Below are 144,179 nucleotides of genomic sequence, written 5' to 3'. Positions count from 1 at the left end.
ATTAAAAAAAGAATGGAGGATGAAAATCCTTCATTCTTTTACTAATTTCCCTTCCTTCACCATCCCCACACCTATTATTTTCTATACAGATTACTCTATGATGCATGCTATTTTGTACTATTCTTTTTGTACAAAAAAAATTACTGGTACATAACACATAAACAACCACTTTCCCTACATTTACTCTTTGGGAAAAATGAAATGTGTTTACATACCTGCAACTCTACAAAATAGTATATAAATTGCCCACAGAACCAAAAGATGGAAGGGAAGTAAATTCTTTTTTATCTGCTACACAAATCAGCTTTATTTATTTTTAATTTTTATTTTTTTTATTTTAATTCCATTTATAGCCCGCCCTTCTCTGAAGACTCAGGGCGGCTTACAAGCTTAGCAGTAGCCTTCATTCTATGTATATGCCTGCTTATTAGGGCTTTCACACACACCCCAAGCGGCATTATTACAAAGTCAGCTTAATTGCCCCCAACAATCTGGGTCCTCATTTTACCTACCTCGGAAGGATGGAAGGCTGAGTCAACCTTGAGCCTGGTGGGATGCGAACCTGCACTAATTGCAGGCAGCTGGTGTTACTTAAGGAGGCATTAGCCCACTGCTCCACCAAGGCTCTTAATCTAGTAGTCCTTGAACTATTTGGTGAAGCTATGAAATTTTGCACAATTCTTCGGATTACTTGATGTCAGAATCCAGTTTGGTCACAAGTGAAATATGATGGCCTCTGAAATGATCCAGATCAAATTAGGCTGCTTTCCCAATCACTGAAATTTGTTCCAAATTGAATTATGTGTTATTATATGTATAGATACAGTAATTTATTTTCTTTCATTTGATTTTGAGATTATGCTATATAATGTACTGTATTTGCTCTAAATAGGACATAACATAGAGTGCCCATATGGGCCATGAATCAGACCCATAGCATGAAACATGATGTCTCTTACAACGTCAAATTGAGAATGTGAATAAGAAGATAATTACTTCTCAACAAACTTGAGATCAATCTCTATGTTGCCATTATACATATATACACAGAAAGAAACAATATAAGTATTCTCTTTGATATGTGACTTTTGAAAATGAAAAGAAGGAACATTTTTCAGACAGCAGATAGATAATGTTCTCTACTTCAGAAAGAAAACTATGTGGAAACAAATTTTTCATGGAGTTAATATAAGCATTATAGAATTTCAATGACTTTATTATTTATTCTTATAAAATAATAGTCTGATGGTACTCTTCCCAGTTAGATTTACCCTGGAACCATCTTCTACATTTGACAAGTAAATTAAACTACTCAGATCATTTGGTCTTTTCCCCTGTTCTATATTTTAAATACATTGGTCTAATCTAAATTAAAACTTCTTTCAATTATCTTATCCTAAAAAAATAAATTTAAACTTTGTAGGAGGGTGGAAACAATCTACATTTAATAGCATCTTCCTTATTCCATTGTTACAGCTCTTTCAATCTGGCTGTTCTTGACAGCTGCAAATCCAGCTGAAATCTGCTACAAGAGTTCCCTCCACACACACACACACACACACACACACACACACACTTCTCCCCTTCTCTCCCCCACCCCTTTTTTCAGGCTTTATTTGCCATTGTGATGCATTAATGAAGTAGAGCTGCCTTGTCAGACTTCATCAGCAATCCCGTGAAGAAAGAATGAAATCACTTCTATTGACCCACTGGCATATTTATAGGTTCCTGCATTTTGCTGAGCTGGGTAGTTATCACCTTGCCTTCACCATGTTGTGTTTATTCAGCAGTAGGCTAAATCACATCTGTGCACAAGTGGGACATTAATCAGGAAATGTAAGCCTCTCATAAAGGCTGCTGCTGAACCTGTCTAATTACCCCAGCAGCCAGAGTTTGCACATGAATTTTCTTCCCCTTCCCCAAATAATTAACACAGCCTTCTGAACTCATAAGTTTCACTATTTTCCCCACTGCCAATTTCCATCTTTTTTTGCCCTTGATAGATTGGCCAACTGGGCTCTTTGCATGATCAACAAAACATTGGAAGGATGGGAGCCACGATGTTCTGGTCTCCCCATGTATATTCTGGATAGAAAACACAGCTGTTGCTTCTGAAATTTCTATGGGACATATAACTAGGGACTTCTTTTTTATTTATTTATTTTATTTATTTATAAACCAAACAAACATTAAATCAATAGCGGTCTACATCACAGTGCGAGGAGGAATAATATTGTCCCGTTACATTTAAGAAAACAACCATAAAGAAAAGAAGAATAATTCAATTAAAAGCTCTTTTTAACATCCATTTATACCATTGATTCCAAGATAAATAGTAATCTGTGTCTCCTCGTCCCCTCAACATCATAGTAAGCCGATCTGATTCTGCATAGTTCATTATTTTCTGTATTACTATTTGATCGGGTGGGCTAACATCCATCTTCCAATATTGGGAACTAGGGACTTCTGATGTTAGCAGCATCAGAACACTTGTACTTCCTGCCACAGAATGTAAAACATAAAGTATGAAACATGTTGGAATGGCAGTTAGTGTGTATTTTATTGATAAACACAATAAAAGCAGTTTTTAAGCCAAATTAAACAGGCCTTGACCAATATCTGGTTCTGGACTTTTCAAGTGGGACACCAAATTTCAGTTGATATTACTGGGAAAGTACAGTATAATTAATACAGGTTTTTTTCTCTTAATATTTACACACAAATGCAGAGTTTGCCTTTTTTATCAACTTAGTATTGATCCATTGGTTGCCACAGGAATTGATCAACCAGTTTATCACTCAAGCCTGACATTGTAGGATGAGAGAGAGTGACTGGCTCAAAGTCACCTAGATGGCTTTCAGGCCTAAGGTGAGACTAGAATTCACAGTGTCCTTGTTTCTAGCCTGGTCCCTTAGCTGCTGGCTTTCATAATATAACATAAATACACTGTATGTAAGTCTGATAAGTTTATGCTAACAGATAAATTACATAGTATAATTGAAAATGGAATGGAATGGAATTCCACATAATCATTTTCTTTTTATATATATAAATGTTTTATTGGTTTTTAAGAATTAGTCTTTAGTGCTTAGTAAACAATGAGTTGCCTTGGTTCACATTAACTTCTTTGATATGAATCTGTTCAGTACTACACAACCCAATATTTTTTTCCCTGATCATGCATGGGTTTGCAAATTATTATTATTATTATTATTATTATTATTATTATTATTATTATTATTATTATTATTATTATTATTATTATTATTATTAATTTTATTTGTATACCACCCTTCTCCCGAAGGACTCAGGGCGGTGAACAGGGCAGTACATGTTAAAAGACAAAATACAAAAATTAAAAGAGATTAAACAAAATGCCCACAGCTCTTACAATAGGTTAAAACACATTAAAAGTAATAAAACCCAACCCCATCCCATCAGGCCAGGCCAGCTTGTTCAAAGAGATAAGTCTTTAGATCGTGCCGGAAGGAGCGCAGGTCAGGCGCCATCCGGAGCTCAATCAGAAGACGGTTCCATAAATCCGGCACGCCCACAGAGAACGCCCTCCCCCTGGGGGCCACCAGTTGGCATTCTTTGACCGGTGGCACCCTGATGAGGCCCTGTCTGTGGGAGCGTACTGGGCGGAGGGAAGTTAATGCCGGCCGCAGGTGCTCCCCAAGGTATTCCGGACCCATGCCATGTAGGGCTTTGTAGGTCAATACCAGCACCTTGAATCTCACCCAGAAGACAACTGGAAGCCAATGCAGCTCGCGGAGCAAAGGTGTAACATGGGAGTATCGGGAAACTCCCAGCAGAACTCTCGCGGCTGCATTCTGTATCAGTTGGAGCCTCCGAGTGGTCTTCAAGGGCAGCCCCATGTAGAGAGCGTTGCAGTAGTCTAAACGAGAGGTCACGAGCGCATTTGTGACCGTACATAAGGCATTCCGGTCTAAATAGGGCCGCAACTGGTGCACCAGGCAAACCTGGGCGAAGGCCCCCCTAGTCACAGCTACTATATGGTCTTCTAAAGAAAGCTGTGAATCTAGGAGGACTCCCAAGTTGCGAGCCCTATCTACGGGGGGTAATAACTCATCCCCCCATAGAAAGAGATGGGATATCCTGAATATCCCGAGATGCCGATACGCACAGCCACTCAGTCTTGTCAGGGTTGAGTCGAAGCCTGTTCCTCCCCATCCAGACCCGAACTGCCTCCAGGAAGCGGGACATCACGTCGAGGGCATCACTGGGGTGGTTTGGGGTCAAAATAAAAAGCTGGGTATCATCAGCATACTGATGATACCCAACTCCAAAACCACGAATGATCTCACCCAGCGGTTTCATGTAGATGTTGAACAGGAGAGGCGAGAGGACCGACCCCTGAGGGACTCCACAAGCGAGAGGCCTCGAGGTCGACCTCTGCCCCCCTGCCAACACCGACTGCGAGCGTCCCAGGAGATAGGAGGAGAACCACTGAAAAACCGTGCCTCCCACTCCCAATCCCCTGAGACGCCGCAGCAAGATACCATGGTCGATGGTATCGAAAGCCGCTGAGAGGTCTAATAGGACTAGGACAGAGGAATATCCCCTATCCCGAGCCCTCCAGAGATCATTCACCAGAGCGACCAATGCCGTCTCTGTGCTGTACCTGGGCCTGACCTTCTTGGATTATAAATACCTACTGAGCTTGGACTTTTAATCTTAAGAGCTAGTGGGAGAGAAAGAAAAAATGACTTTGGACTACACCTGCCTGTGAGAGACTTTTGAACTGTTTTCAGGGAGGTTGAACATTTTGAACACTTTGAACATTGTGGATTACAACCTTGCCTGACTGACAATTTTTGGATACCTGAGATAAAGGATCACTATAAAACATTGCTTTCAGGACTGGATTTATACTCTGGAACCTATTGGATTATAAAGGCTACATATAAAGACCAGAAAACTAGATAAAACTTGGTTTTTTCTCTCGATAAAAAGTCAGTATTTATTTATGTACATAAATAAACAGAATGACACAAGGCAGGCAAACAAGCAGTGGGACGGGGAGTGACTTTCTGAAGGTTATCCTATTGAATTTGGTTGGGAAGCTGGCAGGGAGCATCAGTTATCATGATGAGGTGACCGTTGGGGACACTGCGGTTGCCTCATATTTGCGAATAAAACTGGCTGAACATGCTGTAAATTTCAGAGGATTGATGGCTGGCTCAGGAATTCTGGGAGCTGAAGTCCACGAGTCATAAAAGAACCAAGGTTGCCTACCTCTGGTCTAGATTCTAGAATGTTTTCTTATAAGTTTTTTATTGATTTTCCAATATTACAATGATATATTTGAAAAGCAACGTGGTGTCTGGGTTATAATAGTTCCATTTCATACAAATGCATATTATTACAAATCTCCAATTTGTTGTAACCAGTATTTCCTCTCTTTTTTCCTCTGATACATATTATCTCTTATCTAAATTAACATACTTCTTATTGTTATCCATCAGTTATTTAGTAGTTTTCTTACATTTGTCAATACTTTTGTATATTGTATATTTTAACATTCCATCTTTAAGACATCAAACACCTTATATATTTTTCCAGCTTTAATTTTGCATTGATATTAAAGTTAAATGTTTGAAGTCTCTCATTTTTATATTTCTAGGTGACCTCCCTTCCCTTTACACAATTCTCTCCAATACCTAATAATATAAATACACTTCTTATCTATCTCATTTCCACATCAACAAGTTAGTAATACAATATAATATTCTTGTTTTCATTATAATTTCCACATATTGAAAATTAGCCAAACTTTCTCCCATTTCAACATTTAATACATCCTTTCATATCACTACATCCAAGTATATCTATTACATTGTATCATTCTTAACATATATACATCTTAATCAATTTCATTTAAACAGCTCAATATTTCAATTTAACTGTTGATATTCATACATCTGAGCTTTTTTTAATTAGCCAATATTTTTATCTACTCATCAAAACAATCTCTCGTAATCCAAGTACAATCCTGTCTATTTTAGCGTTTTCCATTTCAGGCCTCTTAAATATGTCCATTCTTCTTCAATCTTATTCTTGCTTTTTTCCTTTGCCATGTCATTTTTTGTTTCCTTGTTTCAAGGTCATCAAAGAATTCTTGTGTTATTATATCGTATTGAAGTGACCCTTGTTTATCCAAGACGCTTTCTAGTTTTTTCCCCAAAAGCTCTTATTTTATTACCGGCTATAGAAACGAACTGATAGGTTTTGCAGGTTATTTTCATCATGACATAGGTTTGTTTTTGTATTTCTTCCATGGTCGAGTCTCACAACTGGTGTTCAAGGTTAGTCTTATCTTGTTTTCTAAGGTATCAGCCAAGTCTCTTCTCTCTCTCTTTCTCTCTCTCTCTTAAGAGTGTCAGATTGCAATTTCAGGTTTAGCCACTGGGTGTCCCCCAAGTGCTTAAAAAATCTTTTCTTTTATTTTAGGGAACTATCTGTTAATCTCTTTTCAATCGTTTCTTCTATTTTAGAAAAGCAGAGCCAAATTTTCAAATAAGAGTAGGAAGTAAGGAGTAGGTAGTCAAAAGCTTTTAGTCCACAAGTTATAAAGTTCTAGTTGAGGTCCAATTCATTTTTTCAACATTTTTTAAAAAAAAAACCCTGGAGGCTCGATCGCTGCTATTTTGAAGGGAGGGTTGAATGGTTGAATGGTGAAAGGAAGAAGATTGGAGTATAAGAGAAGGATCTTACCAAGTCTCTTCCATGCTGCTTTAATGTTGCCGGTGGTAAGTGTGACTTCGGCTGTCTGCAGCCTAGTAACTGGCCATGTTGCTATGGCTGGTCTTTTGTCTGCTGGTTCAAAGGAAATAAAGGCACTAACGGGAGGATTGTGGCTTCCCCCCATTTCTGCAAAAGCCCCTTCTTGCTGGTCGCCCCTCCAGGGCAACTCTTTGGCCCTTTTTTATCCCACTTATATCCCGCCCATCTCCAAAGACTCAGGGAGGCTTACAAGCTAAGAAGCACAAATTAATGTGCTTAGCAATAGCCTTCATTCTATGTATATGTCTGCTTATTAGGGCTTTCCCCCCCCCAAGCGGCATTTTTAAAAAGTCAGCTTATTGCCCCCAATAATCTGGCTCCTCATTTTACCTACCTCGGAAGGCTGAGTCAACCTTGAGCCTGATGGGACTCGAACCTGCACTAATTGCAGGCAGCTGGTGTTACTTAAGGAGGCATTAGCCCACTTCTCCACCAAGGCTTTTAGGACCCAGCAATGCGAAACTGGATGTGGAAGATGAGAGCCGTCCTCCAGATGTCCATAACGGTGGCGTTGGCAAACCGGAAGTCCCAAAAAGTAGATGAAACTTTGATCCACTCCTACTGAGACTGGTGATACTATAGCACTGGTGGTGAACCTTTTAGAGACCAAGTGCCCAAACTGCAATCCAAAACCCACTTATTTATTGCTGGGTGCCAGGTGGGCATGACCCACTGAGTGGGTGTGGCTGTGGTGGTCATGGAAGATTGGGTGGGTGTGGCCAAGGTGGGTGTGGTCACCTCAATGTTGCTCGTGGTGAGGGACACCTGTGGGGGGTGGACAGGGTTGGGGTAGCTCCAGGATGTCTCTGGCAGGTGGGGTGGTAAGCAGGAGACTTATCCTGTGGGGTGACGCGAGGCAGAGTGGTGGTGCCATTGCCATGGGGCAAGGCAAGGGCTGGGGCAGCTGCTGCCTGACACCATCGGCCCCTGCACACAGAGGCCAGCAACCGCATGGGGGCCAATGGTGTCCGTAAGTAGCGAAAACCTACCAGACCCTCGACAGGCACACTCTGGGGCTCTGCAGCCTGTCGCCAGCAGTTCAAAGAAGCTGCCTCTGAGATGGATGGTCGGCCAACAACTGAGGAGGTGATGCAGTGGGTCGTGCCTGGGAAAAGGAGAACATGCGAGGCCAGGAGGGACGGGACGGGGGGAAGGGAAACCAGCCGTGCCGGGATGCATTCAGCCATGTGGGACCTCAGCGAATTAGCAGGCGGCTGGTTGAAGAGGGACAGTTGCCACCTCCAGGGCATGGCATGGGTTCCCACAGAGAGAGCTCTGAGTGCCACCTCTGGCATCCGTGCCATAGGTTCGCCACCACTGTACTCCAGGAACTCCAGGAACGATGCCTCAGGAAAAAACAAACACCTTGAATATTGCTTCTACTTTTCTGGGTATCACCATTTAGGAAGGACATTTGCAAACCCATGCATGTCCAGTGGAGAGGTAACAAGATGATAAATAAGGGAAGGAAAAACAAAAAAAGTATGAATACAAGTTAAAGCACTGGGAAAATCTGCAGAGAGGTATGGGAGATATTTTTGAGTATTTAAAAGACTATCATGTAAAAAACAGAACAGAATAGTTAAAACTGATGCAAATCACAGGACAAGAAATACTGTGTTCAGTTGCACAAAGAAATAGTATTCAGTTGCACAAATACAAGTTCCTATTGGTCAGAGCTATTCAGCAATGATACATCTTCAGGAGGTGATACACTCTGGAGAGGCTGAATGGCCATCTGTCAGGGATGCTAGAGTAATGGATTCCTGCACTGCGCAAGGGCTTGGATAAAATGATCTTCAAGGTCCATTACATTCTATGGCTTCGTTATTATGAATGCCAGTTATTATGTTTGCTACCAGAAGTTATCATCACATCTTTTATTTCCTATTTATTCAGAAGAAAGAGACAGCTTATATGTAGACTAATAATTTTCTGATGCTATTTCTCATCTATAGTTCACAGAACAATAACATTGGTGGGTCTTGATTTTTTTTTGACACCCCCACTCCAAGGACACCATCTCTGTCATTGTCCAGTATGGTTACGTGAGCTGGCCAGGATCCACCCATACATGAAAGAGGAAAAATTTACACTGGAGAGGCAATCAGTGCTAACAGCCTTCTCCTTCAGACATAAAATTAATTTGACCAAAGAACGTTAAGAGGGGAAAACCTCTATTAAAATAAAATATTAAGGATGTTTAGAATATTATATATTTAAATTGTTAATTAAAATATTTAGGACCAGGTTTTCCTCTTGGTGTCATTTCACTGCCTGCATTTCCTAAAATAGCTAGAATTGTCTTGATTAATCTCCTACTATTTTTTTATTTCCTTTTCTTTTTTTAATGAATAGGAAAACAAGGCAGATTTCAGAGAGTTAAAAAATGTGACAAATATTTTCCTGGGCATAATGTCAAATGTGTTTATCGTAGTGCACAGTCTAGGAAAAAACATGCTAAAATCTCTAATTATAATTCTACACATGATGTAACATTTCTTTATTATCCCTTTTTGAACTGTATAGATCAAACCATTGAGATATAAGTAAAAGATGCCTATATGCATAATATCCTCACATTAATGTGAGGCAATTAACCAAAAGATTTTTTTCATCAATTAAATTTTAAATAGCTGTCTTAAAATGCCTTTCAAAAGAGGTTTTGTTTGCAGTACTTCGATTTTTTTCCAAATAAAAAGACCAAATATTTGAAATAAATTTTACCAGTTGTTTTAAACTGCATTATAATTTCTCAGTTTTATCAATAATTGGCAATTTTCTCATAATACTCTGGGACTCCAACTTGTAAAATGCTAAACCAGTTACAACATTGTTGTTGTCCTGTCCTTTAAAATCACATGGACCGCTTTCCTTCCTTCCTTCCTTCCTTCTTTCCTTGTTACAGAGAATGAAAGCAATGTGGGGAAAGTCATGGCTATGAATCACATGTCTGTCTCCTGCTCCCAATTTACAGCTCCCAGAAATTATTCAGCCAAGAGTTGCTGATTTTCAACATTATTTGTTTATAATAAAGAAGAAAATAGTCCATTCAATCCTCTATAAAACCGCACGCACCCAACTTGCCTCTTAAACCTTCCCTCTACAAAGCTTCAACAGAGCCCCAGAATTTTATTCTACCCATTCTGATGATATGTTTGCCCATCCCAATAAAAGGCAGAATGACAGAGTGACAGAATGGAAATATTCAAAAGCTCTAGAGGAGCACTTATCTTCCAGAGCAGAGGTGGGGAATGATGTGTCCTTCATGACTTGTGGATTTCAACTTCCAAAATTCCTCAGCCACCATGGCTGGCTCATAAATTTTGGGAGTTGATGTCCACAAGTCATAAAAGGGCCACCGTGCCCTACCTCTGCTCTAAAGGAAATGCACCCCCCTCCAAGAACCTCCATAGAGTTTCATATGTATAGACTTTATGGACACTGTGGCTTTAAAGGCTTGACCCTCTTTTTCCTCCCCTTATCCAGTATATTCATTTCCATTTAAAAAATTCCTGAACAGGACTTGAGAGAGAACCTCTGAGAAAGCCAAGTGCTGTTGCAATTCAATGACAAATTAATGCTTCATTGAGCAATTATGGTGAAAAATTCCCCACTCTAATGAGCTAAATTGGATTTTCTATTCGAATACAAATAACGGATCACTAGCATTTCCTCACAATGTCTCTCTGCCACAAGGAGAGACAAAAAACATGATTTGGTACGGGAGTACCTTGATACAAAGATGTTGAAGCAGAGCATCATTCATCTCTACCTGTCAAGAAAAGTGAAAAATAGTAAACACTAATTTATTTTGCTATTCAACTGTCTAAACAAACAAATCTGAATATAATCTCAATATAACTCAAAAGGTGCATCTATAAAGGATCTCCATGTCTCACAGAGCATATCTGAAATTTGCAACATAGGCAAAATATTTCATTTATTTATTTATTTATTTATTTGGTTAGTTAGTTAGTTAGTTAGTGCATGGCACAGGGAGGCTACCAGGGAGGCTACCATGTTATGTACAGAGTGAAAGTCCTGGAAGCCAACAGTTGCTAGTCTGTTGCACTGGTGCACCACATTGGCTGGTCTGCAGTGTTCTCAGAAGAAGTTCGCTCATCTGGGACTTTCATCCTCCATTCCTCCCCCGATTGCATCCAGGCAGATCTAGCACTGGTTCCAGCTCCCCACGCAGAACACAGCCACCAGTTTCCCACCACTGAAATGGCAGTACCTATTTATCTACTCACAAACAATGCTTTCGAATTGCTAGGTGGGCAGGAGCTAGACACAATACATGGGAGCTCACCCTGTCCTGCAGAGCTGGACTCGAACCACTGGAATGCTGGCAATTACTTGCACATCCAGTGTCATTATGCCTCTGGACCATTATGCCTCTGGACCATTCTCAATAGCCAATTTCTAGGTTAGCAGATCTTTAAAAACTACTATTTAAAAATAGTAAGCAAAAAAGGATATGTGGATGTAGGGGCAAGGGAGGTGGGACTGAGGAAAGAACAGCCTCATGATGCAAGTCCCATGTAGAACTCATGCCCAAAGGGATGGAGTTTGTAACTCAATGCCTCAGTGCTGCTTTTTTCATTCTGACAATTCCATCACTTCCATACAACAATACATTGCTGCCTGGAATCACTTCTTGGAGACAATTATGGAGATAATTAAGCCAAGTGCAACTGAGCTATTATAAAAATTCTTATAAATAAATAGCTACATTTAAATGTAAGCCATCATACCTTCAGTGCTTTTTTTGTCATAGAACACACAGAACGGCATTCTGGCACCTTTTTTGAATGGAAGAGCCAGTTCCTTCTAATCTGCCAGCGTGACTACAGGTAATCCCCTAACACTCTCATGCTTCCCCCTCCCTTCCTGCCACACGGCACTCACCTGGAAAAGGTCTGTCTCCTTTCTGCTGCAGTTTCTGCTGCCGCTCCAATCTGAGGCCAGGGGACACTGGGGAGCTGCAAAATCACTCCATGGGCATGGATCCAGGCTCTGACCAGGCCGCTGGGGGGGTGCAAAATCTTTCTCCGGCCATAGATTGGGCTCCAGAGGTCTTTTCCAGGCCTCCGGAGCCCCGATCAGGCCACAGAGAGCTCTGGATGCCTCATATCGAAACAGAAATCGTGACACAGAGGAGACACACCTTTTCCAGGTGAGTGATCTGTTCCTTGGAAGCTCCCTAAAGCGGTTCCACCACCACCACCCTCTGTAAAGGGGTTTCGACTGGAGCCGGAGCTGTGTATGAGCTGTGTGTGATTTGCGACAACTTTTTTTTTTTACAAAAAAAGCACTGCATAATTCTATTGATTCGGATAGTATCATTGTCACGACTACGTCCTTGGATAGATAGAAGCAAACACGAAACTCCAGCAGGAATGTGTGACAAAACAGAGGTTGCTTTATTCAGCTCCAGTGGAAACATAGTCAGCGTTGGTAGCACATCGCTCCCAACGCTTACATAGCCATCAGGTACAAGGGCTCCGCCCTCATGCCACAGACCAACATCCGCCCACACATCTATATAAACCCTCCTCCCCCCGTACAGTTCCTTTTGCTTCTATCCCCAGACGCCAATCCCATGCACGTGTGTTAACCCGCCTCCCCCCTATCCGGCATGCTGCCCCCAACCAGGTAAGTATCCCAGATAACCCCTACCCTTAACCCCAGGTGCCCAGCCCTACTGCACCCGGCCACACCAGGGGATCCGTGCCCCAAACCACACCCCGCAAACCCCAGGACGTCTGGTCCCATGCTCTGGAACAGCTGTTCAGCAGCAGACCTGGCAGGAGGGTCTGGACACTCAGCCGCATCTGCCCGGGTCCTTGGAAGCAACCGGCAGGTGGCCGAGGACCCAGGTATCGCCCAGCGGTCTGCAGGCCTGGCAGGAGGGTCCGTTCATTCAGCCGCGCCAGCCGGCATTCCTGGAATCATCTGGCAGGTGGCCGAGGATGGAGGGAGCAGCTGGCACTCGGCATGCTCAGCCGGCTGGTCCGTCTGCACAGGCGTGGCTGCCGTGAGTTCTGGAAGCAGTTGGAGGACGGCTGACATAGAAGGACGACCAGGAAGGCCAACACAAGCAGAAGAAATGGGCAAGCGACACGGCCGCCCAGCAGTAGGCCCCAGACGGAGGCTGCTCAAGGCCAGGTAGGAAGAAGGTGCAAGGCCAGCACGTGAGGCTGCCCCCCCATGGAGTCTCGGGCCCACGGGGCTCAACAAGTATATTCAAAAGGAAGCTATCTAGTTATTCCGGATATTTTAGATCACTTATCCAAATTGTGCCAACAAAATTGCTGCCCGCCCCAGGCGTCTAATGGACCCTGATCGGTTCCAGATGGCGCTTGGGTCTGTTCCTATCTCCCTCACAGACAGCTCGGCTGACGCCTTAGTGGATGCCTGGAAAAGGGCTGCCACTGAGGCGCTTGACCATGTTGTCCCCTTGCGAGCCCTAACCCGACGCAGATCCCAGTGGGCTCCATGGTTTTCTTCAGAGCTCCGGGAGATGAAACGTCAGAGACGGGGTCTAGAGTGCTGTTGGAGATCCAGCCGATCTAAGCCTGACCGATTGCGACTAAGAGCCTTTACAAGGTCTTATCTCACTGCAATGAGGACGGTGAAGTCTAATTACTTCGCTACCCTCATCGCCTCCGCAGATAATCGCCCAGCCGCCCTGTTTCGGGTTACTCGCTCCCTCCTTCATCAGGAGGAAAGGGAGGATCCCTTGCAGGGACAGGCCGAGGAGTTCAGTCGTCATCTTGCGGATAAAATTGCTCAGATTCAGGCCGGCTTGGACTCTGAGTGGACAGAATCTGACAGGGAGGATTCGAGTGGTCTTGAAAGTGTTATCTGGACTGAGTTATGCAGCCCGGGAGAAGACACGAGGCTGGTTCCAGGCAGTAATAACTGCTTCTTTGAGGAAGGGTGTTTTCCCTTCTGCCTTGAAAGAGGCAGTGGTGAGGCCCCTCCTCAAGAAGCCCACCCTGGACTCAGCAATTTTGAATAACTATCGTCCTGTCTCCAACCTTCGCTTTTTGGCGAAGGTTGTTGAGAGTGTGGTAGCGCATCAGCTTCCTCTGTTCCTGGAGGAAACTGATTATCTCGACCCGTACCAATCGGGTTTCAGACCTGGGCATAGCACAGAGACGGCATTGGTCGCACTGGTGAATGATCTCTGGTGGGCTCGGGACAGGGGTTGTTCCTCTGTCCTAGTCCTATTAGACCTTTCAGCGGCTTTTGATACCATCGACCATAGTATCCTACTGCGGCGTCTCAGGGGGCTGGGAGTGGGAGGCACCATTTTACAGTGGTTTTCCTCCTACCTCCTGGGCCGCTCGCAGTCGGTGTTGATGGGAGGACAGAGGTCCACCCCGAGATCTCTCGTTTGTGGAGTCCCTCAGGGGTCGGTCCTCTCTCCCCTCCTGTTCAACATCTACATGAAGCCACTGGGTGAGCTCATTCGTGGTTTCGTGGTGGGGTATCACCAGTACGCTGATGATACCCAACTTTTTCTTTCCACCCCGACCCAACCCAGTGATGCCCTCACTGTGATGTCCCGTTGCCTGGAGGCGGTCCAGGTTTGGATGGGGAGAAACAGACTTCGTCTCAATCCTGACAAGACTGAGTGGCTGTTCATACTGGCATCTCGGGCTGACCAGCCTTCTCCATCATTAAAAATAGGGGATGAGGTATTACCCCCCCATTGATAGGGCTCGCAACTTGGGAGTCCTCCTGGATTCACGGCTCAGTTTGGAAGATCATATAGGAGCTGTGACCAGGAGGGCTTTTGCCCAGATTCACCTGGTGCGCCAGTTGAGTCCCTATCTGGACCAAGATGCTCTACGTACAGTCACTCATGCGCTCATGACCTCCCAGTTAGACTACTGCAACGCTCTCTACATGGGGCTGCCCTTGAGGACCACCCAAAGGCTTCAACTGGTGCAGAATTCAGCCACGCGAGTTTTGATGGGAGCTTCCCGATACTCCCATGTAACACCTCTTCTCCGTGAGCTGCATTGGCTTCCGGTTGCCCTCCGGGTGAGATTCAAGGTGCTGGTAATGACCTATAAAGCCCTAAATGGCTTGGGTCCGGAATATCTAAGGGAACACCTGCTGCCGGCATCATCTTCCCATCGTCCTGTGCGCTTCCACAGGGAGGGCCTTCTCAGGGTACCGCCGGTTAATGAATGCCGGCGGGTTATTCCCAGGGGAAGGGCGTTCACTGTGGGTGCGCCTGCCCTATGGAACCAACTACCCACAGAACTTAGGACTGCCCCCGACCTTCGCTCATTTCGCCGGGACCTGAAAACTTGGCTCTTCGATCTATTTGGTCCAGACTGTGGGGTTCTTAATTTAAGTGGGTTTTAGATTTACTCTTGGGGCTTGAATTTAATTTGTTTAATTTGTTTTTATTTTTTGTATTCATGGTTTTAACTGCCCTGTAAACCGCCCTGAGTCCTATGGGAATAGGGCGGTATACAAATCCAATAAAATAAACAAAATAAATAAATAAAATATCATAATAATTGCATAATAATAATATATAGCGAATGGCAAAGAGCCTTGGTGAAGCAGTGGGCTAATGCCTCCTTAAGTAACACCAGCTGCCTGCAATTAGTGCAGGTTCGCATCCCACCAGGCTCAAGGTTGACTCAGCCTTCCATCCTTCCGAGGTAGGTAAAATGAGGACCCAGATTGTTCGGGGCAATAAGCTGACTTTGTAATAATGCCGCTGGGGGGGGTGAAAGCCCTAATAAGCAGGCATATACATAGAATGAAGGCTATTGTTAAGCACATTGGTTTGTGCTTAAAATTGTAAGCCACCCTGAGTCTTCGGAGAAGGGCGGGATATAAATGGGATTAAAAAAAAAAGTAGTGAGATCTAATTGGTCTTGGCTGATCTTGAAAGCTAAGCAGTGTTAGTGCTTGGATAGAAAACTGCAAAGAATCCAAGGACTATAAATTATAATGGAAGTTCCACCATCTATTCCCCCCTTCCCCCAAAAACTAGGTATGAGTGCTGGAGTTGCAAGATGGGAAATGAGGACTTTGGGAGCTGAGTTTTGTAAATATACATCGTGTGAAACAAAATGGCCAACCCAAGAAATAGAGTCTCACTTCATTTAGTTTAAATTTATGACCTCAGGTTTTAATGTTGTCAGGAAGGGAGTGTTCTGTGATTGACCCACATTTTTTAATTATCACTTGGAAGAGAGGCTAGCTCTTCCTATTTATTATTGCAAGTTGTAAAATAATAAACTTTCAACTGAAGTCCCAACTAAATAATTACTTTTTGTCTTTGCAGGCCATCAATACCTGCTAGACATTTAATCCTCGCTAATATGTAGTTTTCCTTACTGATACCTAACTAAGCAACTCTGGGGGCTGAGAGAGAAAGAGAGGGGGAGAGGCAACATAGTCTGCCTAGGAAAGCAATCCATTTGTAAGTCACACCTCATTGTCTACCTACTTCACCAAAATCCTGACTCACCACAATGCTCTGAGGAGATGAATCCCCAATGCTGTAAACCATTTTAATAAATGGAACCATTTTAATAAATATTTATTAATTGTAAGCATTCTGGGCTCTTCTGGGACAAATACAAAATATCACTTCATAACACCATGCCATTCTTTCTCCATGTGGCATCCTCTTGAACTGTTGTAATTTAAACTCCTACAATTTTCAGCTAGCATGATGAAGTCTGCAAGGTGCCAACTCTTTCCTTCCTTTCCTTTCCTTTCCTTTCCTTTCCTTTCCTTTCCTTTCCTTTCCTTTCCTTTCCTTTCCTTTCCTTTCCTTTCCTTTCCTTTCCTTTCCTTTCCTTTCCTTTCCTTTCCTTCCTTCCTTCCTTCCTTCCTTCCTTCCTTCCTTCCTTCCTTCTTTCCTTCCCTCCTAGGATGCACTTTCTTGTGAAGGATATTTGTTATTGGTCATCCAATGTATGACTCCCCAGGTTTGTTTATAAAAAAAAGTCAAAATAACTTTAGTTTCTAAACAGATGGCATTCTGGAGTCTCCCTCTTGTGTCAGTTTGGGGATAATGCAGTTAAAACCTGAGTTTTATAGTGGTCATTTGAAATTACTGTAATGTTCAAAGCCTGAGACTTGGCTGTTCCTTTTCCATTCACACTAGACTGTCTGCTGTTATTGTTTAAAACTTCTTAATGAAAGGGTTCCTTATTTATTTTATACCATCACAGTTCTTTCTACTTAAGAGTAGCACTCAGTACTGTATAGCTAATAATAAAAAGGTAAAATAAAAGCCCCAACAAATTGAAGACACTATTAAAACATAATTTAAAATTCAATAATGAAACGGTATCCTCTTGGCTCAGGAATAAACCAATTGTCCAGCTTAAGCAAAATCTTTTTTTACCTGCTAATAGATTAGGAATAGAGAGATCCCTCTGGTCAGGAAATTCTCCATTCCTGGTGCAGCCGCTGAGAAGAACTTCTCTTGTATTCATCTCAGATGTGAGGAGCCTCAGGCTAAGAACCTGGGCAGACAAGTAGAGGAGAATCTGTTCTTTCAGTCCGTAAGCTTTCAAATGATGGGGGACATATAGGCCACAATTATTTTAAATTGTCTTCAAGGACAATTTTAGGATATAAGTGGAGCCATGTTAACAAGACTAGTTAATATCCTTTATTATTCATTCTAGTCAATGGCAAAGCTATTGTTTGGGAAACCTGCTGAAGGCTCCACTTTCAAAGGAAAACACATTTAAAGTATCTTACGGTACAGTCAAAATATACTAAGGCAGGTTGCCGTGCCAGTTCCAGTGTCTTCAGGAATCGATGTAGCTTGTTCATTAGCCTGAGTTCATATTAATTAGTTCAGGTATGAACCCATGACTGCCAGTCTCAGAATCTAAGTTACTATTGTTTGATTTTGTTTTCTTTTTCTTTTAACAGATAGAACAGAACAGAACAGAACAGAATAGAACCTTGGAGGTCTTCTAGTTTAGCCCCCTGCTCAAGCAGGAGAACCTACTGTATACCATGCCAGACAAGTGACTGTCAAGGCTCTTCTTAAAACCACCAGTGATGGAGCACCCATGATTTCTGAAAGCAAGCTGTTCCACTGGTTAATTGTCCTCACTATTAGGAAGTTTCTCCTTAATTCCAGGTTGTTTCTGTCTTTGATCAGTTTCCTGTTGTTTTTTTTTCCTGTCCTGCCCATTTAATGCTTTGGAGAATAATTTGACCCCCTCTTCTTTGTGGCAGACCCTCAAATACTGGAATACTGCTATCATGTCATCCCTATTTCTTCTTTTCCTTAGACTACCCAAACCCAAGTCCTGCAGCCGTTCTTCATATATTTTAGTTTCCAGGCCTTTGATCAACTTAATTGCTCTTCTCTGAACTTTTTCCAAGGTCTCAAACATCTTTTTTGAAGTATGATGACTAAAATTGATTGCAGTATTCCAGGTGTGGTCTCACTAGGGCAGGGGTGTCAAACTGCTGCCCCACGGGCTGGACACGTCATGATGAAACCGCGCCCACCCTATTGCCGGCAATGGAGAAAAAGCTGATATGTCACGTGACGTCACGAGTTTGACCTGTCTGCACTAGGGTTGTATAAAGCAGTACTAATACTTTGTGTGATCTTGATTCTATGACTCTGTTTCTGCAACCCAGGATTGTATTAGCTTTTTTGGCTGCTGCTGCACACTGCTGATTCATAGTCAAGCGATTGTCCACTAGGACTCCAAGGTCCCTCTCACAGTTACTGTTTGTGAGCCAGGTCTCACCTAATTTGTACTTGTACCTTTGATTTTTTCCTGCCTAAATGTAAAACTTTTTCTTTTTCTCCAAATTGAAACTCATTTTGTTGGATAGGACCCATTGTTCAAGTTTGTCAAGATCTTTTTGGATCCTGAGCTTGTCTTCTGGGGTGTTGGCTACTGCTGCCAGTTTAGTGTCATCTGTAAATTTGATGAGTTCCCCTTCTATTTCCTCATCTAAGTCATTAATGAAGATATTGAAGAAATCACTTCTTTGTTTGAATTAAGCTGAAGTTTGTTCAATTTGTCAATAGTTTAGCAATCAAACTATTAACAACACTAAATGCAAAAATAAAGTTAGATATCAGCCCAAAGAAGAGGGGAAAGATATGGCACAAGGTCAGCGAGGCTTGGGCAGGGTACACAAATGTGGTGTGAGTGCAGAGGTCTGAGGGAGGTTGTATGTAGATGATACCATGTTCTGTGATTTCCTCCAGTGGCGTAGCGTGGGGGGTTCAGGGGGGGCTGGCCGCACCGGGCACAACATCTGGGGGGGTGCGCTCGACGGCGCCGGGATCCGGCAGGGCGGAGGCACCAGAGCCCCAGCCGGGAAGGGCCTGACGCCCCACGGCGCGCCACACACACACACACACACAAACACACAACCACACAGCGTGACTCCTCCTTCGGGCCGCTCCGACCGGAAACTCCATAGGCCACAAGTCGGAGGCATTCTTCTTTGCCCGGCCTAGAAGGCTCCGGGGAGCCAGGCCCGGCTAGAGCTCCTTTAACTTTTGCCAGGCGGTCTCCGCTCCCCCGAGAGGGCATAATCCCTCTGGCCTTCGGGTTGGCTGAAGTTCCGGCTTGTTTCCCGCCTGCCCTCCCCCCCTTCTTTGCCGCCGCCGCCGCAGGCAGCCGCGGTTGGCGCCTATTTACTCCCGCCGTTTGTAAGGACGGCTCCCGCCAGGAGGGCCAGAGGCTGGAATCCGCCTTCGCTCCGGCGCTGGATGGAAGCCTTCTCTCCCTCCTCCCCCCCGCAAAGGAGAAGGCAGCTCCTGAGCATGCACAGAGCGCGGCCCTCCTGCAAGCCCGGGGCTCCGCTGCGGAGGCTCTCCCAAGGCGCTCCCGGGGTTGCCAAAGGCGGGGGGGTGCGGCGGGGCTTGAAAGAGGGTGGATTTCCTGCGGGGGGAGGATCGCTGCAGTGTCTCTCCGGGGGTCCCTGCTCTGGAATGAAAGCTGCGTCGGCAGGTTGCCGATCCAACCATGCATCGGCGATGGGGACCGCCCCCCCGACACACGTCGCCAGCAGCGAGAGTTTCCAGCCAGGCCGGCAAATCTTTGGGGTGAGGTGCCAAAGAGAAGGAGGCGGCTTGGCTTGGATAAGCAGCGTCTGGGCAGAAAATAGGTCGGGCGCCGCAGCAAGTATGAATTCCTGGGGTTCAGCCTAAGCAGGCAAAGCTGCAGGGTGGGTTGGTTGGCTTTTCCGGCTTTGGAATAACCTTGGGAAGCTGAGGCATTGTAAGTTGGAAGTCATTGTTTGTCGCCTAACATGTTGGGTCAACCCCACGCCACATGCTAAGCCATAAACCGTGGTTGGTATCCAGGGTTTAGGACAAGATGGAGAAAACTAGCCAATTGTGGGATCATAAATCTTGATGAAGCCCATCATCGCTCCATGTGATGTATGCACTCAATCTACAAACGTAGTCCAAGCCTATTCACATCTGTTGTAAGGTCATTCTCTCGTGGGGTTTATCCTGACGTCCACTAAGAGTGGAACAAACATGCCCCATTAACCATTTTCAACGCCATGTCCTCTCTTTGTCTCATCCTAAATCACAGCTGAGGCACCTTAAAGTTGCCTTGTTTCAGTTTTAAACTAGCATTTTCCCTCTTCTCCAGAGACCCTTTTTTGCCTTGAACCTAACTCAGGGGTAGGCAACCTTGGCTCTTTTATGACTCATGGACTTCAACTCCCAGAATTCCTGAGCTAGTGGAAGAGACTCGAGTGCTAAAATCCACAGGTTAGGGGGCGCAAATTACTTGCCTTGCCCCGGGTGCTGACAACCCACGCTACGCCACTGATTTCCTCTTCTCTTTCTCTTCTTAGTTTCTCCAAGTCTCTGCAGCAGTGCTATCAGGGCAAAAGAAATGATTACAGAAACAGAAGAATCTGCAAAAAAAAGTTTCTTCTTTTAGTAGAGGCATTCTCTTGATCAAAGCTTTTCCACAAGTAGAATGCCAGCATTAAATACCAGCTTAATGGATTTAATTGAAGGCAGCTACCTTTTTATTAAAGGGACGCAGTGGCTCAGTGGGTTAGGATGCTGAGCTTGTCAATCAGAAGGTCGGCAGTTTGGCGGGTTGAATCCCGAGTGCCACACAACAGAGTGAGCGCCTGTTACTTGTCCCAGCTTCTGCCAACCTAGCAGTTTGAAAGCACATAAAAATGTAAGTAGAAAAATAGGGACCACTATGGTGGGAAGGTAACAGCGTTCCGTGCGCCTTTGGCGTCTAGTCATGCCAGCCACATGACCACAGAGACGTCCCCGGACAAACGCTGGCTCTTCGGCTTTGAAACGGAGATGAGCACTGGTCCCTAGAGTTGGAAATGACTAGCACACATGTGCGGGGGAAACTTTACCTTTACCTTTACCTTTTTATAACACATTTTGCATCAATTGCCATCAAACTGCAAATGAAGTCGAGGCCTCAAAATACCTTGCTTTTAGCAAATGCTCTAAATTGAGAAGTCTTAAATCTGAGATAATCTGAATTGCTGAAACAGGATAGAATGGATATTTGTAACCTATTGTGTCCCTGATTTAATATCCATCATCAAATTTGTTTCCAGTAGATCAGTCCCACCATCCTATTAGTCACAGCTGTAGGTAGTCCTTGACTTACAACCACAACTGGAACTAGAACTATTGCTGCTAAGTGAGGTGATCATTAAGTGAGTCGCACCCAATTTTATGAACTTTTTTGTTGTGGTTGTTAAGCTAGCCACATGATCATTTAATAAATATATTGTCATTAAGTGAATCTGGCTTCCTTATTGACTTTCCTGTGATTTGGCTTGAATGGAATGATTGTAAAGGGTAGAAAGAAAGATAGTGCTCAGCATGAACTGAGCATTCCTGGGCAAGTCACAGGTAAGCCTTAATAAAATAGCACTTGCTAAAGATCCAGGGAGCTTTGGGAATACTGCAGAAGTAGTTTCAGTTAGAAGTTGCTGAGATCCAAAATAATAAAAACCAAAAATAAAGTATTGGAGATGTATGAGCTTTCTCGTCTGCTCAAATGACAATGCATCTAACTTACAGGCAGGAGAAAATGTTATTGACATCCATTTCCTATCCTCACTGCTGATCCCTCCCGTTTCTATAACCTCAGCTTTGGCTTGCCACTAAATGAGGATGTCCCAAATGCGGGTCTGCAGGGTGTGTTAAATAAAGTAATTAAACTCTCATGCTTTGCAGCCTTCTTCTGATTTATGCACATCATCCCCAATTACCAGATAACCATCCATTCATCCTTTTTTTCTTTGCATGACTACGAAGTTGGGGGAAGTTTAACTGGATAATCCTGATTCTTCCTTGCCTGTACAATCCCATGTATTCATTAAAAAGCTACTTTGTACAACTTGCACTTCAGATGATAATTGGGCTTGAAGCCTGGTGGATAAAGGGTAAAGAAATCCTACAGACTATATGATCCCCAAGTCAGAGGAAATGGCTGGCAGATATGATCATGGAACCACTAAAACGTATTTTTTAAAAGTACCAGGGAACTACCAGAAGACTGGAAAAGAGCTGATGTGGTTCCACTCTTCAAAAAAAAATGGATCCAGGAAACTACAGATCTAGCAGTTGACATCAAAACCTGGAAAGATCCTGTAAAAGATCATCAAGCAATGGCTCTGCAAAAACCTAGAAACAAGCAAAGCTATTATTAGAAACCAACATGAGTTTGTCAAAAACGGACAAATCTTATTGCATTCTTTGACAAAGTGACTAAATTAGTGGAGCAGCAAAATGCTGTAGACATAGTATATTTGGACTTCGGTAAGGTATTTAACAGAGTAGACCATAGCCTACTTCTTGGTAAGACAGAAAAATGTGGAAGAGACAGTATTGCCAACACATAGATATGTAATTGGCTGATCGACCACACTCAATGTATACTCCTCAATGGAACTACATCTACGTGGAAGGAAGCATGCAGTGGGGTTCCACAAGTTGCTATTTTAGGCCCAATAGTCTAAAACATCTTTATAAATGATTTAGATGAAAGGATAGAAGGGGAACTTCTTTTGCAGAATTTGCAGAAGGCACCAAACTGGGAGGAATAACTAACACTTTAGAAGATAGACTCAAGATCTAGAAGGATTGTGACAGATGTGAACACTAGGCCTTACCATTGCAGCATCCCCATGGTCACATGATCAAAAGTCAGATGCTTGACTTATATTTATGACAGCTGTAGTGTCCCAGGATCATATGATCACCTTTTACGATCTTCTGATAAGAAAAGTTAATGGGGAAGCGAGATTCACTTAAAAATAACCATGTTACCAACTTAACAACTGCAGTGAGTCACTTAACAACTCTGGCAAGAAAATGGGACAAAATTCACAATTGTCTCACTTAACAACAGAAATTTGGGGCTCAATTCCATCCTTCTGAGGTCAGTAAAATAAGAACCCAGATTGTCGGAGGCAATATGCTGACTCTGTAAACTGCTTAGAGAGGGCTGTAAAGCACTGTGAAGCAGTATATAAGTCTAAGCTATTAGTATTGTAATTTGAGGACTATCTGTATTACATAAGGAAAATATTCCTTTGAATATGATTTTCATTAAATACATACTGTATAAGCATCCTCCTCCCCCATGTGAATGCTCCAAATTCTTTCAGCATATCAAGTTAGTACCTGCCCTTTTATGAATGCAGCTGTTTTGAAGATCACCATAGAATACTAACTATTGGAAATCTATAGATCTGTTGCATCATTTCCCCGTGACCTTAGAGCATCCACTAATTACCATGTTGCTCAGCATACCAGCATCAATGTCAGCAAAGTCTTGCCTGTCTAGTGTTAACAAATTGGTAATATGAACAGATGACTTAATTAAAGCTATTGGAATGCAAATGCTCAGTGCTGTATGAGTAATTGGCAAATTCATGCAGAAAACTGAGGAAACAGAATAAGAAGCACATTAGGCTTGTGGAGACTTCATCTTGTCCTGAAAAAAATATGCTAAATCATTGGACAAATCACAACTCTATTATTGGTTGTTCTATAAGAATGTTTAACATTTCAGTGTAGCTAAATGAATACTAAATGCTAAATGAAAACAACTGACCCATAGTCAGATAGAACACAGTTAGAGTTGTGCGGGAAATGCCCAAATTCTTGTGATCAGATCCTTGACTCTGGAAGTAGCCCAACTTACCTTGAATCAGCCTATATATAAAAGTCTTTTTGACTTGCTTCTGCATCAATTGCCATGATCAATCAATTAATCAATAAATGTTCCATTAGCATTTTTAAAAAATCCTCACCTGGCATTACAGAATATGTATTTCTGTCTTTCTTTATTCTACAACTGAAAAAGAGGTCAGGGTGTAGCTACTTGCAAATGGTCAGGCCCTTTTCACCCATCCCTCTAGGAAACTTAAGGTTTCCCTAGAAGAACTATATCCAGGCAGATTTAGCCCAAGAATCATCTTTTTATTAGTTAGGACTACAATTTAACTGTGCAGGCTACTAACTCCTAATCAACAAGGAGAAACTGAATGAAAAATATTGGGCTGACAGAACATAAAGCAACTTCCTGTGTTCCTTGACTTGCTTGAATCCTCAGATAACTAACTGTCCAGAAGAGACTATTTCCACTAAAGCACCATTTTTTAGAACATTAAGTGTGAAAGGAAGATATTGAACCTGCCAATATTATCCGAATATAAATGGGAATAACTATAGTTCTCCTATGCTGGAAATATCAAAAATGTATAAAATCATTGTTAAAATGATTTTCTGTCAGACCTGCAGACAATTTGCTTAATTAAAACAATGTTAACATCTGCAAATAATACAGTTAGGTATCTCAGCCATTGTTTTACACTTTTATATTTATTGAAAATATAACAATGGCACTTTTCTAAGAAAAAGTTAAGAGACGGATGAGTTTTTAATCTCTAATCATTTCCGGAACTGTCATACCAACTGATGACAAGCATCTAAATCCCTTTAACTTCAGCCATATTAGCAAAGCCACACTCATTTCTAAAAACAAAAAAATGCCTGATTTTTAGAACAAAACCACTGAAGATTTTTTTAATAGATTCAGTGTTAGATTTAAAATGCAAGCTGGAACTCACACAAATGTCAAGCTTCATACTCAGGCACAGAAGTAAATCACAATCTCCAAACATTCAACTCCAAATTCAATTGTCCTCTTGGCAGAAGACTCCAACTCAACTGCAGATTAGAAATTATATTGCAGACAAGAATGTAGCCACAGAAACTACATTGCAGCTGTTGATTGCAGCTGCAGTGTTCCAAATGTACACAAGACATAGGAAAAACTGCTAATATAGAGATTATTGTATTCTCAGAGGTCCATGAAAATTTTAATATGTAACTTTGTAATTCAAAGGGTTGGGAGTTTCATTTCCGATTGTCCGTAGATTGATACTAGTTGCCTAATACTGAGATTGAAAAATATTCTTGAAGAATGTACAATGGCTGGTTGGCTGGATAGGTGTTATTTATTTGCTGACTCAATTTATATAGATGCTCATCTCACTTTTATGTGACTCTAGATAGATTACAATAAAACTAGTAAAAACACAAAATATATAATAAAAAAATAAAAATAAAAACACGTAATTATATAGAAAGGAATGATATTTTGCTGCAAATTCCTCTTTTTATTTTGTATTGCAACTTAGAAAAACACACAACAAATGTCTCCATGGTTGTCTAACAGTGAAATATCAAACATTTCTCAAGGTTATATACAAAATGATTGGGGTTTCCTTTAACACATTCTCATCTTCTCAGAATATTCTTAATGACACCCTTTAGCCAAATGATTCCAAAATATCCTTCATCTCAAATTCTGCATAAAGCCTCAGTGGAGTCCAGAACTAAAGGCTAGGGCAGGGGTCGGCAACCTTAAATACTCAAAGAGACACTTGGATCCGTTTCTCAGAGGAAATAAAACACTGGGAGCCGCAAAACTTGTGTGCTTGATTGATTGAAGAGTTTAATTAAAAAGAAATAGAGGCTGCTGTGCATGTGTTCTCTCTCTCTCCCTCTCCCCCCCTCTCTCTCCCTCTCTCCAATCTTCTGCTCACCTGGCAAGCTGGCTTCACACTGTTCTGGACAAGCTGACACACATTCTTATTGGGCTGGCTCTCCTGCCCTGTTTTCTGCTGCAATGGCAGGAGCCCCGTCCAATAAGCTTGTCAGCTTCTTGGAGAACAGCATGAGTTACACACACACACACACACACACACAGAGAGAGAGAGAGAGAGAGAGAGAGAGAGAGAGAGAGAGAGAAGGGAAGCGCAAGTGCCTCTCTCTGTCTGTCTCTCTGCAAATGGCTGGGAGCCACAGGAAAAGGCTGAAAGAGCCGTATGTGGCTCCAGAGCCGTGGGTTGCCAATCCATGGGCTAGGGTCATGGTGGCAAACCTATGGCATCCGTGCCACAGGTGGCATGCAGAGCCCTCTTTGTGGGCACACGCACCGTCGCCACAGTCCTAGGCCTTTAGCTGGGTTTTATAAAACCTTTTCGCTTTAGGCCTCCGCTGCCGTGTGCAAAAAGAAAAAGTGTTCAATCAATTAATCAGTTTCAACTTCTCACGGGAAAAAAAAGATCTCGCAAAGTTGGAATTGGTTGATTGAACTTTTTAGTCCCACCCAGTCTGCCATTACCACCGCAACCATGCCCACCCAATGGGCCACGCCCACTCAATGGGCCACACCCACTCAATTGGCCACACCCACCCAATAGGCCATGCCCACCCAGCAACCGATGATACATAAGTGGGTTTTGGGTTGCAGTTTGGGCACTCAGTCTCTAAAAGGTTCGCCATCACTGGGCTAGGGCAATTTTTGAAATTAAGAAACATCTATGTCAGAAAGCATTACATTTATGTAAAGAGTAAATACTACTCAGCTGGGAGCTCTGAGGACAATACAAATTCAACACATAAGCTATAACTTTCATTTCCAAAAGATTCTTGATACGTATTCATTTATTCATTGGTTATCCTAAAAAGAGCCGATAATAAAATTGCATGATGAAGCTGAAAATAGCTTACTAGTGTGAAGCCACTCTGGATGGTCGGTGCCAACAAAGATTTGTACAAAGCAGACAGAAAGCTGCAATGCAGTACTTTGCTCTTGAACTGAGCAACTGGATTTGAGTTTCAAGCGAACTGCAAACAGTGTTTCACAGTGAGTCCTGGTTCAACAGATACTGTTTCAAGGAGTCTTCTAGATCTGACATGGCCATCTATTTTACACAGCTAATGATGCTTTCCTAAATTATTCCAAACTGTTTCATTCATTGCCCACACAATTAATATCCCATTATGATTGTAAAGGACCATCGAGGTAGGAAATTCAAAAGCTCAGACACTTTGAAGATGTAGGTGGTTATTTACAACCATCTGGCAGGACAGTATTTCATAGAAAACACACATCCACAGGAATTCCAGAATGCCATTCTAAAATATTTCACAATTAATTCTGAAGTATGAAATTATCCTGAAATGGTAATCACTTCACTTCTTATTACTGACAATAAACATATCTCTTTTTAGCCCTTAAAATGGATAGAAAGTGTACATTTCAAAGACCTCACTAAAAAGTTTAGTTAGATTTCAGCTGTCACTCTGATTGTTCCTACTTGAACAGCTTTATATTCTAGTCAAAATTCAAGGCAAGGCAAATAGTAGGTCTTCCTCAAAACTGAGAATTTTTAATTCTTTTTCACTGAAGTGATTTTCAAAACAGAAGGAAAAAATAAATTATAGCAAACGTAATCAAGAGGATCCAAATATCTTTCTCTATTCCTCACTCCATATAGTCTGTATGTATATGTGTCTGTGTCTATCTGCACACTTATTGCACACTTGTGTATGGAGTGTGCAATAAAAAGGATCTTACTGGCAGGCAAAGAGAGAGAGATGTAGTATTTGATCCCCTTTATATGCATTACCATACATACGTAAATAAACTCAGACCTAGTGAAAGTTTCCACCACCACCATGTAATTCAGAGGCAAATATAACCTTATGCATGATAGGCACAATGGGTCTTAACTTGGTACTTGTGGCTGCTGTGGTTTGGGTGAGTTAGGCAGGCCCAGTGGATGTTTCAAAAGTAAGTAGCTGCGGCTTGGAAAACAGACGACACAGATGTTATATGAAACAGAAACTCTGCCATTCCCCATATTTATCTGTCATGAGGAGGGACCCTCCTCCCGCACCTATGTTGACCGGCATGTTACTCTCCAAGATGCTCTGAAGGAGACTCATTGTGGATGGGCAACCCAGCGCTCATGTGGAAAGCCTTGTGCATCCAGCTGATGATGTGATGTGGCTCCTGTGTGACCAATAAAATACCTTCTCCACATTGGTTACCTACTGATGTTCTTCCAGATGCTGTATCTTTTCCTGCTGAAGGTCACTGTAAGCAAGGTGTACAAATTTGACATAGTTTTGCAATGACAGTGGAACTATATAGACACTCAAGTTGCTTCTTGTCCTGCCTTCAGGTGCTTTGGAGAATAGCTTGCCTCTTCTTTGTGGCAGCCCCTGAGATATTGGAAAACTGTTATCATGTCTCCCCTCATCCTTCTCTTCGTTAAATTGGGTATGTCTAGTTTAATGAAGAGAAGGAAGAGAGGGGACATAATAGCAGTGTTCCAATATCTCAGGGGCTGCCACAAAGAGGAGGGAGTCAAGGTATACTCCAAAGTGCCTGAAGGCAGGACAAGAAGCAACAAATGGAAACTAATCAAGGAGAGAAGCAATCTAGAACTAAGGAGAAAGTTGCTGACAATTAGAACAATTAACCACTGGAACAACCTGCCTCCAGAAGCGGTGAATGCTCCAACACTGGAAGTTTTTAAGAAGAGACTGAACAGCCATTTCTCTGAAATGGTATAGGGTTTCCTGCCTGAGCAGGGGGTTGGACTAGATGACCTCCAAGGTCCCTTCCAACATCATCATCATCATCATCATTAATTTCTGGAACCTTCATTTTCATACTATTGTATTGATGCTATTGTGTGGTTTAGCATTATTGTGTAGACAGATTCAAGTCCAAATCCTCATTCAGCTATGAATTAAGTATAGACCAATCACTAGTTCTCATTCTGATCTACCTGAATTAGTTTGTTATAGATAGCCAGACAGCATTCCGAATACTACCCAATCTAAATGATAGACAAGTTCTACATTTCAGTCTTCAACCAGAAGGAAAGATACTCTTCCTATCACATATGCAAAAGGCAAATTCTACCAACTCGTTCCTTCTTGGGTGGATTTAGGAAATTTGAATCACTAAAAGGCAAAACACCAGAATACGAAATGAGAAATTTGAGCTAGGAAAACAATGAAATATGCTATTTGTTTTTTTTTATCTTTTGCAAGATCATTCATATTCTGAAAGAAGAAGGAAAAGCTGAGGTTACTATAGGTCACCTTCGACAACAATTGGGACCAGAATTTCCATTGCTAAGCAAAGTGAGTCAATCCCCAATTTTACATCTTTTTTTGCCACACTTGTAAAGAGAATCACTGCAGTTAGTAACTGAATCATACAATCGTTAAATGAATCCAGTTTCTCCCATTCATTTTGCTTGTCTGGGAAGATCACAAATGGTGATCATGTGACCCAAGCATGCTGCAACCATTATAAATACATTACCAAACACCCAAATTTTAATCATGTGACCATGGGGATGTCACTCTTGTAAGTGCAAGGATAAGTTGTAAGTCACATCTTTCAGTGCTATTATAACTTTGAACTGTCTCTCAATGAGTTGAGCACTACCTGTAAAATAAGCATTACCTGTTTTCGCATGCCTTCAAAGCCAGGAGGCTGTGTTTTAGAAATTATTTAACTACAGTATGTCAATTGTTATGGGTGTTTGTTTTTTTTACCAAAAGGACAATACAGACCATGGAAGCCCTATTTCGCCCACAGACCAGGGTTGGTGATGTAACCCCTAGATGATACAGTTATGCCCTAGCAGGAATCTCAGATAGAAGGTTTATCCATCAAGCCCTGCTATGTTACTACTGGATTCTTTAAGGATACAAAAAGAGGAAAAATGATTGACTGTGTGATGTTCATCTTTATATTTTTATGAGGTTCCCCTTCCATTTGGAACTGGATGGCATATAAATTTGAAAAGGAAACAATAGATGAACAGTAAAGGGAGAACTATGTATTGTACCCTGCCTTGAATCCCTGGAAGCAAAACCCAAATAATGCAACAGCTTTACTGTAGGTAGCAGCACCTACCCTAGTTTGGCTAATCTCAAAAAACGAAGCAAATCAGGGCCTACATTGTGATGTGAGGTTTCAGAACTCCTGGGATGGGAGCAGTGGTGGGATTCAAGTATGTGAACAACCAGCTCTCTGGGTGGATGCTGCTTCCGGAAGTCCATTCTGGGCCTGGACAACGAAAAAATAGCTACCGGTTCTGCTGAAGTGGTGCAAACTGGCTGAATCCCACCACTGGATGGGAGGCTGTACTGGGACGTTGGGAAGACATCCCAGAACAAGGTAATGGAAAACCCTTCTCTATACCAGCCTGGGTCTATCTTTGAAATTACCCAGAGATGAGTTTGGTTTGAAAGGTTTGCCTGTCATGGTGATGCTGACATTGAAGAAATAATATTTTTAAAATATGAGACTGATTTGGGTGATTTAGTTTGCAAAACAACAAGTTTACTGAGTGGTCTAGCAAAATTCTGACAATTTACAAATGAATTATTAGAACTACAGGCAACCCCCCCTCCCAAAAAAAACCCTTTATGATTTTGTCAAAATGAGGAACACAGCCTTATGTCATCATGCTGCAAATTCTGCACGTTTGGAGGGAGGGATGTGACATCACAATGCATGCACAAAAGGGACAGGGCTTATGTTGTGGTGGTACTACCCTGCTTTTATCATTTAGCCCTCTTGAACTGCCTTGAAGGTGCTACTGTTTATTCTTATTAGATTTATACTCCACCTTTATTTGGTGCAACTCAAGGTAGTATGCCTAAGGCTTCTACCTCCTATTTTCTCCACAACAAAACCCTGTGGAGTGGGGGTGGGCTGAGGATGTAACAGTATGTGGGGATGGCCTGGCAAGCAGGAGGAAGAGCCACAGACTAGACAACGGTCAAATAAGAGGCAAGCCTGCAGATGTAATGGGTGCATGGCAAACAGGTCAGAAGGAACCTTCCCTAGTTTCTTGGACTTTAAAGCTGAAGGAGGAGAGATGTACTTTCAGACTTTCAAGATTCTACTAATGTAACCCTACAATAAAGTTAGAGTTGGTATTTCTGGGTGTGCTTCTTCTTCTGGACCAGCTCGCAAGGCTAACAGACAGCGAGTGGCAGTCCCAGATAAGATAGGCACACCCAGGTCCCCTCCTTGAAATCTTGCCATCTGGTGGGACCTTGGGAGCATTCTTTTCCATAGCTGTCCCTACCTTGTGGAATACGTTCCCATTTGACAGGCTTCTAGCCTTTTGGAAAGTCATTAAGACCTGGCTTTTTACTGAAGCACTGGGATTGTATGGTAGAAGGCATGGAAGGAGGGTAGCTGGGCCTGTTGTGGGGCATCACAAGGGGGACAATTATGGCACAGAGTTTCTGTTTATCATTTTATTGTTTTTACTATTGTTTTATTTATTTATTTATTTGACTTATATACCGCCCTATTCCCATAGGACTCAGGGCAGTTTACAGGGCAATTAAAACCATACAATACAAAAGTTAAAATAAATTTAAAACAATTAATTTTAAGCCCAAAAGTTAAAACTTTAAAACCCAATTAAAAACCCCTCAGTCTAGGCCAGACAGCTCAAAGAGCCAAGTTTTTAGGTCCCGGCAAAATGAACAGAGGTCGGGGGCAGTCCTAAGTTCCATAGGAAGTTGGTTCCAAAGGGCAGGTGCACCCACAGAGAAGGCCCTCTCTCTGGGAGTCACCCGCTGGCAATCCTTCACCGGTGGTACCCTAAGAAGGCCTTCCCTGTGGGAGCGCACAGGATGATGGGGAGTTACTGTCGGCAGCAGGTGTTCCCTCAGATAATCCTGACCCAAGTCATTTAGGGCTTTATAGGTCATCACCAGCACCTTGAATCTCACCCGGAGGGCAACTGGAAGCCAATGCAGCTCACGGAAAAGAGGTGTTACACGGGAGTATCGGGGGACTCCCATCACAACTCGTGTGGCTGCATTCTGCACCAGCTGAAGCCTCCGAGTGGTCCTCAAGGGCAGCCCCATGTAGAGAGCATTGCAGTAGTCTAGCCGGGAGGTCACGAGCGCATGAGTGACTGTGTGTAGGGCATCTCGGTCCAGATAGGACCGCAACTGGTGCACCAGGTGAACCTCGGCAAAAGCCCTCCTGGCCACGGCTCCTATACACTCTTCAAAACTGAGCCATGAATCCAGGAGGACGCCCAAGTTGTGAGCCCTATCAACGGGGGGTAACACCTCACCCCCTATCATTAACGATGGAACAAACTGGTTAACCTGAGATGCTGGTATGCACAGCCACTCAGTCTTGGCAGGATTGAGACGAAGCCTGTTTCTCCCCATCCAAACCCGGACCGCCTCCAGGCAACGAGACATCACATTGAGGGCATCACTGGGTTGGTTTGGGGTGGAAAAAAAAGTTGGGTATCATCAGCATACTGATGATACCCCACCCCGAAACCACGAATGAGCTTGCCCAGCGGCTTCATATAGATGTTGAACAAGAGGGGAGAGAGGACCGACCCCTGAGGGACTAAACAAACGAGAGACCATGGGGCAGACCTCTGCCCTCCCATCAACACCGACTGCAAACGGCCCAGGAGATAGGAGGAGAACCACTGTAAAACAGTGCCTCCCACTCCCAGCCCCCTGAGACGCCGCAGTAGGATACCATGGTCGATGGTATCAAAAGCCGCTGAGAGGTCTAATAGGACTAGGACAGAGGAACATCCCCTGTCCCGAGCCCACCAGAGATTTATTGGTTTTATGGTTGTTTTAAGCCACCCAGAGAGTTATTAAAATGGGTGGCCATATAAATCTTATAAATAAATAAATGAACTCTTATGGTAGTTTTGTAGGGTCATTTTGTATTCTAGCTACAACATTTGCGGGAGACACAAGGTTTACACTTTACTTCTTAAAGGCCATATTTTATGTCACCAAACACAATACTGTCACATTGGAAAGAATTCAGAATAAAGATAATGGAAGTAGCTGAGAGGCTTTTTTTAAAATTATGCCGATGGGTTCTAAATTAGATGAGGGAGTATAAACTTGGATGTGTCAGAATCTATAACAGGATTTGTGATTAGAGCTTTTCCATGTTCTGAGAAGAGAACAATTTGGAAATGAAGTACCTAAAAGGACAGTTCAAGGTTCTCTTACCAATGTAGTGTCTTACAAACATCTAACCTTCAGTAAAAAAACAACTGTATAAACAAAACATCTTCACATGATGCGCTAAGCCAGAAAGTCTGATTTATGAGCAAATGGTGTACTTTTAAGAGACACAAGATTGTAACCTGCTGGTCTGAAAGGATTCTCTACCTTGCTGATGTCTCAGTTGAGTTGCAGTGCCCTCTATAGTTGGAATGGCTGCATAACATCCTCTTGGATGATAAAAAGGAACATCACTGCCTCATATATGGAAGGCTGATTATTGATATTTGCTATTTACTATTTTCCATTTCTTACATTCTTTATCAGAAAGGAGGATTCTGAATAGTAGAATAAAAATATTTCTTTCTGATGGTTTCATAGCTGAAACTCTTCAGTTGTAGAAATAAGACCCTTGAAATGTTAATTTATAGTAATGAAAATAGCTATATTCTTACCTAACAAAGAAATAACACATTTCACAGAGAAATATTTCATTCACAGGTAGGTAGACACTTTTAAAAAGGATGTTTATTTATGTGTTATATATAGCTCCAATCTAAAAAATTCTGGGCAGTGTAGAAATTGTTAAAAACTCAGAAAAAGATCATGTTTCAATAAAATGTTTTATGTGATATCATGAAACTAGACCCTCTACCATACGATACCGCATGAAACCTATCACTAATGTTAGAAAAAATGTTATAAAAATAAATTTGTAAGCTTTTTTCCCCATAGACCAATTCAGTGCTTTTTTTTTCTAAAAAAAAAAAAAGATGCCGGAACTCTCATCTTGGTGGGTGCAGGAGGCGGGGGCGTGGCGCTGCTGCAGTCATGGGTATGAGGAGTGTTGGTGGCGGGCTGCCCCCTGGGGCTGGAGCCAGCGTGGCTGGTGCTGTGGGAGCAGCGGGGCCCACTCTATATGGCGGGGCTGCATGGGGCGGGCGGCAGGGTGAGGCGACAGTGGCACAGGTCCAGCACCAGGTAGGCCACCAGCCTGGCTAACATGGGTGAGCACATGGACTCCGCAGAACCCACCTCCCACTCCTTGTCCTCTCTTACTTACCTAGTTGAGATGGTGTAGTTGGGCAGCAGGGAGGAATGCAAAGTTCCTGCCAACTCGCCTTCGCTGCAGACAACTTGCCGGTGCAACGTTTGTTGGCCAGGTCTTTTGACACGTTCAGCAGCAATTCCTATTGGCTTTTGAAAGCCAATAGAGGGAGTAGCATAGCTTGTGCAAAAACTTTTTTGTGTGTGTGCAAAAAAGGGTGCCGGAATGCCATTCTGAGCGTTCTATGAGAAAAAAAGCCCTGTTTTTATGTTTTAATCTTATGATTTTAAAAATATTGTAAGTTGCCCCAAATCTCGCCATGTGGATTGCATACAAATATTATATAATCGGTAAATAAAGGTAGAACATATGTTAAATATACATCAAATGATAATATGCTTCCCTACAAAGTCAATTCTTGCTCAATGACAGACCAAGGAGTTAACTCAGAAAGGCAAGAGGAAAATCTAGAAGAGGTCTGTGCAACTTGTAGAAGGGAAAGGCCCACACTGACAAATTCAAAATCTTTGTGGTCTGCAAAGGAATGCTGGTGGGCTAATCAATGATTTGGTGACTAGAGGAGCATCTACAGTGTTGGAGTTCATGGTCATGGTAAGCCATGAATGCATTAGGCAACATAACCTTCAGGACAGTGGTGGTGATTTTATTACTTTTTTTAAAAAAAAAAAGTCTGTGCTCTGTCCATGGTAGGCTGCATGTACAGGCCTGGTCAAGAATTTATTTTGGAGCATTCAACTATCTAGAGCAGGCATTCAACTATCTAGAGCAGGCATGTCAAACTCATTTTGTTTGAGGCAACTTCTTATAAAAGAATTGCCATTAATTTGTTTTAATAAAATAATTTAAATCAATTTTTCACTTGATTTCAAATTAAATGAATTATATTGGTTGACAATGAGATATTTTTTAGTACAATTGCCAAAAGCAATAAACTGGTTTTAGGTATATGTGTGCACTAATTATTTCAACACCAATACATTTTAACAACATATTCTATTTGTAAATGAATGCAAATGCAAATTATACAATTTTTTGTGCAAAAATAAAACAAAATAACAGATTTAAGAGCTGTTATCATTAGTCATCCTTAGATAAAAAATATAATTCCATCATCCAAAACTTTGTTATACTGTATTTAACGAACAGACGCTTTGGGATTAAAAAAAAAAAAGACTGACTACATTTGATTGTGTATCACCATGGCATTAAAACAAAATTCAAACAGTGTATGAAAAATAAAGGTTCCCTAAACGTCTGCTGGCTATATCTATACATTTTCCTTGATAGCACTCTATTGCCTTCTTTTTAGCCTTTTTTCAACTTCCCAGCTTAAAAAAGGCAAGGCACCGGGAGATGAGTTATAGAGACTGTTTAAGCAGGTTGCTAAGCAACCTGTTCACACTCGGCCCTTCTTACCCTGCCACTTTTAAATTAGCCTGTATGGATCGCATTTCCTTTGATTTGTGTCATCTGAAGGCCTGTCGCTGTGATGCATTCTGCTGCTCTGCAACCTGGCTGCCTGACGAGAATTTGGCTCTCCGGAACAGTTTCCTTCAGCTTTTTTTTTGTGTGTGTGTGCAAAAAAAGGTCCTGGAATGCCGTTCTGAGTGTTCTATGGGGAAAAAAGCCCTGGATATATCACATATAATTGAAGATTGTAATTAGTTGCGTGTGCATGTTCAGCAAGTGTGATGTATTTGTGCTGGCATTTCTAGGCCTTTTTCCAACCACATCCAGAAAAAATTGTAACAAACATTGGAATTCTTAAGGCCATGTTTGGTATTTCCCATCAATCTGTTACTGGAAGGAAAAAGCAATCCCTGCTGCGTTACTGATCCCAGAGAAGCATTTGCATGTATGCAGGTATCCTTATGGTGCTATAGTTATGGATGAGAAATATTGGTTGCAAAGTTGGCATTTCTGGATGTAATACAGATATTTTGAACTTATTTTTGTTTCTTTGCATGTTTGATATTTTTAAAGAGGCATATGCTACTGACTATGCTTATGCACATATGTAACTTGTTTTGCTAGGATACATGACCACTGCTTTTCCAAAATGTGAAAAGTGAAAGATTGTGACTAAACAAAATTTTAATGTACAGATAATACCACCAGAAATTATTTTAGCCTTTTTAATAAATGTTGTTATTGATGTTAAGCTCACCATGGAAAACATCATGTATTGTTTTGTATATACTAGGTTAATTATTTAAAGACTGAAGTGCAACATAACTAGTTTCTAAATAATCTATTTTTCAAAACACACAACAGTCCAAACAGTAAAAGTCCAAATTAAGAATATTTCATTCTTAAGAATTGTTTAATTTAAAGTGGTTTAGTTGTAATAGATGGTTAGATTCAAAATAGTTTTCAAGAATATGTACAAAAGATACTATTTTTTTTCTAGCATCAGCTAAATTAGACATATTACATTGAGAAAAATGTTTCTCATTTCTTTCCTGTTACCTTAATTGATTTCATTGCAGAGATGTTAACATAGGAAATAGATTATTTTGTTATCTAATTTTACCTTCCAAAAGACAGAAGCAGATGAAAAATGTGAGGTTCTTTCCTGTTGGCTTTTTTGAATTAGCTGTTTTAGATTCTAAAAGTTTAGTTCCTAAAGAAGTAACCCTGTAAATAATTTTAATGTCCTCCTCTAGTGCAGGCTCTTTTATGACTCAAGGACTTCAACTCCCAGAATTCCTATACCAGTATGGCTCAGCTTGGAAACCTCTCCCTTTCCCCTCTGCATGGCTGGCTCAGGATTTCTGGGAGTTGAAGTCCACGAGTCATAAAAAAGGGCCAAGATTGCCTTGCCCTGCAATAGGCTTTCAGAGGGAGCTTTTTTTTGGGGGGGGGAAAGGTGCCAGAATGCCGTTCTGAGCGTTGTATGAGAAAAAAAGCCCTGGACCAATTACTTAATTACACATCAATGTAGTGGTTGACAAAAATGAATGCGCATTTAACCTTTGGATTACTTTCATAATACCATGTCTGTACTACATATTTTTTTCATGCCTTGATTAAAAGAAAGTGGATACAAGGAATTGCCTCTTATGCAAACTTTTTTTATGACTTTTAAATGAACAAACTAAGCTTTATTAAAATTGTTAAGAAGGCACCTAAGTATCCAGCCTCATAAAAGAAAATCCACACTAGGAAATAATATTTTGAAAAATGTTTTGATAAACTGATTCTGTTAAAGAGGTCAAAGAGGAAAGATAAAGTTACAAAGCAACCATAATGAATTCTGAATAACTTATATGAAAAGGTAATAAGCAAAATGATTTAAATAAGACGACTACAAAGAATGCTGAGATAAAGCCTTTACTGAAGATCAAAAGGTTATTTAAGAGATGGAGAATTGCCAAGCATGATATATGGGTAAAAGTTTATCTGACTGACTGCTGAGTTATCAAACTTTCTATTTTATTTCTAAATATTAAAGCATCCTTCAAGGCTTTGTATTTAATTTTATGATAATTAATAGGTAATACTGTAATTACCTGTTAATTAAATGTCAATTAAATTATTTAATATTGTGTAATCCATCAATTAATTAATTAATTGATGGATGGATGGATTACACAATATTAAATAATGTAATTAATTTAATTAATTAATTATTGTAGCCCCTCCAAATTCCTATCACAGCAGCAGTGTGTTTCTGGGAGGGATAAACAAAGAATGCTAGGAATGTATATGAAGTAAATATATTCCCAAAAGAGAACGTCTGGAGGTCTTTGGTTGTCCAGCTAAAGCAAAAAGGCAGCAGCAATAAAGGAAGTTGTTCAAGGTAGGAGAAATAATTTCATATTGCACAAGAGAAGGCAATGGTATACTATCCCTGTATATGCACCAATAAAAACAGATTGATAAGTCAGTATAAAATGATAATATAAGGCTGGATGATGCACCCCTCAGGTTGGGTAGCACTACTAAGGGAGAAGTAATGATCTTTCAAAGTACCAATGATTTTTATGACACAAATATATTAAAGCCTTCAGAAATCTAGTTGCTGAAGTTGCCATGCTGGAAAAGAAAATTCAAACCTGCAAAGACAAAATCAGCATGGGAATTTGAAACATAAAATGGATGAACATGGGAAAACTCAACAGTGAAAGATGAAACAAATGAATTATATATTGACATTTTAGGCATAAGTAGTCAATAGGAGTTGTCACCTACTTGATGCTACATAATCAATCAATCAATCAAATATTGTATTAGTTGTAAACACTAAAATCCACGACAGCTTTGTAGAAGTAATTATATAATTAGATCTAAGAAAATGTAATTTAGGAATTGCTTTAGCAAATACTTTATAATTCAGTTTTATAGTCTGAAATATTATATTTTAATCTTATGTTTTTGTGCAACACTATGCACACTATATTTTTGTATATTTTACTGAGATCTTATATATTATAATAATAATCCTTACTAATTTTTGAAACTGCAAAACAGAATTCACCTGAAAATCTTTCATGTGAAATGCAGTAATCAGCTATTGCTAATTAATCAAAGACTTAAAATGTTGAAACTATAGGCTGATTATTTTAAGCGAAGAAAAAATAATTATTCTGTGACTAGTTTAAAGATAAAATTGCACTCTAAAAATACACCATGACATCTAGTTAAGATGTATGTGGTATATCACTTTAACAAAGTTAAACAACATCTTGTCTGCTGCTATATCTGGGTAACCCTAAAATACCGCCAGAGATGCAGGTAACTCTTTTCTGCCATCTAGTGGTCATATGCATTTTGTAGTGCATACTTGATAGTTCCAGAACTCATCAGAACTGAAGAAGCGTCTTGGATGAGAAGCAAAATGTTTTCAAGTAAAAAAAACAAAGTGCAGTTGCCTTTTGAGCAGCACCTTTGGGAGAACCATGACCTGGATGGTTGAGAATCTCCGTAGACATACAAACCTGATAGTTATATTATTTATTTGCAGACAATGAACCCCACAAAAGGCCCAATGGAATCAAACAGAAGAAGCTATTTGCCTACTGGTAAATAGGTGTTTTGTGACCGGCCATAGCCAAGTATCTTGTTCCTATGTATATTTAATATGGATGTTTTTATTGTTTTAAGATGTTTTTAGTGTTTTTAACTGTAATATATTTTTTGAATTGTAAGCCACCTAGAGTCATTGAGTGAGATGGATGCTATAGAAAATGAGTGAATAAATGAATGAATGAATGAATGAATGAATGAATGAATGAATGAATGATAGCAGCCATTTCATGAATAGGCATCTTCCAGTGGCAGCTATATTGTGAATGCACAAAAATAAGACTTCCAACTCTACTATTGAACTGGAACTTCCTTTCCAACCCTACTATGTTCTAAGTGCCTTCTCGGGACTCACTCTCTTCTTCCTTCTAAATATGGCATAATTTGTAAACTACATTTGCTCATCTCATCACCAGCCCACAGCACAGACAGTTTAAAGGCATATTTTGCTGTTCCATTTTTGAAACAGAGCTCCCCCATTTCTCACAACACAATTGATCCCATGGACATGATTAATAGTCCTTAGTAATATGGTTGTAGAAATGACTGGGTGGAATCATCTCAGCTTCTGCTGGCCACATTAGGCCGCTTTGGAACTTCTCTTCCATTTCCTGCGCCCTGCCCTTCTTGGCTGTTTTGGCTTCACTGGCTTCCATAGAGGGATTCTTTAGGTGACCACTGTGGAACAAGTACTAGCCCTAATTTTGAAATGGCTGTAACTGATTTAAAACAAAGCTCTAGACCTGTTTTGCACCAATAGCCTAGGGAAAAGAAGTTTCTTCCAGCTGTTTATTGCTGGTCCTGTCCAAAATTCATGTTTTTTGTGGCCTTAATGATTCCTGCTTTTATTACCAGTAGGGCAAGTGCAGCACAATTTGCTAGTCTTTGGCCTCCTTTGGGTGCTGCCAGCCACTTTGCCTTTCACTTGCAGAACCTGTTACTGATACTCTTTTCCAGCTTCATTAGTTTTGGAATCGCAGTTAATTCTATTTGAAATATTACCCTCGAGTCACTTTCCCGTCTCTGATTTTTTTTCTTGTACAGTAGATCCTTGCAATGATTCTAGTGAGTGCAGAACTCTGCCAGACCAGAGTTCTGTTTCCCCTTTTAGCTCCAGGCCTGGGACTTGTCAGTCAGGCTGTTTTTGAACACACCTCCAATGATTTTCCAGAAAAGCACTATAGGCATGTCCCAAAAGAGCCTTGGTGGAGCAGTGGGCTAATGCCTCCTTAAGTAACACCAGCTGCCTGCAATTAGTGCAGGTTCGAGTCCCACCAGGCTCAAGGTTGACTCAGCCTTCCATCCTTTCGAGGTAGGTAAAATGAGGACCCAGATTGTTGGGGGCAATTAAGCTGACTTTGTTATTATGCCACTTAGGGGGGCCCCAAAAGCCCTAATAAGTAGGCATATACATAGAATGAAGGCTATTGCTAAGCACATTGATTTGTGCTTTAGATTGTAAGCCGCCCTGAGTCTTCGGAGAAGGGCAGGATATAAATGGGATTAAAAAATAATAATAATAACCTGATTGATAGGTTTTAGGCATAGCAGATCACCACCACACCAGCAACTGATCACTCAGGCAAATTGAAAGGTACAGTAGCTCAGGCCTCTTTCCCAAACACCAGCAAACTCTCACCCAATCCCATCTCACCACATCCAGCAGAATAATTGGTGGCAATTTTTCCTGCTGGTACATCCCTTTGCAAGGAGAAAAAAAAACCGTGAGCCTCTACTAGTCATGTTACTTAATTAGCTTCACATTAAAAACTCCATTCTGGGCAATACCACTAAAGACAGCACCACTCTGTGGAATGATTCGTGAATTCTCTCAGCAGTCAGGAGAGAATAATACACCTATTTCACTGGCAACTCAACAACCCAAGGAGTGGACCTTAATGAAGCTGTGAGGAAGAGCCCTGAAACTAATCTTCCAAAATATGGGTGAGAAGAGCAATCTCAAGGAATTTATAAACACCAATGTTCAAATCAATCAAACTACTACAGAATTATTTAAATCTGCAACAGCAAATAGGATGGTGGAAATATCAGATTCCATCCACTGACCTGAGGAAAAAAGTTAAGCAACTCAGTCAACGCATGGCCTGAAGAAAAGCAAAAAAAAAGTGCCTGCTTTTTAGACCTTCTAAAAATTGGTAAGTGATCCAGTTATTAAGTATGCAAGTGGGCTGAGGCTTCCCCAGGGTGCATATTAGAACTTATAATTTTCCTCAGCAACTGGATGGCTTCATTTATAATTCTCTGTTCATGCAAAAGGTGACTGAAGTAAAGGGGTGCTCTAGCTGCATAGGAAATCCTGCTACCCAACCAAGAGAGCCTCAAGCAGCTTTCCTGGTTCCCCTGGCTGCTAGTTCTGACACTGAATGAAGAGGTATTATGTTGATCTCAATTACTTTCTTCACCCTCCTTTCGCCTATTTGGAAATCGTGTATGATATAATATAATGGCTACCAGTTCTGGACTGCAGAAATTCAGACAACCAGAGGGAAACAAAGAGTTATTAAAAACCTAAATCTTTTAGTTTTATCAAGTGAACATGTAGACTTTTACAGCCCATATCTAATGATCCAAGTGTAACATGACCTGGAGAATATAAGAGAAAGTTGCATATTGCAAAAAGGTTAAAGCTGCCATTAGGATACAGAGCACTTCTCTGGAAGTGTTGAACTTTAACCCACCACCCAGAGCCTCCATGGGCAAAAATACTGATAAGAAATAAACGTATTTTGTGTTGTGCAAGAATAATGAACTATTTATTTTTATAGAAGCCATTGCCCATAACTCCATGCTCTGAAGTGATGAAAACTTCATTTCAAATGTTTCTTCTTGGGGAAGGGGCAATTTATTTCATACAGTAAGTGAAAGGAAGGGACTTTCCAACAGCTAATCTGGTGTGTAGGTACAGATGGTCCTTGATGTATAACAATGGGGACTGGAATTTTGGTTGTTAAGTGATACAGTTGTTAAATGAGTAATCACATGATCAAACCTGATTTTACAACCATTTTTACCACAGTTGTTAAGTAAACCATGTGGACCTTAAGCAAATATGGCATCCTCAACTGACATCACTTTTTGAAACCAGCTACGAAAATTATAAATTGTGATCATGTAATGTAGGACACTCTAAAGGTAAAGGTAAAGGTTCCCCTGCACATGCGTGCTAGTCGTTTCCAACTCTAGGGGCCGGTGCTCATCTCCGTTTCAAAGTCGAAGAGCCAGTGCTTGTCCGAGGACGTCTCCGTGGTCATGTGGCCGGCCAAAGACGCACGGAACGCTGTTACCTTCCCACTGTAGTGGTCCCTATTTTTCTACTTGCATTTTTTACGTGCTTTCGAACTGCTAGGTTGGCAGAAGCTGGGACGAGTAACAGGCGCTCACTCTGTTACGTGGCACTCGGGATTCGACCCACCAAACTGCCGACCTTCTGATCGACAAGGACACTCTACCTGGTCATAAAAGTGACACAGTTACCAAATGCCTACATTGTGATCCCATGACCATAGGAATGGAGCGACAATTATAACTTTGTGCACAGGTCATAAAATATTTTTTAAAAGACAATTGTATTAAATCAATGGTCACAACTCAGGGACTATCTGTACAATCATCCAATATTTAGCATGTACATGTACAGTATATATTGCAAAATTCCTAGAGAAAGAGATTTCAGTACATTTAGGAAAAATATATAAACATACATATTGAAATTGTTAATATGGTTATTGGGGGGAAAGGAGAGGCATACCACACAGGGGATACTAGCAGAAAACATTTGGGAAGGGTTGTTTTAAATCCAAAAAAAAATGACAAATTCTTAAACATCCAGGTCAGAAACAAATCTGGTTCTAACCTTTACTGGGTTTATTTATAATTACTTTGCAAGCATTCAAAAAAAAGTGAGTTGATCCAATCATGTATAGACAGGTAGCCCGTAAAAAATGTTTATGAGATAAAAATTTACTGTCATCAAAGAAATTGTTGATATTCTAATCTATGGTTTCAAAACTGGAATTCCTTTCCTGTGATAGAATTGATTTTCTGTGCCAGCCTAAGCAGTGTAGCAATAAAATGTTGCATAAGGTCATCTAGTTTCACAATGTGCAGTGGGGGAAAACGCAGTTATCTGGTTTATAACTTTGTGTTTAATATATTATCAAGAAAAACAAAAAAGTGCTATAAGTCTTTAGGAAAAGAACAAGGGGAAAAAACGAGTAAAATTTAACATTGATCAAATTAATCTTATAAAATAAAAGAAAAAATGAACATTTAAATTCTGCTTTCCCCCCCTCTTTATTATGCAGGACTTCAGCACTAACAACCAACAATTGGAGAAAGAAAGAGACCTCATTATGCTTATTTATAGCATTCGCTATTTTGCATTTATCCACACAAATGAAACCATAAAAGAAACAAAATATAAAAGAAATGTGTAGTTCTTTCATTAGCTTGTCTGTAACATGTATTGGTCCATAAATTAATCTACATAAGGGTCTAACAGAGATGGGGGTGGGGAATGGGGGTGGGGATGAAGAAGAGGAAAATTCAAAGCTATGCCATTTTAATTACAGCTCTTTAAATATCAAAAGACACAAAAGAAGATTCCTTTTGAAAAGCTTGCCGACATTCTTGGCAAGCTACTATTAAATACTTGCATAAATCTGTAGTCTGTTCTCCCTGGACAAGTATAGGTGACATTGCTGTTATAGTGTACAGGTCTTTGTTAAGGTGATGAGATGTGCTTCCTGTGTTGTTATACTGCTCTGGTATGTACTCCATTGTCAGTTATTTTCAATACTTAGAAAACTTTAAAAAATAAAAACCAGAGGGGAAGGGGGAGGAACTGGTCTCCAAAATAATTCATCTCAAGGCTTGTTGCATAGGACATCAGAAATCATGAAATATTCTTCCCCATTATATATATATTTATTTATTTATTTTATTACATTTATATACCGCCCTTTCCCGAAGGACTCAGAGCAGTTTACAGGGTGATTAAAAACAAAAATACAAAAGTTAAAAACAAATTTAAAAAATTATATTCGTCCCTGAATAAGTAAAACCCCAGTTAAAATTAAAATTAAAATTCTCAGCCTGGGCCAGAGAGCTCGAAGAGCCAGGTCTTCAGGTCCCGGCGGAATGAACGGAGGTCGGGGGCAGTCCTAAGCTCCACTGGCAGCTGGTTCCAAAGGGCAGGCACGCCCACAGAGAAGGCCCTCCTCCTGGGTGTTGCCCGCCGGCAATCTCTTACCGGTGGCACCCTGAGAAGACCCTCCCTGTGGGAGCGCACTGGACGAAGGGAGCTTGATGCCGGCAGCAGGTGTTCCCTCAGATATCCCGGACCCGAGCCATTTAGGGCTTTATAGGTCATCACCAGCAGAGAGCAGTCTAAAACGGCAGGAAATACTGTCCATATAATCTCCAGGATAATCTAGCTCAATAATTGTTGTATAGTAGAAATGAATGCTTCCTAAACCTATAGTCCTGTAGTAAAGTCTAAAGCTACACTGAGCAATTCTTTTTAAGATCTAGGGGTTTGGAGTATTTTAGGAATCAAAGTTTTGTGCATACGGCAGGCACTGTTTTTTGTGTGGGAGTACAATTTCTCTGGGAGATGAGAGACACAAGTTAGGTGATCATTAAGAACTATTTACTTATGCTATAGATTGTTGAGGCCAACCCAAACATGGTAACAAAAGCTTAGTCACTCAGAAGATAAGTTGACCTGGTCTCTTTTCCTTCAAGGGGATTGAATGTGTAAGGAAGCCCATATTAGATAAACATTAGGATAGGAGCCAGTATTTGGTGGTGGAAAGGGCTTAATCATAGGGGAAGGTGCAGGAAAATCTTTTGCAGAAGCTATTTTTGAGATTGGATAGCCATGGGACAGAGATGCTGTGCATTGTGTCCTGCATTAAATAGCTTCTGGAGTTTTATTAATAGGATAGCCCATGTATTAAATATGTTAATAAAAGCCAAAGATGTCCCCACTATGAATGAAGACAGGACAACTGAATTATAGAATCATAAGGTTAGAAGGAACCTTGTAGCTCTTCTAGTCCAATCCAGTCCTAGGAAGACATCCTCATACCATTTTGGACATTCAGCCTTGGCTTCAACCGACAATGGAGTAAGCAGTTAAAAGGTGGCAGGGTGTTCTTGTTAAATAGCTCACAGGATTATTTCAAGTTTGGTTTTCCCTCTTTAAAGCTTCCATCATTGATTCTTGCCCTATCTTTCTATGCAGAAAAAAAAGTCTACTTCTTCCCTCTGACAGCCCTTTCAAGTGTTTAAAGACAGGTCTCATGTCTCCTCTTCCTCTGCACCTCTTTAGGCTGAAGCTACCAGGTTCTTTAACTATTTTTACAGCCCCTCATTACCTTTGTTCTTCTTCTCTTCTCCCTTTCCAGTTTGTCAGTCTCTTCCTTGTATAGTGGCAACTAGTACTGGACACACTGTTCCAGGGGCAGTCTGATCAATGCAGAGAATAGCAGAATTTTTTTCTTCCAGTGATGAAACATTATACTTTTGTTAATGCAGCCCAAGATTGCATTTGTTCTTTTGGCAGCTACGCCACACTGGTGGCTCATTGTTACACTGTGGTCTAGCAAGGGGGAATGGGACAACTTAAACCCGCCATGGCCAACTTGCCATGGGACTACTCACTGTGGAACATTTTAACAATTCTATTTAATTATTTAAAATAAATAATTATTTTAATTTTTGTCGATCACATTTCATTCTGTCCCTCCTTTTGCATCCTTTAATGGTTCTATTCCATCATTTCTTTATTAGTGTAACTTTTGTCCAGGAAAGTGTCCTGTGGTGAGTTGCCATGGCAAGTTGGCCATGGCGAATTGGCATGGACCCCTAGCAAGGTACACAGATCCTTCTCACAAGTACTATTGCTAAGCCATATGCCATCTCTCTTTATCTTAACCTTGCGTCTGCTTCCCTCTGCCCTAAGTGCATAATCTTTATTTCTCAAATGTTGTTGAATAGAGCTCAGTGTTCATGTTTATCTACTGTATATCCTTTTGAGTGTTGAATCTGTCTGTCTGTCTATCTATCTTTTCTTCCGGTGGCGGCGCGGCACCGAAGACAGCCTCCCCTGGCTGCCCGCGGCTCAGCTGTTTGTTTTTTCGCCCGAAACAGCGCCGATCAGCTGTTCGGGCGAAATTGAAGCCCCCTCCTCGGGAGAAGAGGAGGGGGTGAGGCCCCAGGTAGGGGTAGAGTTCTCCGAGGCCGCCTGAGCTTGGAGCTTGGGCGGCTGGAGGATTGAACTAACATTCCATTTTATGAAGGAGGCTATAATCAATTTTACAAGTGTCTTATTGAAATCTAAGTATACAACCTGTATGATACAACCTGGACTATTAATTTAATCACACTGTACCACCAAAAGTTGATTTATCTTTCATTGCCTATTTTTAACAAATCCATGCTAGATTCTGGTAATTTTGTTCCTTTTCAAGGGCTTGCACACCCAGTTCTTGATTATTATTTTTTCCTAGGATTTTTCTCAAATACTGATGTCAAGCTGACTAGTCAGTAGTTTCTTAGGTCAATTTTTTCTTCTTTTTAAAAGATGAAAACAACATTAGCTCTTGTTGCATTTTCCATGAACACCAGAAACACTCAGAAACTAGTCAGTGATTCTGAAATCACATTCTTCAGTTCCTTTAGTAGTCTGGGATGTATTATACCCTCTCAAATACTTGAAATTCATTCAAAGTAGTGAGATGTTATTTCACCAATTCCTGCAAAGTCTGGGAACAATTAAAATGCCTTTGCCTATGGTCAAAAAGACTAGGAAATCCAATGTATGAGAAATAACCACTAAAGCAACCACTCCCAAGTGGTCACCTTCTATGCCTCATTCTGGAGGGACGGAATAGTTCTTTTGGTCTGTTTTTCAGGTACTGTTCTGTTTTACCAGTCCTTTTATCTTTTATTTTAAACAGTAAGTTATTTAGAGCCTTGAATTGAATGCCATATAACATGAAACAAACAAATATTGACCTCTGGACTATAAGTATTTGGATTTTGTGGTTAAGTTCTCTCCCCCCCACCCACACACACACATTTTCAACATAGGCTTAATGACAATGGGATCATATCATTTTCTGAAGAGGAATCTAGAACTCTTTGGCCCAGTTGACCAACTCCTTCCAAACAGATGCGATGAAGAACAGAGCAAGGGGCAAGTACACATTTGGTTGACTGAACTTCCCAAGGCACTTGTACATTATTGGTCCTTAAAATATGAAACTCATCCAAAGAAACCTGACCAGATAGTCTTGAGCACATCTACAGATTTAACTACTAGAACTGTAAACTCATGAAGAATTTGATTGTTGCTCTCCAAGTGTCTAGCCAACCACTCACAGGAAGATGCCAAGGGTTTTATATGATCTCTATGTTGGATATGAGTTTTATATTGTGGAAATGCTTGACAAAATATTCAATTTAGAAATATAACTTTCATATGAAAATATTGTTGAAAAAAGTAGCAGCTTTATTTAGCAAATATGATGGGAAGCCTAGATACTCAGATCTACAACTAAGAACTTGTAAAGTACTTTGAGATCAGCCAGAAAAGAATAGAGTGAAGGAAATGATGAAATTGAGAATGGGAGGCTTTTAAGGGAGTTGGGCAAATCCATGGCCAGGCCTATCAAGAGCAAACAGAGGAAGGGCAGTGAATAACAACTTGGCTAGGTCAATTAACTCTACAGCTTATGAAATGTGTTTGGATTTCTTCAGAAACCGTCTGTGCCTAATATCATATGGGTGGTGTCATTTTTTCCAGTGAATAAGTATTTAATTCTTTTAAATGTTATTATGTTCAAAAAAATTGATGGGAGCTTTTCAAATTCATTGTGTTCTTCTTTGTTCTGCAAGTACTAATTTTGACAACATGCAGCAGCAAAATGGCTCACCTGATGCCAAATATACACTATTTCAGCCTTATTGTTAACGTAATTTGTAAGCCCTACTCTACTGCCCTCTGCTGGTAAATAAATGCTTGTTTTGTTTTAGTAAGAGGGAAAGTGTTCACATTCTTATCAATGCAGTTCAGCTAAAATCAGGAATATAAAAAATTCTATTATTTTTATAAATTTCATATGGTCAAATTTAATAATAATGTCTTTACCTGAAATCCTTGATTATGTCTCTTGCAGGCATGTTCTGTTTATATGTACGTTGGATGCCGTAATTTTATGAAAACTGCCCCAAAGAAAAAAATATTGGAAAAACAGAATTGTACATAAAAGACTATGTCCCTTGTGACTTACTTCCAGAGATAAGATAGCATTAAAATGAATATCAGTCTCTGGGAGCTCTTCTGTCACTGTCAAAGACAGACTTTGAAGTGGTAATATCCAAACTCTAATATCCAACTCTACAAAGCATCTTTTAACATCACATCTAGCTATTCTTTTAGAATCAAGCAAAAAAAAATATCGTCCCATTTTTAGACATGTTTTAGACATCAGGTTCGAGAGTTTTTGATTTTCATAAACTATTCTTCGCAAATTAATATAATTCCTTCCACCTTTGGAAGATGACCAGCTGCTCAGTGTCATGGTCAATTCCTAAGTAATTAAGCTTACAGTTGCTTTCTCTCCAGGAATTTCAGGTTGATATTTGGTTGATAAGGATCTTGAAAAAATACAAGATGGGAATGACATATAAACTCGGAATTGGAATGCGTTTCTCAGTAATCCTTGTGCTACCAGCTTGTATATTAGCAATCACCACCATCTTTACCTTCTGCCAGCCATGATTAAGTTTAAACACGTGAAATATATTAACCAACATTTTACCCTTTGATTAAAGATTAGCTAGTTTCATGCTATGCACATGTAGAAGTGAATAGGAGTTGCAAAACTGATCAATGTTCAGCCGAATTGTGTTTCATAGAGGGGTGGAATAAAAGGAAATATTTACTGCTTGTAAGTGGCCCTCTTGGTTTCTATATCTTTGCTTTCATAGAGGAAAATGAAGAAATGAGATTGGAGACTATTATTAAGAAAATTAAGACTTAGAAACCTTTGCTACTCTCCTGCAAATTATTAAGTGATTTCCAATTCTATTTTCCAGCTGCTTCATTAACAGAATACTGTAGTGAGGCATAGAATTAGGAAATATTAGGAGAAATATTGAAGAATTCAAAGGTGTGGTTTGTGAGAGTAGAAACATTATATACACTGACGTTGTCTAAACATTAATTGGAAATTAGATGGACCAGGGATTTAGGTAATACAAATTAAACAAGACTATAATAAACTTGAGTCATTGGCCTTAAACATAAATATCTGGACATATTACAAAGTAAGCTATTGAAGCAGCATGTTTGAATTCAAATGAACACCCAGATTCTGACAATATATAGTGGTACAATGTAGAAAAACGTGTTCTTCCATTATATAATCATCCAAAGAAACAGTTAATAATGACAAGAACTGGTAAATGTTAAATTTTAGGTTTCCAAAAATCAACTCTTATAATACTATTAAGAAATCTGTTCTATTCATAAAGAGTGAAGCTTATGGTAACTTATGGTCAACTGGAATTCCCTATTTAGTACAATGTAGTCAATGTCGATCATGTGAATAGCATGTCTCATCCATTACATTGTGAAAATAGTTCAGTAAAATTACTTTTTACGTACCAGTATACTAAGGCTTGTGCCAATGAAAATACCTCATCTGATACTAATTAGTTCTTAAGTGGACATATTTTCAATCATTTATATGTATACTTAATACATTCATATGCTGGTCCACTATTTTTCTGTACTGTTATCCTTTTAAGATCATTTTTGGTACTTTCAACTGTAACATTACTTGATTTGATTACAGCAGTGTTTCTCAAGCTTTGAAATTTTAAGATGTAGAGATTTCAAATCTCAAAATTCCTGAACCAAGGTTGGCTAGGGAAATCTGGGAGCTGAAGTCTACACATCTTGCCAAGATTGAGAAATTGGATTAGAGGGACCACAAGGATTACTGGAGCTATTGGTCACAATCGATCAGTAGATCCTTACCAATGATTTTTATTTATTTCAAGCACAATTCCTCTTATTTTCTTCCCACATCATTTTACTTATTACTCTAATCTCATTATTTGGCAAGTCAGGTTCTACTTCCCAAGGGCTCTTTCACTTTAAAAAAAAAAAACTCCCACTTGGAACCATAAATGCTTCTGCAGTCTTTTAAAGGACAATGGGTATTATGTTATTTGGAAAGTTATTTTGCAGCTTTGGGGGCTGACTTTACCATAGGCATCTAAACCCCTCTTCAATCATTTGGAACAAGTGCTGAATAAACTGCAGTAGGCAGTTGACTATGAACTTTTTTTTTCTCCTAGGGCAGGGGTATAAAACTGCCAGCCTGTGGGCCGGACGCATCATCCAGAAGCCATGCCCACCCCACTGCCGGCAATGGCAAAACTCTCCCAATACGTTGCACGTCACATGACGTCACAAGTTTGACATGTCTGTCCTAGGGTCTCATGATTTAAAGTAGGGCATAAGGCCTGGTTATCTGCAATACTGCTTCTCCCTAAGAAAATATACCCTTTCTAGCACATCAGATAGGGTAGGCATGATCCTACTGCAGGTAGCCCTTGACCTACGACTGGTTTAAGATCATTTGAAGTTACAATGGAGTTGCAAAAACTTGTTTATGATCTATCCTTGAAGTTACGACTGCCACATTATTCCTGTAGTTACATCATTGCACTTCAGGCACTTGGCATATGGTTTGCATTTAAGACCAGTTGCAGCATCCTGCAGTCATGATTGTGTTTTGTGACTTCTTTGAAATTTTCTAGTAAGAACTACCCACTAGATAAATTTGCCCTTAACAACTATGTGATTTGCTTAATGGTCATGGTGACTCAATCAATGGTTACAAATTTGAGTTTGCTCTTATAAGTGCTCTTGTGTACTTACAACTTCAATGACTTACAGCCGAAATTACAGGCTTAATTGTAGTTGTAAGTTGAGAACAACCTGTACTTTCCGTAGTTGTAAGTTGAGAACAACCTGTACTTTCCCTTAACAGTTGCTGTCTTATGTGACAAAGGAAGTATACCTTTTCCATGGCAGCCTCTGCACTATGGAATACACTTCCCCTTGAAATTTGCCTTGCCTCTATCCCCTAGCCTTCCAAAAAGCATTAAGACCTGACTTTTCCTCAAGCACTGGGGTAGTGTGAGGTGGATAAGAGAATTTAAGAAGGGATTCCATGTGGAAGCCTAACTTTGGTGCCAGTTTTTTAATGTTTAAGGTTTTAATAGACATATGTATTATTCTGCAAGTTGTTTTAATTGTTGATGGCATGCTGCCCAGAATTCAATATAAGAACATTTTAAATAAAAAAAATAGAAATTGTGCATACAAGTAGCCCTCAACTTACAACCATTTGTTTAACAATAATTCAGAGTTACAATGATCTTGGAAAAAAATTATTAACAACATGTACTCACCTATAACCATCGTACCACCCTTTTGGTCATGTTTGCAATTTGTAAGTGGTTACAATGTCTTATGGTTGTGTGATTGCAATTTGCTACCTTTTTTACTATTTATGGCAAAAATGTCCATTAGTGAAGTTGGATTCACTGAACCACGTGATTCACTTAACCATGGTGATTTGCTTAATGACTGCTGTAAAAATTGTCATAAAATTGGGTCCAATTCAATTTACAACCATCTCTTCCAATGGAAATTCCAATCCCAATTGTAGTCGTAAATTGAGGATTACCTACATAACATTTTTAAATATGGTTTACCATTAACTCTTGCTATGGATTTAGCCCACTGCATTTAAATTTCTATTGGCTAAAATGTTATTCAGAATTTACTTATAATAGGTCTCAAACATAAACTCTATACAGGAAAGAAAAACCTTTCTACCTGAGATAAAATACCCCAGTATATTCAGCTTTAATTAAGATGTGGTTTTGGTTCATGCATTTTACTGTTGAAAGCAGCTTGTGCAACACAACTTCTCCTTTCATCATTTGCCAAAGACTTCTTCAGGGGCAGAGAAGATTCTCTTGAACAACCTGATATGTGTTTCAGTAGCAGATAATTGAAGAAACCTCTGCTTCTACAAATGTCAGTGTGTTCAGTTCTCTACTGTTCCATTTTCAATAACAAATCCTATGGTTCTAAACTGTCTCTGTCAGACGGTGACAAAGTATCTATTATATGCTGGACTTCCATTCAAATGTTTGGAACCAATTTTTTTTTTCTTATTTCATTTTCTTCCCTATTGATGGCTTGGAAGCAGTTCAATGCTCACTATCAACTCTGTGTTAGGTAAGGCAATTACATCTTCTGAGAGTTTCCAGAAACTGCTGGTCTGTTCATTTCCTGGTCTTGAAAGTTTCTGCAATTTCTCCCTTAATTATGAAATGTTAATTTAAGCCTTAAGCACAAGGGTAGCAGCTTTTGCTATGTGATTATAGAGTATGATTTTGTTAAATTCACACGCAGTACACTTAAGTATAAAAATCTAAAATCTTCTTAGGTCTGTATATCCTGCTATATAAACTTGATTTCAGATTTATCAAAATCACACCAATATTCAACTTATGAAATAGTGAATAAGAATGGAATGCTAAATGCTTCAAATTCCAACATTTTTCTTAGTTTGAAACTTAGTTTCCAACTTCCAAGATAAAAACAGGTATTCAGAACAGAATAGAAAAATCCTTAAAATGATTAGAATAATCCATTTCAAGCACTCATTGTTTTAAACACCCTTAGTTGAGAATATTAGATAATTTTACATTAATTTGCACAATCCAGAACAATTATTATATTCACATTGTACAATTTTCTATTTTCAAGTTTCAAGGATTAGTGCCCTGGAACACTAGAGTCTGCACTGATAGTATGCCCCACTTGAAATATCAAGCAATATTGTGTCTGTAAATTAACAGCATATTTCACAGTGGCATACAGATCATCGTAAAGTGCAGTAAAAATATTCTGCACAAAGAGTTTGATATGATAATCTTAATTAACTTCTAAGCTGTGATAAGCATTTGTAAGGGATTCAGATGAATAATACCTCAAACAATCTTAGTGAAATCAACGGTGCAAGTTATCTATGTGTAATTTCCATTGATTTCAATAAATTTACTCTAAATATGATCACATCAGATCCAACCCTATAAAATAGGTATAATTTTGTGTATGTTATTTAATTATGAATTAATGTAAACAACTAAGACAATTCTTTTCCACTGGTTCAGCATAATCACATTATTATGTAGTTTAGGAAAACGTATTTTAATTACTGTAAGTCTTCTAAAGCCACTGTGTTAACTGCAAAACAACAAAATGTTATTCTCCAAGACTATCCAAGATTATATCAGCTCATTCTGCACTGTTATTAAAATGAGAAAGAACAACTATTTGTAGGAGTAACATCAAGAGAAACACACAGGGATTGTTTTTCTAACTAAAGCAGCAAGCATTATCTCTGTTCATATAATAAACTTTAACCATGGTTCAGTGAAAAATGTAGGCTTCACAATGTGAAGATAAAGTATGGCTGGGTTCACCAATTAAGTTACACTATGGTTAAATATATTGTGTAAACTAGACCAAGGATCCCCCACCCCTGGGCCGTGAACCGGAATCAGGCCACACCCCTGGAGGTGAACAGGTTGCACACTTCTCCTCCCCCCACCCCTGGTCTGTGAAAAAATTGTCTTTCTCAAAACCGGTTCCCCTGGTGCTAAAAAGGTTGGGGACCACTGAACTAGTATGCATCTAACATATTTCTAATTAAATTATTCATTTTGAAATACATATCTAACAACTAAATTTCCTAAATATACTTTATTACAAGGAAACAAGTCTCATAGAGTTCAAGTACTATAAATCCATGCCTTAAGATACGATCCCATTGGAAGACGTTGTAGGACAGGGGTATCAAACTGCCGGCCCGTGGGCCAGATGCGTCACACGAAAGCCATGCCCACCCCATTGCCAGCAATGGCAAAACGGCTAAATACGTTGTGCGACGTCACGTGATGTCACGAATTTGACATATCTGTCGTAGGACCAATAAGATATTGTAGTTCTAGGCTTCCGGTTCCGGACTTTCGGTGCTCCCAGATGCTCGAGGGAATTGCTCCTTGTGTCGCCTGGATTTCTTCATTGGGGGGCCCCTGTAAAAGGGTCGAAAGTCGCCCTGGAGGGACAATGAGCGGCAAAGAGGTCTCTCCAGTCAGCAGTAGAAGGGTGGTGGCCCTCCCGTCAGCTTGGAGCTACTCTCTGAACCGAAGAAGAAAGGATCGGCTACTCCCATGGCCCATCATTTAGCCGTTTCCTGCCGAAGCCAAAAGCACAGCAAAGCACTTGAAAACTGGGTGAGAATTGCCTTGCTTTCCTAATTGTCTACTTTCCCTGTCAAAAGCTTCTTGAATTTGCTTCCCCCTGTGAAGAGAGAGGGAAGGGACTTTTTTTCCCCCCACCCTCCTTAAGAGCAGCCTTTGTCTACATTGGGAGAGAAAAGAAAAAGCCTTCTACTAAATTATACTGATTTATTGGACTTACTGCCTTTTGGCCCAAAGTTCCTATATTTACAGAAATGGACTATTCTACCTATTAGTCTAAAAAGGGGGACAAAAAAGTAATAAATAAAAAGATACTGTCTGAAAAGGATTTGAAGTATTCTGGGGATATCTAGTGAATACTATTGGCAAACAAGCTTGCTTACATTTTGGACTGACCTTGGCATTAAGATAAAAACCTGAAACAGCTGGAGATGATTTTGGCTTAGACTTGTGGAGGTGGACTCTTACTGATTTTTGTTTGACACATAGCCTCCACCAACAACTATTTATAATTATTACAAAATGGGGAAGGATCAGCCACAAACCTTGCTTGATTATAACCTCATACTTGAAACAATTTAAAGAGTCACTGAGATGTCTATCTCCAGGTTTAATAATTTACATGCCAACCTTAAGTCACAAATTGAAACCCAGACTGCAACTAAAGAATTTATACTTCAGAATATAACAAAATTGGAAGATATTACTATTGAGACAGAGGAATATAAGCAACAACTATCCAAAGAACCGACAACTCTAAAAGTACAAGGAACTATCACTACGGCAAATAAACTTAAGGACCAACAACAAACTATGGGAAAACTTAATACTCAACTTTTGACTCCATCAAAAGAGCCTATAACTTTAGTGATGCTAACACAGAGGACGTGGAAGATCAACAAAGACAGTTTTCTGAAAGCCTGGATAGCCAAGCATTAATTACAAAATTGGATAAGACTCTTTACTTAAAGCAGATGAACCCAAACAGAAGAGGAATCCAGACCGAACTGAAGATAAAGTTTTTAGAGCAAATACAGAGACTAGAACAAACAGGGCAACAACATAATGATTACAAATGGTTTGGTTTTTGTGGATCATTGATGGCTAGATGGCCTCCTTCAATTCAAATAATATGTATTGGAGCGAAAGGAGACCTATCTGGCAATTGAAAGGCCTTGGTTTGGAAACCTGATTGGCAAAAAAAGAAACCCAGAGTTAGATGTAAAAGTGAGTTCTTAGAGAACCATTAAAGGTTATCCTTTTAGTAATCAGTGATCTACCAGGATCTAAAATAGGAAATGTTTATGAGATAGAGCTAGAATGTGTTTATGTGTCTATTAGGCTTATTTTAGACATTATAATTTGTGCACTGACATAATGGAAATTTGGTTTATAGATCCGACTTTTGATGTTAAAGAGACATTTGATTATTCTATTTAAGAATTAAGAATTAACTAAAATTTAAAAAAGAATCTGGTTGTGTATAGTTGTAGATTGATAAACATAGGCTGTGATCCTGTCAGTAACGTGTGATGTATTAGGATGTGAAACAGACGATGTTTATTAGGTAAAACATAGCTACTCAGCCACTGCGTACATGTTAGATGCTATAGTTTTTGCTGTAATGAAATTAAGGGAAATTTGGGCTGGGAATATTATTTGGGATGTTAAAGGCTAAATTTGAGTAATATAATTAAAATTAGCTAAAATTTAATAACAGGACATAGATATATTTCAATGAAATTGAATTGACAAATATTTCAATTGACCATGCTATTTCTAGAAATTTATTAGTTTAAACTGGTTGTATGAAATGTTAAGGGAAATTGAGAAGGATGTTTTGATAGTGTAACCTGAATTATGTACTGAAAACTCTGTTACTGAATCTCTGATTACCCAGTCATCATGATGCTTTCTAAATATGTAGATTTTAACTAAAAAACCAATAAAACTTGTTTTTTTAAAAAAGATATTGTAGTTCTCAACAATGAATCTATGGTGGAAGTTTTCTTCAGAATGGACCCATCTGGATTGTGACAGAGGAACTGTGATGTCAAGGGCAGATCTAGTGTCCAATATATGCCATCCCGAGTGATTTTTATTTTTTCCTTAATTACCCCTTTTTTGCTAAGGCAAGCTCAACCCAGCAGAATCTTAAGACAGAATTAAGTAGAAAGCAACAAGTTGGAATAACATGATTTCTCTTTCCCTTTCTTACATAAGATTCTTCTAAAAGTAAAGCTATTGACCTTGATGATACATTTAATATGTACAGGTAGTCTGCAACCTATTATTGGGACCAGAATTTCTGTTGCTGAACAAGAGAATTTAAGTGAGTTGCACCTGTTTTTGTTATCTTTTGGCCCCACTGAAGTTAAGGGAATCATGCAGTAGTCAGACATTAAGCTAATTTCATTTCTTCCATTGACTTTGCTGAAGGTTGGTCAGAAAGTTGCGAATGATGGTTGCATAGCCTCAGGACACTGCAACTGTTATAAAATGCCAGCTGGTAGTTGCCAATGCCCAAATTTTGACATGATCGTGGGGATGCTGCAATGGTTGTAAGTGAAGACTGGTTATAAGCCACTTTTTTCACTACTATTTTAACTTCAAACAGTTGCTAAACAAACGGTTGTAAGCTGAGGACTACCTGTACAAGTCATAATGGCAAAAAGCTGTGTTATGTTTTTAGAAGAGAGGTGGGTGAAACAAGTATAGAAACATCTTTAAAAACCTGTTTGGGAATTCTTAACTGTGACTGTAAATCATAAATGTTTACATAATTTTTGAAACCCTTCATTAGTTTTAAAACTTGCTATGGTGATTAGAATTACGTTGGAATGTTGCAAGTTTTAAAACTAATGAAGGGTTTCAAAAATTATGTAAACATTTATGATTTACAGTCACAGTTAAGAATTCCCAAACAGGTTTTTAAAGATGTTTCTATACCTGTTTCACCCACCACTCTTCTAAAAACATAACACAGCTTGATGCCACTGTGCAGCTGTTTTTATATAAATATAGCTATTATGCTTTCAAGCAGTACTATTTACATTGATGCACAAGTAAAGTTTTCAAATAATTTTTAAGAAGTAGCATAGAAAATATTCAGGTGATTATGATTCCTAGGCTTTTATTATATAGTACTAATAAGTAACATGTAAACACAGCCATGAGAGCATACAAACTGAAACCATGAATAAACGTTTTATTTCCCAAAGTATTTTGAACTGAAAAATAGCAGACTATTATATTTAGAATTGGGAACAAACAAAATCTGAGAAACTGAATATATGCTTGCTAAAACAAGAATAATGTTTATTTAGCTAGTGAATCACTTCGAGGAATAAATTTTCACTTCCATGATAACAATCTTTTCAGGCTTGCAAACACCCAGAAATAGGAATTGAAGATTTTAAGTGTTGTTATAAAGGTCATAAAAAGTCTGATTTAGACTGAGGTACGTGTACTCAAACTTAAGATTGAGTGTAGCAAACAAACAGTTCCTCAGACAAACACACTTCTTCTGGTATACATGTTACAGGGGGGGGGGGGAGAAATGTGCATTAACTGGTGCGGCCCACCAAGCTGCATATATTAATATTCTCTACACCAAACAGTTTGAAACAAGGGAAATGACATTCTAATATAATTTCATGTTATAATTCATTTGGCTAAACTGTAGCTCAAAGTTGCTTTGCCATATTAAAAGTTTACTACAATAATTTTCACATGAACATTTAGACTTGAATTTTACTCCAGGACTAAATATGGCATGATTTTGCTTTAAATTCTGCTGAATAGCTAAAAAAAAACCCTGACAATTAAAAAACTACATCAAAGAAAAATAAATTGAAGCAATGTGAATCTCACATCATTGAACCACTTATGATGGTTAATTGTTAGTATTTAACAAATTCAAAGAGTTAATGAATCCTTGCATTCGTTCCATCTCCTGTGCCTTAGCTAGGATGCATAATTACAAAAGACAGCAGATACTGGTAAAAGCTTCAGGACAGAAAGTGCTTGACGAAGTTACAGTTCTCAAGTGTGTTTGGTGAGAGAGTATAAGGGCAGATGCACTGATGAGAACCATTACAAGAAGAGTCAATTTTGTGTTAAAGTGTTCAAAGATGTCACCTTAAGCAGGAACAAAGCTTTAATAACGTCTTCTTAGACATATTAGGCATTTCCAGAGTCTACATCATTAGTGTTGTAATTCTAGCAGGATCGTCTCCATATAGTTATTGTTTGTTTCTATTCCTCTCCTGCAGGACAGAAAAAAAGGAAAGCTATTAAAGCACTGTCATAAAATACTTAAGTTCTATGCAGTGGAGCACACCACCAACTCTTCAATTATAAGTGATTCATAAAAACAAACTGTAAGCTTTATCAAAATATGAAAGCAATTACTTTGGTAAAGAAAAAAGCATTTCTCAACCCTATGAAGTTTGAACTCATGTTAGTTGTTTAGAAAATTCCATACAATAGTTTAAGAAAAATAAACATACCATAAACCACACTTCCATTTTATATCACTTTAATTTTCTGTATAGGCTTAAGACCATGAGAGTATTCTTTATTGTGTTATCATCAAATTAGGGCCATGAGTCATAGGATGAATAGAATATTTATTGCGATTCTCTTTCAACTTAAACAGAAAGTCAGAATACTGGGCAAAACCCTTTGCTATAACCATTAACTTTTTTAATCTAAATCCGTAAAATAACATTATCTTAACTATATTGAAAACATGTTAACAGTCTAATTCTTTTTGGGTGAAGGGGTCTTTTAAATGCAGACATTATTTTTTTCATACAACACAACAGCTCAATCAATCCAATATAAGTTGCACGTTTTGACCAAGGGTACTTCTCTTCATAATACTGCACATGTTAAGAGTCTACTCTAAAGTCGACTCTGTCCTTGATCAGGTCATGTGGGAGTTACTGCGGCTGAGTCCAGTTTGGTTATCTGAGGCAAGTTTGAGTCCTTGGGCCTGAGGAAATGGACGCAGTCCTCGGGAGTTATTATGCAGCACTTCTGTGTTAGTTCCATGTCTCTCCTGGCTGGTTAAAACCTCCAGGGAAGGGATATGTGGCTGGGGTCTGGCAATAGTTGATTTCTCTCTGAGGGAGGTGGGTAATTCTGCTGTCTGAAGGGGCCATTGCTAAACCCAACTGCAGCAAGATTATTGTATACACAAAGATGGAAAGATCTGGCAATACCTACAGTTGAGGAGTGGTAGGCAAAGATGATAAAAACTTGTTGAGATGGCCAAATTGACCTGCCTGATTAGAGAAAAGATAATACCTATATTTATTGCAGATTGAAAATCCCTTATGGAATTTTGTGTCAAAAAGGAAAAAAAATCTATGTTTTTGACCATTAGAATAAATTATAGAAAGAAGAGATGCACGATGTAAGTTTAGAAAAGAGGTAAATCTACAATTGTACTTATAACTGCTTTAAAGAAAATAGAAAACCACTATTTATATCTTTTTTTACTTTTCTATTTTTTCATTCTTTTTGCATGTTAGCTTTCTTTTATTTCTTTGTTTTTCTTACTCTATTTTAGTTTGTATTAATTTTTACTCAATAAAGTATTAAAAGATAGGGTGTATCACTAAACCCCATCATTCTGAATAATTTTTGTCCACTTTTCATATTTCCCTTTCCCTCTACAAGGAAGGTTGTAGAGAAATTGGTTGGTTGTGTTGGTAATTCAGAGGAGATGGAAGATGCTAGTTCTCTTCCTTCCTCCAGGGTCAGTCTCAGCTGGTATTGGTAGGAGAGAAGAGATCCAGTGGTGGTGGCACCTCCTTTGTGGAGCAACTTAGGGATCGGATACCATCTCTTCTCTCGATTAACATCTATGAAACTGGATGAGGTCATCTGACAGTTTGGGGTGAGCTTTATATCTCTACCCAAGGATGCCTAAGTAATGCCATGGAGGTTCTGTTTCAGGGCCTGGAGGATGTGGTGATCTGGATGGACACAACAGGCTTCAGCTCAACTCCAGCAAGACTCAGTGGCTCTGATATTTTGGATCTCCTAGTTTGTGGGTCCTTCCATTGTTGGTTCTGTGCCAACTGGGGGTTCCCCTGGACTCACAGTTCCTTCTTGAAGAGTAGGAGACAGCCATGGTTAAGAGGGCCTCTGCACAGCTTAGGGATCATTATTAGTTGCACACATTCATGCACTAGAGGGGTGACTGCCCATAGTCACTCAATGTTCTTTTGACCTCCAGACTGGACTACTCCGATGTTACCCTGTCCATGAAGAACATTTGTAAGATTTAACTGGTGCAAAATGCAGTATCACAAGGAAGTTACTGGTGTCAGTTACTTGGCACATAAGTGGCATGTGTGACAAGTGGCATTCTGTAAACCAGGGCTTTTCAACCAGTGGTACGGCACCTGGCAGGTGGTACACGGCCATCCTAGAAAAGTGGTAGCGGGGGAGGGAAATGACAGCACCACACAAGCCTGAGCGAGAGATGGCTGGAGCTGCAGGGCTGTCAGGGCTCAGCGGAAGCACCAGGATCAGCACTTCTTCGGGGCTGTCAGGGCTCAGTGGAAGCACCAGGATCAGCGCCAGGCTCCAGCTGGAGCTCGGTGCTGATCCTGGCGCTTCTGCTGAGCCCAGAAGTGCTGATCAGCTGGAATGTTGCAGCATCTCCAGGATCTTGTGATTTACATTCAGATGCTTGGCAACTAATTCATGTTTATGACAGTCAGTGTCCCAGGGTCATGTGACCAAAACCTGCTGCAACCACCCAGCAGATGGGGGAATAAAAACCAAACACCCCCTACCCCACCCCCGCTACCAATCCGCAACGGAAATCCTCACAATGAAAACCTCGGACAGGAGGAAGAGCGCCGCAGGGCGGGCAGGCAGGTGTCTTGCTCGGGTGTGGCTTGGGAGGCACTTTTTTCAGTGCCATTGTAACTTTAAAAAGTCATTAAGCGAACTGTTGTAAGTTGAGGACTACCTGTACTTCATCACTTTTTTCCTTTTTGGATCATCAAGTTTTTGACACCTTGCTAGGCGACTGGCGGTACTCGGATGTTGCCATATCCTAAAAGTGGTACAATGGGTGAAAAGGTTGAAAAGTCCTGCTTCCAATGTGCTTCCGCAATTCCTGCAATTAAAGGTTCTTCTTATCACTTTTAAAGCTCTTTGTGCCCCAATTGTTTCTACTGGTTCTGTCTAAAGCAGGGGTGTCAAACTCAATTTCATTGAGGGCCGCATCAGCATTGTGGTTGCCCTCAGGGGGCCGGGTGGGTGTGGCCTGGGTGGGCATGGCCTACTGGGTGGGCGTGGCTAGAGTGCATATGGCCTACTGGGTGGGCGTGGCCAGCTCTACATCGTTCGCATCAAGGGTGCCTATGAGGGCACGGGTAGGAGTGGGACAGATCTGAGGGTCTCTGGCGGAAGGAGGGTCTCTGGGCCAGGGCCAAGGCAGTGGGGGCCGTTCCCTCACTGTTTCCAGGATGGCTTCATGGGCCACATGAAACCACTTCGCGGGCCGGATCCGGCCCCCGGGCCTTGTGTTTGACATGTCTGGTCTAAAGGGTATGCTCAAGATATTGTCACCTAGGTGGGGCCCAGAAAGATAACTTTTTCTGTTGTGGTACTTGCCCTTTGGGGCATCATTCCCTTTGAGATTACTGTCCCTGTTGCCTTTTTGCAAGGCCTTGAAATATTGGATTTGTGCCTGAGCCTGGGCTTCTGGGCATGGGTTAGAGCCTTAATGATGATAAATTAAATCATACCTGATTGCTATGTGTTAATAGTTTGTGTTTTTGTTTGTTTTATTGTAAGCTGTTTAGAATTATGTAAAATGAGATGGGTAATTATATAAATTGACTAAACAAATAAATAAATAAAACCCCATTCCCAAATAAAGCTTTTCAGCAAGTTAGAGGGGACCAGGATCCATTCTGTTGTAAATAGAATTAGTCTATTAGATACAATGCCAAATTTTTCATTTGCAAAGTTGATGGGAAAACTTCCAGAGACAAGCTTTAGGATTCCCTCTGTGATAAAGTCTTGAAGTTTTTCTAATAGAGTAGTAGGTTTCCTATAGATACTGAATATCATACAACATAATTCATAATTATATATCACTGATATAATATCAATGTTTTTTTGAGGAGGAAAAAACCCTTCAATAGTAAATTCTACCATAATACATGCTGCAAAAATACAACAGGGAAACAATATGCTGCCTACCCTGTGAACATCTAATTCTATATTCTGCTTAAATATACAGTCTGTTATATGAAACATGGTTACAGGATGTCAAATAAAAATCAGTATTTTCATACAGACGTTCACATAGTGCAATCTGTTGTGCATTTATAATTTCAGTAGATTAGCCTAACTTTATGTGTTGCTAATTGCATAATTTAATCATATTGAACATAAAACATAGTCAATACATGATTTTTAGTAAAAATTGCCTACGTTGCAACTGTTAACTAAGTATTTTATTAAGCATTTTTCAATCATGAATAAGGGTTTCTTTCAATTATGTATATAGGACACAGTTATTTTTTTTTACTCAGCAACATATAGATGATACCAAATATTATATTTTCTTATACAGCAATTTAAAAGCTTAAAGATATATGTTTTAATAGATTTGATATTCAAAAAGTGGCTTTCTACAAAAAAGCTTCTCATTCCAAAGACCATTTGTGAGCCAGCAAAACAATGGGAAAAAGCAAGTTCCATCTCAAGCACATATTCAGAAAAAACTATTTTACAAGCTTTCTTTTCAAGACCTGTTTTATTTCTGAGCCCTGAATTCTTATTTTCATTAAGCATCAAAATTATTCAGAGCACTTATCTGCAAACTGAAATACCTCTTAGTTGGAAGGCAAAACAACCACAGATCCTCCTTCCCCTGTAGCCTCCCAAAATCTGGAAATGCAGTGATCATCTATGAAAATAAGGTACATGGAGAAGGAACCCACAAAAATAATCAATGATCTACCCCTTATCTACGAGAAATTTCCTCTACCAGTACAAGGACACCTTTAATTCAATATGTCAAATCTGGATTCAGTCTTTTTTTATTCACAGCACAGCATTTAGCACAACCAACTGCACAAAGTTCTGCTTCTGCTACCAATAAATCAGACTGGTCAGGTTTTAAGAAACAAATATATGATGACATGATTGGTTTGGTCTTCAAAAATTAAATATTTGTCTTAACAAATATAACACAGTATATTCCACCTAATGCACAGGTCTGCAACCCGCGGCTCCGGAGCCGCATGGGGCTCTTTCAGTCGTCTCCTACGGCTCCCAGTCCTCTGCCATGTGCAGTCCAAAAAAAAAAAAGTGGGACTAAAAAAGTTCAACCAATCAATTCAAATATGCATATTTGAATTGTGCATATCTCGCCTTGGCTCCACTCTTCAGTCAAACCCTGTTCTGCGCATGCGCACATGTACGCGCATGTGCACACATTTTTTTGCGGCTCCCAGTTTTTGCTTTTGTGAGGGAACCGGTTCCGAGTGGCTCTTTCACTGTTTCAGGTTGCTGACCCCTGACCTAATGCATATGGAAAGCATCTAAAGAAAAATAACAATTTAATTAGATTTTAGTTCAAGCTTTTATTAAGCTGTTCTAAAAACTGGGAAAGAATAAAACACTTCATATTGTTAATTCATTTAGGATATTAGTAAGAATCCCAATTTAACAGTGTTTGGCTTTTATAATGGTGATCTGCAATCACCAGCATCCATGAGGAGGCATAAAAAAGGCGTAATAGCAGTTGCAGCAGGATGATTGAAGCCCCTCTCCCTTTATCATGCATGCAATGCTGTCACAGATACAAAAGGGGCAGAGCATTGATCATATTGCTACTATGGTAGTATCATCTTGCCTTTCTTAACCTCCCTCACTTCCCCTGTGAATGGTAGTCTTCTCTAAAATAACTCCAGTTAATAACCATCAGTTTGTGAATAGCTTCTATCAATCCTTTTCACTGACAAATACAATTGCAAGGCAATATAGTTTATTCAGAATTTCCACTTGCTGTGATTATTTTAGTAGCTTATCTACATCTTTAAATACAGCATAATTATCCCCATACCTCGTCTCTTTATTAAAAAAAATCAAAATATTTCATTTAACGTTCTTTACTAAAAGTCCAGTAAGGACAACATATATTCATATTCTCTCTCTCTCTTTCCTCTCCCTCTCTCTTTCTTCCACCCCTCTCTCCCCCCCCCCAAACATCTTCTGCTCACCTGGCCAGCTGGCCTCACGCTGTTCTCCAACAAGCTGACACACATTCTTATTGGGCTGGCTCTCTCCTGCCCTTGGTCTGGCAGTCCTCTTTCCCCACTAAGTAAGTAAAACACTCTCTCTCTCTCTCTCTCTCTCTCTCTCTCTCTCTCTCTGTGTGTGTGTGTGTGTGTGTGTGTGTGTGTGTGAGAGAGAGAGAGAGAGAGAGAGAGAGAGAGAGATGCTGCTTTCTGCTTTGACACAGCAAGGACAGGGAGCCTGCCCAATAAGCTTGTCAGCTTGTCAGAGAACAGTGTGAGGCCAGCTGGCCAGGTGAGCAGAAGATCGGGGAGAGAGAGAGAGAAGGGAAGTGCAAGTGCCTCTCTCTGTCTCTGTCTCTCTCTGCGAACGGCGGAGGAGGACTGGGAGCCACAGTAGAAGGCTGAAAGAAGCCACATGGGTTCCAGAGCCGCAGGTTGCCGACCCGTGGGCTAGGCTATTCAAAACACCCATTTCCAAGACTCCGTCAGGTGACAATCTCGTAGGGATGGGACCTGGAGGGAATATATTTCATCTGGTTTGTAAGACAGATGAATATAAGAAAAAGCAGTACCTCAGGTAACCAGATCTGTAGCCATATAGGGCCTGAAAGGTGAAAATTAGCATCTTGAATTACAGGTAGTCCTCTCTTAATGAATGGTTATTCAGTTGCTATTCAAAATTGTGTCAGCACTGAACAGAATTAAGAACTGTGTCTGAAGTCACAACCATTGAGACATCCGTGCAATCAAGTGATCAAAATTTAGTTGCTTGGCAGTGAGCCTCCTCTTATAACCATGGGGACACTGCAATTCCCCTGCCACCTGCCTACCTCCTCATCTAAGCCACCCTAGACAGCAGCAATTGTCAGCAGTCTAGGTCTCGTCTTTAGCCTTAGCATTGCCACTATCACTCAAAAAGGCCACTTTACACCCTAACCCAAGGGCATTCAAGTCTTGGGGAAAGGTGTGATGCCCCTGCAGCCCAACATTTCCCAGAATCTGCCTCTTACCTTCACGTGGTATTCTTTCTGTAACAGGTCCTCGTAGCCTACCCATGACAGCTCCACCTCACAGGAAGACTTTATTCTTAAAGAGGCTTCAGAACATGCTCTTACATGGCCTCTGAAGTCTCCAAAAACTGCAATCAAGCATACCCGTTGTATGATTTTCAGAGGCTCCAGAGCTACACAAGACCATGGCCGTTTTCCATTTTAAGGCAGGGGTCCCCAACCTGTGGGCTGAGGCCCGGTAGTGGGCCATGACCTCCTGGCCACCGGGCCCCTGGACAGGCTGGTCAGTGTGCACACGTGTGCGTGCACACCCACTCACTCACGCTAGCACCATGGCGCACAAAAATGGGCTGCTGCCACACTGCGGGGTATGAAAATGGGACACCACCATGGGATGCTGTTGTGCCATGAGACATTGCCATGCTGCACACGCAAAAATGAATAACACTGTGACGTGCAAGAATGAGGCAGGGCTAGTGAGTATGCATGTAAAATGCTTCCCCCTCCCTTTCCCTCCGGTCCCCCAACCAAGAAAGGCAACTTTCAGAGGATCTAGAAGCCACATGATGACATGCCCCGTTCTCACATAGCTTCTGCAGCCACTCAAAACTGCACAACAACTGGGCGTGTTCCAAATACTGTAGAGACCTCACAAGTATGTAGTGTGCTGCCACATGGCCGCTGGACCAAATTCTGGTCTCAATTGTAAATAGAGGAGTACCTGCACACCAGGAACCAACAGGCAACCAATATAGTTCCTGATACAGATGTTATCCAAGTATACCAGTGTATACCATCACTGCTGGACCACCATATTCTGTATTAACTGTTGCCTCTGAATGCTCTACAACAGTAGTCCATTTAGAGTTGTCACAATAATCTAGGAGAAACTGATTAGGGCATAAGTGCCTATAAGTAGGGCTTCTCAGTTTAGGAATGGTTGCAATCGGTACAGAATATTTAAAAGTCCTGTTAGTCACCATTGCTACTTGCTCTTCAAGCAAGAATTGTGAAGCTAAGAAAACTCCAAAGTTCAAGGAGGACGTACAGGATTGCACTCTCTCTAAAAGCCATCACCAGCAAGCATATCCAATGCAATGCGAGGTAGGTAAAATGAGGACCCAGATTGTTGGGGGCAATAAGCTGACTTTGTAATAATGCCGCTTGGGGGGGGGGTGAAAGCCCTAATAAGCAGGCATATACATAGAATGAAGGCTATTGCTAAGCACATTGATTTGTGCTTTAAATTGTAAGCCTGAAAAACTAAATCAAGATTTTGTGCAATTCAAGACGTTTAAGGGATGAAAATGGGCACCTTAAGCTTCTCAAAACTATTGTTTCCTTACTTCTTGCTGAATTCTGCTAGTGCGAACTCAGACTCTATTAATTACTTTAGCTGACCTGTAGATTGTCCATTCCTGGTCTGCAATGAATTTGGATAAAATGCTTTTGAGGGAGATGCAAAGGGAATAGTTCAAAAACTATTTTATTGATTTTGTTGATAAATTTTCATTTTGTATTATTTTTTAATCAGCAAGAGTGCTGGTAAAGGAATGATTTCTTTTTTGTACACCCCAGTGTCTATTACAACTTAAATACTTTACATGAACACACAGAACCTCAATACTACAACTAAAAGGAAATTAAAGGACAATCATAATTACTATTAAAAATTTGGCCTTGCAGTTTATTAATACAAATCTAAAATAAAATTAGTATATTTAAAATTTAACGCATAGTAACAAAACATGTTACCCAAAATATTTGATAGCTACCACCTAAATCTGTTAAAATGGTATCAAATATCAATTTCTATTAGTTAAGATCAGAAGCAACTCCATTTTTAATAATCAAGCTTCCAATCCAGGAAAATGTAGTATGATCTCTTACCCTACGCATGGCTTCCTCCTCCTCTTGACGCTTTTCATAATGTGCAAAGTCATCAAAGATTGAGGTGGTATGCTTGAAAGTAGCAATTATTTTAAGCACTTGCTTGGCTTTTTCTAGGGGTACTTCTTGAGTGTCCCTTGAATTGGTAACCGGTTTGTTGTCATTATTTTCCAAGCGAATGTGCCGCAGCTGGTTGTTCGGAACGTCTTTAACAAAGATCCATTTAACATCAAACTTGCCCTTCCATTTATCCTGAGACCAGACTCCAGCATACGCATTGTAGTCCACCACCGACTTCATCTCAGCCACTCCACAGAAGTGTCCACTGCCATTCACACTGAAAAGTAAATAGAGTGGGCCTTTTCCATTCAGTGAACGATACGCAGCATCCAAGCGCTTATTACCATGTTCAGTACTACACCAGATAGAATATTTAATGGAACGATGTATATCATCCTCTGAATAACTTTTTATTATAAACACACGACCGTTCTTCAAGTTCCAGTCAAAGTCTTTGGGATTATAGTTGTTTATGGCCTTTAATTTCTCCAAAACTGGGTGTACTTCCATACCAGATGGTGAAGAGCTAACTGGTATAACACCTACACCATAGTTTTCATTGCCAGCTCCATTGCTCTGATTGAAGCCTACACCTCTATTGCGAGGAGCCACCCAGCGATTTTGCAGCTGTTGCTGTTGCTGCTGCAGCTGATGAGGCTGAGCCTGAGGTCCTTGAGGCTGTTGTGACTGTGGCGGCGGCTGTTGCTGCTGCTGAGGCAGCTGGCTTTGCACCATAGGAGGTGGCTGAATTAAAGGCTGAGGCTGTTGAATTATAGTCTGAGGAGGCAGTATTGGTTGGGTTGGAGGAGCTTTTACCACCGACCCTTTTTCATCCCAAGTGCCAATATTCATATTGTGTTTTATAGGTGGTGGCGGTACTGCAGGGCCCCCAATTCCCACATTACCTTTAGGTTTAAGTTTTGGCTGAGGCTTAGCAGGCTTTCTTGCAATGGCAGCCCATGAGGTTGGTTTAGGTGCTGAACTGCTGACTGCAGGCACATTATTCGCTGCAATGCTTGTCATACCTGTACTGGTTAGAGCTGATCCAACTGTTTTTGTTACAGCAACTGTCATTTCACCACCAATTTTCAATCCAGTCATACCTTGCTCAATGCTGCTAATTCCAGGTACCTTGCTCAAATTATCATTGCCAAATCCAGCCTGTCCATCAGCTATAGCTCTACCGAGAGAGCTGGGTGGGTAGCCATAGCTGCTGCTATAAGCAGAGCTTTGGGTTGATTGCCCCTGAGATCCACTTGTCCCCCATGTAGAGAAATCTGCATTCCCAGGAAAAAAATTAAATCCATGCTGACCAAGAAACGGAGGAGTATTCCCTAAAGCCCCAGGTTGACTGAATACACCATCAGGGATATAGTGGTGTTCACCATTGCTCATCTGTCCATAAGTTGTCAAGTATGGCATTGGAGGATCTCCAGCTGTGGACCATGCTGCTTCACCCAAAGAGTATGGAAAACCAATGGAGGGAGCATAATAACTAGGCATGTATGGGTCTGACATTGGTGGATAGCTATTACTCTGCAGATGAAGAAAAATAATAATCAAACTTTAATGCTACATTTATAATCTCTTACAAATCTAAATTTAAGAATATTTAATACTGTTGATATCCCAAAACTTAAATACAGAAAAATATTTTCACATTAAAAGAACTGGATAAAAGCCCTAAAAGCCAAATAAATAATAGTTTAAAACTGCTCCATAGTGGTACAATTTTAATTACACTGGTATGGCTTTCTAAAGAAAGTACTTGCAAATCTTCTGGCACGGATGAACCTCCAATCATCTAAGAATATTCCAGATGCCATTTTATTTTATTCCTTATAATTGGGCTCCTGCCTTGTACCTGTGGTTTTCTTCATCATAAATCAGGCTGTACAAGACAAGAGGTTTTTTAATCAAATATGAACTTCAGTATCTTCAGTGTGTTAGAATTTACTGTGTCTCCTGTCAAGATGCTACTAAGTTCACTATAGAAAGACACCAATAAGAAATCAAGCTTTTCAACACATTTATTCCTTACTCCTGAAGAGGAACAAAATTTGAGACTCCAGAAACATAAGTGAAATGCATAGGCAGGGCAGGACTTTTTGCAATCTTAATTGACCCACAAACTTCCGAATTTATATATCTTGTTCTGTTCATTCAACCTAAATACTTTTATTGTACAAAAAATAAAACAGGCACAATAGTTTATTTTACCTGTTTTATTTTCAATATTTATAAGCTTATAAGGAAAACAAGGATAATATTTGTGTTAAGCAAAGACTTTTTTGAACCCTTATATTGCAGGGATTTGCATAAACTAAAAATTTGCTTAAAACAACATTACCTAAAGTATAAATAATTAATCATCTCACCAACACACAGCTAGCTACCTAGCTTAGAATGGAGAGCGGAGAGCAATTTCAGGCCTAGAATATTCTTGTTTGATTGGTAATGATATGTAAAGCCATTTTATTGCACCAGATAAACATGTTGAAAAACCATCATACTAAATTTATTTATCTTGGTTTCCAGTGCAAATATCACATTCAAATCAACTACTCCCTATATAGAAATACACATGCAAACATTAAAACTCAACATTGTATTTTAACATTTCAACATTTTCCAACTTCTTAATGATGACAAACATTAAGCCAAAATTTAATCACAGGCAACAAGTCATGTACAGTTCCCAACAATGTCTGAAATGCTTTTATACCAAACCCGTCAGACATCAGCATTGCTGCACAAGATTCCAGGTATGATTTCCAGCAACTTTTAAAAATGGAGGAGGGGAGAGGAAGTTTGTCCAATAAATCTCTACAACACTGAAAAATAGCTTTACAACTGAATATAGCAGCATTTCTGTGGCCTCGTATCACCAGCAGGGTTCTCTGCAACCAGTGGCTGTTTATCACCATTGCAGCAATTATGTGATCACCATTTGTGTGCTTTATAGTTGGCTTTTTACAACCAGTCAAGAGAGAAGCTGGCAGTAAAATCGCAAGACATGGTCACGTGATGTCTCAATGATTGACCATATCACTTAGCATTGAATCCCATATGTAAGGACTACCAGTATTACTGCTACCATGCAGTAAGTCCTGAATAGGTGGGGCACAAAAAGTAATGACAGAAAGCTTGGCTGCAACTGAAAGAATACCCACACATCTATTGGCAGATGAAAATTCTAATTCTGTTTGTCATAATTATTTAAATTTCCTATGTGTATTAAATATTTAAATTGACACTTGTTTAATGTCAAAAGTCAAATATTTATGACTGTATATATACTGCTTGCTATGATGCTCAATTAGCAATAAGCAATCAAACTACACCCCAAAATGGAAGCTACAGAAGGCAATCATAGCAATGGTGTGTCATGTCAGTCACAATTATCTAGGTAGTTGCAAGGCCACTCAGTTGCAAAACTGGGTGGTCGATACATCCAGAGGATAATGCCACCAAATTCTCTACCGTACCCATGTATTTTTGCTCCTACTCTGCCTAAGGCAAATCTGGATAAAAAAAACTTCCTTAACTTCTGCCATACTGAAACATCCAGAATCTCAGTGGAAGCAAATTAATAATTTTTCAGAGAGAAAAAGCCTTAACTAAATTCTTTGCCGCTGTCTGAGAGAAAAAAATCTATATCAGACAAACTTCTAAGACAATAGGGTTGAGCTACAATAACTAAACAGAGATACATATGCAAATCCTGGTTCATTATCTTTAACTTCACCTATAGCATTTGTTAAATAGCCACCATTGTAGAGCAAGAAGAAAATAACGGAAACACCCCATGAGATTAATTAAGACTAGCTAGACAGCTCTAGTTAATAATTCAGGCAAGGTTTAACCAAGGATTCAAACTTTCCCATTGTTTTTATTTTTCATTTTTAAAAATCCAATTTAACGATTTTCTTTGAAAATAGAATGTATAACTTTAAAAATGCATCTTCTGTTTAGATATTAAATGAATGAAAATAACCACAAGAAATGTATATTATCTAAGCTGTTTCCCATCCATATTCACTGCAAGGTGAATATCCTTGGTATTTAAAAGCTAAGCAAAAGACTTTAAAGAAAAATAAAGTTTTGCAACAGTGACACGTTCCAAAGGCAGCAATGTTTTATAAGGAAATGGGATATGAAATCTTTGAAAGGTTGTTTTTATTGTTATTAGATAATGAAAGTAATCTATTTTATTACTTATTACAAAGTACCAAGAATATGTAATAGTTTTGCAAATACTTGCCTGATTTGTCTGGCTACTCAGATATGGCTCAAAATCATCATCATTTACTGCATCCTTTTGATGAATTGAACCGTTTTGCACTGAAACTGAAATGCAACTAAAATTAGAAATAACATAAAACAGTTGTGCATGACTCTGAACATAATGGAAATCATAACATTTTAAGTTAAATCAGAATAGGCAACATGCATATATCATGGAATCCTTAAATCAAAAAGCAGCAAAAGGGTTAGCACTCTTTATTTATAGGATCATCCAGAAAAGAGACAAAAATGGAAAATATTACTTAAATAGAAGGTGAAGAGTGAGCTTTACACTTTCTACAGCCACAGATTAGAATATAAAGCAAGAAAAAAAAGGTAATTCTGAAGTATTATTTGCAAGGCCCTAATGAAAACAAACTAATTTGGAGAAGTATGTGCATCAGAACAAAAGAACTTCAATGGATTCATACAGAACTGATCTGGTGTTTAACAAAATACTGTTTAGTGTTACATAGCACCTTAGATGTATACTAAGTTATCTAATAACCTTGAATCATGAGAACAATTTTTCCGTTAAGTTCATGAGAGAATAAGTTCATGACTGAAACAGATGATTTACTAAAAGCAACCAATTTAATTTTTCTATACTGAAATAGATTGAATAACAGCAAAAAGTCCAGCTTTGCAGTTAAAATTCTCTAATAGTGACACCCCAACATATATCTATAATAACTTTATTTCAAAAATGAAATCTGCAAATGTTTGTATTAAAAGTTCTACTTGCTTTTATACATAAAGAAACTCAGACTCAATCCCACAATCACTATGTAAACTTAGTAAAAAATTCCTGACTGAAATTCAGTGATATAATATTGACTTAGATGGACAAATGGCTGGATCTCCTATATATTACTTCAAATGTAGTTTTTTAACCAGATTTCAGGTATATGACAAAAACTAAATGTTTTAAAAAGCCAATACCAATGAATTTCAACCAACAAAAACTGTAATATAAAATATGGCTTTAATAATCTGCTTGTTTATTGTTCCATGGCTGTCTGTTCTCTACAAAGACATCACAATGCATAAGCAAGAATTTCAAAACAGATATACAGTATAGTCTCAAGATTTCCAAGTGTTCTACTTGGTTTCTACTTCTATTATCAAGCAGCAATGAATTTTTAAGAAGTGTGATTACAGTTGATGCACACTATACAGCAATGTGCCAAATCCTTATATAAAAGTTAGAACATTTTAATTACAATCTTAAAATTAAGGGGAAAAAATAAATGTTTTCAAAACATAGTGTTTATACTCTGCATTCCTGATAACCAGAATGGATATTAAGGTTTACAATTTAACTTGCCAATGAAACAACTTACAAATATATAACTCTAACCACTCAAGTGAGCATCTAGTTCACAGATTAGGTACTGCATCCCCATATTACAATGATTGTGTTAACAGATTTATACTCTGCTCTAATATTCTACTGAAAGCAATCCAACATCCCTCACTTTTTTATAAGGTTGGTGGTCTGTAATAAAGTTACTCATCTATTTAATATACCTCAATATTATGTATTCTCTTCTGTTACAAATAGCCAATTCTGGAGAAAACAAAAATGTGCCTAAAATATGGGTTGAAAAATATGTATCAATACAGATATCAAGAGAATATCTGTAGCTCAGGGTTCAACTGCGAAGTCCTTAATGCTCTCTAACCTTGGTTGTTTGCAGATGTTTACCTGACTAGGAAACACCATCAGTGCCAGTACCTAATGCACTGATGGTATTACCTAATTGGGCAATGAAACATCTGCAAGCAAACAACCAAGCTCATACAGCACTAAAGACTCCACAATAAGCTGTATTGCAGTCCTACATGAAAGTCAAGAATCAGATTATCATTTTATTGGTTTCTTTAAAATTCTATTTGTGGCATACTTTCAATTTTATCTTGTTTTCTTCATTAGACTTTCTTTCTTGAATTCTTTCTACACACATTTTTGTAAACCACAGTCTAAAGGCTTTTTCTCTGCTCAAAACATAGAATATTTTAACATGATTTACATCCCTTTGCACAACTCCTGTACTGAGGGGAAAAAAGAAATGGGCTTGTTAAAAACCACAAGCCAAAAATATAAGTCATATAATATCGCAAGTGCAAGTACTAATTTTAAAATTAATAATATTCAAAACAAGTACATACCAAAATTGGTACAATTCATTCTAATAGAATATCTGACAGAGTAAGCAAAAGAAAAAGATGTAAATGTGCGATACAATTTTTAGAAAAAGGCAAAATTCTCTACCAAGTATTTCAGAGAAAGACAACAGCAGTTTATCCTGTGATTCACCTTACAGGAAATCAATTATGCCATAGAACAGAAACATATGCTACTAGCTCATAAGAACTAAAACATATTTTTAAAATATATCAAATAAAAGACAGTTACGTATCAGAACAAATTTTAAACAAAAGATATTACAAGTCTGATTTTCTTCCTAACTGAAATTTAGCTGTTAAAAATCTAAACCACAATTATTCAATAATATTCAGTGATAAAAATGAAGTGTGTGTGTGTGTATATATATATATATATACACACACACAAACACACACACACACACACATATATATATACATGTCTTCACACACATACACACATAATATAATTATACCTATGTATAATTATTGATCTGAGTAAGCCTTACTTCTAAATAAAGAACACCAAATATATAAAACTTCAAGAATTTAAAGGTGTGGCACCCTGTTCCACTATCATCATGAAGTTCAGTCATAGTACTTAAAAGAATTACAAATACAAATAGTGTATCCCTTAGTTCTTGATATTTCTTTCCATAGTGTGTGTGTGTGTGTGTGTGTGTGTGTGTGTAATTTTGTTTGCTCCTTGGTTTATTAATATGTAATCAACCAGTTACAATAATTGAGGTGGCTTATAAACTGAATAAACATTAAATGATTAGCTTTACTTCTATGAATACTTTATTTTAAAAATTAAAACAATATGTTCCGTGCAATACAATATCAGAATAAGACATTTTAGGATTTTATTGAGGATTCTAATGTAAGCAATCTGATATTGATTCTATATATTTTTATCAATTATTAAATGTAATAATTATATAAAATATAATGAACCTAGTAACTCATTTTAATATAGTTAGGTCTTTTACTTGTAAATGGGCTGTACACATATGTTCAGAGCCATAATTGTAATAAACTGTCATGATCTTGTCATTAACCATGATTGATTAAAACTAATCACTAATTTATGATATTATAAACTGTCTATTTTAATTTTAGTTCAATTACCAGTGTCTGAAAAAATACACAGCTTTGCTTTCAATTCATTGCCTCAATTCCTGTAGTTTAATGCATATCCAAAACATTCCCTAAGATACTATCAGCATATGTATCTTTTGCATACATAAATAAATCTTTCAACTGTCTAATGTTTCATAACACTTTTAGGCATCACATCTTCCTTACTATTCGATGTTATTTACTTTGACAAAGTTTTTTTTACAGTTTTGTGATCTTTCTTAGTTACGTAAATCCTCTGGGAAATAGTTTTTAAAACAAGAAGTGTGGACTATAGGGCATTTATAGAAATTATTTTTCTGTACTTCTCAGATGTGGAAATGTTTAAACAATACATCTATATACCCTTTTGCTGAGAAATAAGCCAAACTGAGATGACTGAGTGTATTCCAGAAAAAAGGTATCACAATCATTTTCTCATTTCCTCATTCAAATTTGAAAGTGTTTCATTGCGATGGATGCTATCAATTTTAAAATAGCTCTAAAGAATATTGGCAAACAAAGAACTGTGAGAAACATCACAGATAACAAATTCCAACAGATTTACCATTTCAATGATGTGACCACTATATCACACAGTTTTGATTAACATAGCACTCTGTGAATATAGTCTTAAATGTTGATGCAAGGTTTTTCTAGCCTTGTACAGCTTTCTTTTTACCCACACAAGGCCAAATCTATGCACAGGCTTTAGTAACTGGAATTTAGGGATAAAAGTGACAGTGGTCATCCACAAACAAAAAGTACAAAAAATGGCTTACTTAAGAAACTATAAGAAAGCAAATTGGCAACTGTACCAAATCACCAGAGAAGTCTTTAAAATGCTAATTTTTTTAAAAAAAATGGAAGTGTTTAACTGTGTTAGCTTAAAAAATAGATTCAAATATCTTTCCCATTCTCTTTTCTCCCTGAAATTACAAAAGCTCTATCATTGTTCCTCAAAAAACTCAACTTTAGATATATCTTGATTATGTGAAATGCATGAAGAGATACTGGAGAAAAATTATCCAAACCAAGCAAAAATCCAGCCTATGTATCCAGGCTATGTTTCCCACTTCTTTTGAAATTTAAAAACTCGACCTCAAATCCAAAAGCTTTCCTCCTAAGCTTTCAAGGAATGGAATGAAACAGGAATGATTTTTTTATGAACTTCCTTAAATTAATTCATCTTAGCATGTAAGATAAACTTTTAGATTCTAAGATGAACTGCAAAAACATGTTATTATAGCAAACCTAATTAAAGTTGAATGGTACTTGAGACACTTAATATCTGAACTGGAAAATCAATAAGCAAAATAAAATAATAAAAGAACCACATCATTTGAATAGTTAGTCCTATTTGTTCTGATGGCAGAAATAAAGAAAATGGCAAAAAATTCAGATAATTCAAGTTTATTAGATATGCAAACACAATTGCAGAATTTCATTGGTGTAGCCTAATGAATTATTTACTATGATCAATAAAATTTGTCAAATGAATATCCTCACTCAATCCCTACAGTCTTTTTTTCACATTAATGAAATAATTACACTCTACTTAACTGGGACTGGAAGAACAGAAAAATCAACTTACCTTTATTTCCCTGTCCTTTAGGTCTCTGTTAGCAATGAAATAAAATAACAACAGATGAATTAATTACATATAAATCAGTAATCTTATTTTAAAAATAGTAAATATTAAGACCTAAGCATCTAATGAATTCTAAATGAGTTAGTATCTCAAATATCACAAGGATACATAACAATAGTTATATTTAAAACATAAAAGAAAAAAATATATTATTAGCACCATAAGCAATAAGACATAAAAGTACTAGAACTTTTTACTTAAGTGCTAGCTTTATCATTAAAACAGAACTAAATATTAGCATTCCACTGTGATAACATGATTATAAACATATTATTCCTGTTCTTCCCCTTTATCCCATTACTTAATGACTTTAGAACTGTAATAATTTTCTTATATTGTTGAAGCATAAAATCAATGAACAAAAATCTATACTTGTCTAACTTTGGTTAATACTAAAGTATTTTTCAAAAGTGAAAATTCAAATCTGATTGTTAAATTATATTGACTCTGATGTGCCTGATTTTGGTGTTTATTAAATTTACTATTCACTACAGGCCTCCACTGTCAATTATCTTTTTAAAAGGTAATGTGTACACAGAGGGAGAGAGAAGTTCATTAGATGGTTGCAAAGATCACAATGGGAAAAACAGGCCAAGAATATAAAGAGAAGGTGGTGGAAAAATGCACACAATGAAAACAGCAAAAACTAGGAAAGGAAAAAATAAGCAAACAAGAAACAATGTATAAAAACATAGCACTGCATACTACTAAAGCCATACCATCTGCAAAAATAAAAATATCTCCTTAAGGCGACAAAAGAGCAAGAAAAATAAATATTGGGGGGGGGGAGCAGGAGAGAAGAAAAGAAGCGTGGTAACAAAAGGCCAGCAGAAAATACTGAGTAATGGAGAACAAACGGCAACGACTATTGCGACTTCCTCAGAGCCACCTCCAACTAGTCAGGGAGGGCAGAATATTTAGCCAGAGGCCATCCCGAAGAAGGAAAATGCCGGAGCTCGTAGATTTTAGGAGACTTTTGCCTCCCATGAACACAAGCAATGGAATCGTTGAGCCTCAGCAGGAAGGCCCCAGGCCGAGCGGCCTCCAGGCCTGCAGAAGGGGCGGTCCTGGGAGCAGGGGAGGAGTCCCACGGTCTCGGATGTAGCGGGCTCGGATCCCCGCTATGACCAACGGAAGGAAGGCGGGACGAGGAATCCTCCACTCGGGAACCACAAAGCCGCGAGAAGGCGGTACCTGGTCGACGCTGGTGGCTGACATTCTTCACGGGGAGCCGCAATCCCCCTCACCCCGCTCCGCTTGGGCCTCCTCCTTCTCTCCCTCAGGTCGTCGTTGTCGCTGTTTCCGCCTCCTCTACTCTCCCCTCCGCCGCTGGCTGATTGTCTCCGCTGCCCGGACCCTCCTGTCCTGGTCAGAGCCTCCCAAAGCCACCCGCCGGACGCAGCACGACTTCCCACCTCTACTCCGGGCTCCGGGCTTTCCCACAATGGCGGACGCGCTCCGGCTCCTACTTCCGCTCCGCGGCACCCTGACCTTCCGCTCTTCCCCCTCCGCTGACGACGTCGCCGCTGACCTTTCCCTTTCCCTTTCCTTTTCCGCTTCAAGTCACGTGGGAAAAAAAAAACAGTAACCGGGAGCAATCTTCGCGCGTGCGCCAAAGGGGTGTTCGAAGGCCCGTATAAAGGAGGCGCCTCTTATGGAGAATGAGGTGCTGGCGCAGGCGCAGTAAGAGCTGGCTGGGACGGAGGAGGAAGTGAGGCTAGCGTTTCGGGTCTTCAGCCGTCTGCGATCCTGGCAGGAGCCAGGCAGTTGCTTTTCGAAGGGGGCTGTTGGGAAGAAGGGCTGCCTGCGGCGTTCCTTCGCTTTACCAACGGCCTGTGGTGCGTAAAAGACGAGGGCTGTTTTTCAGGGTGTGGTTGCAGGGTTGGAGTCCTGGCCGTGGCGGTATCCGCCTTTCAGAAAAGGGTGCGTATTTGGGCCAGTGGCTGCCATTGTCCCGGGTGTGATCGTGACCCTCCTGGGATTGGCTGTGGACTTCGAAGCGGCCCTTGACTTGGAAAGCCGAAATGGGACAAAGGACATGGGAAGGTGTGCCCTTGCTTTGTATTCTGTCCCTTTCTGGCTCGTATCCCATTGTTTAAAGGAGATGGGACGAAAGAGCGTAAATGCGAGCTGCCTACTGTAAGAACAGGAGATCCTACAGAGGCTCTTCCCCAAACTGATTCTGTGACAAAAGAGATATTTGGACGGATTGCCGATGAAGTTGGGATTCGGGCAGATAGCCAGGATCTTAACAGGCCTTGTCTGGCCTCCCTAGCCTAGGCCCTCTAATTTAGGCTTAACGTAAGAGAGTTAATCGCTGTAGTTCAGGAGGGGCAGGAAGTGGTTAGTAAGTATTTGCATATATACTGTCTTTACTACTAGCATTAGTAGTCATAGATTAATGGAGAAGTGGATTTCACAAGTCATTTATTTGGGTTTTTTATTGCTGAGCTATGGCAGCATCCGAAAACAAGGGTTTGGCTCTGTTTCGATTTGCATTTTTAACATTTTTCCTGAGAATATGATTCTTTTCCCTGGCTCCCTATACAGATTTAAAGTTGTATTTTCCTCCTTAAGCTCATCATTGCTTCAGTATATGTTAAATTTGTTTTGCTTTACTACTTGTTATTTTAGAGGCGAAGTCAGATGACCTGCGATTGAAGATACATTTTGGGAGGCTATATTGCAAGCTAACTCCTCCTCTCTGATCACCAACTAATCTCAGCCTTTGCTCTCACTAGCACTTTGTTTTCACCCATCTCTCTCCACCTCCATCCGCTTTTTTTGGTTAGCATCAACATATCCAGGCTTTCTACAGCTTAGAGATGAGGACAGCTTTACTAAAGTATTTAGGAGAGAACACTGGTTAATAGCGTTATTAATGTATTAAATTACTAGATTATTATATTTTGAAAATTTATTATTCCAGAGTGATCATACGCAATCAACCAAGAAGAATGGGATACAAATTTTTAATTAGTTTTAAAAATGGCCAGTAATTTTAAACACAGAGGAACCAGATATTTGAAATGATGGAAAGTAAAACTTAAAAACTATGAGAAAATAAGCCCTGGTCAATGAATGTTCATCAGCAGAAAAAAACAATTTGATGAATCTCCATATGTAAATGAAATGGTTCAACTTTTTCTGTTATGAATGCTCAATTTACAACAATTTGTTTAGTGGCCATTCAAAGTTACAAGCGTATTGAAGTCATCCTGTCTGGATTTGATAACTGCATTTGATATTTGAACTTGAATTAGTTTTAGTTGTGTTAATTTTAATTTATATATTTCAGCTAACTAGTTAGTTTCACAATAGCTAATATGTAAAATAGCTAATATGGCTTTTCAATAGCTTAGGGAAATGTTAAATTGGGATTTTCAAGAAACACTGCTACTGACTTGTTGGGTTTGGAGTGGGGAGTTTGAGTTAATTTTGATTCCTTTGTTGGCAACATTTTTGAAAGTGGCTTGCTATTGTCTTCTCTACTAGAGCTGAGAGGAAGTGACTTATCTGAAATCACCCAGCTGGCTTCTGGTGCATAGGGCAGGTCTAGAACCTAGAACCTCATAGCCTAATGGCTTGGCCTCTCGACCAATTTCACTCTCAACCTGCTGATATATATAGAATAATTTTGTTCTTAAGCAAATCTTATATGAATCCAAAATTCACTCCTTTACCACTTGCTGAGGTCGTTCTGTAAATTCTTTCAGGAAATTTTACTGCAAAATTAGGATTTTAAAAATATAGGTATTATATAGGTTTAGTTTTTGTAATGCTTTAGTTTCTGTAAATATTTGCAGAACTTGTATAGATATTCTGCTTGCTATTTTTTCAATGAAGTGGAATATAAACAATTCTTCAAACAGAATGCTAAATAAATATGAACATTCTACTTCTATCTTCTTTGGCTCTCGTTAAATATAGATCTGTTGGTGACTTACGTAGTTTTCTGTTGATAAATCCACAGACTTTCAACTTTACTTACTGTTGGCTGACAAAATAAGCCTTCTTTAAACATAACATAAGCTTATTTAATTAAAATACCAAGGCAACAAATATATTCATGCAATTTACAGAAAATAACAGGAATTGCTATTCTAGCTGTAACATAGATTAGAAGCTGACCAAAGTTAGATCCAGTATAGTGTGGTGGTTAAGATCCAACTTTAGCCTTAAGTATTCACTGTGTAACTGGCTCAGTCACTATCTTTCAGCTCAGCCTATCTCACAAGTTTATTGTGGGGGGAAAATAGGGGAGGGCGTGCAGAACATGCTACCTTTGCTCCTGGTCAAAAAGTATGATTCAGATACAACAAAAATAAAATTGATGATGATCTATCCAACAAAATTAGTGTTGCGTAGTACAGTATGGTTAGTGCTCTTCCTTGTTCTATGGTTTGTCAATTGGAAGGAAATGCAGTGGATTTTTACTTTCCATCTGTTTTATTCATATATTTCTTTTATTCCTAGACTACTTGTTTATTTGGAAGTTTGGTCTCCCCTGCCTATAGCCACCATGAGCCCAGCTGATACCAAGCGTTGTGGGACCAAGCGTCGGAAAAATAAAAAAGGTGGTGGCCTTGGCCCATCAAACCTAGCTGGAGTCTTCGAGGTCAAATCTGTAGGACTATCTTCTAATATTGTCCCCTCCTGCTCCTCTTTTTCCTCCTCAACCCCATCTACTTCTACTGTTGCCTTCTTGCAGACTCCCAGTACCAACACAGCTTCTTCTAGCACTGAAAATGGTCTTCTGGCAGTAGCTGCCACAGGTCCCAACTTGATTCCTAGTGAAAGAATGAAGAAGGCCGAGTATCAGAAAAAGCGCTGTGGAGGAACAATTAATTCTAGACAAACTCGTAAAAGAAATATAGTTAGTACTACAGGTCCTGAAACAGCTTCACAAGAACCAATTGATCTTGAAGTTAACACTTGTGAAGAGGTAGTTGATCTGACTTGTGAATCTTCAGAACCAATAGTAGTTGATCTGACACACAATGATTCGGTAGTGATTGTTGAAGAAAATGTTTGTCAACAACAAAATCAAGAATTTAGAAGTCAACTCCCTGACAGCTGTATATTAAGCAGTGATGATGATGAACCAAGAGATGAAGTGATTTTGACTAGCACACTAACTAAAGAATTGGAATTATTAGAGGATGATATTCCAAGTTCACACCGTTCAGGTACTGTGAGTTGCCCAATTTGCATGGATGTCTATTCAGAGATTATTCAGAATGGACGGCTTATTGTTTCAACGAAATGTGGTCATGTCTTCTGTAGCCAGTGTCTTCGGGATTCTCTAAGAAATTCTAATTCTTGCCCAACATGTAGAAAGAAACTTGGCTACAAACAGTATCATCCAATTTATATATGAAACTTAGATCCTTCTACAAATAATCTGTGCTTTACTCTTCTGAATGCTTCATATATTTTCAGCAACTATAGAATATTATAATTTCTCAGATACAACAGTTAACGTGAAGACCATTATGGAGTTTCTTCAGTATGTAATCTTTTTTTTTAAATTTAGTTAATCACATGAAGTTGGCTTTATGGTCCACCAAAGTATGTAGATGTTTGAAGGACAGTTAGCTACAATGGAAGCAAAATGGTATTGCTGTGCTGTTTTGGAAAAATGACACCTCTACAAGATACAATTTTTTTACTTCAGATGACAGGATGAAAATCTGTTTTAATTTGCCCAAGATACTACTCATGCTTATGATAATGTGAGTAATAGCAGCCTGCATTTTTTCTTTTTGCATTTCATTCTCAAAAAATTTGAACTCACATATGTTTCCTGGTGATATTCTACCTTTTGGGTGAACTTCTGCATTTCCAAGGAGACTATATTTTGTAGCCAAGGTGCACCACATTTCTAACATTAATTGTTTAAATATTTTATTTGGAGGCATTTTTGGAAGACAGTAGTAGGACCATAACTATAAAATGTTTAAAGTATGATCATAAATATTTTCTATATGCACCTAACTTAACAGAAGAATAAATTGAAACCTACTTCATCATCATCTCAGAACAAGGCAAAGAGAAACGTGCTTTCTGGCATAAGAAGTTCAGATATTTGACAGATTGAACATGATGAAAGTTGTCTTTCAGTAAATACATTTTCATAGTGGTGTATTGAAGTCCTAATGGTTCTTTCAATTCTCTTCATATAGTCATAAAGTGCAGGCTGGACATTTTTAATCCCTATACTATCATTATTTCTTTGATCTAAGTAGGTGCATTTTGAAAATACTAAGAAAGCCCTTATTAGACTGGTTGCCATTAACAAATAATTAGAATGGTACAGCATGAAAAATGCAACGATAAGTTTGCTATTAAGAATTTTAGTTTGGAGCTTCATATTTTTGCTAGATGCTACACTGATGAAAATAGTAAAACTTGTAGTTTCTGCATAGGCAGAAGGAAGTAAGCCATGCAGCTTGGATAGACAATTTACGTTCTATTATCTATATTACTGATGTTTGCTTGTTGTGTAATCATGAAGGGTTTCTTAGCAGCTGCCTTCTAAATGAATGTTATATTTACACATTATCACAACTACAAAAGAGAAAAAATCTCTGCCGTATTAGGAGTTTCAGTAGACAATTGACTTATTTTTCCATTTTAAAATGTTAAGAATGATATGGATCCTCTTGTCCATTTTATATTAGGGTAGTAAAAATTAGAGGTGTGTATAACTCAGAAAGAATATTTTGTTTCAAACACAATTAAACCATTTCATTTTGGAGGTTTTGGCAAACTTTCTTAGGTCCTTCACAGTTCAGCTTTAGCTTTATTTATTCTAGGTTTTGGATGACATCTGAATAGAGTAATATTAGTACATATCACCCCTTTCTCTGTTTCTACACTGCAGCTCCCAGTAAAGAATAAATAGAAGTCTGTATTTTCCCCCTCTTAGCAGCTTTACTGATACGTCAGAATGGCATGTCCTAGTGTCCCGTTTACCCCTGATCTTTCCCAGAGCTTCCCTCCTTCCTCTCAGCCACCACTGCTGATGTTCCAGCAAGCATTGCCCACCTGTGCCCAGCACCTTCTCGCACTATTTTCTCTCAGCTACTGATATCCCCTCTTGAAACCACTTCTGCTCAAAACAGAGTACCCCCATTTCTTCGGTATACAGCATCTAAAATGTGTGTCTCCGTTCAGATCTGGACCAACCATTTCAGAATGATTTACATAAAATTTGAAACTTTATTTGGAATTACCTTTGGGAGTTAGGAGGCCTGCTTATCCATGAGCAATTCCCACATGCTCAGAGGTTGCTATATAATCAACTGAATCCATGTAATTGATTCATTTAGATACAATAAGAGTTTTTTACTGAAATTTTCTAATACAAGTTTAGAAATCAACATAGTTTTTATATTGTTCAGATTCAATTTTATCTATTAAAAATTTCACTATCCTAGGAAAACCTTTTTGTCTCCTATACTTCAGCTCACATATTTGTGAATCAACTCTGTATGACTAGGGTAACCCATGCCAATTCAAAATCTTGACCCCTTTATGAAAGTAAGTTTGAAATCTACCCATTGCTTTTAAATTGAGCAGATTCCTTTTGATTAAATATGTTACAATCAGAATTTAAATCAATCTAGTTGTCTAACAAAAAAGCCGCACAATTTGTTAATTGTTATTCTATCATAATTTGTCATTAATTCAAGTCTGCCTAGTCTAAAGTAATTTTCTTTATTGATAGCTTTTGAAAGTTCTGCTAGTTAGCAAGCACATCAACTGTAGCATTAGATATTAAATAGGTTTGAACTGTAATGTAATGTTAGACCATTGTTCAGTAGTTCTGAACAATGTGTGGATATATGTTCTTTCTTTCTCAATTAAAATCTCTGTTGAAGGCTTTTGCTTCTGTTTTTTTCCAAAATCAGTCTTTTGGCTAGGGAAGGGAAAGCATAAATTTAGTTAAACATGATTAACGTTATATCCTATAATTTTTAGCATTTTCAAAATAAATCTAAACACCATTCTGAATTTGTTTTCAAGGTGATATTGATTTATACAAATATGCATAATTTGAAGAAATGGCAAATATCTGTATTCTCTTCCATCTCTAAATATGTAGAATCCATGCTTTTTATTTATTTATATGTATCATGTTTGTGCTACCAAATTAGACAAATCTGATTACAGATAAAAGTAAAGATTTTTACATATTTGATTCACACATTTATTATGCAAGAACATATTTATGGAGAATCTGGATATTTAATGGTACTGGTGCTATTTATAAAAAAATGGTAAGAATGCTTCCTTGTGACCAGTTATTGTACAGAGCATCATAATTTGAATAAATGCACACCACAAAAAGAGTCTTGACTAATTGAGGAACAAATTTTAATAAGAACTCAGCCAGTTTCTGAGACAGGACTTTGATTGGGTTTAATTCTCAAAGATACAATTCAAGAACTAAAGATTTCTTTGTACAGGATGACTATAAATGAAGTTATGAATTGAAACAGACAAATCTCAAAAGCTGGAAAAGAAGGTAAGCTGACACATCAAACTACCTCAGAAGTGCAGGCATTTGAATATATTTTTCAGCTGAGAAGATTGTAATATATTTTAAAATCATTGTAATAAATGTTTGGTAACTCTCAAAATTCCACAAAGATGCTAAACCTGGTTATATAGAATAATGACTCAACATTTATTTTAATAATACTGAAACAGTGGTCAACAAACTTCAGTTATTGCTTATTAGCATCTGTAATTGCACAACAGGTAACCTTCAACTTGCGTTTGGCAACCATTTAAAGTTATGATGGTGCTGAAAAAGTGGGTTACAACAAGTCCATACACACATGACTGTTGCAGCATCTCCATGGTCATGGGGGTGCTTGTCCACTAGTATGCATTTCTGATGGTTGCAGTGTTCTGGGTCACATGATTGCCACTTGTGACCTTCCCAGACAGCTTCTAACAAAGTGGGGAACGTCATATCCATTTAACAACCGCAGCAAAAAGGCTATAAAATTGGGTACAATCACATGATGCCACACTGAACTGCAACACTTAGCAAAAGAAGTTTTGATCCTAATTGTGATTGTAAGTTAAAAGACCATCTATATTCATTACTCTCAGCTGTGTTCACTGCAAAGTTCACTTAGAATAAAGCAATTCTGTATGAATGTAAACATGCAGCTCCACTGAACTCGAAGCAGCTTTTTCCCATCTAAATGCAAGCTATTTACCTGTGCCACTACAGTTGTCTGCGGGATTACTTCATTGTTCCCTACCTCCAATATTCCTGCAGTATAAGCTGGGGATTACAAGTGCATAATTATTAAAAGACTATTAAGTACAAGCTTCATTCATTCGTGTACTTCTAACTTCTAAATGAAGAACTTGGACAAGTGCCATCTGAAATACAAGTGTTTACTGAATGTGGTTCTATCTTAACTTAGTTTTCCCCATCCTGGTATCCCCCAGATATAAATACAATTGTCATGTAAAGCACAATGTCACATGATTGCAACACTTAGTGATGGTAATCCTGGCACTTTCCATTACCATCCTTAAGTGAATTTCAGTTGTCATTAGCCAATGAAAACCTTGGCAAAAGGGTGAAATTGGGTGTGATTCAAGCTTAGCAACTAAAGTCCTAGTCCCAAATCTCATAGGTCAAGGACTACCTGTAAAGATAATTTAAATCACACTAGTACAGAATAAAGGAAAATACTTTAACACAATATATTGAAAGATATATCTTAACTTGGAATTCTAAGAGTGACTACCTCTACAGAGTGTTTCAAAGAGTTATGCAAGAGGAACACATTTTACCAAACAAGATTGGACTGATTTGAAAGTGGATTTTAAAATGAAAGGCTACATGAATGATATGGAAAAAGCTACTAAACTGGATATATAAAAGGAAATAGCTATCTTAATAATTAAAGGAGATATGCAAATAACAAACCAAGGAAAACCTGGATAATTCTGCTATTTTGGATTTACAAAAACACTTGTTAAAGCTTTGAAGAATTTTGTGAGAAAGGACAAAGAATTGATAAGAATTCTAGGTAGTTACTTGAAAGTACTAAAAACAAGGTTGCTATAAATAAAAGGAATATAAAATTGAACTTCTCCCCAATATTCAGCCGGACTGTTAAAATTGGTGGTTTTTCAGGCAATTGTTATATCTCAAAAGTAGTGAAGCTTGGGGTGAAGAATGGGACTTCAGCCGTGGTATTCTGGTGCATGCATGTAGTTTTGCCAAGTAAATGTTTCATCCCCTACATTCTGAAGTAATTGTTACTTTCTTCTATAATCCCTTCTATAAATATTGAGCATTGGAAAAGGGGCTAATAACCAAGTTCAGAATGCATAGATTATATATTTTTTTATAAATTTTTATTGATTTTCTAATACATTTAAATGTTTGGAAAGCAGTGTGGCAGCTGAGTACAATAATTCTATTGCACATAGATATCATCAGTACAAATCTCAAATTATTACAATCACCATTCCCTCTCTTTTTAGTATCTACTGTCTCATATTTAAACTAATACAATTCTTGTTCTATCAATCAAATGGAAAATAACTTTCTAACATTTATCAGTAATTTTTATTTATATATATATTAGTTGCTTTAACTTTTTATCTTTTAGACAATGACGTAATCAATTTTTCTCATTTTTAATTTTCCATTAATATTTAAATTTAACGTTTAATAATTATCATTTTCAAATTTTAAATGAGCCCAACTCCTTTATCACAGTTCCTCCCAAAATTTGATGTTCAAGATACACCTCTTATCTATATAAGTTCATACCATCTACATCAAAAAGTTAGTGATGCAATATAATCTTATTTTCTAATAATTCTCAAGTATCTTAAAATCTTAAATTTAATAACCAAAATTTCTTTTATTTCCACATTTAATACTTCCTCTCTTCCTCATATTTAAAACTAATGATTTTCCCCTTACTACTACAGACACATTTATTATTTTCATCAATAAAGTTTTAACTTATATATATATATATATATATCTTGATCATCTTTACATAATTCTTATGCACAAATCAATATTCCAGTTAACCTGTTAATATTTTAGCTTCTGAGTCTTACATAAGCAAAATTTTCTTTGTCTCAACTCATAACAGCATCTTATATCCAAAGTACACATCTTATCCATTTAAGTATACTCTATTTTAAGACATAAAAACATATTTATTGCTTTCATCAATAAGATTTTAGCTTATATGTATCTTAATCATATTTACAGGACCTTTATACACAGAACAATATTCAGATTTAATTATTAATTTTTATAGTTTTTACTTAATCAGAGTTTTCTTTATCTCAGCCCATAACAGTATCTTGTATTCAAAGTACATATCGTGTCTGCTTAAGTATATTCTATTTTAAGTTCTCATAATACCCATCTTATCTATTTAAGTGTATTCCATTTTAAATCTCATCTATAAATCAAAACCCCATTCTTTTTCAGTCTTATTCTGGCTTTCTTTCTTTGCCAAATCATCTTCCATGTCCTTGCTTTTGGGTCATCAAGCAGATCTCCTTCGATTGTTGTATCTTATTTGGCATTGAGAAAACCATCCAGTCGCCTTTTTGTTAAAATGACTAGCAGATCCAGCAGGTCTTCTCTTTGGTTTTCCATTTTGACCTATTTGTCTTGACCTGTTTATCTTCTCTTCCATCTGTTTTCCTTTTATGTCCTTAGACTCCTTCTGTTTTATATAGGAGATCTTTACCTCTTTCCCTTTTGTCAGTTTCTTTTCTGTATTTTCCCTTGTCTGTATTTGTTGAGCAGTTGAATCTTCTGTCTTGATATTTAATTGTTACATTTTTTCTATAGTATCCTGCATAGATGATTGTATAATTATAGTTATAGTTTGCTTTTACATGTCTGGGCTGTCTTCTGGTTTTTTTCTGTGGCTTTTTATTTCATCACCAGCTTTGAGTAAGGTTTAAATAATCTCAACAAAGAGTTTGCTCCTGCTCTTCTTCCATAAGGAAGATCCATTCCTGATCTTCTTCCATAATAGTATATTTAAACTAAAAGGCTTTACATTAAAAAAAATCCACAATAAAAAGTACAGCTGTGTTTCTGAAGGTTACATGTATCTTATCTTTTTTCTGGGCTGTCAGCCAAGTCTCTTTATAATAACAGATTGCAGTATCAGGTTTGGCCACAAGATGTCTCTCCAAAGTTATTTTGATCTTTTCAGTTTTTTCTTCTATTTTAAAAGAAAAAACCCAGATCTTCAATAAAAATAGAGAATAAAAATTGAAGGAAAATAGGAAATAGAGAATAAAAAGTCTTTTAATCCACCAATTTTAGGAAATAGATTCCCAATTAGGATCCAATTATTTTTTCAACATTTTAAACATCCCGGGGTAGTCGGTCGCCACTGTGTCTGGAGGGAGGGCTGAAACTTCCCTCTCCATGTGGGGGAAAGTACTTTAGCAGCTTAAATAGGTACAAAAAAGCAATTAGGGTTTAAGAGCGGTAGATCTCACCCAGTTCTTGCCACGCTGCTTTGATGTTGCCAGATTGTAAGTGTGACTTCGGCTGTCTACAACCTAGTGACAAGCCATATTTCTATGGCCGGTTATTCATTCACCAGTTTGGAGGGATTCGCTGGCTCTAGCAGGAGAGCTTCCACTCTCCTGCAATCCAGTGAGGACCCTCCTTGTTGGTCGCCTCTACAGGGCAACTTTTGACCCTTTTCAGGGCCCCCCAGCAATGCAAAACTGGACAATGGGAGACGAAGCTCATTCTCCCAGGCGTCCATGGCAAACCGGAAGTCCAGAATGCATGGATTGCTATAAATTGTCCTTTGATTGCTTCTGGTGCAAGATTTCATAAACTGTATTCATAATTTCATATTTCTAAACCTAACCTTATATTAGAATGGGCTACAGGTAGAATACTTTTTTCAGTTTAGCAAACCCTGTATTTACCAACATCTCCAATCTAGTTAATCTCCAGAAGTGGCCCTATTAATCTGTTCTTTTGACAAAACTGATGGGAATGAACCTACTTGTTTTCCTCTCTGCTGCTGTTTTTTTAACAACAGAATTTGCACATTAACATATATAATACTATCTTTAAAACAACAGTATTTGTTTCTTTATATTATCATTTTCTCTCAGGTTCTGTTAATAATATCTATATTGTCAAGATGGTGCAGCTTATGCAACAACAACAACAACAACAAAAGCCTGAGGGTTGCAAAAAAACCACAAAGAATTCAGGGGTATAGACTAAGGACTACCAGATTCAGCACATAGTCCTAGAGCAGACATGTCAAATTCATGACATCACCTGATGTCGCACAACGTATGGGAACTTTTTCCCCATTGCCAGCAGTGAGGTTGGCACAGTATCCTCATGATGCGTCTAGCTCATGGGCCGGCAGTTTGACACCCCTGTCCTAGAACAGGGCTTTTCAATCTTTTCACAGATTGTACCACTTTTAGGACATGACGAGCACCACCAGTGCTTAGCAAGGTGTCAGAAACTTTTATGACTAAAAAAGGAGATTTTGGGTTTTACTGATTAGATTTGGTTTTTTTTTTGTTATAGAAATGGCTAGTTTATAATATCATGGAAAAGTAAAAAAGTTGAGGTTCATTGTTAATGCTGCTTTCTACTGCAACAAAGGAAGTCCGCTGGAAGTTTTTCCAGCAACAGCTTCTTCTTCCCTGTCTCCTTTTCCTCCCTGCCTGCTGAGCTCTCCTTCCACAGCTTCTCCTCTGTCTCCTTCTCTTTCTCTGTTATCTTTTTTCCCCTTTCCCACCAAAACCACCTCCTTTTATATCCTCTCTTCTCCCCCCCTTTTCTCTTCAGGTCACCTCCAGCTACGTGCTGCTTCTGGAAGCACCAATCAGCTGGAGCGCTGTGGTTCTCCTGGGGCTTCTGCCAGTTATGCAGCTCCAGCTGCCTTTCCCTCAGGCTTGGGTCGCTTCAGCTCATTCCCCTCCTCCACTACACTTGTCTAGGAGGGGCATGTACCACCTGCCATGTGCCAAAGTACCACTGGTGGTACGTGTTGAAAAGCCCTATCCCAGAGTAACACAAAATATACAGGTTTTTTTAAAAAAAAAATGATAAAGAGCTGTGCAATCCATTTGAACTTTTATTTGCTGTTTCTTTAAAAATTATGGTTCAGTTTTTCAGAAGGTCAGGCATTTCAAAATTCATAGAAACCGTTATAATTGTAAGCTATTATTGCATTGAAATCCCAACTATTAATATTCATGTACCAAGAAAATCAGGAAAAGAGTGAGAAAGATACCAACCTGGTTTCAGGTTTGGGTAACCTGTGATAGAGCTTTATATATGTGCTTGTTTCAGGGCCCAACCAGCTACTACGTTCCAAGAGGGAGCAGAGAAATCGTTAGCAGGATGTAGTTGTCAATTTGCTGCTTTTCTCAGGTGCTCAGAAGGAGAAACAATTGGCTTGAAGAAATTGGTGATGGGGAGGAGAGTAGGCTTCCTCTTGCCAGTTAAGGTAGATGGTGTCCCAAGGGTGGAGTAATTCCATAGGAGAAGTTTCATGGATAGAGCAAATAAGACAAATAAGGGGTCAGAGTCAGAGGGCTGACCAGTTCAGTGATTCTGTGGAAAGAATTACCTTGCAGGGAGGAATAGCAACTTATAGATGGGCAGTCATTGTATAAATAAAATCAAGATCCATTCAGGGAAAATCAAGATTCACAGGGAAGCCAGTAGGAATGGGCCTGCAGTTTGACTAGTCTTTTCTTGAGAATCCAGTTGTAAAGGTTTATCAACTGAGGGGATCATTTGGGAGGTTATGAAAGGATTATATTAGATTGATCTACTTGGCTCTTCCTTCATTAGTCTGAATGAGTTTTTCACTGGAAAACCTTTTTGTTGTTGTTTTGGGGGGCTGTTAAGCACTCAGAGAATAAACTTGCAGCACTTCAACAGGAGGACAACTGGAGAGCAGTGAAACATTGAGGGACTCAATTGCTGCAATCACTAACCAAAGAATTGATTTAACTGCCCTGAGTTTGTGTGCAATAGTTTATTGTTCCAAACAACTGACTTAGTTTTTCCTCATTCTCCATAGGGTTAATTGATGTATGTATCTTCCCTTTTATTAAATTGGGACTGTTGTATCTCCTGTTTTTATGAGTCTGACCTTGGAATTGTTGGAGCCGCAGTATAGGAAAATGCTGGTTGAGATTATGAACTCAGAGACTTGTGCAATCCTCCCTTGCAGGCTTGGCTCTCCTACCAGAATTTAGCAGATGTGCATTGCTATTGTGAAACACACCTAAAAGCATAATTTGAAAACCCTTAGAAAATGTTTTTTAAGTTGAAAAATATTGAAAGCAGTACATAATGCCTAAAAATCAATATTCTTTCAAATCCATACCATCTGGGAAGCTGGGAATTTATGTTAACTAGCACTGCTTGCCCATTGTGCCACCTGCCCCCCATTAAGAGGATTGATAGCAATCTGGAACAGAATCCTGTGTTCTTTGCACAAATACCTCATCCTTGACAGTTTTCATACATCATAGAGTCTTGTGATTCTTAAGTTCAGCATGTGAGTTGGTGGCTGACTCTTTAACAAGTTTGGCTATATGCTTTCCATTATAATCTTCAATTCATTTATTTTCTGATTGACAGGTAGCAGCTGATTGAAAATTCAAATTCAGGCAGTCCTCAGGTTACAATCACTCATTTAATGACCAAAGTTATGACAGTGCTGAAAAAAGTGGCTTACCACTGTTCTTGCACTTACAATAATATTAATGTCTTTTAATGATTGCCATTTGTTACCTTCTTAGGGAGCTTTCAACAAGCAAAACTAATGGGAAAGCCAAATTCATTTAAAAACTCCATGAATCTCTTAACTACCACAGTTAGAAAAAAAGTCATAAAATTGGGTGCTACTCCATTAATCTGCATCACTTAGTGACAGAGGTTCCAGTCCCAATTGTGGTCCTAAATTGAGGACTATCTACAGCAGGGGTGTCAAATTGCCGGCCCATGGGCCGGACTGTCATCCCAAAACCGTGCCCACCCCATTGCTGGCAACAGAGTAAAAGCTCCGATATGTTGCACAACGTCACGTGACGTCGCGCATGCCCAAGATGGAGGACGCGCTCGGATGAGCTCCGCGAGCTCCACCTGATAGGCGTCCCCTGGGAGCCCCTCACAAGCCTTATGGCTTGCTGAGATGGGATTGGGGTTTTGCCGAGGGGCAGTGTGGCAACGCGGAGGCTGACGAAGCCGGCAGCGGTCTATTTGGATTTGTGTTGTTTGAGCGACCGGCTGCTGGCTGCTGGCCCTGCTACCTTCCGGCTGCTTCCTCCCGCCGTTTTTACTCTCTCTGGAGCGTTTGGGCTGCTCATATCTGGCGTGGCACTCCCTGCTGCTTTCGGGCCGTCCGGACCACTTTGGTTGTTCTCGGGCCGGCTTGGGCTGATGAGGAGGATGCCCGTCGGTGAGGAGTGTGCCCGTGAGGCCCGTTGGGCTGTCCGGTCGGCGGCGGTGATGATGGTGGCGGTGGCGTGGGCGTCGGCCTTGGCGCGGGTAGCAGCCTGCGTGATGATTTTTTGGGCCGCGCTCGGCGGTGATGGCGATGGCGGCGGCGGCCCGGGTTCGGCGGCGACGGTGACGACAATATGCTCCGGACGCTCGGGAATTCACCAGCTGGCTTTAGGGCCATTTTTGTTTGTGCCGGCGTTTCTGAGACTGTTGCCCCGTTTGCGGGGGCCGGCTGCTGACTCTGGTGCCTTTGGGCTTTTGATCTTTACGCCGGCGGCGGGACTTCCATGTGGCCCCAAGCCGCCTTGGCCCGCTTTGGTGGTGGTGTCGCCCTCGGGCCGTTTTGGCGGTGGAGAGGGCGACTATTATTACTCACCTTGGCGACGATGGTTGACCTATACCCTTGCTTCAGGCCGCCTCTTATGGCGACGGCGTCTTCGGACCGCTTGGGTGGCGAAGAGGACGACCGGGAGTTATCTTACCGGAGCAAGGACGACATGGGGCTCTTGCATCGTGTATCATCTTTGGACTGCTCTTGCAGTGACGCCGGTGATTCAGACTATTTTTATTCTGGCCTGCCTACCCTCCTTGCCTTGGACACACTTTTTTACCATCTGCCTGCCTACCCTCTTCCCTCTCCCTTTGGACTTTCAACATACCTGGGTATCGGCCACGGTCGGAGAGTGGCTGGACTTCTCCATTTGCAACCTCATAGAGGTGGGAGCTCTATGGGGTTTGCCTACCCAGAGGATACCTGGTCCACCCCCAGGAACGGAGTCTCAACCCGTTGTGAGAGAACGGGCTGCGGCCTGTCTTGGGGGCCACCCAACTGAGTGGCAGTGAAGTTGGGTGGGGATCCAGACTTCTGTCATGTTCAATCCTCCCATGGACAACTAAGGGATGCCTATCCTGGACTGTTTGGACTTTTTTATACTTATGCAGCAATATACGAGCACGCGTTTGTACGCCCTCAGGGGTGCCCCCCTCTCCTGGGTGCGACCCGCCTCCTTAAACGTTTATAACCTTGATGACGGGCCTGAGTTTTGGGTCTCTGAGAGATGGCTGGGCAGGGGCAGGGGCTGTCAATGTAAATCTAGAAAGCCTCTGATTATTTTTTTATCCAAATTTTTTATAGGGCTAGGGAGCGGGGTGGGAGATAGTGGTTGTTTGGCTATGGGGGGTGGCCGATCTACCATGGTTCAGACCAGCCTTGGGTCTGATAGCACGGGGGGAGAACGGGGTGGCGTTGTCGCCGGGGCTCATGAGCGGGTCGTGGGATTATCAATTCCCACGACGGGGAATGGCAGCAGGCGGATAGACAGGGGGCCGTATCGCTACCGGGAGGGCCGTCCCCGCTATTTGCAAGCGGTGAGGCGCTCCGACCCTCTGCTTCTTCCCCGAGATCCCGGGAGCGAGGATGTGCAGCCTCCTGAGCTCCGGCTGGTGTACCTGAATGCCAGGTCCGTGGTTAATAAAGCTCCCCTCGTTAGGGATTTAGTTGAGGGTGAGCATGCGGACCTGGCTTGCATCACGGAGACTTGGTTGGACCTAGAGGGTGGGGTCCCTTTGGTTGACCTCTGCCCACCAGGCTTCCGGGTGCTACACCGGCCACGAGCTCATGGTAGGGGTGGGGGAGTGGCAGTTACCATTAGGGAGACCTTATGCCCGCGGGAGACCACCGTTTTTCAGATAGTCGGGTGTGAGTCTCTCTTTATGAGATTTGGTCCTGGGGCGCAGTTGGGCTTGCTGCTGGTGTACATTTCGCCTAGTCGCACAGCGGCAGCCCTGCCCGAGCTGCTCGATATCCTCTTGGGTTTGGTGGTTGAGTTTCCCAAACTTATAGTTTTGGGAGACTTCAATCTACCATCCCTGGGAGGTTCATCTGAGCTAGCTCGGGAGTTCATGGCTTCCATGGCGGCCATGGACCTGACGCAAGTAATTTCAGAGCCAACTCATGAGGGAGGCCACACCCTTGACCTGATTTTTTTATCTAGACGGTGGTTGGATGATCTCGGTGGGGGCTCTCCATTTATTATGCCCCTGTCATGGACCGATCATCATCTCCTGCGGCTGGTCTTCCGTTTTGCCACCCCCCGCCGTGGGGGCACGGAGCCAATTAGATGGTACCGCCCCAGACGCTTAATGGATCCTGATAGATTCCAAGCGGCGCTGGGGTCCCCACCTGCTTCCACTGCTCACAGCTCGGCGGATGCCTTAGTGGAAGCCTGGGAAAGGGCAGCCACTGAGGCACTTGACCGGGTTGTACCCTTGCGGCCCCTGACCCGGCGCAGATCCCAGCGAGCTCCATGGTTTTCCGCGGAGCTCCGGGAGATGAAGCGTCGGAAACGGGGCCTAGAGAGCTGCTGGAGGTCTAGCCGATCCGAACCCGACCTGTTGCGGTTAAGAACCTATATTAGGTCTTATCTCGCAGCGATGAGGGTGGTGAGGTGCAATTACTTCTCCACCCTCATCGCGTCCGCAGATAATCGCCCGGCCGCCTTGTTTAGGGTGACTCGCTCACTTCTTAATCAGGAGGTGAGGGAGGATCCCTTGCAGGGTCGTGCCGAGGAATTTAGTCAACATCTGTCGGATAAAATCGCTCGGATTCGGACCGGTTTGGACTCCAGCTGGGCAGAGTCAGGCGATCAGGACACGGGCGGTCTTGTCAATGTTACCTGGGAAGAGTTTGATTCTGTGACCCGTGATGAAGTGGACAGGATTATGGGGAGGATGAGCTCCTCCACATGTTTGTTGGACCCGTGCCCTTCCTGGCTGGTTTATGCAGCTAGGGAGAGGACACGAGGCTGGCTCCAGGCGGTTATATCTGCTTCTTTGAGTGAGGGTTATTTCCCCACCGTCTTGAAGGAGGCGGTGGTGAGACCTCTCCTCAAGAAGCCTGCCTTGGACCCAGCTGTTTTGAACAACTTTCGTCCAGTCTCCAACCTTCGCTTTCTTGCGAAGGTTGTCGAGAGTGTGGTGGCGCATCAGCTCCCTCTGGTCCTGGATGAAGTGGATTATCTGGACCCCTACCAATCGGGTTTCAGGCCTGGGTACAGCACGGAGACGGCATTGGTCGCTCTGGTGAATGATCTCTGGAGGGCTCGGGATAGGGGATATTCCTCTGTCCTAGTCCTATTAGACCTCTCGGCGGCTTTCGATACCATCGACCATGGTATCTTGCTGCGGCGTCTCAGGGGATTGGGAGTGGGAGGCACAGTTCTTCAGTGGTTCTCCTCCTATCTCCTGGGACGCTCGCAGTCAGTGTTGGCAGGGGGGCAGAGATCGGCCCCTAGGTCTCTCGTTTGTGGAGTTCCTCAGGGGTCGGTTCTCTCGCCTCTCCTGTTCAACATCTACATGAAACCGCTGGGTGAGATCATTCGTGGTTTTGGAGTTGGGTATCATCAATATGCCGATGATACCCAACTTTTCTTTTCGACCCCAAACCACCCCAGTGATGCCCTCGCTGTGATGTCCCGTTGCCTGGAGGCGGTTCGGGTCTGGATGGGGAGGAACAGACTTCAACTCAACCCTGACAAGACTGAGTGGCTGTGCATTCCGGCATCCCGGGACATTCAAAATGTTCCATCTCTTTCTATGGGGGGTGAGCTCTTACCCCCCGTGGATAGGGCTCGCAACTTGGGAGTCCTCCTAGATTCACGGCTTACCCTGGAAGATCATATAGTGGCCGTGACTAGGGGGGCTTTCACCCAGGTTCGCCTGGTGCGCCAGTTGCGGCCCTATCTGAACCGGGATGCCCTGTGTACGGTCACTCATGCGCTCGTGACCTCTCGCCTTGACTACTGTAATGCTCTCTACATGGGGCTTCCCTTGAAGACCACTCGGAGGCTCCAACTGGTACAGAATGCGGCCGTGAGAGTTGTCTTGGGAGTTTCCCGGTACTCCCATGTTACACCTTTGCTCCGCGAGCTGCATTGGTTACCAGTTGTCTTTCGGGTGAGGTTCAAGGTTTTGGTTACGATCTTTAAGTCCTTACATGGCATGGGTCCGGGATACCTCAGGGACCACCTGCTGCCGGCATCAACTCCCCTCCGCCCTGTGCGTTCTCACAGAGAGGGCCTCCTCAGGGTGCCGCCAGTCAGGGAATGCCGACTGGTGGCCCCCAGGGGGAGGGCCTTCTCTGTGGGCGCTCCGGCATTATGGAACCAACTGCCGGTGGAGCTCCGGACAGCATCAGACCTCCGAACTTTCCGTCGTGGCCTGAAGACCCACCTATTTGAAATAGCTGGTCTGGCCTGACGGGGTATTATGGGTTTTAATTTGTTGTTTTAGATTTGTATTACTGTTTTAACTGGGCATGGGTTTAATCTTTTTTAATTTTTGTATTGTCTTTTTTATATATGCCCTGTGAACCGCCCTGAGTCCCTACCAAGGAGAAGGGCGGTATACAAATTAAATAAAACTTGAAACTTGAACTTGAGTTTGACATGTCTGATCTACAGTATAACCCTTTTAGCTGTTAAAAGGCAATTCTTAGCAATCAAGTCTTACATTTAAATTACTTGTGGCTTTAAAAGAGTCCTCCTATTTAACTCTTACAGATTTATCATCAGAGGGGGAAAAATCATTTCCTAATCAACTAGGGCATAGGATTTATTAGCAAAGATTGTGAAGGGAGAGAGGAAGAAGAGAAATTACATACTGTGTTCTTGTTCTGGAACAAATAGTTCAGATTTAGCTGGAGTTTTACAGTGTTCAGAATGGTTGGAATTTTCTCTTTGCATCAATTCAAACTTGTTCTTCTTTTGATCTTTCCCTTTGAATTCTTTTTCATTCCTTTCTTGTAGCCCTTGCTGCCTCATATCATCAGCAGGTGTCTAAAGCTGTTGATTTCCAGACTACAAACACCAACTAACCTTAATTCTAAAGTTCTAAAATTACTAATCACAATATAGGAACTAAAACTATTAATTGATGTAAATAAGACAAGTAAGTTATTTTAAAACTAAAAGAGTAATTGAAATAGAAAAATTAAAAGGTCACTAAAATGTTGTCATTCTGTGGCCATGTTGCTCTGCCTAGATGCTTTCTGATGTGAAAGCTTTTATTCTGTTGTTTCTTTGTTTTTATTAGTTAAACACATCGTGAAAAGAACATATGTGGGAATGCTTGAGGATTAATTTGGATTTCCTAATCCACATTATGATAAGAATTCCTGAGAACCCTACAGCATGGGTTGTGAAACCATGGTTGTGGTTATGAAACTTCTGGAAAGAAAGTAGGAATTACATTACAATGAAACTTCATGGACAGAGATATCCATCGAATGAATGCCTAATATTGAAAGAGATCTTAAGAGAGCCTCTGGTTTGACCACTGCCAGTTCAGAAATACACATTTTTCTTATTTTGCCTTATAGTATCAGATTGTGCTTCTGACCTTAACAAAAACAGACCACGAAAAACTGCATTATTTGCAGATATGCACTTATTTCTGCATGGAAATATAAGCGTCGAGACAGTAGGACATTTTTTTTTTGACTTCACTAAATTGTGCTAAGCCAAAACGTGTTCCTTTTTGAGTGCCTTAGTCTATTAACTCAGACTTCTCACATAACTTTTTTTCCCCCTGCTGTAAACATAGGACTTTATTGTTTTATGGTAGGTGGTAAAAGACGACCAGGAGCACAAAAAAACAAACACACTCAAAAGACCTGCCTTGATAAGTCAGGTTCCAAGACTGCTCTAGAGCAGGGGTCTTCAAACTTGGCCCTTTTATGACTTGTGGACTTCAGCTCCCAGAATTCCTCAGCCTGGGAGCTGAAGTCCACAAGTCATAAAAGGGCCAAGTTTGAAGACCCCTGCTCTAGAGCCTGATACAGCAGGAAGAATTAACAGTGGCGTAGCGTGGGGGTGCAGGGGGGGCCGGCCGCACCGGGCGCAACATCTGGGGGGGCGCCCATTAAGCTCGCCGGAGGGGGACGATTCTGCTTCACCGAGGGTCGGAGGAGCGAGCAAGTGGGCGGAGCATAGAAAGCAACCGCATTCGCTGCGCCCAGCCAGAGCGGGATCCCGTCCTCTCGCGGCTGCAGATCGCCTCCTTTCTCGGGTGGGGGTGGGGAGGCTTGGCGGCGTCTCGCCTCCCTCTCTTTCTCCCGCCGCAGCTCTCCTCCGCTTGGCTCTCAACCTGCAAGCCCGCCCCCCCCACCCCAGCTCCCGCCCCCGTCTCCTTTCCCGGAGGTAAAGGTAACAACTGCAGCCGCCGCACCTGCGGCTGCTTGCTGCTCCTCCTCCTCCTTCTCCTCCTCCTCCTCCTGCCGTATTGACTCTCTGTGGCCACTCGGTTCCCCCTGCAGGAGGCGATCAGGACGCCCCCCCCGACACACGTCGCCAGCAGCGAGAGTTTCCAGCCAGTGCAGCGAATCTTTGGGGCGAGGTGCCAAAGAGAAGGAGGCGGCTTGGCTTGGATAAGCAGCGTCTGGGCAGAAAATAGGTCAGGCGCCGCAGCAAGTATGAATTCCTGGGGTTCAGCCTAAGCAGGCAAAGCTGCAGGGTGGGTTGGTTGGCTTTTCCGGCTTTGGAATAACCTTGGGAAGCTGAGGCATTGTAAGTTGGAAGTCATTGTTTGTCGCCTAACATGTTGGGTCAACCCCACGCCACATGCTAAGCCATAAACCGTGGTTGGTATCCAGGGTTTAGGACAAGATGGAGAAAACTAGCCAATTGTGGGATCATAAATCTTGATGAAGCCCATCATCGCTCCATGTGATGTATGCACTCAATCTACAAACGTAGTCCAAGCCTATTCACATCTGTTGTAAGGTCATTCTCTCATGGGGTTTATCCTGACGTCCACTAAGAGTGGAACAAACATGCCCCATTAACCATTTTCAACGCCATGTCCTCTCTTTGTCTCATCCTAAATCACAGCTGAGGCACCTTAAAGTTGCCTTGTTTCAGTTTTAAACTAGCATTTTCCCTCTTCTCCAGAGACCCTTTTTTGCCTTGAACCTAACTCAAGGGTAGGCAACCTTGGCTCTTTTATGACTCATGGACTTCAACTCCCAGAATTCCTGAGCTAGTGGAAGAGACTCGAGTGCTAAAATCCACGGGTTAGGGGGCGCAAATTACTTGCCTTGCCCCAGGTGCTGACAACCCACGCTACGCCACTGAGAATTAAATCTTGATACTGCAACAGTAATGAAGCCACACCAGTGCCAGAGAGATGTTGAATATAATACAGACACGAATACGCCGATAACAGCTATCTGAACGAACCCAGCCCAATCCTACGAAGATTTCCCTAACTCGGGGACGCAGACTTTTTGCTGCCGTGACTGCTTCGCTACTTGGAGAAAAATTGACTACGAAGCTGGTTCCGGTTTCCGCGCCCATGGTAGCCGTGGAGTTTACCAACTTTCGGGTGCGCAGGGTGCTCCTCTCTCCCCGCCCCAGGCTCCGGCCACGCCGTCTTTCTTGGCCGGGCATTTGGTAGTGTGGTAGCTGAGCCTGGACCGTCCTGACGCTGCTATTATTATTTGTCATAGGGAGGGGCACAGTATATTATTTTCGCAATAGGGCGATTTTCTGGCGGTGCCAGTTGTTACAGGGCGAAGCTCTCTTTGCCGTTCATCTCTTCTCCCAGTAGCTTGCGGGCAGGGGCGCTTAGGCAGCCTCTTCCTGCCTCTCCTCGAGACCCCGTGCAGAGACATGGACCAAGGCAAGCCTCCTTCCCCGCCGGTTAACCTCAACGAGTTGCCGGAGGACTCGCCCTACGTGAGGGCGGCTGTTGCAGCGCTGAGGCGCAAAGCTGTGGAGGAGAACCTACAGGTCCGCCAGCCTGACCTTTCTGACGCCTGTCTGATCCGCTTTTTGCGGTGTCGAGACTTCGACGGCAACCAGGCTTGGAAGGTAAAGGGATCCCGGTGTCCAACAGATCAACGGGAACGCGAGCGCCCCCGCCAAGCCCTCTCCGCTTCCTCCCCTCCTCGCTTCCTCCCCTCCTAACTCAAGACTGGCGCGCGGGTTTCTCCAGGTAACTTTTCTAAACTCCCTGTCTGGCTGGGGCTCTTCCTTCTCGCCGTCCTCGCATAGATCCTTCCGTGCCAAAGAGCTGGAAGGAGACAGGCTTATAAGGACCCTGTTTATCCTGAGCGACCTTCGGCCGAGTGCCTCCACCGACTTCTCGAGAGACGCAGTGCCGAAAACGGAGAGGCAAACTGGAGCGTTGCTCTGTCTCTTTCCTGAGACTTCCACGAATTGAAATGTGCTCATTCTGTTAATTGTTGAATTGTTCGATGACAGAGCTCAGCGGGTGCCTGGTTGAAGCTAAACCAGATCAGAGCTGATTATTACTTCGATGGGAGACTGCCAGGGAAGTGCGGGCTTAGAGAGGAGATTAGGAGAGTTGAAGCCCTTCGGGGGAAAAAGACATTGTTGCAAGGGGACAACAATGGCAAAACACAACCTGACCTCACCATGAGTTAAGTGCTGCCTGGTTTTTACTTCATAATGGTTACCCTTCATCTTTTTCAAATTGCTCTTTCCTCTGGACGGAATATTGGAACTGCAAAATCTTGGACGCCCAGAAACCTATTGTTCAACAGTTGCCATTATTAATCTTTGGCCTTTGAGGATAGGGCCAGATATTCACTGCAGGGATTCCAGGAATGCTGTTTATTTTGTAGGACACTGTTAACAGAATTTTGAAAGCCTTTCCAAAACCTTCACTGCCCCTCCTTTTTAAAGGTAGCATTGGTCAAGGCAAGAACATTCTTTCCCAGAGTCTCTTTTTCATGTTTTCTGCTTTCCCAGTACTTAGCAACTATTTAACTTCTACTTCTTTCTCAATGACCAGAGCTAAATTCCTCTACACAAGGTTGTGATGTTTTTTGGTATCAGCTGGAAAGGATTCTTACCTTGTGTGGTAATGACGTTTGTTTTTCCCGATTCCAATTTAAGTATGTGTCTATCTTTGGGTTTTTTTTTTAAAGCACCACTCATCCAGTAAGGTTTAATTTGTCTTTCGTGCTGTTAAAGTCAGCTATAGTAATACCTTCTGTCACTTTTGTACCTCATAACAATAAGGAGCACAGAAAAGACAATAAAAAACTGGAAGAAGAATTTAAAACTCTGGAGGAACAATTAGTCAAGACTAATCTCTCAGATTTTTGAAAGATGCTGAGAAAGAAAACTACAATTATACAACTATTGACAGGGTTCATGTTTTCATGCAGTGCTAGTATGCCACTGTTTTCCATGTTTGGCTGTTTTTATTTCTGCCTCTATAACCTTTTGTTTTCCTGTGTCATCTTAACTCAAAGTACAATGTTGAGTCTGCACAAACCAGACATTGTACCCATCTACAGTAGATTATCACATTTCAAAGAAACAGAAATAAACCTACACACACAAATTCCTATTTTCACAACAGTTGTGAGAAAACAAACACAAGAGAAAGGGGAATAAGGAAAGACAAATATTCTGTTTCCCTAACATTTGTTTATTGTTAATACTTAGTTACATGATTATTATTTAGTATTCTGTCATTTGTCCTTTGTTTATGCTTTCCAAAGTTTTGCTTTCATCTTTCATATTCTTACTGCTGTTTGAAAAATAAAGCTTTCCGACAATCAACTTCAAAAACCTTCAACAAAAATGTATTGGAAATCTGAAACTTCCTCAGAATGTTGGGAATTTAAAAATGTGTATGAAGTGTACAATGACATTGGAGGAATTATCATGATTTTTTTAAAATTACAGAGGTTTCTAGTATACAGTTCTGGCTCTATTTGAGAAGGGTTCCTTGTCAGATATATGATAGGAGAGGCTGTTCCAAATATTTTTATTTACTCCTTGCCCAAACACTATTAAACTTTGTTATCTGAGTTTATTGTCATCATGTGATCATGCATGTAAATTTAATAAATCATAATCTTGCAATCTATTAACACAGCGGCCCCCAACCTTTTGGATGCAAGGGCCCAGTTCCATGTAGGGTAGTTTTTCTGTGGACTGGAGGGGGCGTGGTTTTATGCACTGCCTTGCGTGGCCCGGTTCCTGGCAGTCTGCAGACCGGTGCCAGTTCACAGCCTGGAGGTTGGGGACCTATGCATTAACATAGTATGGAGCTTTATTAATTTATGTTCCAACTCACCTTTTGCAAAACCTTCCTATAACTTGCACTCAGTTCAGATCAAACTGCAACTAATATAGCTACACAGAGCAACATTTATTTATACTGACATTTCAGTCCATGCAAAGCACATATTTGATTCCAGTCTAACTCATTTTGTTCACTAAGAAATTTATGTGCATTGGCATTTTTACCACTATGTCTGGGGCAGGCAATTTGTTGTTACTATTACACCCAATAGTTTTCCCTGGCCTATTTGTAAAAATGCAGAGACAGAAAATGGATTGCAGTCTATGAAAGTGATATGCAGCTGTGCATATTGGTTGTCAGTTTTAGCAACGATAGATAATAGCTTATTTTTATTAAAATTCTCACCTCCTTGTACTGCTTCATTCAAATGTTCTTTCTGATCTTCCCACATACCTGTCATACAATATTCCATGTTGGTACTGTAATTGGATAGAATAAGCCTGTGAAATGCTTTAAGCCTGATTACGTGATTATATTGCCAACACCTTTCCATGTGAATCGGGAATAATATACATTTATTAACTTAGTGCCAAGTGTATGCCCATACATGCTCCAAAGTATTGTTTTATCTCAGAAATCCAAAGTATGCATGGCACTAAGATAAAAAAATCTATTTCCAAAATGAAGACTAGATGGCAGTGTTATTAAAAATTGCCTGATTCCATCATATGTAACTCCTTAATGTAAGAAATAACAAATGGCAATATTTGGACAACTTTCTCTTATCTCCTATTTTGATATTTGTAAGCAGTTGGATCCATTAAATAGACCATTACCATGATTGCTTCAGAGAATAAAATTAATTTGTTCTGATGTATTAAATCTGAATTATCTGATGTATTTAATCTGTATTAAATTTGATGTATCTTAATATGTGTGTGCAATGTTTTTTTTGTAAAATAAAAAGGTGCCGGAACTCACACATGTCATACAACCCGTCTTGCCTACCCTACAAGGTTCCATCCAAAAAAGGTGCCGGAACTCTGTTCTGGGCGTTCTATGACAAAAAAAGCCCTGTGTGTGTGTAATACCAGTAGCCCTCACTTAATAACCAGTTACTTAGTGATCAAAGTTGTTACAGACCCCCCCAAAAGGTACTTACAACCCAGATTCAAGTTTCCATTGTCTGTCTCCCACTTTCAAGGTTCTGTGATTCATTTTGGGCACTTGGCAAATATACTTGCTAAGTGAGTCTATGAAATGTCTTGTTCGAAAAGTAAGCAAAATGTAAAATGAGTTTACTAGGAGGTAAAGCCAAATAGGTTCATGATGAATAAGCATTTATACAGGTATAGGCATAGACAAGAAAGTGCCTGAAACTTCCCATGAACCAGGATTGTAGCATTAGAATCAGGGTAATCAGAGAGTGTTCCTAATCTCAGCTCAGTACCTCTATAAAAGACACCTGGGAGCCAGAAATCTTGCTGATTAATAGGGGATCAAATACTTATTTCACTCATTAAAATGCAAATCAATTTATAATTTTTTTGAAATGCATTTTTCTGGATTTTTTTGTTATTCTGTCTCTCACTGTTTTTTGGTTTTTTTGCCCAAGATGGCGGTGGCCGCAGCTTGAGCTCCGTGCGCTCCGCAACGGGCCTCAAATGGGTCAGTTCGGGAGGCCCAGCCGAGGCAGGACATGGTAGGGCAATTTAAGGGGGACGCAGAGACATCTGCTTTTTGGTGGCGCTGAGCCCTCCCTTCCCCTTTGGATAGCGGCGCCAGCCTACCGGCCTGGAGACCAATCACGGCTGGGCATTGTTACCCGGGACTTGCTGGTTGGACGGTGAACCTGCTACAGGTTTCCTCCTCTTTCTGCAGACTCCCTTCGCTTGTTTTATTGACGTGGACACTCCCTGTTTTTTCGGAGGGGCGGCGGCGACAATTTGCTGAACTGGAGTTTTCGTTGGGAGCTGGGGTTTGTATCAGCTGGCAGGCACCGTTTTCAGCGGCGCGGAGCCCTCCCTCTCCCCCTGGATGGCGGCGGTGGCTTTTCCGGCCTGGAAATCGGCCGCGGATTTGCCTGCCGCCGTGGATTTGTTGGTGGATGCCTGGACTTGTTGCTGGAAAGGTTGTCTGCAGCCCAAACCATCGGTTGGATCAGCTGTTGGGCACTTGTGGGTGGGGATTTCTTTGCCCCCCCTGGAATGGCGGTAGTGACCGGCAGCTGGCGGCCCGAAGATCGGCCGCGGCCTGGCTCACCTTTTTATGTTGGTTGCCAGGTACTACTATGACCCAAACATCGACCATGGTTGTGTTTCTACACCCGGTTGGAGTTAAGATCCCCCCTATTGATAGTCCGGATGGGACCTGGGACTGGACCGTGGTGGGAGGGCAGTCTTCGATTGGTCAAAGACCACCCCACTGGTGTGAGAGGCCAGTTGGGGTAGGCTTTCCCAGGATTCCTTACTCTGTCCACACCAGGTTGGACTCCTCAGCTGTAGTGAGAGGACGGTTGGGGTTTCTGATTACCATCTCGGGTGAGAGCTGAGTTGGACGTGTGGACTGAGGTATACTTACCGGACTCAATACCACTGTCATCTGGATAATATTTTACATCATCGGACTACCCAGTGTTAATATCTGCCCTATGTGGACGTTTCTTATGATTATATGGCACGCTTGTGTTATTCTGGAGCCGATTTGTATGGTCTCAGGGTGGTTCCTCCCTCCTGGGTATGGCCTGCTGCCTTTTCTTGCACTTGCCTTAATGACGGGCCCAATTGCTGGGACCCCGAGAGGTGGCTGGGCTTAGACAGGGGCCTCGGGTGGAGACATAGTAAGAGGCCCCAGATACATTTTTAGCTGGTTATTTTAAAGGGTTAGGGAGGGGGGGGAAAATAGCAGGGTAGGGAGGGAATTATTAACCGGCACTCAGTCTGGACCGGTTAGGGATCCCGGCGGGATGGGGTTGGGGATGGAGGTTGATGGTTCTGGATGTGTTGGGGTGGGGCTTCAGATCCCCACGATGATAGGGAATGGTAGCAGGTGGTTGCACGGAGGGCCGCATCAACATCTGGGATCGCGCCCCCACTATCTTCGAGTGGTGGCGCGCTCTGACCCTCCGGTTGGCATCCTTTTGCCCGGGAATGAGGGTGATCCAGTCCCTGAGCTTAGGCTGGTCTTTTTTAATGCCAGATACGCTGTTAATAAGGCTCCCCTTGTTCATGACCTGATCAAGGAGGAAGGCGCGGATCTGGCATGCATCACGGAAACTTGGTTGGGCTCGGAAGGAGGGGTTCCTCTGACTGAGTTATGCCCTCCAGGTTTCCGTGTTCTACACCAGCCACGGGCTCAGGGTAGGGGTGGAGGGGTGGCGGTGGTTGTCCAGGAGACTTTATGTCCGCAGGAAACCACCATTGTCCAGATGGCTGGGAGTGAGTCCCTCCTCCTGAGATGTGGCCCTTGGGCTCAGTTGGGCTTGTTGCTCACATACCTGGCGCCCAGCTGTGTGGCAACAGCCCTGCTCGAGCTGCTCGACACCCTCTCAGGGTTGGCAGTGGAGTTCCCCAGGCTTATAGTTCTGGGTAACTTCAACCTGCCTTCACTGGGAGGGTCATCTGAGTTAGCTCGGGTGTTCACGGCTTCCATGATGGCCATGGGCCTGACCCAAGTAATTCAGGGCCCGACTCATGTGGAGGGTCACACTCTTGACCTGGTGTTCCTGTCTGGACAGTGGTTGGATGATCTGGGAGGGGGTTCACCAACTATTGTTCCCCTGTCATGGTGTGATCATCATCTCCTACGGCTGGTCTTCCGTTATGCCACCCCCTGCCGCTGGGCTGCGAAACCGACTAGGTGGTTCCGCCCCAGGCGCTTTATGGACCCAGAACGGTTCTAGATGGCACTTGGTTCTATACCCATCGCCCTCACTCACAGCCCAGTCGATGCCTTGGTGGATGCTTGGGAAAGGGCTGCCGCTGAGGCACTCGACTGTGTTGTACCCTTGCAACCCCTGACACGGCAAAGATCCTGCTGGGCTCCATGGTTTTCTGCGGAGCTCCGGGAGATGAAGCATCGGAGACGGGGTCTAGAGAGCGGTTGGAGGTCCAGCCGATCCGAATCTGACCGATTACAGCTAAGAGCCTTTATATTGTCTTATCTTGGGGCGATGAGGACGGTGAAGGCTAATTACTTTGCTGCCCTCATCGCGTCCACAGATAATCGCCTGGCCACCCTGTTTAGGGTGCCTTGCTCCCTTCTTAACCAGGAGGTGAGGGAGGATCCCTTACAGGGACGGGCCGAGGAGTTTAGTCATCATCTGACGGACAAAATCGCTCAGATCTGGGCCGGCTTAGACTCTGACTGGACAGAGTCTGACGTGGAGGAATCGGACGGTCTTGAACATGTTATCTGGACTGAGTTTGATCCTGTTTCCCCTGATTATGTGGACAGGATCATGGGGAGACTGAGCTCCACCACCTGTTTGTTGGACCCGTGCCCCTCCTGGCTGGTTTATGTGGCTCGGGAGGAGACACGAGGCTGGTTCCAGGCAGTAATAACTGCTTCTTTGAAGGAGGGTGTCTTCCCTGCTGCCTTGAAGGAGGCGGTGGTGAGACCCCTCCTCAAAAAGCATGTCCTGGACCCGGCTGTTTTAAATAACTATCGTCCAGTCTCCAACCTTTGCTTTTTGACGAAGGTTGTTGAAAGTGTGGTGACGCATCAGCTTCCTCTGTTCCTGGAAGAAACTGATTATCTGGACCCGTACCAATCGGGTTTCAGGCCCGGACACAGCACGGAGACGGCATTGGTTATGCTGGTGAATGATCTCTGGCGGTCTCAGGACAGGGGTTGTTCCTCTGTCCTAGTCCTATTAGATCTCTCAGCGGCTTTTGATACCATCGACCATGGTATCCTACTGTGGCGTCTCAGGGGGTTGGGAGTGGGAGGCACCGTTTTACAGTGGTTCTCCTCCTATCTCCTGGGCCGCTCGCAGTCGGTGTTGATGGGAGGGCAGAGATCCACCCCGAGGCCTCTCGTTTGTGGAGTCCCTCAGGGGTCGGTTCTCTCGCCCCTCCTGTTCAACATCAGCTGCTGGGTGAGATCATTCGTGGTTTCGGGGTGGGGTATCATCAGTATGCTGATGATACCCAACTCTTTTTCTCCACCCCGAACCAACCCAGCGATGCCCTTGCCATGATGTCCCACTGCCTGGAGGCGGTCCAGGTCTGGATGGGGAGAAACAGGCTTCGTCTCAATCCTGCCAAGACTGAGTGGCTGTGCATATCGGCATCTCGGGTTAACCAGACTATTCCAACTTTAACGATGTGGGATGAGGTGTTACCCCCCGTTGATAGGGCTCGCAACTTAGGTGTCCTCCTGGATTCACGGCTCAATTTTGAAGATCATATAGGAGTCGTGACCAGGGGGGCTTTTGCCCAGGTTCGCCTGGTGCACCAGTTGCAACCCTACCTGGACCGAGATGCCCTACACACAGTCACTCATGCGCTCGTGACCTCCCGTTTAGACTACTGCAACGCTCTCTACATGGGGCTGCTCTTGAGGACCACTCGAAGGCTTCAGCTGGTGCAGAATGCGGCCGCACGAGTTGTGATGTGGGTTTCCCGATACTCCCATGTAACACCTCTACTCCGCGAGCTGCATTGGCTTCCTGTTGCCCCCCGGGTGAGATTCAAGGTGCTGGTGATGACCTATAAAGCCCTAAATGGCCTGGGTCCATGATATCTGAAGGAACACCTGCTGCCAGCATCAAGTTCCCTTCGTCCAGTGCACTCCCACAGGGACGGCCTTCTTAGGGTGCCACCAGTAAAAGATTACCGGTGGATAACACCCAGGGGGAGGGCTTTCTCTGTGGGTGCGCCTGCCCTCTGGAACCAGCTGCCCGCGGAGCTTAGGACTGCCCCCGACCCTCGTTCATTTCGCCGGGACCTGAAGACCTGGCTCTTTGAGCTTTCTGGCCTAGCCTGAGAATTTTAATTGGGGTTTTTATTTTTTAGGGATTTGATTTAATCTTTTTAATTGTTTTTAACTTTTGTATTGATTTTTATTTTAAATACCCTGTAAACCGCCCTGAGTCCTTCGGGAAAGGGCGGTATATAAATCCAATAAAATAAATAAATAAATAAAAATTTAAAAAAACCTACCTGTAATGTATTGGCCTTATATGCTTAAATCACTTGCTTTATGTCTAACTGCTTGCTTAATGGCTGACCTACTTTTGTATGTTATGTAATGGTGGCTGGCTGAGCTAGACTTGCTGTCTCCAGTATGCATGGGTCCGGACTATTTACAGGAGCACCTTCTGCCAGTGTCAACTTCCCATCATCCTGTGCGCTCCCACAGAGAGGGCCTCCTTAGGATGCCGTCGGTCAGGGAATGCCAACTGGCAGCCCCCAGGGGGAGAGCATTTTCTGCCCTCTGGAACCAACTCCCTGTTGAACTCCGGATGGCTCCCGACCTTCGCTCCTTTCGCCGCGACCTGAAAACTTGGTTATTTGAGCTTGCTGGCCTGGACTGAGGGATTGGGATTTTAAATTTTTTAATTTTAAACTTTTAGAATGTGTTTTATTTATTAGGGCTAATTTAAGTTAATTTATTTTTAACTTTGTATAGTGTATATTGTATATTGTGTTTTAACTGCCCTGTACACCACCCCGATTTCAGGCCCTGTCCGACGAGTCACCAAAAGAATGAAACCGGAACGGGAGCTGGTTCTCCTAAGCCACGTTTATTAGCCGCATAAACAGTTGCTCGAAGACAAACGAAGTCAGCGTTGACTTCACAGCACAGTCAACGCTGTTAAGTAACCGGCAAAGCCGACACCCACCACCACACCCTTAATTGCACCACCACGCCCCCACCCTACTTAATCACCGCCTCCCAAGGTTCCCTCCTTTTGGCTCCCGTCCCACCACCATTGCAGCCGGTAAGTTACCCCCCAGCCCAAACCTCCCTCCTTTCCCCCAGAGCTCCGCCTAGGCTCTTCTTTCCCCTCACCTCCCCAGACCGCTGCAAGTTGTGCCCTGAACCCCTCCCCGGCCCACCGGTAGTCTCCGCCACCCCCTGGACCACCCAGGCACCCGTTCCTGTTCTGCTGCTCGGGCGCTGGTCAGCCACCGGCCGCTCCATCATACGGCCCCTTCCCGGCCTCCTGGTTAGTCTCAGAGGCTGCTGGGCCGTGTCGACGTCCCCGTCCCTCTTTCCGGTCCCTGGAGGCCAGGAGAGAGCTCCGTGGCCGCGCTCAGCGGCCGCACTCCTTCCCGGCTTGTCGGCAGCTTCCGGGGCCCGGCTGGCTGGTCCGCGGCCTCCCCAGATGACAGGCGGGCCGCTGCTGCGCCGTTCTTCCAACTGCTCCTTTCCCCGATCCGTCGGGATGGCGTGGTCACGGCCGGCCGTTTCCGGAGCCCGGCAGCTCAGCAGAGAGGCGAGGAAGCCGGCGAACGTCCCTGGAGGCCGGTAGGTCACTTTGTAGCTGGCGGGCGGTTGCTGGAGCGCTGGGGGGGGCCGTATGCTGTGCCGGCCCTCCGGGAGACCACGGGCGCCGGCGGGAGGCTTCGGGGCCTGGTGGGTTGCTCCGTGGGCGTCGGCGGTGGGCTTCGGGGCCTGGCGGGGTGCTCCGCGGGAGTCGGCGGTCTGGCGAGTCACCCCGCGGCCTGTCCGAATGTCGGGCGTGCCAGGCCCGACACCCGAGTCCTTCGGGAGAAGGGCGGTATATAAATCCAATAAATAATAATAACAATAATAATAATAATAATAATAATAATAATAATAATAATAATAATAATGATGATGTAGGTTTGGGGCGGGAAACTGCTACTTTAAATCTATTGGTCGCTGCCTAGAGGCCAACCGTATAAATAGCTGCACAGCAGCTATTAGCTTGTATCTATTATGTTCTGACTCAGAATAAACTTGTTCCTGTTTGAACACTTCGCCTCGCTTAATGCCTTCAAGAACCGAACACTTAACACTACCATTATAATTATAGACTGATCATTTCTTTGTCAGTGGGCAAACATACAAAATGAGCAGGGGATCAAATAATTCACCACCACCACTGTATTAAACCAGTTCTCTGGGGTAGTCTGTAGTGCTGGGGAAGGTGGAAGGAAAGAAGGTGAGTGTGATAAGCAGCAAGGTGGATGGTCTCACAATGACAATGGGCACACTATTAGAAAACCTGAAAGATCAGATAAAGGACAGATCATCATGAAGAAAAGCAATCTGAGTGGTCACTAAGAGTTGACACCAACTTTATAGAATATCATCATCACGATAAATCAGTGGCTTATTCCTACTTTTCCCTATCCAGTTTTCCTTTTCGCCTTTTCTCATTTCCATTCAGCTTTGCCTTTCTCTTCCCAGTGCAACTACGTGTTCCTTTTTCTTGTTTTGTTTTCCTTTTTTCTGTTGGAAAAATGCATGTGTCAGGTGTGTGTATGTGTATATTTGTGTGTGTGTGTATGTATATGCCCGTGACTACTGCCTGTGGATGGCCTTGGGTTAGGCTGAAACAGGAAATAACACACACAGGGGTTTCAGCCTAACCCAAGGCCATCCACAGGCAGTAGTCACAGCAGTGACAACTCATATTTATGTGTGTGTGTGTGTGTGTATATATATATATATATATATATATATATATATATATATATATATATATATATATATATATATATATATATATATATATAAAATTTTATTTTTTATTTTATTAAACATTATATATATATATATATATATATATATATATATATATATATATATATATATATATATATATATATATATATATATATATATATAATGATTAGAATATGCAAATGGAGATCAATTTTGAAACATAAAATAAATTTATGATAGGACTTGGATTAGAAGCAAAACATCTTCAAAGAAAAACAAGAAAGTCAATTAGGTTGACAACCTAGGGAAGCTAAGCCTTTCTCACTTTGCTTTCTTTTGTTTATAATTCTTTTGTTTTTCCTTGAGGGAGACTATCTTAAATTTAGGATAATCTGTCATTTGAGTAAACATGTATGGATTAAAAATTCACCATCATTGCAGTTGTACATAGGTTTTCTGAGAGTTCTGTTTTCTATTGAATTCCCTATTGAATTCAAAGGCATAAACTTATAGGAAAGTTTATAGATCTAAGCTTGTAACATCCAGACTTTTAGTAGGCTATGTTGTGCTATTATTATACATGAACTTATATATGTATGAAATTATGCTATTATGTTATTTCTGTTCTTAGGTCTTGAAAAACTATCACAAATGGAGAAGGGAATGCCCAGAAATGACTGCAAATCTACACCCACCCTCTGTTCTTAGCCTGTTGCAAACAGGCTACCTTGGAATTTCGAAAGAGAGGGATCCAAGTGGTTCTAGAGTGATCATTTATAGAATTGGCAAGTAACGCTTATGTTGATAATCCTATCTAGTTTCTAAAACCAAAGTGAAGGATAGTGAAGGGGGAGGATGCACATACAGAGATAGTGGCTAAATTGCCCTAGGACCTTAGGATCAAGACCAGCAGCCACTGCCCCCTCCATTGCACCTTCCATTGTTTTCCTTTGCTCTGTGAGATTGCCGATTTTGGGATTGAGGGGAAGAGAGGGTAGTTCAGGTTTCTAATGGCTAGTTAACAAGGACAGAAAAATGCCTGCAAAAAGAAGCTAAATTTGACTAGATGGAGAAGTGAAGGATGAGCAGCAGCAGCACTGGGCCATCTTTGATAATTTGCTGTCTTGTGTTTGTGTGTGTCTGTGTGTCTGTGTCTGTGTGTAAACTTGAGGATTTTTTCTCCTCTCACCTTTGCTGCCTTTTTCTTAGGGAACAATTGACCTCCTTCCTTTCCTGTTTTAGACTTTTTTTTAATATAACTTCACAAACTTATCTTATTGTTATGGATCTGTTTATAATTGTTTCTCTGTAATCATCAGTAAAGCTTTTTAAAGTTTAAATATTCATCTATTTTCTCCAGGGTAATTTCTTTTCTATTTTATTAATTGGAATTATATTGAAATATTTTTTGCATAGTCACATTATCTGTTATTATAGAATCACCCTCTTGTAATTTCAGTATCTTTTTTTGTTTTCATCATTGCCCTGGTTTACTTGAAAAGTCTTTTTTGTTTTGCATAATTTATTTTTATTTCCCTTTTTCTAACATAGATAATTCTTCCTATAGAAGCTCTTTTGGTTGAGAAATAATTATCTTCTCTGGAAACTTCTTTAATTTCTCTTTTTTTCTTTTTATTTCACTCAGAATAGCTTGTGTTTTCTGTTGCCTTTGCCTTTTGAGTTCATTATTATGGGGTATAAAGTAACCTTTCATGAAAACTTTGCTTGCATATCAAATTAATCTTTATTTTCAAACAAGTTGGAAAGGGGGAAATCTTAAGGCAAATGCTGCACTGCGATCAGCAGTAATATTTGGGCAACATTCAGTCAGATAATTTTATAACATAATTACAGAGGGTTTTCAGGGCCACAAATATGGTATTTGTGAGCTGTTGATTATTAAGGTATGAGAAAAAATGAGATAAACATAGCCAAAAAGCAATAATCAGATAAAAACTAGGGAGTGAAGAGAGAATCTGTTTCAACAATCAATTTGGAAGACTTGGAGGCAAAATGTATAAAATGTATAAAAAATGTATAAAACAAAGAGATGCTTAGTTGCACATCTGTTCAGACTTCACTCTCTCTTATTGATATATTACATGTTCTAAGAAATTTAGATATAATTCATTTGGAGTTAAGCAGTTTTCAATTCTCTTGAAAATACAAGAAAGTATAAGCAGTTCAGAGAGCATTTCTGTGTTTGATAGCTGTCAAAAGAAGATTAGATGCACCATTGTGCCCTTTTACTGCAGGAGTAGAATTTCACAGGTGAAGAAAGCCTCCTGGGATTGTTTTATCCAACGGTAGCTTTTAACCTGTGTTATCCAAGCAATGGAAAAATAAGAAAAACAAAGATCTGTTAGACCGCTTTTTAAGAAAATCCACTCTGTCTCCAATCAAGAACTGACAGATTTGGAACTGATGGAGAATAATTCAGTATTTCATTTCCTTGTCTCATCCATTCATCCTTAGTCTTTGCAAACAATGATGTGGGTATTTCTAGTAATGCTTATTACTCTCTTATTTATATTTGTTGTAATTGTTTTGTTAGCAAGAATAATTATGATAGACTTTGTGAAGTGGCCTATAAGATAAGGCTGTATTTAAATTGTGACTCCTAATTTGGCTTAATTGTAATACAGTTCCACAGTATAAATACTATAGGTGTTTCTTATTGGTGTTTATATATTGGCTTTCATAATATTGTTTGTGCATTTTTATTACTAGAAAAGTTATATCAATTGAAAAAAATAATTTATATCATGATTGCTGTTAAGGCTACCTAGTGCCTGGAATATAGGTAATCCCCGAGTTACGAGCATTCACTTAATGGTCGTTCGAAGTTATGCGATCAGCGCCCCCTAGTGTTTACGAGAAAATACCAAAATTAATAATGTTGCAGCACCATGGCAGTGGTTCACCCTTATGAATGACTGCAGAGGCTCTGCAACATTCACCCTGTTATGTATTGATATAAATCACTTGTAAACTGTTTAGTAATTGTTAACGGCCGAAGCTGTTTAAACTCCAGACTGCTTGTCTCTGGAATTGTTAGTTTGCATTTTAGGCCGGAACTACTGCTTTAATTCTATTGGCTGCCAACTAGCGGTGGTCTGTATAAATAGAAGTGAAGCAGCAGTTAGTGCTGCTTCTGTGTTAACTGAATAACACACCCTATTCCCTCCCCCGCTCCCCACAACTGTTTCCCCTTCCTTCCCACTATGCGGGACTCATCTTGTGCACCAGCCTTATTGAAAGCAATCCTGCTGCTGCTGTGCCTTCACTTTCTTTCACTCAGACTTTATCCGTTTGACCAGCAGTGGCTTGTGTTTCTCGGCTCTGTATGAATGGAAGAAAGTGGAAGTGCAGCAGCGGAATTGTTCTCAATAAGGCCAGTGCATGCAAACGAGCAACACACCCTTATTGTTTGAGAGCAATTCTGCTGCCATGCCTCCACTTTCTTTCAACTGGGGCACCCAAGCCCTTGGCAGTGGCAGCCACCTGAGTGTCTATGATTCCCCCCTCCCCAGCACTCAGTTGAAAGATTCCTTTCTGCTCTCAAACTAAGGCTGGCGCATGAGAGCGAGCAGCGCAGCCTGGCTATGGATGGCATTGGTTCCTGCGCCTGGCCAACTCTGACTCCATGCTGTGTCCCATAGGCATGCAAACGAAGCAAATACTTCCCCCCCCCAGAAAATGGAAGCTTCTGGGGGCCATGATCTCTTTTGCAAAAAATGGGTGTTTGAACTTGCACAATTTTAAGGCACCCTGGAGCTTCCATTGTTGGCGTGAAAAGCATTTCCAAGCCAATTCTCCTTTCCCTCAAAGGGAAAGAAACCATGGCAGAGAGGAGAAGTTTTTTGCAAGGTGAGTCCAGTGCAGTAGGAAGGGAGGGGAAAGCATGAGGTATCTTAGTGAGTCGGGGAGACCTTAGGGGCCTGTTCCATCCCTAGGCCCCCCATGACCTTCCCCACCCTGAGATACCTCAGGTACATTTAGCAAACCACGCATTCACCCACACATTCAATTAGCAAATACGTGGGTAAAAGCAGGGAGTGATCTCCTTCAAGGTATGAGATTCACTCCCACAAATTTGAGTTATGAATGGAATGGGCAGGCTACATTCATAACTCGAGGACTACCTGTAGTTCACAATGCACAAGTTTTGGAAAACATAATTAAACTTTTTAATGTTGCCCATTATTCTTGCTGCCCAGTCCAGAATTTTATTTAAGACAAAATATTCACTTTGTGCAGAAAAATTGGTTTATTGTTAAATACTAAATATGTCTCTACCTATGTCTCTCTGTCTATATATATGTATTGCATTTAGCACAATGGGACCCTAAGATATTTACAGTAGATGATCTCTTTCGTGTAAGTGTTATGCTATCTGAGCTTATTGTAAGAGAACCAGACACCCAACGGAATGGAGCCAAGTCAATCTTCGATCTCCAAGGATGGAAATTTGCTCATGCATTTGAGATCACTCCAGCAGTGACCAGGAAAATAACATATGTACTCACAGTAAGCATTATTCTTATTTATTCCACTGTATAATATTGTGGTAATTTCCAAGAACTAAAATCAGGTAGCTGAATTGAAGCAGATAAATTGTACCTTTTCAGTATAGTTTTTGCTACAATTCAAAATGACTGTAACCCTCTTCAAACTGAATAAAGAATATAGACTTCCGGTGGCGGCGCGGCGCCGAAGACAGCCTCTACTGGCTGCCCGCGGCTCAGCTGTTTGTTTTTTCGCCCGAAACAGCGCCGATCAGCTGTTCGGGCGAAATTGAAGCCCCCTCCTCGGGAGAAGAGGAGGGGGTGAGGCCCCAGGTAGGGGTAGAGTTCTCCGAGGCCGCCTGAGCTTGGAGCTTGGGCGGCTGGAGGATTGAACTCCCCCGAAGCCTGGGTTGCTCCCAGCTGGTCGTCGTCTCTGCTCCGAACTTCTTGGAGCAGAGCCAGGCGTCTGCGAACCATCCCTGCCTGAAGAAAGGACTATGATTTAAAGGAGCAGGCAGAGCGGTACAAGAGGGAAAGGTGAAGAGGATTATTTTACTATACTCTCGAGTTTGTTGGACTTTCTAAACTTTAAGTGAAAGTGCGTCATAATTGAGGACTAAAAGATGGCGGCTAAACCTCCCCCTAAAACTCTTCGGAGTGGTGGATCCTCGCCGGTGCAACAATCATCACTACAGGCGTTGCACACTCCTGAAGTGCTGACATCGAAGGATTTGCGAGATGCTCTGGATAAACATGCCCAGGTACTTTTGGAATCAATTAATCAATCAATTGCTGATAAATTTGCACAGATGGAGGAGAAATTGGAGAAACTGGAGGAAAGAATGGAAGAAAGGATGGAACAGAAGTTCAGCGTGATGAAGGTAGACATTTTGTCTTCAGTGCATAAAGTGGCGGAATGTGTGGAAGATTTAGATGAAAAAAATGGATGATTTGGTTCAAAGGAATGCTATATTAGAAGTAAAAGCACGGGAGAATGAAAATGCAAGAGACAAAATGGATAGGGAGTTAAGCCTTGCCCAATTTTACCAGATGCAGTTTGCTGTCAGAATCAGAGATTTAAAAGAGAATATTAAAGAAGATTTAAAGCAGCTGATCTCTGAGGCTCTCGAAGGGGTATTGAACCAGCCAGCATCTGAAATAAGAGCAGCTATGGATAAAGTGTTTCGGGTGAATTCATGGATTGCTAGACAGAGAAAGTTGCCTAGAGATGTGGTGGTTTACTTTGCAAAAAGAGAAATTAGAGATCAGGTGATACAAGCTGCCTACGATGCTAAAGTCGTGATTGCTGAACAAGAAGTCTTGGTTTTAAAAGAAATTCCTCCAAGGATTTTAAGGGGAAGGAAGGACTATACATTTCTTGTGCATGAGCTTAAGCAAAGAGATATAAGATTCAGATAGGAGATTCCAGAAGGGCTGATGGTGATGCATGAAGGTAAAAGGTACAGGCTGATCACTGTGAAACAAGCGCGTGATTTCTACAATAATGTCTTAAAAGCAACCCCATTAACTCTTCTGGAAGCTGGAAAGGGATCTGGAGAAGAAGAACAACAACAGGAGGAAACAGAGGAAAATGGTGCTGGAGGAGATCAAGCTACAACTTCTTTGGATGATCCTAGAGAGCAAAGAGTGACGCGTGCTGCTTTAAGACGAGCAAAGAAAATAAAAGAACAAGATCAGCAAAAGTCTTCAGATTCTTCACAACGTATTCATAGCCAAGCTGTGGGAGGAGCACGGCCTAAAGAAATTAGTCCTATCAAAGCTGTGGTCCAAGAGCTTTTTGAGGATATACATGGCAACTAAATTTTTAACTTGGAATGTTAATGGACTAAATTCACCGCAGAAGAGGAAGAAAGTTTTTCAATATCTAAAACAATTTAAGATAGATGTTATATGTCTGCAAGAAACGCATATTAGAGTTTTGGATCAAAAGTATTTAATGAACTCGAGACTGGGTACGCAATTTGTTGCTTCTGCAGAGAATAAGAAAAATGGAGTGGTTGTTTATGTTAAAAGTGCCTTAACAGCGGATTTAATTGAAGCAGATAAGCATGGAAGATATGTTATGATTGAGCTGTTGTTAGAAGGTAAAAAGACGCTTTTAGTTGGACTATATGCACCAAATCAACAACAAGCTGACTTTTTTAGCTTACTTCACACAAAGCTTACCCAGTTGGATTATAAATCTTTTATTTTTATGGGGGACTGGAATGGAGTTATGGATGTACAGTTGGATAAGGCTGGAGCTTTTAAGCGCATTCCAAGTCATGCTAGACTGCCTAAATCTTTTTTTGAAATGAAGGATGACCTGGAATTGCGAGATATCTGGCGTGAGAGACACTTGCAGGAGAAGGATTATACTTTTTACTCTGATAGACACCAATCTTTCTCGAGGATTGATTTTATTTTGTCGACTAATGATTTTTTTTTGAGAACTAAAAAGGTGAAGATTTGTGCAAGAACTATCTCTGACCACAGTCCAGTTTGGTTGGAGATTGATAAGGAAAAAAGAGATAGGCGCTCATGGCGTGTGAATGAGAATTTGTTTAGAAGCCAGAGAAATGTGGAAGAATGCAAACAGCAGATGAAGGATTTTTTTGAGATTAATATGAACAAGGGTACCTCTATGGATATGGTTTGGGATGCTAGCAAGGCCTATATGAGAGGGGTGTTGATACACATGAATAATAGACATAGACGTGTAGTGGAGAATAGAAGGAAAGAACTGGAGAATGAAATAAAGGAAAAAGAAAAGGCTTTGATTTTGAACCCGGAGGATGTGAAGATCAAGGAGGCTATTAGATTGTTAAGAGGACAATTTGATAAATTAATGGCTGATCAAGTGGCGACCAATCTGCGGTTTGCTAGGCATAATACTTTTTGCAATGCCAATAAACCAGGCAGATGGTTAGCTTATAGACTGAGGAAAAAACAAAGGGCATCTAATATAGATAAGATTGAGTATAAAGGAAGGGTCGTGTTTCAACAGAATCTTATTAAGGATGCTTTTGTGGATTTTTATTCGAAATTATATACTAAAGAGGACATTAATGCAAAAGATATTGATATGTACTTGGAGAATGCTAGCATCCCGGTTCTTACGCAAGTACAAAAAGAGGGGATTAATCAGCTGATTACAGAAGAAGAAATTTTTACAGCTATTAAGGAACTGAAGGTGGATAAAGCACCAGGCACGGATGGCTTGACTGTGGCCTATTATAAAAACTTACAATTAGAGATGATAAAACCGTTAAAGGAACTGTTCCAGACAATCCAGAAGGGGGGAAAGGTGCCACCGTCTTGGAGAACAGCTTTTATCTCTTTGATTGCGAAGGAAGACCAGGATGCTACTTTAGTTAAAAATTATAGACCGATATCGCTTTTAAATACAGATTATAAGATATTTGCTAAGGTTTTGGCTAATAGACTGATGAGGGTTCTACAACAGGTGGTTCATGGGGATCAAACGGGGTTTATTAGTGGTAGACAAATGAAAAATAACGTGAGACATATAGTTGATGTGTTAGAGTTTTTGGAAAGGCACAACCAGATCTCTGCAGCGCTAATCTTTTTAGATGCTGAAAAGGCTTTTGATCAATTGAATTGGCAATTTTTGTTGAAAGTTTTAGACAAAATGGATTTTGGGGAAAAATTTCTACAATCGATTAGGGCATTATATCAAAAACAAACTGCCCGAATTATAGTTAACAATAGTCTGACAACAGCATGTAATATTGAGAAGGGCACAAGGCAAGGGTGTCCGCTATCGCCCTTGTTATTTGTGTTAACATTAGAGATATTATTGGTTAAGATTCGGAATTCGGATAAAATTAAGGGGATACAAGTCGGAGATCAGGACTATAGATTGAGAGCATTTGCAGATGATCTGGTTGTTACAGTGACCCAGCCAGAGAACTCTGTTGTGGACCTGATGGAGATAATAACACAATATGGGAAGGTTTCTGGATTTAAAGTAAACATACAGAAAACTAAAATTTTGGCTAGAAATATGACAGTTTCACAGAAGGCTCTCTTAGAAGGATTAACTGGATTCGAGATTGTTAAAAGGGTTAAATATTTGGGGGTGAATTTGTCGCCCTCTAATACAAAGCTATATAAAAATAATTATGAAAAACTATGGGGGAAAATTCAAAAAGAATTGGAGAGTTGGGAAAAATTGCAATTGTCTTTGTTGGGACGGATTGCAGCAGTGAAAATGAATGTCCTGCCCAAATTTTTATTCTTATTTCAAATGATACCGATTCTTAAGAAAGATTCTAATTTGGAGGAATGGCAGCGTGGTATCAATAAATTTGTCTGGACAGGGAAAAAGCCACGAGTTAAACTTAAGATTATGCAGGATACTCGTGAGAGAGCTGGCCTTAAATTGCCTAATCTTAAATTATATTATGAAGCTGCTGCATTAGTAGGAATAAGCGATTGGATTAATTTGACGCAACCGAGGTTATTAAATCTTGAGGGCCATGATTTGTTGTTTGGCTGGCATGCATATTTGTTGTATGATAAGAAGGTAGATTCTGTGTTTAGGATGCATATTTTAAGACAGGCACTGCTGAGAGTTTGGAAGAAGTACAGATACAAGTTAAGCAGCAAGATACCATTGTGGGCAATTCCAAAACACGCAATAGAAAATATACATGCTGGTTTCAAACACGATGAGACTACTTACAAGGAAATTTTAAGTTTGGAAAGGAATGTTTGGTGCCTGAAATCATATAATTTCTTGCGAGAAGAGAAGGTTGTTCAAACTTGGTTTCAATATATTCAGTTACGGGCCAGGTGGAAAGAAGATCAGAAAAATGGATTTGTAATGACTGATGAAAATTTGATAAAGCAAATTAGAAATCAGGGACCAGCACATATTAAACGGATATATCTTGCATTGATAGAGATCGATTCAGAAACAGAGCTGGTTAAGGATTGCATGATAAAATGGGCCCAAAACATTCAGGAAGTTATTACAATGGACACCTGGGAAAAGATTTGGGTGAGGAATGTAAAATTTACACAAGCTCAAAATTTAAGAGAGAATTTTTACAAAATGTTTTATAGATGGCATTTAGATCCTAAAAAGCTTGCAAGTATGTATCCGAATTATCAGCCTAAATGTTGGAGATGCGGTGATGAAGATGCAACATATTTTCACATATGGTGGACTTGTAAAAAGGTTAAGGCTTTTTGGATAAAAGTCTGGTGGAATATGCAGAAGGATTTTAAACGGAGGATAAAGTTTTGCCCACAATTTTTTTTGTTGGGAATAATTGTCGACGCTACAGTTGTGGACTCCAAGTTGATGTTGAAACAGCAGCAAGACTTTTGATAGGTCAATATTGGAAGAAAGAGGAACTGCCGACTATACAAGAGTGGATTTTAAAGGTTTCCGACCTGGCAGAGATGGCGAAGATTTCGGCCTATTTGAAAGATCATTCGCAAGAACATTATATTATGGAATGGAGAAAATGGATTGAGTTTATCCAGAACAAGTATAGGGTTAAGAAGTTTTACGTAGCATTCGAATAAGTCTTCCTTCGCTTTGTTTTTTTCTTTTTTCTATTTTAGTTTCTTATATATATTTAATATTGCTAAGGCTTGTTTTATCCTATACAAGCTAGAGAGTAATGGATTTTAGAACTTGTAATTGCTAGTATATGGTTGTTTATGATTGCTTTTATATATATATATATACCTTGTATTTAGCTCTGGGAAGTCGGGGGGGAGGGGGGGAGGGGGGGGAGGTAGGGGGGCCAGGAGGGAGGGGGGGAGGGGGGGAGGTAGGGGGGAGGTGGGGGGGAGGAGGGTGGGGGAAGGGGGGGTTCTTTAAAGGAAAACTGTATTGTAAAACTTTTCAATAAAAAAAAAATATGTCTGCCAGGCTGTCCCAATCTTGGTTTTTGTCCATCTTCTATATAGTCAGCTAGGTGTGAAGAAGAACAGTGCTCAGTTTTGCTTGGACACAAACACTGCTGCCTTCACTCTCTCCAGGTTTGTCCTATTATTATTATAGGTTATGATAGAGCTTAGTCATCTTGGATTGTTTGACACTGTGACTTGCTTATAAGGCAAAGATGTGTACTCTCTTGTGCTTGTAGTCAATAACTTCACATTGTCGCCATAGTTCTCAGTGCACTTCAGCTGACAATTGCTTGAATTAATTTAACCATATCTTTTGGTAGTCCATAATCAAGATCTTAATAATGTGGGAGATACGTCTTAAATAGATACAATTCTGAAGTCAATTCTATCACCTTACAGTTGAGTATTCAGTAATTGTTCTATAAATACAGTGCCACACGTGCTTCAAAACACAGGTATGGTTGTCTGTATAAAACAACTACATTTAAAACCTTTTCAGAGTATTTGTTTTCTGTGTTGAATATATTGACATGTGCCATATTTTCATGTATGTTGCTTATATAAGTATAAATGTTAGAATATTGGCACTCTCATATTTAGAGTCAGTATTGTGTAGTGATTCTTCCTTAAGCTTAAAGCCAGCTGAGTGATCTTGGGCCAGTCACATCCTCTCAGCCCTAAGCAGACAGTGCCAAACCACTTCCAAATAAACCTTGCTAAAAAAAACTTTTCCAGGTAGTTGCAGGAATCAACACTGACTTGGAGGCACAAAACCAAGCAAACTCACCCCTACTTTGTTTTCTTATTTTTCCCTTCTTGGCAGGATGGTTTCCCACTAAAAGTTCGTGGAATCCACTTGATTAGAGAGCCTGTAATTTTTTACCATGTTTTTAAGCTAATTAAGCATCTCCTCCCTGAAAAAATCAAGGCAAGGGTAAGTGAGCACAAATTTTTATTTGCTATGGAATTGATCCATTACTATCTCAACACTCATCATATTTTCTTTTGAAATAAATACATCCATTCCATTCTGATTCAACAACTCTTTTATTATTTAATTATTGAGTCTTGACAATTGTTGAGACTAATTGGTGTTATTATGGTCTGATCTAAGAGGGGAGAGATGTTATGTACTGGGCTTTTTGAGGGAATACCACGTGGGTTGCTGGAGCAGCTAACGGCTCTCCAGCAACCCAGACTACAAGTCTCCTGTGTTGCAATTGGCTATCTCCAGGCGGCAATGGTTGATTCAAACCTATTGGCTGCCGCCTCGGGGCTAAACTATATATTGCGCCCAGTTGCAGCCATTTCCCCAGTACAGTCATTGCACAAAATAAGCGATGAGTTACCCTGTACTCCATTCCGCGTCTTCATTCCTGTGCCAAAGAACCCGTTATTTAACATTTATAATTCTATATTTCTTTTTGATAGTGTTAATTATGACCTAAAGCTGTATTGGCTGGCTGTGGGGGAGGAGGGTGGGAGAAGTACTTTCAGATGGAAGGCTGAAACAGGTTTGCTTTCCTGTCTTGTCTACTTATCTCAATTCCATATAACTTTATATACATTTTCTGTATAGATTTATGTTCATTGAATTGTAATCTTGAAAAAGGTCTTTTTAGGCTTTCAGATCCAATCTCCTGGATTAGTGCAGGAATCCATTTTCATGGTACCTTATTTCTAAATTTCATGTGATTATTTGAATTTTTTGCTTTGCAAAAAAAAAAGAAAACTGGATTTTTATGTATTTGTTTCTAGTAGCTTAGCACAGTACTGTATATGAATCCAGATATCATCTCATTGCAGATCCATCTGCATGGGAATAACTTTGCACAAGGGCTCCAGAAACATTTTCCAGCCAGCCTTCTCCCTGAAGAATATAATGGTGAAGCGGGTCCTTTTGAAGAATTTTCTAAAGAATTGATTGACTTTTTAATGGAATCTACTGACTATCTTCAAAGTATTTCTCTTCCTGCATAGACCACTGACATGGAGTAAACTATATCTGGAAGGCTCAGAAATACTTGGTTACTAACCAGAATGAGGTACTGATGAAGCTAATGCTTTAAGTTGCAGGAACCACCATCCCCAAAAGAAACACATCAACTCCATTAGGAAAAAAATTACGGATGCTTTTTGAAGCTTTCAATCATCTGATGATTTAGATAATACAGAATTATTTTTGGATCAATGTCAGGTGTTGTGATTTGAGAATAAGGTTACTAGAAGATAAAATGAGAAAGCCTTACAATACGTGTGCATTTTATGTGAAGGGGAATTGTTTGCTCCCTAAAAAATGTTACACAACTTCTAATTGTACCACCTGCTGAAATTCAGCCTGCCAAAATGTAAATATAGCTTCTACTGGATCAGAACAAATATTTTCAAAGTAGCTAGCTAAATGTCATGGAGAAGCTGACAAGCATGGTAAAACACTAATAAGCTGTTTCCTATGTTGATATATGTTTCTCAGATTTTTCCCTATTTTTATGCCTTCTGTGGAATAAGTATTTATTTTATTCATTTTAGTGAAGTATTAATCTGCTGTTTCCTATGTTCATATCTGGGACTCAGACTTTTCTCTATTATGCCTTCTGTACTTCTTTTATTCATTTTGGACTCCTTCTGAGTGACGCTATATTCAAAATATTAATATGTGTATGTTTCCTCAACACCAAGCCTCTATGTTCAATGGGTTCTTTCTCGGCACTATAAGTGTCTACTTAGAATTAAGTGCTATAGACTGTGTTACCCAAATTTCTTTGGTTGACATAAATCAAATTTACCAACCAAATTTACTAACATGTTATAACAAAACAGACGCTATTAAGGTATAATATAGTCTGGTTCACATAGGCACGATTTACTTGGTTTGTGCTTAGGAACTGTAGTCTAAAACACATACAATATGCTTTTAAACATTGTGTAAATGTACCAATAGCTTTTAAAGGGAATTTCTCTCAGGCGAGCTTAGATGTTAATTCATAATGCAAACAAAGGGATAATAAGCAGCTATGTAACAGTTGGTATAGCAATTACTCTTTTTTACTATTTTTTTTTAAATTTTAGTTTTTGTTCATGTAATTTAACTGTACTTGACATAATTCTCAGGAATATAAGTTTGGGAACTTCAAGAAAAGAAAAAAAATCATAAAAATAATATTCATATTAGAAAGCCACCAATGCTACTCTAACAAAGGGCATACTATTATAGCAATGTGGAGCAATATGCATCTGAATTAAATATGGAGGTTGGAAATAGAAACATTCCTCATTTTTTAAAATACTTTTTCAGACACTATAAAGGCGATATTTAATAAAATACTAGTTTGAAATAATGTGAAGGCATACACAAATCTGAGCATCCTTATCTGTTTTGGATAACATTTTTAAGGGAAATCAGTTTAAGGCTACATTGTTACATTCATCTGAAAATAATTATCATTTCGGTTTTCTAGGACTTTTTTTTTAATTGAAAAGTTTTATAAAAGTTACAAAAAATCCCCAAAACCAACCCACCCTAAACCTCCCCTCTCCCTCCCCCACTTCCCAGAGCTGAGTACAGGGTTATAAATATAACAATCATAATCTAACTAACATTAACCAACTATATAAATAACCAAGTTCATAATGCGCTTTAACTCCCCTTTAACATAAATACAAGCAAAATAACAGTATACATAATAATAATATTATGTATACTTTTTTTTCTAGGACTTTTGATCAGGTTTCATTCTTTTCTTTCGCAGAAGGAAGTAAGAGAGAGAAAGAGGAAGGGAAATAAGCATCAGGATCAGTTTGCAAAACCTTTTCTTTTAGGGAGGTTTCTCTTTCAGGGAATAGACTGAATTATATTCCTCCCTGCTGTCTATTGACCTCAAATAAATCTTTTCAGTCACCAGGAAGGATTAAGAAAAGGATTATGTTTCAGACCCCGCCCAAAAGGTACAGCTGGAACTCACAAAGACAAGTTCTGATAAGAAAGCTTTATTGAAGAATGGTTAGAAACTCATAAATAAATCTAGCAATGGCTGCCTTTTGTGAGTAAGTTGTATGTATGGTAACAATACTCAAGCCGTTTTCTCACCTTTTCTCTTTACCTTACATAATGGGTCCCATCTCCCCTCCCCCTTCGTTTTGCACAGACAGATTGCTTTCCATCTGTGCCTTGTTTTTGCAAGAGTAAATTTGCTCAAATTGTTTTTCTCTGTGAGTCTAATTTCAAAGGCACAAAGTCTTCTTGAAAAAAAGCAGGCCCACAAAAAGCACTGGTTTTCAATGGGCTCCAGTGTCTGCACCTGCTTTTCAGAAAAAGTACAAAGTACAAAGTACTTGTACAAAGTCCAAAGAGAAACAGAACTGATTTGCAGAAGGACAATGGCTGCAAGAAGGCCAGGATTATGTACTCTTTCTAACCTTGTAGTAAGCATAATTACTGCAGAAGCAGGAAAGGGGCTTAAGGAATCGAGGCAGTATTGATTGTTGAAATACTGCCCTGGAATGCCAGCAAGCCTGCCAAAATGGCAGCCAGCATTTGTGGCTACCAGCTAAGAAGTAGAAGAAGAATCCATGAATGCAGAAAGATGTCATAATTGAATAACTGGAGAGCTTTTCAAGTGAATCTTTCTAGTGTTCCCAAGTTAGAATTCCATGTATGGTACAGCATCAACAGCATCAATAGCCTACAGAAGGATGCTTGAACAAAATCTTGCCCATTTCACTTGCATGATCCAAAATCCTAGTGGGAGCCACAAGTATGGAAAACATTGAAAGTAAAGGCAAAGTCATGTACCACAAAGTTTGTCAACCCTGGCCACTTCAAGATGTGTAGATTTCAACTTCCATGCTGGCTGGGAAGTTCTGGGAATTGAAGTCCACACTCTTAAAGTTGCCAAGGTTGAAAAACAGTGCTTTACAGTGTTATAATATTTTCTCTCAGATAAGCATGCAAAGTAATTTCTTAACAGAAAAAAGATATCAGTAGCAACTAAGAAAATTCATGCTGCTGAGTTTTCTTGGTATCTTTCTAAGTATCATGCTTTCCTATTCTGATTATATATTTTTTAGTAATGTTAACGTTTATATTTCTGTGGGAAAGGGATTTGGCAGACAAAGACTATTTTGCAAATTTGTTAAGTTAGCTAAAAAAACTGAAGGCAAATATTTTAAAGTTGTAAGCACTTTTCTTGAGCAAAGCCCATAAGAACAATGGGATTTAGCATACATAATACTGAAATATAAAGAAATCAGTTAATTCAATAATGATAAACTTTAAATGCTGGTGTTACACTGTATTTTATATTTGTCTTTTGTAATTCTACTATGCATTTTGCATTTTAAAAGTTACTCTGGGTATTTTTAAGTGAATGGTTAAAAACTATTAATATATAATAAAGTGTTAATAATATAAAGCCTTTTATAAATCCTTTTAATAAATGTCTTTTATTCAGTAAGTTTTGGATTATATTCATACAGTATTGAATATCTTCTAACTAGATGAGCAAAGAACTTTGAACTCTTCCATATGTACTTCTCACTTCACATTTGCCCTAAATGGCTATTGTCATTTGTTCAGCATACAAGTTCCTATGTGTGCAGTACATTCATGTGTGTGTGTGTGTGTGTGTGTGTGTGTGTGTGTGAGATCCCCATCATCCTAGCATACAGCAACAACTGAAAGAGGCTTCTAGTAATGCTGAAACTTTAATATCGTATTATGTATCATCCTACACTTAAAACACACGTTCATGCACCTAGAGGTTGTCAGTGTGGCAGTGTTTAACTCCAACCTTTCAAAAATGTTAGTTTGCCACATATATTGTGTGTGAAATCCACATCTAAACTAGATAGGGACCCCTTTTCCCATTCATTTAAATTTAACTTATTGAGAAATAGGTTACACATTATGGACATTAATGAGCAGTCTATTTAAATGTACTAAGTAATGCACATATTCTTGTACTGCATGTAAGAACCAATTTAAGAATCTATGCTAAACTTTATACTACCCTTTTATTACTTATTACTACTTTTACTCTTTACTACTTTTACTTATTACTGCTCATTTTATCAGTCTTTTCTGTTTGTATGCCCACTTTTATTAGTCTGCACTCTATTAGTTGCAGCCATTGACCGACGATGCTTGTACAGTTAAGCTATGATCAAGTCACCTATTTCAATGCCATTTATATAAACAATTTTGTGGATAGTTGTTTGGAACTTCCTTAATTTTCACAGAATTTACTTACTTCTTGAGCGGCAGAAAAACCCATTCCCCAGTAAGTCTTTTGGCGCTCTCTAACATCTACACAAATCTTTTTCATTTATTCTTCGTTTAAAACAACTTTCACTGAGAAATAACAACTTGACACTTTCAGAGGGAAGGAAAAAGGACCGGTTTGCTCTAGACTACATTTCCCAGCTTGCCATTGGCGGCGGAGAGACATCACGAGTGGGCGGGGTTGCAATAGCTCGCTGGCGTCTGAGTGTTGGGGCTCTTTTGCAGAGAAGGTTCATTTCGACAACTGAGCTGAGTTGCAGAGATCTGGGTGAATGCCAGCCATGACGAGAGGGCTGCAAGTTCGTGGGACTTGGGGCCTTCTCGCCTTCTGCTGCTGCTCCGCGGTCTCCTTTGTGCTGCGGAGTGAGAACGAGCGACCGATTATTGGTAAGTAGAAGGGCGTTCATATTGCAGGAGCAGCGAAGGTGACAGTTAGTCATCCAGGACTTCGTTCAGTGTTACGAAAGAGAAAGATTAGGGGGCGTTTCTGCATGAATGTCTATCTGTATGTCTGTGTGTCTGAATGGGCATTTACGTTTTGTGTGTGTGTGTGTGTGTGTGTGTGTGTGAGAGAGAGAGAGAGAGAGAGAGAGAGAGAGAGAGGGAGGGAGGGAGGGAAGGAAGGAAGGAAGGAAGGAAGGAAGGAAGGAAGGAAGGAAGGAAGGAAGGAGGAGATAGATCTTTTTATAATGTTCGTTGTCGCTATGTGGCTTAAATGGAAGCATTTTCTAAATCTTCACTGTGATTTTTCTCTTGACTGGTTACCAGAAAGAAATCCTTGTTGCCCTTAAAGTTAATCCTTATTTCGGCTAGCAAATTTGTTCCTCCCTCTGAAATCCGTTATATTGGCTTCTCAGAAGAAGTGCTAAGGCGTGAATGGGATAACTTGATGGAGGTGTTGTTATTCTACCTGTTTTCCCCTGCTGTGCCAATATTTAAAAAAGGGAACATAACCTCCGACGAATGTGGTTGAAGATAGGTTAGAATAATGAGTTTTATTTTTTAAAATAGTTAGTTTAGATGAAACACATAATAAACATGAAATGAAATATTTGTGATTCATTCTTGAATCTTGAGAATTCCTTGGAGTGATAAAAGATTCACTCGTATTGAAATATTTAGAGTATATACTCAGATACTATTCTATACAAAGGATGCTGCTGCTGGAAAGAATAGTAGAAAGGAAAGGCAATGGGAGATGGCACAGATACAGTTGGAGTAGCAATGCACATAACTCGATTGCTCTAAGTTGTGAAGCATGTGCAAAAATGACAAAGAACTGAACTCAATAGATAATACCAATCATTGCCTTCTAGAATGAGAAAGCACTTGGACTGATCTGACTGAATTGATCCAAAATTATTAAATTGTCCAGATATTTTCTTTTCAATTTTACATCATCAAATGCTTTTTTGGATCCTGATAAGAAACACAATGGGATAGTGATAAATGGCAAATTAAGATTTGCAACTTGCAACCAAAGGCCTGAAATAAATATATGGGCACATACCAGCTATACATTGATCTACAACTCTACCCAATTTAGCCAAAAGTTTATTACTTCAATGTATTTTAGTTATCATTAGAACTCAATTACTACTGCTATGCAGGTTTTGAAAATGATGTGGCAAAACTGCATGTTTTGATCAAGAGGATTCATGTAAAGTCTGAAATATTTGGAGTCTATGCAAATAATTATTTTAAGCTTGTACAAATTCTATTATTCATCTATCTAGGAGAAATACACCAGGATGGTCACCCAAGCTTTTTTTGAATAGAGACAGCATTATTATAGAACAGGCAAGAGCTGACATTGATTTGGTAACAAAAACCCTTAACAACTCACTGGGGTTTATATATGCATTGCTCATATATCTGAAGAGCTGTTCAGTTGTTGGAACAGTTGCTTTTGGCCTTGGTCAGTTCCTTCACTTTGGGGATTCTGGAGAAAATTAACTCTTTATCAATGACAGACAATTCTTACATAGATATTTATTTATAAATGTCAGTGAACAGTCAGTCCCAGACACTGACTGATCCTGGTGAAATTCTGTGAAAAAAGTCTGTGAACTTTGTGCTTGATTAGATGACTTTATGTGTTTTTAGCTACAGTGGATTTTGCTGAAATAAAAACATCTGATACTAGATGGTCTTTTAGGTGTTGCTGTTTTATAATTCTTGGTAGTCCAGCTTGCAGTAATGAAGAATGCAAGTTATATATTTAGGCATCATTTAGAAGATAGCTGTTCACTACCCTTCTCTAAAAATAGAATGAGGCTATAAAAGAAAGGATGAAAATCTTATGGTGGTTATGGTGGGTAAACATCCTCCTATCAACACTCATATGAGCAGAGATTAACACCAAGATTAACTCTAGACCAACAATCAAAAAGTAAACAATACCCCAATAAAGGAAGGACATAGACAAACAAGCTAACAGTAAACAACAGCCTAATCAAGGAAACAGCCCATCAACATTGACAGGGCAAGCCACTAACATAAAAATATATAAAAATAAGAGCAAACCCCAGACCTTTCTAGCACTGATGATGTTATCTAGCATGGGTAATGAAACATCTGCAAGAAAACCACCAAGCTCAGCGATCATGTTTTGGAGTTCAAGTACAAAGTGTTTTTTTGTAAAACATAACATAATACAAAATATCAATTGTTTTGGTATTGTATTATATTTCTACAAATAACCCTGCTGCCCTTCAGATATTTTGAACTATAATTACAATAATTCTACAGTATCTGAGAATTATGGAAGTTGTAGTCAATACATCTATTATAGTGGCTCCTATTGTATTGACATCAAATATATGATAGAGATAAATAGTTAAATAAAACTATTATATGCTGTTGATTTTTAGTACAGATAATCCTTGACTTACAATAGTCCTTGACTGACTTAGTACAGATAGTCCTTTAATGACCGTTCAAAGTTACAATGGCACTGGAAAAAGTGACTTATAACCATTTTTCACACTTATGACCATTACAGCATCCCCACTGCAGCATCCCCATTTTGATCACATGATCAAAATTCAGACACTTGGCAACTGACTCATATTTATGACATTTGCAGTGTCCCAGAGTCATGTGATCATCTTTTGTGACCTTCTGACAAGCGAAGTCAATGAGGAAGCCAGATTCACTTATAACAGCTGTGTTACTAACTTAAAAATTACTGTGATTCGCTTAAAAGCTATGGCAAAAAAGATCATAAAATGGGGCAAAACTCACTTAACTGTCTCATTTAGCAACAGAAATTTGGGGCTCAATTGTGGTCAAAAGTTGAGGACTATCTGTATCAGATTAAAGTGGATTTATTAAATTGTTAGTGATTTTAATCTGTTCCTATTTAAAGTTGTTGCTTTATTTCCTCTTTACTGTGTCACTGAAATCTTGGAATGAAGTTGTGTTGTCAGATCCAGCATTTAGTGAAGGCTGTTGAGTTGATATATCAGAATGTTTTGAGCAGATGACTTTTCTAAGGGTTGTGCAATGGATAATGCTGTGACATTGCATAATTTACTGGAAAATATTGAAAAGATTTCACCTTGTTCTGGCATGCACCCTAAGTAAAAAAAAATGAGAATGTCCAATTTCTTTCTTAGTAGCAATATAGCAAACATGTACCAAATGGTGAAATAATAATTAGTGAAATTTGCTTTCTTTGTACTAAATTTTGAAGAGCAAAGCTAGTCAAAAATAAAGGCATTTCATATTTTAACAAGCTGGATTTCTAAAAATATTTAAAAGTTTATGGCAACCAAGTGGTCTGGCCAAAGTTTCTAGAACTCCAATCAGCATGACCCAAATGATCATCCTGGCTGGAAATTAAAAGCTGTAGTCCAAAAGATTTAATAATATTAATAATAATAATAATAATAACAACAACAACAGCAACAACAACAACAATAATAATAATAATAATATAATAATAATAATAATAATAATAATATAATAATAATAATAATAATAATAATAATAATAATAATAATAATAATAATAATAATATAAAGTTGGAAGGGACCTTAGAGGTCATCTAGTCCAACCCCCTGCTAAGGCAGGAAACCCTATACCATTTCAGGCAAATGGCTGTCCAGTCTCTTCTTAAAAACCTCCAGTGTTGGAGCATTCACCACCTCTGGAGGCAGGTTGTTCCACTGGTTAATTGTTCTAACTGTCAGGAAGTTTCTCCTTAGTTCTAGATTGCTTCTCTCCTTGACTAGTTTCCATCCGTTGCTTCTTGTCCTGCTTTCAGGTGCTTTGGAGAATAGCTTGACTCCCTCTTCTTTGTGGTAGCCCCTGAGATATTGGAACACTGCTATCATGTCACCCCTCACCCTTCTCTTCATTAAACTACACATACCCAATTCCAGCAACCGTTCCCTATATGTTTTAGCCTCCAGCCCCCTAATCATCTTTGTTGCTCTTCTCTGTACCCTTTCTAGAGTCTCAACATCTTTTTTACATCGTGGTGACCAAAACTGGATGCAGTATTCCAGGTGTGGCCTTACCAAAGCATTGTAAAGTGGTATTAGTACTTCACTTGATCTTGATTCTATCCCTCTGTTAATGCAGCCTAGCACTGTGTTGGCTTTTTTGGCAGCTGCAGCACACTGCTGGCTCATATTGAAGTGATTGTCTACTAAGACTCCGAGATCCCTCTCACAGTTACTACTATTGAGCAAGGTACCACCTATACTATACCTATGCATTTGATTTTTCCTGCCTAAATGTAGAACCTTACTTTTTTCATTTTGTTAGATAGTGCCCAGTGTTCGAGTCTGTCCAGATCCTTCTGTATCTTAAGCCTATCTTCTGGAGTATCGGCTATTCCTGCCAGCTTGGTGTTGTCTGCAAATTTGATGAGTTCCCCATCTATCCCCTCATCCAAATTATTAATGAAGATATTGAAGAGCACTGGGCCCAGAACAGAGCCCTGGGGCACCCCACTACACACTTCCTTCCATGTAGATGCGGTTCCATTGAGGACCACACGCTGAGTACGGCCTGTCAGCCAGCTACGAATCCATCTGGTGGTAATGCTATCTAACCCACCTTTTTCTATCTTATCAAGTAGTAGGTTGTGATCTACTTTAACAAATGCCTTACTGAAGTCCAAGTAAATTATATCTACAGCGTTCCCCTGGTCCACTAATTTTGTCACTTGGTCAAAGAATGTAATAAGATTTGTCTGGCATGATCTGTTTTTGACAAACCCATGTTGACTTTTAGTGATGACTTTGTTTGCATCAAGGTGTTCGCTGATTTGTTGTTTGATTATCTTTTCCAGAATCTTCCCAGGTATTGAGGTCAGACTGATAGGTCTGTAGTTTCCTGGATCTATTTTTTTCCCTTTTTGAAGATGGGAACTACATCAGCTCTCTTCCAGTCCTCTGGTAGTTCCCCAGTGCTCCAGGATCTTTGAAAAATATAGTTCAGTGGTTCTGAGATCACGTCTGCCAGTTCCTTGAGAACCTTGGGGTGTAATCCATCTGGTCCTGGTGATTTGAACTCGTCTAGGCTGGACAGGTGCTCACTTACCATTTTCTTGCCTATCTTAACTTGCGTTTCTATTCTGTTTTTTATGGCACTGGTTTGGGTAGGTTGGACTGTTTTTTTCCCTTTGTGTAAAGACAGATGCAAAAAACGAATTAAATAGTTCTGCTTTCTCCCTGTTGCTTGTCACCTTCTTGCCACTTTCCCCCACTAATGGACCAATCATTTCCTTAACTTTTTTCTTGTTTTTTATATGTTGAAAGAAGTTTTTTTTGTTATTTTTGACTTTGGTCGCAAGCCTTAGTTCATTTTGAGCCTTAGCTTTCCTCACTTCATCTTTGCAGGCACGGGCTATTTGCTGATATTCTGATTTACTTATGTGCCCCTCTTTCCAATTCTTATACTTGTCCTTTTTATCTTTCAATTTATCAGAGAGTTCTTTATGCAGCCATGCTGGTTTCTTTTGAGAGCTGTTATTTTTCTTCTTTGTTGGTATTGTACTAGACTGGGCCTTTATTATCTCACTTTTCAAAATTTCCCAAGCTTCTTGAGTTGTTTTCCCCTTTAGGATTTGAAAAGCACCAAGCTGAAACCTGAATCACAGCAGGAAACACGTACCTTAAAATGGCCCATTTTTTATGCTATGTATTCTACTGTTCACCTCTAAAAGAAATAATTTGATGTATGTGCATTATAGATTCATATTGTTTTTGTTAAGGCCATTTCACATTTCTCATATGGAAAGTTTCAGGGTAAGATGTGTTTATCTTTTTGTCACTTTCTTGATTTTGCATAATTTCACTAAAATGCTGTTTTGAATAGCAAATTATAATGATTTGGCTTTGTCAAATAGCTCCAGATATGGACATGTCCTCAATTCTCTGTAGAAATATGAGAGTTTTCTATTGCACAATGACAACATGTGATGCTGTCTTAGATTTATTCTTGAAAGGATTCAGGAAATTATTGAATACTATGAAATATATCAATTAGTATAGTTCTGCTATTTTATCATCAGCCTCTATGTACTAGTCTTAGAATGGCACAAATATATAATATATATTGTCTCTTTTTCTGGATGGTTTAGGAATTTTAGCTCAGGAAACTTTTGGAAATTTTCAAAAGTTTGGAAGTTCTTATATTGCTGCTTCTTATGTGAAATTCATTGAATCAGCTGGAGCAAGAGTAGTACCAGTAAGGTAAGCTGCTAACAACTACATGCTCACATGATATGCCAGTCATAACAAACATATAATTAAATTTATCTTCAAGATGTCATGTGATACTGAATATTGTCGCACAGAAACTTACTTAGGATTTAATATTCAGTGTTGGAGAATTAAAGGCAGCTGTTGTGAATAAGCTGCTTAAGAGCTATAATGTCGGTCTTCAGGGCTGGAATTAAATAATATTTTCTTGATGTGATTGCTCTCACATATGATGTCATATGTAGTAATTAGAGTCTTGAACTAGGAATGGGGATATCTGCTACTCAGAAACTAGATTGTGGACTAGGATAGGGAAAATCCATGTACAAGTCCACCTCAAGCATGGAAGCTCACTCCTCTTGGTTCAGCTGTCCTCACAGGATTGTTGTGTAGAAGAATGGAGGATTGAGAGCAATGCACACTGCTTTAAGCTCCTAAACAAAAGGATATAAATATATTCACCCACCCCAAGAAAATCACTGGGATTAATCATTATCTCTGAGATTGTTCTGAAGATAAGATGGAAAATCCAGGACCAGTCATATATGCTGCCTTAAGGTTCTGGGAGGAAAACATTGCCCTCACAATAATCCCATTAAAAATTACAATGCCAGTAAAAAATCATTAGTATCCCTAGGTGATTCAGTGATCAATTTGAATTCAGGCTTCCCCCATCATAATCCATATGTGTAGTTCATTTCATTTTCTAATAAATCTGCTATGAGAAGGATAGTAAACTTTATTTGGGGTAGTTGACTCTTATAAAGTTTATATTATATTCAGGTGTTACTAAAGATGAATTTTATTGGCATTTAGTGACTAAGACAATTAAAATCTGACATTGGAATAATACATACTTATGGTAGAATGTTTCATTGTAAATTATTATAGATTGAATCATTCCAATGAAGAGTATGATGAGATATTCCATTCTATAAATGGGTAAGTATACCAGTATGTTAATTATCATGCAGTAGTAAGGAGCATCAGGATATCAAAATGATTCTGAAGATTTTGATCTTAGTTCCCAGCCAGGAAAAATCATAAGATGAATATTATGGAGAATAGTCTACCTTATAAGGAAGATGCTGATAAAATTTGTAAAGTACTTGATAAATAAAAAAATTACTGAGAGTAATAAATTGTAGAAATACAAATAGGATTATATCAGTGAGCCTTTAGCAACAATTTAATGATGCAGGGAGTTTGGAATTGTGATCTCTGAAGGACTGAATGTTGCTTAGCCCAAAGCTAAATTATGTCCAGAATGGTGGTTCATCTGTTTTCCTGGCTCTTTTAATAAATGTAACATTGATTGCTCCTGAAAAATAATCTCGTCTGCCTTTAAAGTAAGTGCAGACTAGAACTGTGAAGATCTTGTTAGACACTGGTCTTTTAGAGCAGTAAACTTGAAACTGTAGAGTTATTGAAAAAGAAGCTGAACTAAAGCTTAAGTTGCACTTACTGGTAGTCTGTTGTATATCTTAAAACTTCTTCCTTCATACCCTCATTCAACTGAGATCAGCAGGGATTTTGTTCTTGATAATAAAATTGTTGTAACCATGTTTTCTTAGAATACTTTTTCCAGGAGGTGGTGTTGATCTTAAAACTTCTGAATTTTCCAGAGTGGCTAAAATATTCTATAAAAAAGCATTAGAGGTAAGTGTTCCTGCATTCAAATCAACCTGCATTAACGTTTGAGACATGAATGCTGTAGGTGATTCATGTTTACACAATTTTCAGCTTACATAACTTTGTCAATAGAGGTGTGTAGGCTTCAACTGATATATTTATGATGTAAAACAGGATTATCTTGATGAGTGTGTGATACATGTAAATTAAATAGTTCTGATAGATGCATTTCAAAAATAAATCCTAATATTGTAAAACGTCATATTATATTCTCTTTGTCCATAGCCTCTTTTTAGTCTGTATTAGTTTAATCACTGAACAGAACACTGCATGCAGGAATTGGGTGAATAATTGCTTATGTTCCTGCTAATTAGAAACGACTGAAAAGAAAATATGTCAATTCAATTAACAAAACCTACTTGTGGAATGATTGCCCACAATCATCAACTCTGTTCTCAAAGCTACAGTTGTGTTAATTTAATTTTGCTTGTTTGCTTGATTTATATCCCCTCTTTCCTCTAGTTGCTCAAGGCAAAATATTTTCCTTCATGTCTAGGCTGCTTTGTCATTATAATGGAGAATGAAGGATTTCCTACCTGGATGGTTTTGGAGGTCAAATATAGTTCTAATGTGATGATTGCTGATAGGGATTGATGGATGTTATAATTCAAAACATTTAGTGACTAGTCTAGGTTTTGTGTATTGATGTAGGCATTTTTTTCCATTGCCATTTTCTAGGCCAATGACAGAGAAGATTATTTTCCCATTTGGGGGACATGCCTGGGACACCAGTTGCTCACCTATCTCACGAGTGGAGAAAACTTACTCATCCGGACAAATACAAATGGCTTTACAATGCCACTGAATTTTACTCAAGGTGAAAATTCACAAGTTTTAGCCAATAGAACATGTCTAAATTCTGCTGGGGATCATAGAATTGATGTATTAATGAATTCTGAAGCTCAATGAAGTAGTAGTTTGAGGAATGCATGACACAGGACAGTTAACTTTTTTCCCTATGAAGGTGAACAGAATAGCTGCGTTTTCTCAGCTCTTTGTAATAGAAATGCAATAAGAATTCTTGACAGAGCTCAGGATATTCAGTAGTTCTTCCTAATAATGTAGCATTTTCAGTGGTAAAGAAGACAAGGGTATATTTGTGGGTGGGGGTAGCAGTGACTTTCTGCCTCTATCTTGTGGCTAACTCCTGAAGATCTGGTCCAAATCTAGTGCAACCCAAAAGTAGTCAACCTCAATGCTGATAATCTCTTTTCGCTATAGTAACAGAAGTTTCTGCTTGTTCAGAATAGAAAGAGGAAAAAGGCACTTATATTGCACATTCTATCTAATGACAGCAGTACTGAGTTAGGAACAATGCAATGTAATTCCTAGCTCCCTAGTGTTGTGATACTCATTTCTTCAGAAATATATGGGCTGTCATTTTCTTGATTAAATTTAAAAGCTGTTTATAAGGAATTGTTTTAAAATATATGTTAAAGACAATATATAAGGTAAAGGTAAAGGTTCCCCCGCACATGCGTGCTAGTCGTTTCCGACTCTAGGGGCCGGTGCTCATCTCCGTTTCAAAGCCGAAGAGCCAGCGCTTGTCCAAGGACGTCTCCGTGGTCATGTGGCCAGCATGACTAGACGCCAAAGGCGCACGGAACGCTGTTACCTTCCCACCGTAGTGGTCCCTATTTTTCTACTTGCATTTTTACGTGCTTTCGAACTGCTAGGTTGGCAGAAGCTGGGACGAGTAACAGGTGCTCACTCTGTTACGCGGCACGCGGGATAATATAATCATGACACTAATACTTTCAGTGTATAAAACCTGAATGAAGCATAAGAAACTTAAGCATAAGTCCCATTCAGGCTCTCATTATCTATCTTTCATTATCTATCACTATCTTCATATGTAAGCATGTCATATAAGTTCCTCTGGATTGGCTGCTGGGCATAATCAAGCATTTGACACAAATGTTTGCAGCAGTAAGGTTAAGTGGCCATCTGCTTATGAAGGACAGAGGCCTGGCTTAGGTGTGCAGTCCAAATCTGAGCAAACAAAAGAGTGCCCTGCAGTCAGTTGGCAATATTGGTTGACACAACTCAGTAAAGCATAGGGTGAGATATTGCATTTTGACTTGGCAAGTTGGTGAACATAACGACTATGGTTTACAAATTGTGGCACGTAGCCTAGCCTAGAATTTGAACCTAATTATTGCTTTTCTTGATGCTGATGACTGGTGTTTCATTTTGTTTTGCTTTTGGGATAAGCTTCAAACCACAGTAAGATGTTCCAGGATTTTCCTGAAGAGATATATGAACTGTTAGCTTCAGAGCCTGTATCTTCACACTTTCATTTCTGGAGCCTATCCATGCAGGTAATTTCTTGTCAATTATGGTCAAAGACCAGCATAAGGAGGGTGGGGCACAAGAAATTTAAAAGCATAAAAAATATAAAATGCAAAAATAAAATTACATACAAAAATCTAAAAAAGTCTAAAATGAGGGGTAGCAGCAATAAATGGGCATAAAAAAAGCCTGGCAAAGTCAATCTATCATAATACAATATACTCTATAATAATGGTCTATCTGCTCATTAAAACTGATTTGTGGCATACGTTTTACATAATTTTAAGTGTGCAGAATCTGGCACCATTGTATATTGTATCAGGATTGGTATCTGAGAAAGCAGGGGGATGTAGAATTGTCTTGTATCCTGGATATGTATGCAATAATGGTGAAATGAGGCTAGTATGAATATCACTGTAATATAAGTACTGTAGAAGTACATGTTCTGTAGTTTCTACATGTCCAATGTGACAGAAACATTATCTTTCTGGGTAAGGAATCTTCTTGTATTAGTTTTCAAGTACAGCTGAGGGGAACCCTGACATTGTGTCAGAGTAAAGGCCCTTAAGTGGTTAGGTACTTAAAGATTAGTTAAGTATGCTTTGGGGGAGGTAGGGTACCTATTACACTCATTGTTGATAACGGTTGGGAACCTGGCTAGGTCCAATTAGTACTCTGCATCTGATAAATGCTGTATAATGAGAACTTTGGCCTGATCATGTCCCATGCTGAACAGAAGGAAAGAATCCCAAAGATGATATTTTAGTTGTCACTGGTTTTTCCCCCCATATGAACTGAAAATCATACCTCATAGTTATTTGAGCAAGATCAAGAGGGAGAAATAGTAGTCTACCCAGCAGTTGAGTATGATTGCTTACACTCTAGCCTCTACTTTCATGAGACCTGTCTCTGGTCTCAAGGTGCATTACAGACACATTAGGGTGGGTGAAGGGCCAAACTTAGGAATTTGGACTGAATAAGTTCTAATGGTGCAAAGTTGAAGAAGGGATCCAGTTGGGCACCAGAGAGAAATTGTTCTATTGGCTTATCCTTAATAAAATGATGCAGATAAAAATGTCCACTTTTAAAAACTAGTTTAAATCATGGTTACCTTTTTTTTACAGAATTACACAAAAAATGAGAAACTGCGCAACTTTTATAAGATTTTAACAACTAATTTTCATAATGTGGAGTTCGTATCTACCATGGAAGGTAATCAAATTAGCCTCTAAATGCTATCTACAACTAAAAATTGTAGCCTATTGGTGAAATCTAGTGAAGTTTTTGCACTGACAAAATGGTAGAATAGGTTTTCTCTTTCTTTTCTACCATCTTCAAAACATCTCTAGAAACTGCTGTGGTCACAGTAAAGAAGCAGGAGAGAAAATATCATTTGTTCAAATAATATAAGATGGATTCCAGATGTCATTCTGCCTCTATCTTTTCCTCATATATTTAAAACTGCAAGGTGTGTATTGTGAGGTCATTGCATTCTACTGTTCTATTTCTACAAAGAAAACAAAGGAGAATTAGAAAACATGCAACAGAATGATATTATTTTATAGATTTTCCATTAGTGGAGGACATAGGAGGGCTAAAGAAAACATGACTCTGAAATTTTCTGTGGCCATCATCTGTTCTCCCTGATTTATATACTTTCAGATGTGTCTAACTAAAACTCTCATCATGCTCTTATGCTTATATTGGTGGAAGTTAATATAAATTGTACTTCACCAAGAAGACAGTTGCAAATGTTCTTATATTCAGTGGTAGTATATTATTCTTTAGCATTCAGATTATTGGTAGATGAAAGAGTGTTATCAAATTGGAATTATTGCCTTGTTAATTTATGTTAGTTTAATTAGTTTAATTAGTAATATTTGTTACTATTTCTTAATTGCCCTTTTAAAAGAGTTGTTGAAAGCTCTATGCTCAACAGGACCATAATTTAGCAATAGAACACTAACTTTTAACTTTTTAGTTTAAAAATGATCATAGTTCAAGTGATCAAGTGAGCAGAGAAGCTACTGGCAAAACAGACAATACTGGAATAGATGGCACAGTGGTCTCTGGTCTGTATTCTTATTTTCAAAGAGTAGTCCTGTTAGTCTTTTCTATCAAGACTGAAAAGAGAGATTGTCACGAAAGCTTCTGTAATAAGAATCCACTTCATTGTATCCATTTTGACAACACAGACTGTTAATTTTTGAAAATTTATTGAGCAGTACATTGGTTGATAATTTTGAGAGTCTGCTCTTTGTTCCTATTGATTGATTGATTAAGTTTTATTTATTAAATTTATATGCTTCACATCTTGCCATCAAGCAATCTTAGTTTCAAGATCCTCAAATAACTCTCTCTGGAGATGATAGAGGGTAATTTTGGTGTTCAACTGTTCTTTGATCGTTAAGGGTATTCTGTTTTTGTAGCTTACAGTTACCCTATTTATGGTGTCCAGTGGCATCCAGAAAAAAATCCATTTGAATGGAAAAATTCAACTGGCATTCCACATTCCTCAGCATCTATGAAAGTAACATTTTTCCTAGCTGACTTCTTTGTCAATGAAGGTATGTATCTTAGTAAGGAATATGGGTGGAAATGATGAAACATTTCTTTAAAAAAGAGAGTGAAAAGACAAGCATCATTATGTTTTGCCATTGTTTATGCTGCAAATATGAAATTCATATTAATGGAATATTTGTTGACAATGAAGCATATTTTAAAGATTGTATTTTTATTACTAGACTAAATGGCTAGATATTCAGGCTGCAATATTGAAAATTTTACTCTTACTTCAACTGCACTGAGCTCAAAAGACTTATTCCACAATAACGTCTGACCAGCTGCTTGTCTTTTGTGAAAAGGCCATCTACCTTTTACCCACTATGAAGCTGAGATTTTACCAATTTTTCAATGCTAATTTCAGCCAAATAAATTTCCCCTTTAAATATGGTGATTCAGAAAAACCTACAGGCAGGGAAGGTTGAAAGAAAAAAGAGTTTTAAATATTCTAAACTGTAATACTCTGGACGTTTCTGGATTATATTTAGCATTAAGCATAATGTTAACAAAAGAATTGGGATTGCACAAGATGATAATGTGAAATAATTCATATATCTCCAATATTTTGCAGCCCGGAAGAGCAATCACCATTTTTCGAGCAAAAAGGCTGAGATTGATGCACTGATTTATAATTTTAATCCTGTTTTCACTGGGACCTTTTCATCTTTTGATCAGGTTTACTTTTTTGATTAAATTTCCATCCTGAAGAAGAACATAAGTGGATTTTAAAATGGTTTAAGCCTTCTGTTTAAATTGAAATAGTGTATTTGTACTGTAGAAGCAAAAAATTCAGATTGTGTGTAGCTCTTTGTAGAACTTATCCTTTCCATTCCTTTCTGTAGAATCACTCCTTATGTTCCAAAGTGAATTTGGGAAAAGCTTTTGCATCAGGTTGAGACTAAAAAGCTTGTTGTGAAAAACCTGAATTACATGAACCTTGTGCAGGAATAGTTCTAAGTGTCCCCAATAACTGTTCAATTCAAGCACAAAGGATATGACTCCCTTATAGGTTAAATAAATAGGAATGGAGCAGCACTTGTTGGTTTGGGGGTTACAGTAAATCACACAGACTTCAGTTACCATTGCATATTATTACATGCCTGGAGAAGAGGGGACAAGGTCTGCAGGAGGGTTTGCCTGACCCTCAGTAGAACTGTCATTGCTCTGGTCTTTATCATATCTGAAATTGGTAAAAAACTCTAGCATTATATGGATTTTATCTTTAGACTATGTCTGCCTTGACTGTACATATTTTATTTGTGTGGCTGAGAAATTTCACTTAACTATTTGTGTTTGTTTAAAACTTATTTAATGGGAAAAGTTGAAGAAGATGCACTCCATGTGAATGGGAGTGACGACTTTTCCCTTTGGTCAAAGAACATCTACTACAAATGTTTCTGTCTTTTAAGAAACAGCTTGATATAAAAAAATTCTCAGGTAACCCATTCTTGAACAAGAGACAAAGTTTCTCCTTGGACACAGAAAGGAGACAGTTTTCCACATTCCGAGCCTCCCGCTGGAATGACTTTTTAATCTCATATCTTCAACCTGCCAATTGCCATCAAGTCCTTTCCTTTCCTTATATGTCTCTGTATCCTAGCATGTTGTTTTAGTGTTTGGAGTACACATCATCAGCCACCCAAACAATGTTGTATTTTTTAATCCCTTTTTTGAGATCCCCTTCTTTGATACATCTTTCTTGGAATAATGTAGCACAAAAATGATTTTGCTCTTTTTTTTAAAGAAACTATCTGCCATAAATTCACTGATATGTCTTCTACAGGTTTATTATTATTATTACACA

At 40.0% G+C, this 144,179-nt stretch overlaps 4 protein-coding genes across 11 annotated transcripts; 3 read left to right on the top strand and 1 right to left on the bottom strand.

Moving 5' to 3' along the window:
• Positions 1-57,901: 57,901 nt before the first annotated feature.
• YTHDF3 (YTH N6-methyladenosine RNA binding protein F3) lies at positions 57,902-78,718 on the bottom strand. Of its 5 annotated transcripts, none has more exons than XM_083361208.1 (7): positions 78,377-78,654; positions 77,126-77,150; positions 74,416-74,447; positions 72,221-72,306; positions 67,897-69,492; positions 61,705-61,791; positions 57,902-58,978 (listed from the first exon to the last, which is right to left on the bottom strand). In XM_083361208.1, the coding sequence occupies exons 3-6, from the start codon at positions 74,432-74,434 to the stop codon at positions 61,738-61,740; spliced, it is 1,755 nt and encodes a 584-aa protein (XP_083217334.1). In that variant the 5' UTR covers positions 74,435-74,447; positions 77,126-77,150; positions 78,377-78,654; the 3' UTR covers positions 57,902-58,978; positions 61,705-61,737. The 5 variants fall into 5 exon arrangements, with proteins under 5 accessions (XP_083217334.1, XP_083217335.1, XP_083217336.1 ...); XM_083361209.1 differs by having other exon boundaries at positions 78,598-78,641; XM_083361210.1 differs by lacking the exon at positions 74,416-74,447 and having other exon boundaries at positions 78,598-78,718.
• A 74-nt stretch (positions 78,719-78,792) lies between these two features.
• On the top strand, positions 78,793-86,514 carry LOC310639485 (E3 ubiquitin-protein ligase RNF4-like). 4 transcript variants are annotated; one of them, XR_014492326.1, is made up of 4 exons: positions 78,793-79,020; positions 81,659-82,917; positions 84,653-84,727; positions 85,657-86,514. XR_014492326.1 is itself a non-coding variant. In XM_083361231.1 (3 exons), the coding sequence occupies exons 2-3, from the start codon at positions 81,705-81,707 to the stop codon at positions 82,778-82,780; spliced, it is 729 nt and encodes a 242-aa protein (XP_083217357.1). In that variant the 5' UTR covers positions 78,793-79,020; positions 81,659-81,704; the 3' UTR covers positions 82,781-83,942. The 4 variants fall into 4 exon arrangements, 2 of the variants coding, with proteins under 2 accessions (XP_083217357.1, XP_083217356.1); XR_014492327.1 differs by lacking the exon at positions 85,657-86,514 and having other exon boundaries at positions 84,653-85,590; XM_083361231.1 differs by lacking the exons at positions 84,653-84,727; positions 85,657-86,514 and having other exon boundaries at positions 81,659-82,371; positions 82,719-83,942.
• A 14,878-nt stretch (positions 86,515-101,392) lies between these two features.
• On the top strand, positions 101,393-127,575 carry TTPA (alpha tocopherol transfer protein; the record flags this gene model as incomplete). Its single annotated transcript, XM_083358179.1, has 5 exons — positions 101,393-101,593; positions 113,062-113,215; positions 116,767-116,960; positions 123,654-123,764; positions 124,637-127,575. The coding sequence occupies 5 exons, from the start codon at positions 101,393-101,395 to the stop codon at positions 124,808-124,810; spliced, it is 834 nt and encodes a 277-aa protein (XP_083214305.1). The 3' UTR covers positions 124,811-127,575.
• Positions 127,576-129,324: 1,749 nt separating this feature from the next.
• GGH (gamma-glutamyl hydrolase) lies at positions 129,325-143,605 on the top strand. The gene is made up of 9 exons (XM_083361228.1): positions 129,325-129,497; positions 135,709-135,820; positions 136,721-136,771; positions 137,404-137,488; positions 138,200-138,338; positions 139,736-139,842; positions 140,938-141,025; positions 142,243-142,380; positions 142,947-143,605. The coding sequence occupies exons 1-9, from the start codon at positions 129,383-129,385 to the stop codon at positions 143,066-143,068; spliced, it is 957 nt and encodes a 318-aa protein (XP_083217354.1). The 5' UTR covers positions 129,325-129,382; the 3' UTR covers positions 143,069-143,605.
• Positions 143,606-144,179: the final 574 nt, after the last annotated feature.

The sequence above is a fragment of the Vipera ursinii genome (genome assembly GCF_947247035.1).
Source record: "Vipera ursinii genome assembly, chromosome: 3".
Classification (NCBI taxonomy): domain Eukaryota; kingdom Metazoa; phylum Chordata; class Lepidosauria; order Squamata; family Viperidae; genus Vipera; species Vipera ursinii.
This window is presented reverse-complemented; position numbering and strand designations above follow the sequence as displayed.

Coding starts and splice junctions, on each gene's coding strand:
- YTHDF3 (XM_083361206.1), bottom strand. CDS start 78,400: ATGTCAGCCACCAGCGTCGACCAG. Junction 72,307..77,125: donor TAAAGGACAGGGAAATAAAG/GTAAGTTGATTT, acceptor GTTGCATTTCAG/TTTCAGTGCAAAACGGTTCA. Junction 61,792..67,896: donor AGGAGGAAGCCATGCGTAGG/GTAAGAGATCAT, acceptor TACCACTTTTAG/GATATGGCAACATCCGAGTA.
- LOC310639485 (XM_083361230.1), top strand. CDS start 81,705: ATGAGCCCAGCTGATACCAAGCGTTGTGGGACCAAGCGTCGGAAAAAT.
- GGH (XM_083361228.1), top strand. CDS start 129,383: ATGCCAGCCATGACGAGAGGGCTGCAAGTTCGTGGGACTTGGGGCCTT. Junction 135,821..136,720: donor GCAAGAGTAGTACCAGTAAG/GTAAGCTGCTAA, acceptor AAATTATTATAG/ATTGAATCATTCCAATGAAG. Junction 137,489..138,199: donor TCTATAAAAAAGCATTAGAG/GTAAGTGTTCCT, acceptor GCCATTTTCTAG/GCCAATGACAGAGAAGATTA.